The 144,179-nt window shown below is 42.2% G+C and overlaps 1 protein-coding gene across 2 annotated transcripts; it reads left to right on the top strand.

Moving 5' to 3' along the window:
- The first annotated feature begins 56,401 nt into the window (after positions 1–56,401).
- On the top strand, positions 56,402–120,587 carry SEPTIN7 (septin 7). Of its 2 annotated transcripts, XM_068404642.1 has the most exons (13): positions 56,402–56,504; positions 93,231–93,337; positions 99,620–99,720; positions 100,308–100,442; positions 103,018–103,135; positions 104,926–105,018; positions 106,230–106,326; positions 108,387–108,438; positions 109,690–109,815; positions 114,176–114,196; positions 116,892–117,027; positions 118,840–118,979; positions 119,565–120,587. In XM_068404642.1, the coding sequence occupies exons 1-13, from the start codon at positions 56,495–56,497 to the stop codon at positions 119,602–119,604; spliced, it is 1,176 nt and encodes a 391-aa protein (XP_068260743.1). In that variant the 5' UTR covers positions 56,402–56,494; the 3' UTR covers positions 119,605–120,587. The 2 variants fall into 2 exon arrangements, with proteins under 2 accessions (XP_068260743.1, XP_068260744.1); XM_068404643.1 differs by lacking the exon at positions 114,176–114,196.
- Positions 120,588–144,179: the final 23,592 nt, after the last annotated feature.

The following is a 144,179-nucleotide window of genomic DNA, read 5'->3' as shown; positions in this document are numbered from 1 at the left end:
ATCACAGAATTTACATTTCATTTAATGATCTGGAAAACTTGATGTACAAGGAGGAAAGAGTGGGTTTGTGCTGTTTGCGCTCCTTTTGGTTGTATACATGAAGCCAGAGAGGTTTATTCCTGAAGAAAACTAAGGGAAAGGTCATGTTCACATGAGTTTTCTCACTCTGGAAGTATATATCATCTCTTCTGTATTAGAAATTTTGCTAGTTCTCAACAGTGCTATAGGAATTTCCATAATGGATTTCCATGAGCAAAAATTGCTCTGGAAGTCTTTTTGTTGCCGTATTAGCAACACTGACAAACAAGTTTGACTACATGTTTCTCAACAAGAGGTATACGATTTGTCAGTCCTGCTGTAAGCAAACAAGCTGAAATGCATTTAAATATAGTAATGGGCTTCTCAGGTGTTTGTCATGACTTATATGCTGATGTTTTCTATATGTACCAGTTAATCCTCCCCCTAACCTTTGAGCCCAGCGGCCGATTTCCATCAAACTTCACGAGGGGTAGCAGTCTCGGATCTTACAATACTGAAGGTTTCAAGAACTAAGGGGCTATTACGTGAGAGAGAGAGAGACCTGACAAGCATATCCACTGATAAGAAAGCAAATAAGCTTTCTCCTTTCTAGTCACCAGAGAATTCAAATGGAACAGGCTGAGAGGGAAATATAGATCTACTCGCTTTCACTTGCAAATCACCTGTAAAGAACGTGACAGTTTCAGGCCCCACTGCAGTAGGTGACTGGCGGACTGACTGCGGCGTGGAACTGGACTTACAATGACTTCAGCTGGGCTATGCAGTTTCAACATTTAACTTCTGGAATAAAATCCTGCAAGACCAAATAGCTGGTTTCTAACGGGGGCGTGAAGATGGTTTTATTGATAAATCCCGAAAACAGGTATTACCTGGTGCAATGTTACTAGCAGTGGTAGTCCAGTTGGCGACAAATGTATAAGGAGTAGCTTCTTGAAATGGTTAAATGAAAATGTGATTCATCTGCAGATAATTTTGCCCTGATGATAGCTTCAAGACTGAAGAGGAGTAGCAGTTATCCATAAATTTTACCTCTTAGATGTGAGGTGCTTCAAAAGAGACATACAGGTAAGAGAATGTTGTGGTATCTTATTGTTTCAAGGAAAATCAAACTAACTATGTTTAAACAGCTGCAGGGATAGAAAAGTTTTAGGTGAGAAGTAGCTTTCTGGGACAGAGCTTACATGGACTCTTCTTTAGCCTGTAAAACTGCAGTATAAAAGAGCTAGACCGCTGCATTATACATTCTCAGATCAGATCTCTGATCTGATCTCAGGCATGGACTATGGTTGTAGAGAATGGCTTTTTGCTTACAGATTTAGCATGGAGTTTTATTCGGATTTTTTTCCTAAGCATGGGTTCAAATTAGACCTATTTTTTCAATAATTTCTCATCCATTTTAAACATTATGAGAATTATCAAAAACATTGTTAAAATGTCTATAAATTTTTTTGTTGCAGAATGCTAAAGAAACACAATTTCAAATGCTTAATTTAAAACAAATTGCTAAAATGGCCATGGGAAATCTAGCAAAACCAGGTATCATCATGATTTTTTTTTAGAACAGCGTTTGTCTTTGTAAAAAATACTTTTTCCATTTAGCAAATTCCTTGTCTTTTTAAATTCCAAATAATTCTAAGTCGCTACCAAGAAAAACTGGAGACACATCAGCATTGCTACAAAGGAAGATTTCTTTTGCAGGGCAGTGAAAAAAAGAAAATCTACTAATAGAATTGATTTTTAGCTTTCAAAAAGCCTTTGACCTTACTGCCCACAAGAGGCTACTGAGGAGATCAGTGCTGTCATCCAGCTTCTGCTTTCATCAGCAGCATTCTTTGTCCATGTGATGCCCCATTAAGGGACCTAGCAGTCTGCCCACATGAAAGAAGTGCAGTCCGTTCCTACACAGAAACCGACAGAGCAATATATGATGAAGCGACACCGAGACCTGAAATATTATTCCTCCCTCTCCACGTTTCCTTGTTTTCTGTTACTGGCTTGACTTGCTTTTGAGGTTATAAGCCCTTTGGGGCAGAGAGCATTCTCCACTGAGCAACTTGTGCTTTACAGACGTGCATGAAATGAGGTAGGTGCATAACTGTCGGCAGAATCGGGGCTTATTTGTGCGTGACATCCTGGCGCAGTGCGTGGTGCCCCAGAGTTCTGGGTCCCATAAACGTAGAAATAATAAGTCCTAAGGGATCTCTCATTATTTGAGAACAAAGCAAGATTTAATTAAATTCAGAAGAAACAAAGCTAAAACCAGTGCAACCCTTTTTCTTAGCTCTTTTTATGATAGCGTATAATTAGTCCATGGAACTTACTACCTCAAGATACTGCCAAGCCCCAGTGTGGGGGGTTGAGTCAAGGATTTGGCCAGGGAAGGGCACAGCTTGTAGGGGGAATGGAGTAACTTCTCCTCCATCTAAGAACTACCCAAGTGCAGTCTGAAAAGATGCCTGTTTCATTCTCTATAATATACACGCTAAGTTGAGGCATTGCCTATAAGGGTATCATCCCTTCCACCTCCTGGAAGCAGTGATGGACTCATCTGGATCAATGCCAATGTAAAATTTACTGTCGTTGGAAAGATCACTCCTTCCTATAGTCTAAATTTTTCTCTGACTGTGTTCAGGATTAAAAATTTAGGAAAGAAAACAAGTGACTTGATGGTGGCCTAAAGTTCTAAAGAACATTAGGTAGCACAATGTTCTAAAGAAAGACACAAAGTCTATTACGATTTGTCCCTGTGAAGCCAATGAATTACAAACCAATCTACAGCTATATCATTAATTTTGCCTAAACAGCTACAAACTAAAGCCTCTGGCCTTCTCTTTTTTCAGACACATTTCTAAGTTTTCTTTGGAAAATATAAGCACTTATTCCTATTAGCGAGTTCAGTAGCTAATTTATTTTCCACCACTCTTTGCATGGAGATTCTCCTCCTCTGTTTTAAGCTTTATTTCACATAGGGCTATAAGCACTGAACTGCATTCTGGCTACTTTCTCTTGCTGTATTGAACAGGTACAAAGTATTAGTCTGACAGAAGAACTTTTCCTTTAAGCATGAAAAATTCTGGCTACCATCAGATATTTTAAAAGTGTTTTATCTTATCTTGCATAAAGTTTGTGCCAGGATCTCTAATATCAGTTCAGGACAACGCAGTCAGGAAGGTGGATACAGGCATCTCCTGGCACATACTCAGAAAACTAGCACCTGTGCAATAAGTGTGACGTGCTCCAGATATCTCAGATTTATATTCACTCGAAGTGCAGTCGATCTGTGTATGTGTGCTGGCCATTTATCAGGACAGCCATCGTTTGGTCTGCACTGTTGCAGATCCAGTCAGGTTGCTAGCTAGCCAGAAATCCCAGACATGCAGCCAAATTCCTGGTTTGCTGTTTGAGCAAAATTTAGGGGGTGAGGGCAAGAAAGGACACGCATGGTGTCCTGGTTTGGCCTAAACCAGGCCAATTTTCCTTTCAGTGATTTTTACTTTCAGCTCAGTCTCTTCTAAGTAACTGCACTTTCTGAAACTAACTGCATGTTTTGCAGACAGTGTCTGCTTCTAGCACTGACAACGCTCGAAGTTTGTAGTTATCACTGAGGCACCGGTAGGGATGTTATGCAGAAAGGCTCTTGCTGTACTTACTCTTAGAGAAACCAAGGTCACTGCTAAATTCCTCCCTGCTTACGAGTGAAGAGCCGCAGGGGGGTCGCACCTGCAGGGAGGAGCGGACAGGGCAGGTGACCCAAAATGGACCAACGAAGGTATTCCACCCCATACACGTCATTCTCGGTATAAAGCGGGGGATCACGAGGGTCTCGCTCTCTTTCTGCTATGGCCGGTGTCCAAGGAGGACTCTGTCCATTTTCCTGCTGCCCCCGATCCCGATCCGGGCATCCCTGAATCCAGCTCTCGACCGTCGCTGGGCCCAGCCTGGGCCTTCCCGGAGCCTGCCCTGCAGTGCCGGTGGGGACGTGGCCGACATCGGGGGAGCTCGATCTTGGTTTTGTATATATTTGTATATATTTGATTATTTCTATTATTATTATTATACTCTTTTTCATTATTATAGTTTATTAAAACTGTTTTAACTTCGCAACCCGTCAGTCTCTCTCCCTTTTCCCTTTCCCTTTGGGGTGGCGGGGAGGGTTACCATAGAGCATCTGCCACAGGTTTAATAGCCAGCCCAGCTTTAAACCGTGACACATGGAAAGAATTAATATATGTAAGTGAATACCCAGCTTTTTATTACAGAAGGGATTGCTCTTCCACTAACCACCACAGTGCTGTTTGTCTCCAAGTGCCTCCCCAGCTCCCGGGACGTGGCGTGAGGAAATTAGAAGGGCAGAGCAGAGCAGCGCTGCTAGCTCCTTTTCCACCACACTCCAGGCACGGCATGGCCCAGCACCACTGCCTTCTCCCTGTGGCACCTGAGGCACAAGTGATGGAGTTAGGAGTGGTGTTATGGCAAAATTGACCAAGTGGGAATAGGGCAGGGGGAGTGCAATGATGAAAACGCTTGGAATTAGCAAGGCAGCTCTTCCCCGCTTGCAGCTCTGGTGTAGGCATTGCCTCCTGGCAGTATCTGTCCCAGCGCTGCCCTCAGCATTTCTCTCTCCCCTGCTACCATACGCCCCGTGTGTCAGTGCTGCACAGGTTGAAAATAGCCACATGAATAATTCACAAATTGTTGGGAGAGCCGAGAATGTGCCTTCGTGAGGAGGAAGAGGAAAAGCTTTAAAAACTGCCAGTCTAATGAGTATGAAACGTCTAATCTTTTCTCAGCCTCTGCTTTATGGCTTTAAATATAAGGCTTATTATTATTTATAACAGAAATGACCAAATGCTTGCTAAGTATTATCCAGTCCATAGAAAAGAAGCCATCACTCTTCAGAAGAATTTATCATTTTTGAAGTTCCAGTCCTACAGGTTTGCAAATGTCACTGCACATGACTGGAGACTTACAGACTCCAGCTCAACACTTAACACATGAACAATCCCAGGAAACTCAGTGCATCCACTCATGTGTGTAAGTATTTACAGAAACAAGATACAATTGTTCTGGAAATCTATATATTTTGTATATTTATACTTTGTTCTGTCTGAGCCCTTGTCTCATGTCTGCTGTGATGACACTCGTTTATTTTTGAGTGGAAACAAGTTGGTTTAGGTTTTGCTTCCAAATGCTTCCAAATATTTTGTTTCCAAATGCTTCTGTATGCTTCTTTGTCTTTTTAGGTGTCATCCTGACATCTGCACTCTGGAAAATATAACTTTCTCATCCTGAAATGCTATTATTGTAGCTATAAGATTTTATAATAGCATGATATTTATTTCTGCCTATTAAATATCACACTCTTATTTAAAGAAAGTTTTTACAAGTTCTTGACTATCATAAGGAGAGTCTTGAGTCTCAGCTTAAAGTCTTAAATGCTTGTTGCTCATATGCGTGGAGCTCTACACCATGTTCTGACAATCTATATAACGTCTCATTTACAACAGCAATATACAATAAAATAACCTAGGAGTGGGATTTTGCCTGTAGTTCTTGAAGCCTTGGCTTTTGGTTCTTCTAAAAATTGCAAAGGGTGATGTCAGCCTGTGGGGATTAAACATAGTTAAAATTTAATTCAAGCTGTGCTGAAGTGGTTGCAGGAGGAAGAAAGTCCCAATTTCCTCATAGTGACACTTCAAAGAGAAGTCTTAGTCGTGTAAATCTGGATGCTCCAGTTCCAGCAAGGGTAGGAACCATGTATATGTAGGTCAGCTGGCTCCAACAGTTGCAATCAGCCTTCTGCCATTTCATGACAGTGTAAGACTGTTTTTATATTTACACATAGTCTGCTGCCTCACTATGTTTCCATGAGTGCCTTTTGGACTGCTCAGCCAGCTACTTGTGCACCACGTATGCCAGGTATTTTTTTCAGTTTGCTGACACAGACAGTGTTCCTGCTGAGCCTTATATGATTATTAACCAACGTTTCATTTTCCTTTTTAAGGGTTACAAAAGCCTTTTGGTAAAAGGGAACTTCTTGACATCCTTCCAGGATCTAGGTGTTACTGTAATACAAACTGTCTTTAAAAGCAGTATTTAATCCACTTTCTTTCCATTTCCATTTTGGCATCTTTCATTGTAGCTTTATGAACTTGAAATGTTCCTCATTAGTTTGTTTTAATGAGAGTCTGTTGCAAGACATGGACTTCCTGGAAGATTCCGTGGTCCTAGGACATAAAAGCCCTCAAGTCCCGTAACACACAGAGTACTGCATGTCAGGCTCCATTTTCAAACACCTGCATCATCACACAACCTACGAACGGCTCTTAAACACAATTAAATATCCTGAATAATTCCTGAGTCAAAGATGAGTGTCCCCTTATCTTGCCGGGTCGCTTCGTCAACATTGTGTTGGTGTCCAGAGGGTTTCTCTGGACACTTCTACAAAGTGATCACTGTTCAGCAAACACCAACGTGGGGTGTCAAAAAGGGAACAGGATAGCCACAGACTTCAGGGAGTCTTGTCTCATTCTTCGGTGGAAATGTATCGTGGTTATGATTTTCTCTTAGCCCTACACGGCAGCGGAGACGTGGGAATGGAGCCCTTGCATGTCAACTGCAAGACGTGATGCCATCGTACGCTTGGGAAAATAGATGGTACATGCTTCGAAGTGCTTATACACACAGCTACCTAACCAGATGTCAAAGCAATGAGTAATGAGGAGAGTCAGGAAGTTACCAGTCAGCTATTAATTGTGTGCTTCAGTAATTAGCTTCTGCTGAAAACCAGTTTTCCACGGGCCACAATTTTAGGATGGAAACAGAGAGCGAGTTAAATGACAAGCACGTAAACATGCTGTGGTTAACCTTGTCAGTCAGTAGATGGCTGTATTGCTTCTAGCCATCTTCAGGGAAGAAAATTGCATTTCCATGGCCAAGAGAGAGAGTGCCTTTCCCCGGGGATATAAAGAGCCGCTGACCTTTGCACTTTGTTGTTTTAAAATGGTTCAGTTTGCACACAATATTGTTCCTCTATTTATTTTTATGTAATTATTTGTTAGTTGCACAGACTCTTTGGTTGAGCAGTCTGTCTGTTGCTGCTCTGTACAACTTAGCTGAAGTAATTATCATCTGCTTTTGGCATCACCTTAACTTCACAGCAACAGGTTGCAGGATCACAAATAAGCCACTATGGAGGAACTGGGTATTTCAACTGTTTAAAGGTGGGCTGTGAGCTTCTTCAGCTGCATTGTGGGCTCAGATCTGGTCCGTATTCATAGTCACTGTCCTGGTTCCTTGCCATTCTCACCTGGTGGCCCTAGCAATCCTATGTATGAACGGTTTCCCCTCAGTTTAAAACACACTGACGCTCACATCACCAAAAAATACAATTGCTTCATTGATTAGCCCCAGCAATGAGAATGAATAAGCACAGAGTTCGAGCTCCTCTTTCCTTCCAAAAAAACAGTCACACCAAATTGGAACTGCAGGAGACTGCCAGGGCATCAGGAGGAAGCTTGCAGTGTTAGTCTCTCTCTATTCTGCAGATAAAAACAACATTTCAGTTACCCAGAAAATCTATTAATGAGTTTTCTCATGCATTAAATGACCACACAAAGCCCTCTTCCCCTCTACCCTAAAAACACAAGCCAGCATGGTGCCAGAAGAGCTCAGTGGTGGAGGAATTTGCCTCAGGCACAAGAAGATTGTATTGGTTGCAATAGAAAGAAATGAAAAAAGAGACAAGTTTATTCTTTGGCAATTGTGGGCACGTACATGAAAATAAGCAGCAGATGTAAAATGCTCAGGAAAAAAATAGTAAACACTTTGAGAGGCAGGTGGATTTATGTTCAGAAGGTGGTGGTATTATCTGAGTTCTTGGAGTGCTGTCACCGCCCAAGGAAAGCAGCCTGTAGGCAGGACCCACAGTCCTCTGAAAGCACTGGGAATGTGTTTATGGGTTTCAATAGCCCACAGAGCCCCTGGAGCTGCCAAATGTCATGCATTTCACTCAGGCTGGTGGAGACCTTCTCACGCTGGCCTGGCTCTCAGCTGGGTTCTCAGGCACTCAGGCAGGCAGTGGGAAAATGTGGCAGGCTTTTGGCTTGTAGTTCTGTCTTGGGGCTGCTAGGGGCTCCCGTGGTTCTATTCCCGAGGCACGTCATCATGTCCTGTCTGTAAGTGGATTATGCCCCTCAGCAGTGGATCTGATCCAGGCCAAGGGAACCAGGATGAGGTTCCCAAGCTGACATGTCTGTAGCCAGTTACGTCAGGATCCCCTCCAACATTTTGCTCCACAGGTAAAGTAGCTTCTACCTGTAGAAAGTCCAAGAGCCAGAGCATCTGCTGCTTTCCTCACCCAGCAAAGTCTTACCCATCCAGCATCCTGTTTCACTCCCAGTCTGGGCCAATGTATTGAGGAGAGTAATAATAACAAAATCAAAGAAACACTAGTAGCTGAGGCACATCAAGTGTTTCAGCTCGTGGAAAATGCCTTCAGTCAAGGAATGACTGCACAAGGAATGAACAACCAAGGTCTGGAACAAGGTAGGATTTATATTGCTGTAAGTTTTATACCGGATGGCAAAAAAACTACAAACAGATTGAAATGGCAGGAGAGTTTACCTAGAAAATGCTGCCTTACAGAGCTGTGAGAACATGGAACGTTAAAAATTCACACTCGATGAGGGGTCAAGAAAGATATTTAACCTTTCTTGGACTGTACATATCTGAAAAACTTGTGTTAGATGGTTACAAGCTTTAAAGGAAGCTGGCCCATTTTGCTGTTTAAAATATTCCGAGACTTCCACGGAGACTTATCTGATGCCACCTATATATAATGACCTAGATTTTAAAAACAGTTGGGAAGCAGACGTCTGGAAACCTGCTGTGAATGTTAACATTTTCCATACAAAGATCAAGTGTAAACTTGCAGTTTAATTCCACTTAGGAAAGACTAAAATGCTTTTAGGACTTCTCAGTTATATAATTAGGATCATCACGTTTAGGAAATGACCATGAAGTGACAACAGAGCCATCATTTCCCAGACAAATTCCTGTCTTAAAGGGTGTTCAGGTAAGCACAGGTCTAAAGTGATTACTATCTAATAACCGTGTAGTCTGTATGCCATATCTTAATATGCCTATTAGTTCAGGTGGCCAAGAAGGCCAATGGCATCCTGGCCTCTATTAGGAATAGTGTAGCCAGCTGGTGTAGGGAAGTGATCGTCCCTCTGTACTCAGCACTGGTGAGGCCGCATCTTGAGTACTGTGTCCAGTTCTGGGCCCCGCACTTCAAGAAAGATGTTGAGGTGTTGGAGCGAGTCCAGAGGAGGGCGACCAAGCTGGGGAAGGGTCTGGAGGGTCTGACCTATGAGGAACGGCTGAGGGAGCTGGAGTGTTTTAGCCTGGAGAAGAGGAGGCTCAGAGGTGACCTTATTGCAGTCTACAACTACCTGAAGGGAGGTTGTAGTGAAGTGGGAGTTGGCCTCTTCTCCCGGGCAACTAGTGATAGGACAAGAGGACACAGCCTCAAGCTTGGCCAGGGGAGGTTCAGGTTGGACATTAGGAAGAATTTCTTCTCAGAAAGGGTCATTAGCCATTGGAAGGGGCTGCCCAGGGCGGTGGTGGAGTCACCATCTCTGGAGGTGTTTAAGAAAAGACTGGATGTGGCACTTAGTGCCATGGTCTAGTTGCCATGGTGGTGTCAGGGCAACGGTTGGACTCGATGATCCCAGAGGGCTCTTCCAACATGATTGATTCTGTGATTCAGTGATTCTGTAAATGGGTCTCAGTGTCACAAATTCACTGGCACTGTTAGCGCCTGCCGGCTGAGTTATCGCAGTGACCAACAAATGAAGCGACGAAGAGAATGAATTACTTTGCTAAGATGAAGCACTCGGAATAAAACAGACACGTGGTGATCAGGATGAAGCGGTTTCCAGGCTGGCTTCCCCTCTCCTCAGACTAACAGGCTTCAGTCCGCAGGTTTGTCTTCCCAGCTATAGTCTCTGGAGCTCACTCAACCATCCAAAGCATGGACTATGTGAAGTGGCATTTCTGGAGTTCAGCAGGCAGGCTGCCAAAAGAATCTGCTCCTATTTTAACATGAATTTCTATGAGTTGGGGAAACAAAACTAAGCAGTTGTATAAAAGGGCATTGCTGGCAGAAAATATTTTGGGAAAAAAAAAAAAAACCACAAAAGTAAACTGAAATGTCTCCTTTTGGATTTTAAAAGGAAAAATATCCCAGAACCTTATAGGCTCAGGGATCCAAAGATCAGTAGAAACAGTAAGTAGTAAGCCTTAAAAATATAAATAATCTAGTAGGGGGGAAAAAAGGGAAATTTGTAAACATAAGAAAAGGCAAGTTAAAGGGTAATTAGTGAGATAAATAATACTGAATTCCAAAAAAAAATTTGGCTGACAGGAAAGGGTCACAAATATGTTTTTAGTGGAAGCTGACCAAAAATAACTAAAAATTGGTCCATGGGAGCACAATTGGCTTGATTGTCACAGCTATTTAAATAAGAGTTTTGAGATTATGAAAGCAGTTGTGTGATCCTGCTGAAAGGGCTCATTAAAATAAAGCGGTCATTTCTGCAGGCTGCTAACGAGAGTTTCCTAGGAAAAGGTTTGATTAGAGTTTGTTCTTGGAAACCTCTCCGCACAGCTTTTGGAGACCAGTGTGCACAGGGAACCAGAGGAAAGTAGAATTAGCTGTCTGCACTTTTCTCCCACAGTTTCATCCAAACCTTAGTGAATCACAGTCTCTCTATAAACTCAATGCTCATTCTAATCCCCTGCAAGTCTCACAAATGCAATCCCTGTTGCACAAACACGGATGACTCCAGACACAACAATTATCTCTTGAGAAATATCAAGCTAGATCATCTTTCTCCAGGACAAATAAAGACCAGAAAAGATAAAATACTATAGAAGTATGTTACCTATTTTAGCCGATGTCAAGGAATGATCTGCATTATAGCAGTAATACTGAAGGAAGTCAGGGCTAATCTTAAAGTCATTAGTGTTGTGCAGACACGTGTGCTACAAATTGGAACATACCAGATGCTGTTCAGGTGTATCTTTGCAAAAATGAAGTCTAGCACAATAAATTTTACAGCTTCAGCTTCTCAGAAGAACATGCTTTGAACTACCGCCCGTATGTATTTGGTGGTTGCTCTTGCAACTCTTCTTACTTCCTGGCTGCAGTCCCATTAGTATGACATGATGTTCCTTGAGTCTATTTAAGTCCAGCATCAGAGGGGACGTCCACCTGTTTATGCTGGCCCCATGGCAGAACACACTGGGTTTACACGAAGCAAGCATCAAGGGCATTTGAGTGGCAACTGGAAAGACCAGGTGGAAACCCCTGGCAAAGGAAGGCCTGCAGTGGGGAGCAGAAGGCAAGGAGAAGCTAGGGATGGCCAGAAGACCAATGCTGCCAGACCTGATGCTTTAACATCACCAATTTTCACTTAACTGTTCTTTCTTACAACCACAACACGGAGAAGTTTTGCCAAAGCCTCACGTTCTTAACCACACTTTTGCAGTGGAGAATTTAAACCTCACAGAAGCCAAGGTGGTACTGCTGGCAGCAGAATGGCTTTTGTTCCTGATTTTTTTTTAACTGCAAAGGGAACTAAACTTTTGTTAGTGTACAATGTAATTTCCAAAATGGACTAGTTATTACCTATCATACGTTCCAACTTTATTTAAGAATAAGTCAGGTGGTAAAAACATAGAGCCACTTAACCATCTCATAGCTTGCAAAGTTGTCTTCCCAACAATTTATAGTTCATGCCCTCCACAAACATGACAAGAGTCAATCCCCAGAAGTTAAATGAACCACATCCTCTGTGAACATACCAGCCCCCAGCCATCTGCAGAAGGCCTGAGAAAACAGAGCTAGGAGTATAACCCAGAAGGTCAATAAACTGATTTTTTCGGACCTGCACTATTTTGGAGTTGGAGATAAAAGCCAGAATGTGAGCTTTCTGAGGCCGTTGCTTCTCTTTCTATAGCTGCACATTCATAAACTCTGTGAAGACAATTCAGGGCTATGTAAAGTCTTCAGCTTTTCACACTTATTTGATATTTCCTAATTACAATTCCTCTCAGTGACAGGCTGGTTGAAATTCCTATGATCCCTGTTGTAGTTGTTTCGCAGGCTTCCTTTATCTACATAAACATTTCCTGTTCTGCTTTCTCATCCTCCCCCAGTGTCCTATAATGGCTTCCTATCATCGTTTTTTTTACCATTTCTTTCACTTGAGTCCAAATTGTTTTTCACTGGTGACAGCTCTGTCTGTGCTATTTCTTGCTTTAGAAGTACATCACTGCTTCTCACCAAGCGAAGAGGTTTTCGGGGTGCTACTAAATGCTATAGATACAACGTGTAGCGTGATGTTTAAAATTCTTGACTGCATCTTAATTTGACCAGAGCTTAGGCACGTCTGGTTCATTGTGTTGTTGTGGTGGCACCACTCTCTTCTGCACGCTGATGACATACAGAGTGTTCTTGTTGCACAAGAGATCCTGTCGAAACTAAAATTAACTTTCTTTTACCACTAATTTTTCTTTTTCTAGTATTCCAACCCTGTTGCAGGAGCCCTTCCACAAGTACAAGTTCTACATCCTACCCTTTTGTAGTCTATTTATGCAATTCATTTCTACAGCTGGGTATGTTGTTATCATAGAACACCATAGGTGTGCTTCAGATACCGTCTAGGTGCTGTAATTCTCCACGCTTTATACTTTTACCGCTGTAATGTTTTACTGTGGAGCTTTGCAGCCTGAGAAAGTCACAGACCACACAGCACAAACCAAGGGAAAGATCGAGGCCGTATAGCGCCAGTATGGAAGTTAGTTCATCAAAGTCAAGTCAAAGTCAAGCCAAAAGAGAGGAGTCTTAAGGAGCACCTTAAGTCTTTGTTATGTGGAATAAGGGAGGCAGTGCATCCTAAGGAAGGTCTGGGACACAAGCCTGAGTGACGTTTGTCTGTTGTCACCCCCACTGTTGTGCTCTGACCCCAAAACTTGCCTCCAGTGACTGCTTCATCCATTCACCTCTGCTCCCTCTCCCTACCAGCCTTAAACCATACTAGTCACTCTTACAGCCTTTGCTTCTTATTATCTTCCTTTCTAGGCATAAAGTTTATGAATATCCCCCAGCTACCACCATTGGTCCTGTCCTCCTTACTCTCTCCCCCAGCCTCTTGTTTTTTCTATGCCTTCCATTTTGGGTATCATAATCACGTGCACATTTTGCTGCCAGTCACCTAAACCTCACCTACACTACAGCCCAAGGGATTCTCCCAGTAACGCTTAAGGGTGCTTTGGGCTCTCTTTGGTGCTTTTCATTGCAAAAATGTACAAGCCTGGTCTTTTTACCTTCCCTGAAGACCTTTCATGAAATACTAGTTCGCAGCATGTAACTGTATCCTTCTCTGCGATGGTGAGGGACTCCATCCTACATACCTGCAGGCACTTCTTTTGGGGGGTCTCAGTTCTCAGGTAAGAGTGTTCCTCATTAACTTGTATGAATTCCCATCATAATTGTCATTATTGTGCATGGCCACAATTTTCTGTATCACTTTACTAAAACAAGGGCTGGTCTTACCTCCGATGGGAGAGAAGATGGGATGTGGCCGCTTTTTAGCATGCTGCATGTCACTTAAGAGGAAGAAGTTGTAAACGTGGCTTCACCTAGCTCTGAGGATTGTGTTGGTCCATCCTCAGCTGGAATGTCTCTCCAATAGCTCTCGTCTTTGGAGGATAGGATATAGTTAAAAGTAGGAGACAAGGGAGGTGATTTAGCAGGCAATCTGTCACTGCTTCTGTTGAAGAAAGGCTTAGAATAGAATACAGAATAGACTATTTCAGTTGGAAGAGGCCTACAATGATCATCTAGTCCAACTGCCTGACCAGTTCAGGACTGACCAAGTTCAAGCATGTTACTGAGGGTGTTGTCCAAATGCCTTTTAAACACTGACCATCTCCCCAGGAAGCCTGTTCCAGTGTTTGACCACCCTCTTGGTAAAGAAATGCTTCCTCATGTCCAGTCTAAACCTTCTCTGGTGCAGCTTTGAGTGATTCCCATGTGTCCTGGCACTGGGTACCAGGGAGGTCAGCACCTTCCTCTCCACTTCTCCTCCTCAGGAAGCTGGGGAGAGCAGTTCAGCCTCCTTTTCTCCAAACTAGACAAACCCTGAGTCCTCAGCCGCTCCTCAGAGGACATGCCTGCCAGCCCCTTCACCAGCTTTCGGGCTGTCCTCTGGAGGCATTCACGTACCTTCACATCCTTTTTAAATTGTGTGGCCCAGAACCGCACACAATACTCAAGGGGAGGCCGCACCAGTGCTGAATACACTGGGATAATCACCTCTTTTGACCAGCTGCTTATGCCATGTTTGATGCACCCCAGGATGCGGTTTGCCCCCTTGGCTGCCGGGGCACACTGCTGACTCCTCTTGAGCCTCCTGTCAACCAGCACCCCCACACCCCTTTCTGCAGGGCTGCTCTCCAGCCACTCCTCTCCCCATTTAGAGCTGTGCCTGGCATTACTCCATCTCAGGTGCAGAATCCAGCATTTCAACTTGTTAAATTTCATCCCATTAATCAAAGCCCAATGCTCCAATCTATCCAGATCCCTCTAAAAGGCCTCTTGTCCCTCAAGAGAGTCAACAGCACCTCCCAGTTTGGTATAACCAGCAAACTTGCTAATGGTGCATTCAACTCCTGCATCCAGATCGTTGATATATATATTGAACAGGACTGGCCCTAGAACTGAACCCTGAGGAGCACTGCTGGTGACTGGTCACCAGCCAGATGTAGCCCCATTCACTATAACCCTTTGAGCCCTGCTCTTCAGCCAGTTAAAGCTTGTGTAAACAAATGTATCTTGCAATCTTTTTTTAAAAAAAGTAAGCAATGATCTTCTGCATTTTTTTTCTTCTTTGCCAGATGAATTTCTGTAGCAAATGAGTGTTCTTCACACTCAGTCTCCTCAACTGATCTGAGTTTCATTTCAGTCGTGACAATTACATCATCCCCTCTCAGCAAGTATCCTTGGAGTGGTAGGGAGGGAAATACAGTCATTAATGGGGTTGAACCCTATCCCGTGGAAAGCCAGAAAGAGAAAGATCATTGTTCTGGTTTAAAGCAGCTACTGAATGTGGAGTCACTAAGCTGCAGGGAAATACGTTCTGACACGTTCCCATTTGCCTTCGCAGCTCAAGAGGTGCATAATTGCATGGTGGACTGGTTAACACTTCTGAGCAGCTTTCTGGTCGGTTTAAAAGATAGAGCATTCCCATCTTCCACCTTAGAAATAAAGAGTCACGGGGATGAATGCTGCAGTCCCAAGAAGCAGGTTGGATTAAGATGGTAACCGAACACTGGAACAAGCTGCCCAGAGAGGTTGTGGAGTCTCCTTCTCTGGAGACATTCAAAACCCGCCTGGACGCGTTCCTGTGTGATATGGTCTAGGTAATCCTGCTCCGGCAGGGGGATTGGACTAGATGATCTTTCGAGGTCCCTTCCAATCCCTAACATTCTGTGATTCTGTGATTCTGTGCCTTCATGGGTGTCCAAACACTGATCAGAATTAAGTATTACCTGAGTGCTGATATTCTTGATACTCTCTCATGTATAATCTCTCCTTAGCAACTGATGGAAGGAAGGGAAAGTCGTGATTTCCTTAAAGTGCTGTACCATCTGTCAGCTCTACTCCTCTTTTCTTCAAACTTACTTTGAGTTAGCTTCTTTTCTCCTTCTGACATTCACTATTCCCAGGCTTGGCTATAGTTGGATGATTGTAATGTTCAGTACAGATTATGAGATATATATAACCGTTCATTTTAAAAATCTGAGGTATCTCATCAAGTGGCATCTCATTGACGCAAATATTGTGCTGCCATTCAGAGAGACCTGAACAGGCTGGAGAGTTGGGCGGGGAGAAATTTAATGAAATATAACAAGGGCAAGTGTAGAGTCCTGCATCTGGGCAAGAACAACCCCATGTACCAGTACAAGTTGGGGACAGACCTGTTGGAGAGCAGCGTAGGGGAAAGGGACCTGGGGGTCCTAGTGGACAGCAGGATGACCATGAGCCAGCAGTGTGCCCTTGTGGCCAAGAAGGCCAATGGCATCCTGGGGTGTATTAGAAGGGGTGTGGTTAGTAGGTCAAGAGAGGTTCTCCTCTCCCTTTACTCTGCCCTGGTGAGGCCGCATCTGGAATATTGTGTCCAGTTCTGGGCCCCTCAGTTCAAGAAGGACAGGGAACTGCTAGAGAGAGTCCAGTGCAGAGCCACGAAGATGATTAAGGGAGTGGAACATCTCCCTTATGAGGAGAGGCTGAGGGAGCTGGGTCTCTTTAGCTTGGAGAAGAGGAGACTGAGGGGTGACCTCATTAATGTTCATAAATATGTAAAGGGCAAGTGTCATGAGGATGGAGCCAGGCTCTTCTCAGTGACATCCCTTGACAGGACAAGGGGCAATGGGTGCAAGCTGGAACACAGGAGGTTCCACACAAATATGAGGAAAAACTTCTTCACAGTGAGGGTGACGGACCACTGGCACAGGCTGCCCAGAGAGGTTGTGGAGTCTCCTTCTCTGGAGACATTCAAAACCCACCTGGATGTGTTCCTGTGTGACATGATCTAGGTAATCCTGCTCCGGCAGGGGGATTGGACTAGATGATCTTTCGAGGTCCCTTCCAATCCCTGACATTCTGTGATTCTGTGATTGACAACTAGCTTTCCATGAGGGGATGTGAAGCAAGGAAGATGACCAATATGACCCTCTCAGATACTTCTGCAGGGAGTGCAGATAGTTTTTGTTTTTAGAATGACCCCACTGATCCCAGATAGCTTCTGTGGAAAAGCAGCCAGATCCTAAGTTCATTTGTGTCAAAAGCTGATGATAAACCTTGTAGACTTTTGCCAGAGACAAAAGATAATATTGCACAATGGCCATAAACTGGGCTAAGAAAGGTTTGGATTCCCGTGAAAGGTGTGCATTACTGAACCTGGATTTTTAACATTTTTCTTGAACTCAAAAAATACAGTGATTATACAATGCAATAAATATGATTCTTTTGTATTTGAACTTGATTCTTTTATTGAGTAACATCTGGATTATGTCTGTGGGAAGAAATTATGCAGCTTTTTAAGTCCTGTACCTGTTTTATTAATTTTAGTTTTGAGTGTACTTTTTTATTTTTCTTTTTTGCTGTCAGTAGGACTTTATTTTAGGGTTTTAATTTCTGGACTTCTCCTCTGCAGTCTGTCTTCAACAAAGCACTAACCCTCAAGAGGTTAAAATGAGAAAAAAGACACATCCTCATACAATCAGGATGCTAAACCCAGCTGAGCAAAGCAAGGCAGAGTGCAGATGCAAGACAGAAATAAAATATGCAGCAAACTCAGAAGGGAAAGAATAAAGAGGTCAGTATGGCAAACAGTGAGAAACTAAACAAACACATTCAAAACACAGCCCACGAGGGAAGCAAACACGCACCAAACACAATGAGAAAGGAAAAGTCAGGCTCGGGCCATCCCCACTCGTTGGCAACACATGAAGAGAGTCAGCAAATGGAAACTGCACGGGTTTCTCCGAAAAGAAAGGCTTGATTTTTCAGAAGCGCTCCTGAGGGTGGCATTTTCTCCTTCCCATGAAGCAGCAGATCGCTTTGTAAAAGTCAGTCTGTCCAAAAAGTCAAGGCGAGTACCGGAATGTGGTTTAGTGTTTTGTCTTCTGAGGAAGTGTTTATCCCCAGTAACTAGGGGTAATTGGAAAGAAACCATTATCAATGATCCATGGAACTTCAAGATTTATTCTTTTCATTGTGTCGTGTGCTGGCAGTAAAGCAGAAGTAACTTAACATTGGTGGTTCAGGTCAGGGGAAAGCTGGAACAGGAAACATCAGGAACAGCTAATACATAATACATAATTCCCAATACATGGATGTTATACACACACCTGGAGCAAAACATGCGTATGTACGCACATAGAATCACAGAATCAGTCAGGTTGGAAGAGACCTCTGGGATCATCGAGTCCAACCATTGCCCTGACACCACCATGTCAACTAGACCATGGCACTAAGTGCCATGTCCAGGCTTTTCTTAAACACATCCAGAGATGGTGACTCCACCACCTCCCTGGACAGCCCCTTCCAATGGCTAATGACCCTTGCTGAGAAGAAATTCTTCCTAATGTCCAACCTGAACCTCCCCTGGCGAAGCCTGAGGCTGTGTCCTCTTGTCCTATCGCTAGTTGCCTGGGAGAAGAGGCCGACTCCCACTCTACTACAACCTCCCTTCAGGTAGTTGTAGACTGCACTAAGGTCACCTCTGAGCCTCCTCTTCTCCAGGCTAAACACCCCCAGCTCCCTCAGCCGTTCCTCGTAGGTCAGACCCTCCAGACCCTTCACCAGCTTGGTCACCCATGTGCATGTATGCACACACCTCTGCCATGCAGACACTGAGACAAGAGGCAGAAAGACCAGCAAAACAAACAGTTTAATTGCTTGGGGCCTGTGTTTATACGGGTTAGACCTCTGTCCCAAGCCCACCCACACCGAGCCCTTTCTGTCCACTTTGCTAGTCTTGAAAACTCTGACGAAGAGCCCTGGCATGTGGGAAAAAGCTAGTGGTTTGCTAAAGCTCTTAGGGGTTGGTCTGCTTTTTTAATCCTTTGTTAAATATGCTCACAGCCTGGAATACATACTTTTTTCTGTTTTGCAAATTGAAATCAAAATAAATAAATAGCTAAAAGGAGCTTGCTGGCAAATTTAAATTATCTATGTGTTGTTTTAAGTGTGCTAGCAAACACAGAGTTTTTCAGAGGAGAGCAGACAGGGCTCAGGGCTTAGAAGAACAAAAAAGCAGAAATAAGGGAGCAGGGAGCTACATCCTCTGCCACCAGCCCAGCACCTATTGCTAAGGTTGTCATACAGAGGCAGCAGTGACATACTCCGAGCTCAGGAAGATCTCTCATATATCACATAGATGGAACAAACAAAAATTTAAAAAGATGTGTCATTTTAAAGGATAATCAATAAAGATATATGTGCCTTGTTCCATATTCCAGAAATGAGCAGATATTCAGAATGGGAAACTGAATAAACCTAGAAGTATTCAGTGTATTAGAAGGGGTGTGGTTAGCAGGTCAAGAGAGGTTCTCCTTCTCCTCTACTCTGCCCTGGTGAGGCAGCATCTGGAATATTGTGTCCAGTTCTGGGCCCCTCAGTTCAAGAAGGACAGGGAACTGCTAGAGAGAGTCCAGCGCAGAGCCACGAAGATGATTAAGGGAGTGGAACATCTCCCTTCTGAGGAGAGGCTGAGGGAGCTGGGTCTCTTTAGCTTGGAGAAGAGGAGACTGAGGGGTGACCTCATTAATGTTCATAAATATGTAAAGGGCAAGTGTCATGAGGATGGAGCCAGGCTCTTCTCAGTGACATCCCTTGACAGGACAAGGGGCAGTGGGTGCAAGATGAAACACAGGAGGTTCCACATAAATATGAGGAAAAACTTCTTTACAGTGAGGGTGACCGAACACTGGAACAGGCTGCCCAGAGAAGGTGTGGAGTCTCCTTCTCTGGAGACATTCAAAACCCGCCTGGATGCGTTCCTGTGTGACATGATCTAGGTAATCCTGCTCCGCCAGGGGGATTGGACTAGATGATCTTTCGAGGTCCCTTCCAATCCCTGACATTCTGTGATTCTGTGATTCTCTGAAACCTATTGCTTCAACATCACTTTCAATTCTTCTTTCGTAATATCCACAGCCAGAATAACTTAATGGGAAAGTGACACAGGTCACCATAGCAAAAAGCTGAGCGTCAGATGGTGAGGAAAAAAAAAATAATCATCAGTGGCTGTAGTATTATCAAGAGAATGAGAGGCTTGTGCTGCCCTGAAGCAAATGCTGTCTGCAGCCAGCTCTCACAGCATCTGAACTAGGGGAGCTGCTAATGCAAACGAGGCAAAGCGAAACGAAGTTCAAGTAAAGACCTCTTGCTGAGGGGTGGAAAGGTTTAAGCACAACAAACGCCTCAGCTTGACAGCGTAAATTCTGCAAAGACTCAAACAGAAAGGGGCAATTACTGCCTGATGTTCCAGTTCTAATCTTAAATTATAGGATAGTTTCCTAATGAGGGGGAACGTTGCCGGAGACAGCTGTGGTGGATGGAAGGGAACGCTGCTGCAATTACAGATCCTTGTGCATCCGTGACAGAAGTTCCCAAACTCCGAGGGGAAACACCTTCATAATGTTTGTTTTTGCAGAATCAAATAACATTCTCAATTTGCAGTGGAAAGGAAACATTCGAGTGTGTGAGCCTTTAAACCGGATTGCAGCCCTGCCTGGGGCACATTAGGAGCTAGACTAAATTGGCGGAGGTGAGCTGTTGTACTGGGATCCTAACTCAGACTGGGGGTACAATAATGATGGTTGACTAGAGAAATGCAAGATAGGGCAGTGGCGATCAAGGGAGAGAACACAAAGCAAACAAGGAGACAAGTCTTAGGCAGAACATCTGATACGGCAAAGTCAAAACAAACGCGTTCCCTTCTTTCAAGATGACTGCTAGCAGCAAGGGCGTTGAATGTTTCATACACCTTATTACGCAGTAACCTTCCATGTTACTGGAAGGACCAAGAAAATGATTCTTGATTTAACAGGGTTTTTTTTGCCTTTGTGAGCTATACAGCAAGAAACAGAGGTTACAACATGTGGTCTACAGACGCCTAGGGTTCCACAGATGACTTCCAAGGGCTGCAGAAAAGGTAACTAAGGAACAAGCTGTTGTCTTGTCCCTATCCAAGGGTCTGCATCTCTCCTGCAAAGTTTATAGGGATCTACAAGTGAAGAAAGCTCAAACCCACTGCTTTTACACTGTTACTATTACATGAAAAGAAATGGATGGCATTTTTCCAGTTAGTACTTCCATGGATGACTCAGGTCCTAGTAGCATGATACATATTTTCAGAGTAGCTCTGCTCCAGCCAGTACACAGAACAAGAGCTGCTCATGTAAGGAGCAACTGTTCAACCATTTGTGTTCTCCTGGTTGTTTAATAGGGCTTCAGACTTTACTGTGCTGTATTCTTTTATTTTGCTCTGAAGAGAGAATTGTTTCATCTCCAAGGTACTTATTCACTGGCATTTAACATTATAAAATCTGAGTACTTCACAAATATTAATGTTTTTTTTTAAAAAAAACATTCTGAGGTGAGTGGATGAAAAATGGGGGAAAACATAAATTAAATCTGACGTCCAATTTGAGATATTAAAAACTGATCCTTCTAAGCATTTGAATTTTTTTTTTTGTGTACATGAAAAACATAGCCCCTGTTGACCTTAGTTATAGCTCTGAGCACTCAGCACTTTCTCACGTCAGGCACCATGTTGATCACCGGGGAAATGAGGAGCTTCCAGGTAACCATATGTAAGGTTTGCCTGGTGTGCAAGGAGTTCTGGAGCAGTGGCACAGAGTCCAAGGCAGCATTTAAATCCCAGGGGCCTTTTATCTGCACCACATCTTCTCCTTGCCCTCAGCTTTAAGTCCTGTACCTCTGATTGAGCCAGTCCTTACCTCCGCTCCGTAAACTTCCCACCCAGTCCTAATCTTGCTCAGCAAATCCTAGGCCCCAGCAAATCCGAGATAAGTGGACTGCAGACATCAGCCTCGCGCACAGCTCGTGGCCTGGACCAGTGCTGTTATCCTCTCCCTGTCTCAGCATCACTGTCCCCACTGCCTTTCTGCTTTCTCCTGTGCCACCTCAGGCAGGTTCAGCCCCAGGCACTGCTTGTGGGTACTTCCCAGGTCCTCCAGCTCTGCTACTCCCCTCCCAGCTCCCTTCCAACCTCCACCTTGCAGTTTGCTTCAGCACCAGTGTTCTCCTCCACCTCAGCTGCCAGTTTAAGCCTCTCGCCCTTCTTCCTGCCACCTCTGGGACCAGTTTCTGCCATTCTGAGGCTCCTTCTCCCCAGCAGCTTCCCGTTCCCTCCGTAGTGCCAGCCAGGGGATGCTGGCTGGAAACCAGTCAGTGCCCCCGGCTCGGTTCAGATCTCAACATTAAGCGTGACCTGCCACAGAGCCTCGTAACAACTGTACGGGGGGAAAAAGCTACCTTAAATTTGGACTGGGGTGTGCTCAAGGCAGGCAAAATCATCGGGGAGGTTAGCTGCTAAAAAGATAAAGGTTTCTATTGAGCGTATGTGAGCTGCAAACCTTCAAAGGCCTCTCTCTGCCCGAGCTGACTGTGGCTGACTTTGCTGAAGGAGTGTAACAGAGAGAGCCCTTTCAGAAGGACCACCTCCTCCCTCCTCCCCACACACCTCCTGGCTGCGAAGGCCGAATCCGTGCTCCCAACCCCTTTGACCTGCGAAAGCAACACGTTTCGCTTTTATCCTGTATCTGAAAAGTACAGTTGCATGTACAGCCAGACAGCTCTGAGCGGCTCAGTTCTAGGAGCTGAACTCGGGAGTTATCACCGGGTGGAAACAGGGCTTTGTGACGAGATGTGCAGACAACTCTAATAACACCCAGAGCCACCAGCCTCACCTACAATAACTGATGTCATTTGGGGAAATCTATACAAAAACTGGTTTGTTTTTTCGTTTTATCCTCCTCCTCCCCATGTTAATTGTGACAGATACAGCCTGACATCACTGTAATCTGGGAACCAGATAGTTAGGAGAGGAATTTCAGCCACACCAGCACCTAGCTTTCATCTGACTTCTTTTTGCTCTTTGATCTCTTTAGCTGGCTAATTAAGAAGCTTGAATCAGCACCCTGCCGAAATAGGTTGTGCCTTTTTCCATACCTGTGACCCTCTGAAAGAGCACCCAGTGTACTCACGTTCAGTAAGAAGCGTATTACTTGTGAGTCTTCCAGCTCTGTTCATTTAGGTGACCATATAAACGTGTGCTGTGTTCTACAGGGGACCCTCTTCTTTCTGCGTTTCCTATTTTAGGATGAATTGAGGGGGGAAAAAAATATAAGCCTTGACATCACATTTTGCAAAGGAAGCAAATGCACTCCTCCCTAAAGTCTAAATGAATGGCCTTTTAAGGTGACTGCTGAATTAAATTCCTGAATGATGAAATCAACAGGCTTGAGAAGGTTCTTATTTCCGAAAAAGAAAAAGCTGCAGGAAAAAAAAAAAAACAAAAACACCAGTAGTGTGACTGCAGGGCTGAGAGCTGAATAGGAGCTGTTTACACTGCTTCAATAAAGATACTTTACTCAGCTTTGGTAGTAATGCAGCTTCCCAGGCTGAAGGGAAACGGGGATATACATATTCTGAGCCTGCTAAGCTTCTCTAGTGTAAGATGTGTGCATTTAGTTGAAGTCCTGAAATACCTCACTAAGAAGAAAGATGATCGAAACCCCAAGCACATCTTTCTGTTTATCATACTTGACATATTTCTGACATACGTTAGCAGTACTGTATGCAGCCGACATTGGTCTTTATGTATATAATATGACTGTAAGGTATGCAGGTAAAACCCAGTTTCTGTGAAGACCTAAAATGCCCTTAAGACAGACTAAAAATAATCTCATTAGGGGAATGGGGCACGTCTGGACATCCTCAGGATAGAAGCTCTACCTGAGCACAGCCTGTCGCTCTACCCTTGCAGGGGGAAATCACAGTGACTCAAACTGCCATGAAACACAGAAATGAAACAATCTCCCTGTAATCTTGAAAAAAGAGCCAGAGACCTCCATGAAAGCCACAAATTCCCTAGAGTTCAGGAGGTCACTGGTGGTTGATTAACACTATCTAAGCACTTTTCTATCATTTTTCACGGGGATATTGCAAAAAGATGATAACACAATGGACACGAAATCTAGTTCCAGTTTTTTTCCCCTCCTTATACCTGCTGCCCCAGTGTAACTCCAAAACCTGGGTGTCCACCAGACTTTTGTCCATAACGTCTTCCATTGTTGGGACTTCCCTTGTGTCTGGATTGTCGATAGCAATATGAGCTTTAGGGCAAGAGAGGTACTGTTAGGTGTTGGCATTTTTTTTATTACTACATCAACCAGACTTGCTTTAAGTCAGGTTAGACCACACAGTGATAAAACACTGATGTCTTATCTTAATTGTTCTCAGTGTTGCTACAGGCAATGGTGCTGCACCAGAGATAACTGAATGTTAGGGGGTGGTGGCTATTTTAGACAAGCCTACATCTGCAGGAAGGAAAGGAATGTGACACCTCTGTAGGACTTTATTTTAAGATAAATGAAGCAGAAAGCAGTGATTTTCCTTTTTTGAACGTTATTCCTCTTACTATCACAGGTTTACAGGTGGTAAATGAATTACTTGGACAGTTCAAATAGGGAATGAAGAGGGAGCTGCATGATGGCTTGAAGACCTTCTGTGGGTTAGTCACTTCAGTGGACTGGAAGGATGTTAGGGCCAGATTATCACGACAGGCAGGAGAACACTGCATTCAAAGCTACTTTCTGTGTCATAATCTGGAGCTAACCCTGAACTGGATGTCTCAGCAGGGGCTGTGACTGCACTACACTCTTTTAACTTCTTCTGTCTTCCTTGCTCTCTATCTACTAAAAGAGTGAATTCTGAGTTTTGGACCCTACATATATTTTATCCATAGCAACCACAACACTTCCCTCAGATTTGCTAAAATGTAAATCTTTAATTTAGAACAAGGAAGATGGATCTTCCCCCCTGATACTCTACTTCTGAGCTTGACTGAAATTTAGAAAGTAAGCATTTTTGTTAGGATCAGGGCTTCCTGATGGCCCTTCCCATCTTAGAGCCTCCAGACTCTGGCTTAGCAACCCATGACCTTTGCTAGCAAACACTGGGAAAGCGCTGAAGAAAAATTGTTGAGTGATGACTCACTCTACCACAGTTTGCTTCCTTTATCATTTTCTAATGCTGCTGATGGGAAGATATTTTCTATTGTGAGAGGCTTGTTTTCCTGCTCTGTAGGAACAGTGATCCATAAGGATTTCCTGAGGAGTGACTTCTCCTTACAGTGTGTGAGATTTCTTGTCTCTTAGCTCCTGGAAGGCTGATTTAATTACCCATCACCCAGTTACTTATTACCTTCCTGTTCCCTCTCGCCTTTTCAACACCTACTTTAATGCAGACGGCTCCTCATAGGACACAAGCACTGGGAAACAGGGCGTGACTAATGAAAAGCCTTCATAAATCAGCAGTGGAGGAGGAAACACGTAGGACCGGGTTAGAGCAATCAGGGGCTGCATGTGGATGACAGCGTGGGGGACTGCACATGGAAGGGAGCAACACTGTGGGTTCAGCCTGGCTCTGCTGGCCTGCAGTGTGAACTCCAGCTTGGAACGGCCACAGCCGATGACGAGGGTCACAGCAGAGGACTTCTTTCTTCTCTGATCAGAAACAGCACTTGGGGCTTCTTAAGCAAGCAAAGACGCAACAGCAGGCAAGGTTTATCTGCTTGGGCAGAAGGCCCAAAGCCACTGCATTCTTCTCCTTTTATTTACAGCCTTCGGCGAGGACTCCTGTCTGACGATCGCAGATTGCAATGTTTAATTGCAAGCACAGCTGGCTGTTTTGGGTGGCTTACAGGCAGAGCTGCACCTGTTAGACTAGATGCTAAGAAAAAAAGACATGTTCTGACAGATACAGGGAGATTGTCTCATCCGTGACAGATTGCACAGCCAAGAGAGTTTCTTAAGACCATCCCATGTAACCTCCTGCACTGAGCATCCATTGACTCCTGGTTGGGTGACAGAAAGTCTTTTAAGATGATACTAAACCTATAGAACTGACTCTGAACTGATGGCAAGAATGAGTAAATATGTGCGTGTGCCTTTAGGCTGGTGGGGTAGAAGAGATGTCAGTCACACTGCATAGCTCTCTATTGTCCCTTTTTCCTGCTCCCAGGAGGCTGGGAGAAGCAGCTGTATTGCAGGGATGCCAACTGTCAGCAAAATACAGCAATTGTTTTATGAGCCTAATGCTCTTTATCTCCTTATTTACCAGGGGCATATGTAACGCTCAGTGAAAGCCAGTTTGCTGAGGAGAAAAGTCTTAAAAACACCCTTCCAGTTCCTAATATGTTATTTCTTATTAAATAAAATGGTGATGTTTTAGAAAATTAGAGCTTTGTTTAAAAAAAAAAAACAACAAACAACTGAGGGTGGAGAGTGAAGTACCTCCTCAGCTCATGCTGCGAGAAGACAGCAGCAGGTAATGGAAAGCAGGTCAGCCAGGTCTCACCTTCTTTTTCTAATTACTTGCCCCAGTGAAGATGGGGACCTCATTGCCCCAGGAGCATACAGTCCCTGCCCCAAAGGCTCACACGCTGAAGGGTGACTGGTCACCTTCTGTAACCGTGTCTGAAGGCGTTCAGTCTGATCTCCACACGCAGAGAAAGCTGCTGGCTTGGTTTTTGCTAGCTCAGGTCCTGCTATCATCTCCTTCGTGTTTACATACAGATACCTGTAAGGGCTGGGACCCCACGGCGAGCGCTGCCAACCTCTGTGCCAAACGGAATTAATTGCAGGATGGGGGCCCACTGTGGAGCAGATAAGAGGGATCTAGAAAAGCAACGGAGGCCAGACAGCATTAGATAAATGGTGGTGAGAAAGCCTGCATTAATAGCACTCATGTAGCTGTGTTTCCTGAAAGGAGAACAAGAAACTCCCTAGTGTAGAGATACTTCTTGTTGGCCAAAAAGCACTCTGAATTCCTCAACAATCAGGCAGGAAGTGGTAAAATCTGTCAGACAAAATGGCCCATATGTTATTTTTTCCAATATCAAAAATATATTTTAGGTCATAACTATCAGAGAAAAACATTTTGTGGCCAATCAGATTTATTTTTTCAGCCATACTAGATTTGTCGGTGATGTAGAGCAAATGGAATTTCTGCACTCAAAAATGTATTTTAAGCACTTTTTTTCAGTCTAGGTCAGTACTTTACCTTATAGGTGCATTATTCATAAGCACTCACTGCTCTTTCAAAAATTTGCACAAATAGAAATTATGTTTTAGTATTTTCCCAGTCAAGTAATCAGAGAGACAAGCAGAATTATAATAACCATGGGTTTTGTGCTGCCTGTAAACAGCTGGAGTTTTTATCACAAACTGACACGAAACATATAAGGTAATTCCTGATTTAATTTTGTCACTTTGTGTGATTACTTTTGTTTAGTTTCCTCCATGACTGGAGTCAAAGTGTTGACTCTGTATCACAACAGGTCTACAGTCTTGTACCTAGCTTGCTTTTGGTTGGCCGTTCTGAGAACCTCCTACCAGGATTTCCTCTTGTCTCCATTTTAGAGGAGCTCTGTCTTTTCTCTGATGAGTGGAAGTTACTGAGACCCACCTGGTGCTGCTGCTTGAGTTCAGTCAGCGGAGTAACACTGTGATTCCTTCCAGCTTCTTTGCTTGTAGATAAAGAGGAAGGAGGATGCTAGCTTAATAAATTCTCCCCATTGTGCCCCAGAGGTTAGGCACCTTGCCATATACAGTTGTTATCAAAAATGGAATCATTTTATAAATAAACTGTGAATTAACAGCAGTCTGGATAAATGGTCCAAGACTGATGTATTCCATTCTTTGAGAACATTCTCTAAATAAACTGAATGTTTTCATTTTGTACTTTTTGTTATGATTTATCACATTGTGGTTTATTTAAGTCTTTCAATGCTCTCTCTTCCATTTGCTGAACTTTAGATATGGAATTAAAATACCCTTGACTGCACAGTCTTCTGTCTATGTTCAAGGAGACGCCACGTAGCTATCACAATGGATTAAGATACCCTACGTTAAAAACCTGTGTCACTTTTGCAACTGTGTGCATTTATGCAACAAGACACCGGTAGCTAATGGGTCCATCTAAGACATTAAGTCGAATGGACACTTTTTTTATAGCTGTAGTAATTATGAACAGTCTGAAAAAGGCTTCTTTGCCAATTGTAGCCCAAGAAAATTGAATACTGTTCTCTTGTAAAAAATGTTCTGCAAGTATTCAGCCATCTTATTCCATTACATGCCATTACAAAAAACAGCGACTTGTTTATTCACTGGAAGTTACATGCACACACACTAGATCTTTTGAAGGCCCATAAATGCTGCTTTAGCCTGCTTTCTGTCAAAGGCATAGGCTCAAGCTAAGAACCTTTCGAAAGGGTGACTTCTCCATTTATCTGCTATGGACAACCCATAGCGCTAATAGATCCATAATCATAAAAATTCAATGATGATCCCCAATTCTTTCATATGGAATTCCAGCAGCTACCTTGGCTCTCTGGACTCAGCCCCAACAGAGTAACGGGGTGGTCCACCCATCCGCAGGGAAAGGGTTTCTTCTGGGCCACATCCCCAAAAACATTAGGACCAAACTCTCAAACATGCCCAAATCAACTTTTTCAAGAACTAGGGTTTTCTAGGAAAGAATATTAATGGTGTTGAGGTATATTCACAATAAACACCTTCTGCTGTTGCCAAACATATCAACTTCCATTTGGTATTTAGTTATGCCTTAAACCATTTATTTACTGTCTAGTTATGATTCATATAACTATATATTGCTGCCAAGTGAATTCCATTACCATGGGGATATTTGCAGACATTTTAAATAGTTGAGATAAATACAATAAACTAGAAAAACACCAAGAAATAAATTGGTACAAAATGGGAGGTCACTGGCTCACAAACTGGAATTAAATACACTGAATTTTTGGACCAGCTAGACAAGACAACAGTAACTGCATAAGCCATGTAATACTACGTTACAGGTAGAACAATACTATGATTCTTTTTTGCAATAAAGCAGTCAAAACACTTTTTAAAGAAGGTTAATGTAGACAAATATTTGCTTCCTACACAACTGAACCCTCTTTCAGTAACATCCAATTCTTCAGCCAGATATTTCAAAGAAATAAGAACACACAGCAACTAGTCTGTAACCAAGAGTCGTGTCCAATAGACTATTTCTATCGCAGCGTCGTTGGTGAAGATGAGTAATATCTGAAAACAGGCGTGAGCATTACAAATACTCATGTACGCATAAAACATGAAGACGTGCAACTAGGCATTCCATGTATAAAAAAAAGTGGTTTTTCTTTAGCATATTATACAACAGAGGTGTTCCCATGCACTCTGTAGAGCACAAGATTAACTATCAAAAAGTGCTATCAATGTATAACCAAACAGTACATGCTTCACAGGTATTCAACCACAGGTTTTAACCACGGTTTTTACAGAACATTGGGCATTACATTACACTGTCAGGAAAAAAAGAGAAGAAGAAATGTTGGCAAGGAGCTTAGGAACACCCTGCGTGGGAAGACTCCACACTGCTAGTTAGTCCAAGAAGGACATTAATGACCTCATGATCCAGAAGTGGGAAAAAACTGTTGTTTCATAAAACATATCTACGATGTTATGCAAATAACCCCAACCCTGATTTTTCTACACTAACACAGATTATGTATTTTGCTTTAATATGCATACACTGAAAGAACTGAACCTGAAGTTTGGCTCTGTAACAAGCACATAATTTCTTCAAAAACTCTCTAGCACTCTAACTTTCTGTTATTACAACTATACAAGAACTTTTCTTATCTGGAAGACTGGGGATACGTGTTGGGTTATGCTAATGGATCTACTTTGAAACAAGCTCTTGAAATATTCTTGGCTTATATAGTGGATTCATCATCAAAAAGACCATTATCTTCCATTATGAATCCCAAATGTCTACATAACAGATTCTTTCAGAACTGTGCTCTATTTCTAGTATTGCTCAGTCATCATAGCAAAATCACTAAGTACTGCTCTCCTTCTGTAAAAAAGTTCAGCATGATGTAATTCAGAATACAAATATGAAAAAGTAATCTGAATTAAGTTTCAGCAGTTTCCTTGATCTACGTTTCAGTTTTTAGTTTTTTTCCACATTATGCACCTATAATTTAACTAAATGGATTGAACTCTAATGAGTTTTGAGTATTTCTATACCGTTACGGTCATATTTTAGCTGTTTGTGGTTTTTGCAGAAAACACAGTTTTGAGATTTTTTTTTATAATAGACATATTTGATTGTAGGAGATTGTATAACCCTTAAAAGCAATTGCAAAATTCCCACTGTCATCAGTGGCAGTAGGCTTCAGTCAGTTCCCTGTGTAAACAGACATCAACAGACACATGGCTTAAGAAAAAATTGGGTTTGTTTTTTACTTATTGGTAAGTGTTTAATATCACCTTTTCTTGCAAGGGACAAGTGAGTAGCTCTGTTGGATTAACTGGAGCTACATACATAGGTGTGTTCAGCTTAATGGCTGCCGCTAGATAAACTATCACCAAAGCTCCAAAGACAGGTGCAAATAAGTCATCCTCTGACAAAAGCAGGAGATAAAGCCAAGCAGTGAACTGTAGAGATTGTATTCATTGATTCTAGCCCAAGGGTTCAACAACCGTCTTTAGGCTGAAGCCTGAAGATCAAAAGCACATGGTATATCTGAAATTGGGAAGTGCAATTGAATAGCTGAAAAGTGACTTTCATGAAGTGTAGGGTGGATGTTCTGGTGCTGAGGCACCAATAATTGTGTTCATACAAAGAAGCTGGTCAGAAAAACAGGAAGGATGGTCTGACTACCTTGGGTGAGTTACATGTGTATGCGTGGTAGATTCAAGGTGTGGAGGTTCAAGTCTTCCTCTCTGTGAAGTGCTGTGCTCCTGAAGGTCCCGATAAGCAATTCATTTTGCTTAACTGATTCATTTAAGTGCCAGGTGCAGCATCAAAGGGTGGATCTGGGAGCCCAGTCATGTGCAGGTCAGACGAGTAAATGCAAGCGGTGGACTCAGGACCTGCCTACACAGAGGGAGCAGGGTCCAGGCTGGTCTGACTTGCAGTACAAAGGCAGAGACTTGCTTTGGGGTGAGTTTGGAGAGCACGACAGATTGTAGGTAGACCAGTAACTGTGTCAGAAGCTAGAGACACATTTTCACAGGTAAAGGAAATAGAACACAGTGACAAAGTTATTAAAATGCCAGTAAGTAGCACAATCTGCAACACAGCTTCAGTTGTTCAACATTTGTACCCAGGGCCTTGATGTGGCATACTGCTACCTCAAGTCTAATGTCCAGTAGTAGACATACTATCGCTTTAGTGTTTGCAAGGACAAAGCCCGATGCAGTGTTCTTAGGGTGATGTAGGTGTCCTTTAATCAAAAGGGGACAACTGGAAAATACAAAGCTGGACTGCTGGGACCGCAGTGGCACAGGGTACACAGTGCTACTTTCTTATCAGAACCGGTCATTGACTTTACTTTTGTAGAAACAGTGTTCTGATATGAGTAAAGAGAATAAAGAGCTGACCACTGTACATACAGAATTCATCTGTTTTCATTCTGTAATATTTTACTATTATTTATTCTATAGTATTTTATTTCTGGAATGAAAAAACCTGTCTAGTATTTACATTTTAAGCTCAGTAATTCATTTTAAGGAAAAATATGTTTCTTCTAGAGGGCATAACTCTTAAATAAAAAATGTAATAAAATGCCACATTGCGTTACATGTCTAAGGGGATTTTTTTTCCCTAATATAATATGCAAAGTAAGACAGCAGCACCTTGTGCTACTCTAGGAAGCACTTGCTAATGTAAACAGGCAGTAAGCCCAGCTCTCAGAAGCCTTGCTCACGGAGTGGTGGCAGTATGAGCAGATCCTTTATGCCCACCAGACTCTCAGACACAATGGTTCACCAGTATACGTTCGGCTGCAGCACTGGGTATTAATGATTACACATCTGGGTATATACAAAGCCTCTTAAGGATTTACCGAGACCTGCCCAACCCCAGTGGGGTTTACTTATTAACAAATAAACAAACGGAGAACTGGAATTACAGGACGCACGCTGCACACAATCGCCTTGCTCCCGGTCAGCCGAGCAGTCGCTGCTGGTGCCTGCAAGCGGAGGGGCGGAAGGGCAAGAGGGGCCTTTGCTTCAGGCTCTGACTCCCCGGCGTAGGAAACACATCTTGCGATCTGTCAGCTCGCTGGCTTCATCTGCGCGTGTTGTACAAACAAGGTATTAGATGGTGCATTTTTCAAATAGTTTAACACCACTGGAAATCTGCTGCGTTTCCCAAGCCACAAGTCCTTCACAAGGATCAAAACGATGCAGAGTGCTGGATAAACTCCCATGAAGGTTGTATCGCACCTCACTTAAGGAAGTAATCGCTATTGGTACATGGCTAAGGGTTAGGCCGCCTTCCTGCTTCTGCTGATCTATATTCCCCACGACACAACCGTAACTGCACAAAGCAACCATTTTCTACCTTAAACAATAAGTGCATGTGTGTGCCTCTCACAAGGATCACATCATTGGGTTGTAATCTATCAAAGCCTCTTTCTTTAGATAATTGAAGTAATGGATGTATACCAGGACGATACAGTAAACACACTACAAAACAAGAGATGCTGTATTTTTCCCATAGCAATTGTTCAATAGAAGCCTGTGTTCATAACTTTTACAGCATTTTATAAGCATTTTCTGATGAATATAGCTCTTTCTTATTGTCGCAGAGCATTTTTTTAAACAGCAAATGGCAAGACTTAAACGGGGCCAAGAGGTATACATTTTATGTTGTGTCATTTGCATATTTGTAGAATAACGTTGTAGGTGGCAGCCAAAGACAACAGCTGTGATGGTAGCGACAACGATAGTTAGGATAGTTGGTTACTGTGCTGCTTGTGAGTTTGCAAAGGTTTTCTGTTTCATGACAGCCCTCCTCTGAATATAGAAAAGCACCACAAACAGGCCTGATTCTGGACACCTTTATTCAGAGAAGTGGCCCTGCTGACTGGGTATGTCTCGAAATAGGAAAGGGTTGATGGACGAGACATCAGGGCCCAATTAGATGTGACACCAGATGCCTCATATTGTTGTTAGCTTTTGTATTACCATTGTGTTGGGCTGTTTCTTGTGCTTGCGAACAAAGCAAAATGGCAGCATTTACAAAAAGATCATCCAGTGTAAAGGGCAACAGATGTCAAAGAGGCAACAAAGTACAAGGACGGGAAACGTTTCTGGGCAGCATGACAAGCAGTGGTCAAAGAGAGGTCAAGAGGCTGGTAGGCATCACTGCAAAGATGAGATTTAAGGATGGGTTTGAAGGAGGACGCTGTGCTCATTATTCACTGTTGAGCATCCCCAGCCTCCTACCTTGCAAGAGCTGGATTGTTCACAGGAGTAGGAGTTTAGGACCTCACCCAGTTGGTGTAATGAAACTGGTTGTTTTGGCAAGGGATTGCTCAGTATGCAAAGATCTGTTACAGTTGCACCGCAGCTCAAAAGGATGCTGCATACATTGGACTGACTGAGCAAGCGTGATTCGGTCTGGAGATGCACCACGTGCCCTACAAACCCAGGAGGTATCAGAGTTGCCATGCAGGAGCAAGTCAATAGGTCACACACAAGCACAGTAATTCCACCACATCCCATGCTGGAGCTAATGCTATGTGCAAATTCACCTAGTGAGTCACGTCTGCTTGCATTAAGAAAAAAAAAAAAGAAAACAAAAGTCTTCATATGTCTCACTGGCAAGAAGACACTGAAACTGGCTAGGCTGGTTGGGAACCAACCTGGCGGCAACCCTAGTTAGCAGATTTTGTAAATAAGGTGAGTGGGTTTTGTTTTTGTATCTGAAGACAAGGACACAGATGGGTTCTGAGTTATGGCAGGTAGCATTCTACATTTAAGTTTGCAAAGCGTTTTACGAGTGTCACGAAAAGCAGTCACAAGATTGTATCTTCTGTCAAAAGAATCAAATAAAGAGAATCTAAAGAGTCTTGAAATTTACTTGCCGAGTTCAGTTTTTTAAAGTTTAGTGACATATTTCGTGAAGCCTTTTCCTCTTGAAGGAAGCACAGCAGATCGCTACAGGAATGGAAAAGTTTGCATTTATTATATTGTACACAGAACACAGTATTCTTGAAACCTCAGGGACGCATTTGCATTTGCTTTATTTCTTCTCAAAATGAACATAATTTTGCAGAATCTTCCTAACCCTGTAAATTACCGTATGAAAAGAGAGACACCCCCCCGCCCCGCTATTCACAACACAGAAAAATGGGACATTAACCTCACATAAAACCCACTGCCTTGCATCTCGCTTCCTCATTAAGCCTGTGCCAGTTTTGCAGTAGATTTCAAAGGTGCAAGCTCACTTTTGTTTTTCCAATGATCAATTCACAAAGTAATGTCTTACTTAAAAGGAAATTACTTAAAAAGCATCATTCCCTTCTTGAAGATATCCCCATCAGTTACATACTATTTTCTCAACACTGCATAGCTGAAAACCAAGATAAATGTTTTTGAGCAGTTTGAAGCCCTTACTACAAGAGAGAAAACAAGTATTATTTGTATTGTTTGTTTTCCCACAATGTATTTTTATGGGAGAGCTGTGGGGATCATATTTTGTATTCAGTGAACAACTTCTGTGGTGTAAAATGTCTCTTTTTGGTATTCAAATAACCACAAAAGCAATGTAGCTATATGTCATTGCCATGGACGTTACCACCTAAACCAAGCAGAATGAAAAAAAAAGGTTATTTCTTACCTCATCCATTGTGAAAGACACAGATTTATGAGATAACATTTGGCAGTCCTGTGACCAACGATAATAAAAATCTCTTTCCCTTGGGCATCCGAGAACCACAGTATATTGTAACACTTCCAGTTCTTAAACAGCACTGAACCACATTGTGCATACCTTTCTGAAAAGATGGTGCATTTTCCTTGTTGTCGTAAAAAGTTTTTATCAAATGCACCCAAAAAAGGAAAGTCAGACACTAGACAAGAAAGAATTGGATGGAAATCGGTGAGAACCAAGGACAATCCTAGTGTCTTCATCGTTCCTGTCTACCTTGCTAGGACTCTACCTACAGAAATACTGCATTCTTGAAAGTTTCCCTTTTGCTGCTGAAATGAAAATTGCTATTTTCATCCTTCTAGTACCAGGGCATGCTCTTAAAATGTACTCTTAATAACACCAGAAACAAATTATATCATAGGCAGAATAAATGTATGTACTTTTTGCTTTTTGTGAAGTACCTTTCCCTACTAGAGAAGTGTACTGTGCTTTGTGTGAAAGAGAAGGCAAGGAATGGACCATACTTGGAAATCCCGAACACAAAATAATCACACATTGTAAATACAGGTCTCCACTATTTCAGTTTGGGCATAAAATATCCCAGAGTTTAAAAGGCTCCAAAGATACCTGTCCCAAACATAAAAAGGAAATACACAATGTCCAGAGCTGTATTGGAATAGGAAAGGCAGAAGTAATTTTTCTGCCTCTCTTGGAGTCTTATTCTTTTCCAGTGTCACTTCTTTACTGCAGCAGACATCTACCCCGACTTGTAGCAGCATCTCAGAGGAGCCAGTTCAGGGTCTCAGGGATGTGCTAGACCAGCCCAAGCTGCAGGGCTTGTCAGTGTGATTCCCCGGGCGTACAAGCACCCCTTTGGCCTCCTAGCAGCATGGTATCTGGTGCCTGCCAACAGCTGTGTTCCAATTGTATTTTATTTTTTAAAAAATGAGTTCTCACGCCCTTTGGGGGACTTGGGCACCAAATTATCACTTGCTGATGGCAAAAAAAGGCCAGGCTTAGGGCCCATTTGCGGGCCTAACAGCGGGGAAACGACTCGCTCGGCAGCACCTTCACCCCCCCTGCTGCCGCGGCCACCCGGCAGAGCCCCCGGCGTCCTGCGGGGAGAAGGGCCCGCTCTGCCGCGCCCCGGCGGGGACGGGCCGGCGTGTCGGCCGCTGGGGCCCGCTGCCGCGGCGGGAAGCGGCTCCGCGCCCGCCTGGGCGGCGGCTCCGTGAATGAGGCGGCGGTTATGAATGGGACCCAAACACCTCGTTCGGGGGCGGGCACGCCAGAGCCGCGACGGGGGGAGAGCCCGGCGCCAACCCGCTGCGGCGGGGCCCCCTCACCGTACCGGCGGGGCTGCGGGAGGGCGCAGCAGGGAAGAAGACGCCTGAGCGCCCGCCGCAGTGCTGCAGCCCGAGCACTCCCCGGGGGAAAGGGCGGCTGGCGGGCCCTCGCCCCAGCGACTCGCCCCCGGCCTAAAGGAGGCCCAGGGGCTGCCGCTGGGCCCCGGCCCCTCTCCCCGTCCCCGGGTCCTCCCTCTCCTGCCGGCCTCTCGCACGCCAACTGCGTGAGCGGGCGGGCGGAGGGAGCGTAAGGTGCTATAGCGCTCATTGGGCTCCGCAGGCGCGTAAGGACTAGCGACGCTCTGAGAATAGCCCCGGAGAAGGGAGGGGGCGTTGTAAGCGCCTCGCCCAGCCCGTCACCGTCGGCGGCCATCTTTGTTTCGGGCAAAGCCCAGCTGACGCCGTGGGGCTTTGGCGCTCCTGAGGGTGCCCGGTTTCAAAATGGCCGCCGAGCGGTCCCTTTTTTCTCTGACACGGAGCGGGAGGAAATAACAGTCAGCTCCCGGGCTGGGAGGGGCGGAGCGGGAGACGCGGGGGCCGCGGCGAGCACCGCGCCGAGCCGGAAGCCGCCGCTGCGTGCTCGGGGAGGCGGGCAAGGAGCGGGCGTGTGAGGAGCGGGGCGGAGGTGGCGAGGGAGGAGGAGCAGCAGCAGCAGCAGCAAGCGCAGGCGGGGGGAGCGTAGCCGCGCCGAGCCGCTAAGTCCGACCGTCCGGCCACCAGAGCGGGCGCGCGTAGGCGCTGTGCGGAAGGGCCGCGGCCCCTGGGCGGAATCGGCGTAGGGGGCGTTGGAGAATCGCCGCGGCGGCCGCCGGGTTGGCTGGCGGGAGGCGCGCGCGGAGGAGGGGGCGGCCCGCTCGGTGCCGCCGCGGCTGAGGGAGGGAGGGAGGGAGGCCGGGCAGGCAGCCGGAGCCCAGCGTCAGCAGCGGCAGCGACACCAGCACCGCCGCCGGCCAGCGCCATGGGTGAGTCTCCAGCCCGGGGCCGAGCCTGAAGGGGGGCCCTGACAGTCTGAGGGCGGGAGCCTGCGGCCGCGGGGTCTCCATGATGGGTGGGCTGGGAGGCGGCACGGGAGGAGCGAGGCGGGGGGACAGCAGCGAGCACCGCCGAGACCCCCCATCCCGGCGGCGGGGACCGGCTGCCGGGCGGCGCGGGGCAGCGGCCCCGCCGCGGGGCCCCCCCCACGTCCCTCTCGCCGCCCCTCGCCTTCCTCCTCCTCAGATGCGGCTCCAGCGCCCCTCGCCGCCGCCTTCCCCCCCCCCTCCCCGCCCCAGTCACTTCCTGCCTCGCCGAAATTGTATAATGCCTGCGCGGAGCCGGGGAGCCAGGCGGCGAACATGCCGGAGATATTTCTTCTCCCTCGCGTTCTCCCCTTCCCCCCCCCGCCCCCCAATCCCTCCTCCCTTTTTCTCTCTTTTTGCGCCCAAATTTGGGAGGGAGGAATTTGCTGCAGGAATTAAAGCAGCCTTCAAATATGCGGGAGAGGAGCGGGTGGGACTGAAATCACGGCGCCGAGGGATGGAGGAGGAGGAAGGGGGCGCCTGAGCGCGGGTGGGTGCCTGTGTGGCAGCGGAGAGGGCCGAAGGCACGGCGGCGTGCTGGCCCGCCAGCCGCCTACCCGCCTCTGGAGCCTTTTTTGGGTTGGTTTTTTTTTTTTTTAGGGCTTTTTTGGAAGGTTTTATGCCGCTCGGGTCTGGCTTTTATTTGCTCGCGGGGCGCCCGGTCCGCGGCCGCCCACGCTGCCCCGCCATCCCGGCCGGCCCCGGCCCCTGCAGCGGGCCAGGGCATCGACCGGTCGCTTTTAAAACAAAAAGGGGAAAAAAAAAATATTAAAAACTACAATTTAGGAACAGCTCCCTCGGAAACGTGTGTGGAATGCTTTATGAGCGGTTCCTGTGCGATCCCCTCGTGTAGCCAACGGGTCCTGCAGAACACGCTGGAGGGTGGTTTGGTGTTTCAGGAAAAGGCGCGATTGCATACGAAAATTTTAACGGGCAGCTGAAGGAAAAGCAGCTAAACTTCTTTTGGCATGAAGTTGTTGACTTCACACCCAGCCGATTGTGTACAAATGTAATTCTGTGGAAGACAACGTTCAGGAATCTTCTGCGTGCAGTTTGTGTGCAGCCTCCTGCAGATGAAGAATCAATCGGTGAACAGCAGACTGTCAGAAGTAGCCATTCACTGAATGTTTTTTCTTGGCCATAAGAATCTCCCTCTGATTGACAGCGGGTTTACGTTATGTTCAGTGAAAGAAATGCTTCCATATGGAGAAATGCTTATGATCTATATTGAGACCAAAAAAAAGGTCAGCCTGGGTGAATATGCAGGCACAGCTCCCTTGCAAGTTAGATGGGCCTCTGCGTGTATCTCAGCCAAAAGGTAGAGCATACCTTCTTATGCAAGACTTTTTTGTAGTAGTAGCTTTTTAGTGCTAAGTGATAACTTAATTTCTGACTAGAACTTTCACTGAGGTATCAAACTAATATTATTGTAAGGTATTTCTCCTTTATAATTCTGTCTACATATATTTTGAAGTTCTTGCTGAAACATTAGGAAATTGGAGATGTATTTTTGCATAGTGTTTAACATCTTTCTCTTGATACTTGCTTAGTTTGTAATGTTTGCGTCGTTTGTGAGATTACTAGCATCTTTGGCTGGTGACTTGTGAACATAAGAGCGTTGTTTCATCTTGGCTTCAGATGACTGCTTTTTTTTTTTAAGCTGACACGTGAATAATGAAACCCAATAAACAGAAATTATACTCAGGAGAGCAGGTTTCAAAAAGCTATTGCTTTAAAGGTCAGTTACTGCCTTGTCTGTGTTGAAACCTGAATTGAAATGCAAGAATATCACCTGTTCTGGCTTTGCTGCTGTTGAAGAAAGGGTTGCTACGTAGTCATTCTGAAATTGAAGCAAACGCACCCAGAACTGTGCGTATCAGTCTGTGGGCTGATAATAACTCACAGCATTTCCTTCAGTTTACCCACAAGGACAAGCGAGGAGTCTCAGTTAAAATGGTGCTTCAGATGTGTGACAGACAGACACGTGGTTGTATATATGAGGATAAAAACTTGATTGTGTATCTTATGCAGAAATAAAGGATCAGATTTTTCTTCTTTGTAAGCTGAAATACAATAGGTTTTGCTTTATTTTTGCAAAAAAATGTCTAAATGTGCACAGTTAGAACTCTATTCTTTTTTTCTTTAACCGGATGGCAACTTAGTGGTACTTTAATTACTCTCTTCCATGGGTCAGACTCATATTTCTCGTACTTCAATTTCTTCAGTTCTAGTAGCCTAACCCAATGTTGCTGTGGTGGTGTTTTTAATACTGTTTTAAAATACCCATTAAGACAAAAAATAGTTATAAAATACAACGGCTACAGATTGAAAACCTTACTTTAAACACAAAGTCAGTGAAGGAAAATTTGCTTCGGAGAAGGTGTAGGAGAGAGGTTTCTACTCGGAACTGTGGTGTGACATACTTTTTTAGCTTTAATTTATTGCCAGACTGTTCACTTAACCTGTCTAGACCAGAGATGTGTATGCATGAGCCGTGTTCTGTTTTCTGTAAGTTGGTGCTCCTGCTCCTGAAATAAGCTAGTTAATTGCAAATGTGTTCTCTGTAATTAGAATGGCATTTAGTCACCATTTAAGTAGTTTAGTTAAGTCTCGTTTAAATTAGTAATTCAAATTTGGGGTAGTGTTAAACTGTAGGCGGTCACTAACTATTCCCTGGGAGGGTTTGAACATCTTGAACTGATGTTTATAGAATAGATGTCTTACAGAGGTGGGGATGGTGGCATAGGTGAGGTAAAGACATTTCTCAACTGCGAGGGCCAGAAACTGGGTGCACAGGAATCAGTGACTTCCTGCTCACCTTGCCAGAGTGAGTTTCGCGTATGTCGGGGGTGAGTCAAATTGGACTTTTTTCCAGTCCTGGTTTAATGGTAGCATCATGATAGCTGTGTAATGTCATCAGGTGGCTCTTTTCTATTTTTTTTTATTTTTTAATAGCAAGGAATCAAGTCAATATTTACTTACATCACTTGTAGTTTTGCCTTCTGCTTTAGTTTAATGCAGCTGCCCTGCAAAACCAGGTGTCTGCTGCATTGCACAAGCGTGGCTGTGAAGCTGCTGTAAGTTAAGACATTCTTTGTGTTACATTAAAAATGGAAAAGTAACCAGTAGGCTCATAAGCGCTTCAGAAGACAATATGTAGCCACTTTCCTTTTGACAGAGTTTGAGCTAGAGGTACCTAAACACACTCTTAACTAAACCTTGTTCTGATGTACATCCTAGGCATCCTTCCCGCACAAGCCACTTAATCTACTTTTTGTGCATCAGCGATGTTCCATGCTTCTAAGTGTGCTTTAGAAACCCCCACCCAGTCTTACACTGAACTTCAGTGTCTGGACTGGTCGTGCTGCTGCACAACCTTCCTACTTTAGGAAGGTAGCCCTTCCTAAAGCCACTTATGGGGAGTCTCTTCTTCAGTGGCTCTAGCTCTGTATCTTATTTACAAATGGCTCTTTGTGTGGCCGTTCTCATGCCAGATTTCTGTCGTTTAACGCAATGATAGTTCAGAATGCATTTGCAAATAATTTTGGAAGCAGTATTGCAGAACAATAACACTATGGTTGTTACATTCAGAAGCACAACTAAAATAGAACTGAATTAGTAGCACAGAAGATTTAGAAACTACTTTTGTCAACGTTGAAAATCACATCTCAAGATGTAGGTTTTCTACTTGCCTTTTTTTTCCTGTTTTACACTTAATGTTTGTGTGCTTTTTGTTTGTTTGTTTTTAACCTGAATAGTAAAGATGTTAGGACTTACAAGCAGGGGGAGGATTGATTAAAACAGGATGATTTCTGCCTCCTTTGACCCACTGTAGCTTTAGGGGGATTGATATTAAGATACAGCACCTAGTTTTGGTGTCAGCATTTTTAAAATAGAGCTTTTTAAATGGAAAGATTGCATCATAGTCACAAAAGATGCAAGACCTGAAGAAAGAGGAAAAAATATTTACTTTAGACTCGTTTTTCATTTGACCACAAAAAAGACCAAGGGGTGACAGTGGTCTTAGAAGCATGCTCTCAAAGGAGGTAATATCTCATACTAAGCTTTTTCCAGTGCTTTGGGATAAAGCATGACAGGAACAATGGCCAGAAAAAGAGAAATGTAAACTAGGTGTATAAGGCATGATCTTTAACACTGTTGGTGAGTGTTGAGCTACAAAGTACTACAAATTCCAATCAAAATAGTCATCTTATATGTAGAAATCAGTCTATCGTACAGTAATGTTACAAAGAGACCTTTCAGAAAGGCAGCCGAAGTCATTGCTGGCAGAATTTCTGGTGTGACATTTGTCTGACAAAGTATTGTAGGTCGTTGCAGTTGATGCTGAGAAAAATGCAAGGTGGCATGAATGTTGGTACTGGTGCCAGTGGTTGTCTCACTGTGTTATGGGCAGCCAGATTATTAGAAGAATAGTGTATGAAATATTACCTCTTTTTATATCTCATACATTAAAAGACCATTCATGTAATGATTCAAGTTGAACTTTAAATAAAATGAAGTTTGACCTAGTGAGGTGGTCACAATTGCTAAGAATGCTTAAGTTAATGTTGACATAAAGCTTAAATCAAACCTTTTCCAGTGTTGGCCAGTTGGAGTGTTTTAATCTCATTTATGTGTCATTCTTTCACAGTTTGCAGGAAGTTTTAGTATGCCCAGCAGTATTTTCAATCAGTGTCCTCTGCTTTCTTTTTTGTGCTTTCTTAAGAACCTTACTATGCGATTTCATAGCTTATGCTGGTATAACTGGACTGCAGCTGAAAAATACTGTCTTGATTGCGTGTTTTTCCCTTCTCCTTTGTGTTACCTCTGGTGTTCATATACTGGTATGATCGGATGAGCTTGCTGATGTAACGGAAAGTTAACCTTAGGGTAGAGTAGTTTTCAGCTGGATATGTGAGCTAATCTAGCGTGTTCCCTAGCTGTATGGTTACCAGGACCGATACGGGGGAAGCCTGAGCTCACCCCTGATGGTACAGTTGCTGGGTGAATCTGTTGGCCAGCTGCTTGAAAGGAGGCAATTCTGCTGCAGTGCCTCTTTGACTCGCCGGTGAGTCAGTTCGTGGAGCTCGACTCCCAGGAACTGCCTGGTTTTTCTTCCTGAAGATTATTTTTCATTCCATCAGTTGAGTTCCCTGAACCTCTCATATCATGCGATCACAGAAGTGTTGGCATGAAAAAAGAAATGCAAGAGATGGAACTTCACCTGACCATTTGGGCAGTAGTCAGATACACGCAATCCTGGCTTAGTGCCTATTTTAACATGGCACTGCTGCAAAGCCAGCTTGATTTTCCGTTCCTACCCTAACGCTGAATCTTAACGTAGGCTGAAAGTTGTGGGTAGTGTGCCCAAGGTAGAAGAGATACGTGGTAGTCGATGTAGTTGTACACCTTGTTTATTTCCACCCTACTAGGGTTAAGATAGGGAAAGAGGACAACCTTGTCTGGTTGGAGGAATGAGCGCTAGTGGTTAAGAAGGTAGTGCTCTCCCCTCGGTGCTGAGCTGGTGACTTAGCCGGGGATAACGCAAGTGGGCAAAGTTTAATGGCTCTTGTTTCAGCTGCTATCACTCCTTGAGCACTGAAGGGGTGAGGTGACTTGCTTTTTATTATCTCTTGTTGAATAATTACCTAATATGTTTATGGTAATACTAATATTAGCATTAGGGCTTTCTTGAGTGATGTGCAAAACTAAAGCCCTGACCAATGATGGCTGCAGAAATCTGGCAGTGCAGAGGGTCTCGTAGTCCTGACCAGATCCTCACAGTGATGATATCTTAAGCAAGTTGAGATACCAGTTTTAGCTGATTTGTCAAAAACAAAGCAGTTGTGAGGCGTTAAAAGCTGTTGCTGGAGAAATGTAATTTTTCTGGAAGCTTTCTGACAGCAAAGATTCTTCTGGCTGTGCAATCTTACCAGTAATCACTGTAGCTTTTTTAAAAAAGGATGCAAAACTCAGAGTATATGACTCAAAATGCGAGTTCCAGATGCTGGCTTAAACGTAATTGAATGGTTTCAAGTTTGGGACAGTGAAAATTTCCAAAGTAGAATGAGGCCAAGAAACCCATCTTCCCCCCGGCTTCTGGAAACAAATGCTTCTGAATAGTAGTTAGTAAAGGTGTACTAACAAATGGAGAGATTCAAGATTTCCTCTTGGGAGGCTTTGCCAGGTGGTGCAAAATCAAGGTCTGAGTAATCTCTTTATGATGGGTAAAGGGGAGCCATCCTGTTGCCACCTTCTGTGTTCTTCATTTTTTTAGGACTTAGTTGAGGGAGAACTTACAGAGGAGAATAGTCTGCAGACTGCGGCAGTATTAGTTACCGAAGCTCACGGTCATCTCCTGTTCAGCTGTGCCAAGGATTGACCTTCGGTGCTTTTATTTGCAATTCTGTGGGCATCTGCAAACCTGTAAGTTTTCAGAGCAGTGGAAGGAACCTGCAATTTGTGACAGACTGAAGCAATGAGGAACAAGACCTTAAAGAGAGTGGGGCAAAAACTAGAGGATGTGGTTGTTCAGTCCTTTTTTCAGATGTTGTGAAGTTGTGGATTGTGAATGAAAGAATCGGTTAAAGGAAAAATGTCTTAATGTTAAAAGTTCAAAACAATCCTGAAGACTAGATGCTTGAAAGGAGAAGGTAGGGGTAATGAGCCCCCATCCTATAAAAATTTGCAAGGAAAGCTGGGAATTTCAGCAAGGAGTTTTTCCTTACTAGCAGTTTCAAATTTAAGTAACAAGTTAATTTTTGAGCTGGTTGGTGTTTGTTCCTTTTTAGGTGTTTAACAGGGTCTCTGTAAAAGGTCTTTAAGATTTGTTGTGTTCTGAATCCTCAAACAGTTGAAATTTTCAGCAGGTGAGTTCAAAATTATATCCGCACTCTGTATTTTATGCAGACCAAGTGAAGTTACTCGAGTGTTAGTATCTTAGTAATGAAGGGACACTGACAGCTTGTTTGTCCAAACATATGCAAGAGTTGATTTTGGAGGAGACTTTGAAAGTGGTTAAGACACAGCTTCTCCAAAGTATTCAATGGATGGCCTCTAACATGGTCGTTGAACGTATTTCACTTGGCCCGAGCTTTGTGCCTCTGGCTTCTTGCCTAGCAGTGTGCTTGCAAGACAGCCAATGTCCCCTTAGGTGAAGGTGACCCTCTTTCAGTATGCTCATGTCTTTGTCGCTGTGGGTAGCAAAAATGATTCTGGGTTTCTTGTTCGTTTGAATCGTGTTCCCAGGTTTGAATCTTGGCCATCAAGTACTCTGGTGTGGCAGCCAGGTATGGAGAGGACTTGACTCCCACTCTGAAATGTAGCCTGGCTAATCATGCAGGATAGCTGTTCTGCTGGTATTCATGTTGGGTACGTGCTCTTCACGGCCAGCTTTGTTACTAATGCCAAAAACAGAAGTACTTGGGAGGCTGAGAATCGACAGGTTTGGTGCTGTTGGTCACTGGGATGGTTTGCTGTCAAGCTGTGCCTTCAATCCTCGCAGTCTTTAGTTTTGTCACCCAAGGCAATCAGACCGTTGGTGTTCTGGATGCTCTCAAACGAGTTGCCTTCCTCTTTGAAAAACGTATGCAGTAAATGCCAAGCTGAAAACTAATTCCTTGACGTGGAATAAATGAAATCAAAACTTAGGGTTTCTAGCTGCCAACTTATACTACAGATGAGTGGTAATTATACCAGTTATATATTGTAATAGTCTTAATATTAAACCTGGATGGTACGTTTTATCATCAGTATGGACCATTCTTTTGTATCAATTGCCATGGCAACCCAGAGGGAAACAATCTGAAGTTTTACTTATTATCTTCCTTACAGTAATTATAATGGGAGCTATCTTTCTGTGGGATCTCTCTATCTTAAAAATAAAGAGAATTAAAAACAATACAGCCAGCCAGCTATGTTTCAAAAGTTTAACACAGGGAGAGATTTTTATTAGTTGGCATAATTCTTTCAAATAGCACCTGCGTCTCTTTTTTTTTATCATCTTGGTCTCATTAGAATTCTTGATATTATAAGTACAGAGCTCCTCAGACAGTGTGGAAATAGTTAAAAAGTAAAATTCTCTAAGTATTAGTGATTTAGTAATATCCTTAAGGACCTCTCCTGGTAGTGTTTGATGAACCTTGTAGTAGAAGTATTGAAACATAAAACCAAACGTGATTTCAGAGTATCCTGAAAGTTCAGTTTATAATTAAAAATCTCGCTTCTGTCTTTTAGTGTCATTAAAATATACTGTCATGAGGGGAAATGAATACTGTGGAAAAGTACCTAATCTGCCTCAAGTGATAAATACTGTAGCTAACTTTGAACTACTCTATGCTTTTTTTTATAAAAATGTTTTAAGTGATTAGTTGATAACAGCTTGTTAATGATGAGGTAGTCGGAAGATATATTTTAATTTTTCCAAAGAAATCACTCGCCTGAGACAAAAGGATCAGTGCTCTCAGAAGTACTTGGGCTTCACTGTTCTTAAGTGCTAGTCTGCCACAGCACAGAAATACAATAAACCTTAAGAGACAAGCGACAGGGACATGTTGCTTAGAAAATTTTAGCTCAAAATATCTGTCTTGGTGAAACCTACAGGGCTTCTGAAAGCTTCTATAAGTCAGAGCTTGAGGTGTTCAGCATAGAAACTAGTACAGGAAAATAAGAGAATATACGGAAAAACAGATGGCTTCCATATGGGAATGAGCTGCATCCACCATGCAGAAATGTATGGCAAAAGCCCTTCACCTTAGTTACTTTAAATGAGAATTCCTCATGTTAGGAGGAGCACCAGAGATGAAATACTGTAACTTTTCTCATGGTTTTAAGGGGAACACGCTTCACTGAGTGTGTTGAACATACTTGAGTATTTCTGCATGAGTGATTCACCTCTCATTAGCGTTTCTGCACCTGTATGTTCAAGAAATTTTACTAGACCTGATAGTAGCCCTTGAGGCTAGGAATGTGACGGTACGGTTTCTTGTCTTGCCATCCTCATGGCTGCTTGATGAGGAGGATGGGATATATTGCTGGGGAGTTCACTTCTGTTGGTATTCAAGGCGTGGAGCAGAAGGGAGTGCAGAGCACACACCTGCAAATGCCATTGTCTGCGTCCCTCAGGTGAAGCATTGCCAGCTGGATTTCAGGAATCTGCTCTTCCTGAAAAATTCACTCCTGTGCTTGAGCAGATGTAAGATGCCCTTGTTGTTGCTGCTGCTTCACCCAGAGATTTGGGGTGGGAGGGGGAGAGAATCAGTTGGTTTGTTTTTTTGTTTTGTTTTTTTAAATAGGTTTAAACGTATAAACCATGATTTATCACCACCTACTGAGTCTTTGTGTTCACTGACCAATCCGTATGCAGATTTTGAAGGAAAATTCAACATTAAGGTGAACCTAACGGAACTGAAAAATGCTCAACAGTAACTTTGATTACAAGGAAATGGCAAAGGAACTAAATGATACATTACAGCATGATACTTCAATGTGTTTCTTAGTACTTACTGTGCTTTGTTGCTTCTTTCTGCGTTTTTTCCAGTGCTAAGTAAGACTCTTGAAATGGTCTCCAGGTTGAGGTGCTAACCTACTTTGTGGAGAATTTCTATGTCCTTAAAAGTCACTGTTTTAAAACCCGTGGTTTAGCTGATTTCGTAGGAGATGAACGTAGTGTGAGATAAAACTGCCTGAAAGTTCCCACCAGTTTATTTTTTTTTAATTTTTTTTTTTTAGTCTTTGCATCTCTTTGGGAAGCTTACACAAACTAAACAGACAAGAGATGTTAGATATCAAGTGGGGTACAGAAACTTTTTATTTTGTTTGGGGTGGTGGTTTTGGGGGTGTTTTTTGTGTCCAGAAATCTTTCATAGCTTTTTTCAAAATATTTTTCCTTTGCATCTTTCATCTTCAACCCTTGGCTTAGTGTTTGTGTTGGAATAAACATTCAAGGATAGCAAGACTGAGGAGGAGGAGTTAGGAAGGGAGGTTAAAAGTGGTGATAGACACACCAAGTGATGTGTGGTTGATGCTTGATCTGCTGCTGTTCCTGACACTGCTTCCATGTTTGCCATTTTGGTGACCTCTTTCTGTGAGCGCTCCTGTCTCCTGTGCCGTTCCTCGCTGTAGTCATTTTGACCCCTACTTTATGGAGTGGAAGATAATCGGTCACTTCACTGTCAAGTTTGATTTCAAGTCGGTCATTTCAGTTAGATGTAAGTTGCTCTGTGATGGTGGTTTGCGTGCTGCTTTCTGCAGGCAGAGCAAGGCTTTTTTAAAAAGCCAGAATGAAGGGGAAAATGCACAAAAAAGAACAAGAAGCTTTAAAATTGTATTCTTGTACTTTTAAGTTGTATTTAAAATGCACAAAAAAGGTTTACTTTTTCTTCAAGGAATCAGTTGTCTAGCTAATTCTTTGGTAGCTTGACAGCCGTTCCCCTCCCCCCTTTTCTCCCCCCATCTATCTATAATTAGTTTTGTTTATCTAAATAATGAACTGACTTCATTTTCCTGTAGTTGTCTACTTTCTTGTGCTACTTTGGCCACTGTAGGAGCTGCAGCGCTGGCTCTGTGAGCTATAGCTGCTGCTGTCTGTGTGTGCTTTGCTCAGGCATGCCCCTGTATGCTGTACACCGGCTCTGAAGGCTGGCACATTTTTTTTAACAGGCAAGTTGAAGTTTGCTGGCGTGCCTGCTACATCCCCTTTGTTTTTCTTCAGTTTTCTACTTTCCTTCTGGATGTGCTGCCTGTGGCTCAGCAGATAGACTGTGCCCTCTGCTCTTTCTGATCTCTTACAATGCAGAATAGTTTAACCAGAAGCATACTTAAGTTTAGCTCTGTTTTGCAAGCATAGTGTTGCTCTGCAGAGGAACACTAGAGATTCCAGGAAAGCTATCAGCTCTCAGAGTTATAGTATGTCAGGATTACTTACCTGAGAGAGTGCTATGTTTCGTGGTGGGTTTTTTTGTGTGTTTTTTTTTTTGTGTGTGTGTGTGTTTTTTTGTTTTTGTTTTATTTTTTAAAATTTCTTCTCATTTCAGGGAAAGTATGTCAGGGAAACCTTTATCCTCATGTTACGTGTAGGTCTTAGTAGCTACTACATGTGTGATATGTAGTACAAAGCAATTAATCATTGCAGGTTTGCATGACTATACTGCTGTGGTTCTGTAACAGCAGATACATGGCAAACAAACAATTTTTTTATTCCCTCTCCCCTTAGTCTATGTTGAGGATTGTGTAAGTTTGTAATCTAATATGCAGTTTGATAATTCAGTATTGTCAAAGAAAGCACTTTCAAAATCCTATTTAAAGAACGTATGGATTTGGATTTAACTTACAAATTCTGACTTTGAAGAATAAACTGAAATTTACTTAGCTGGTTGTGTTACTTTATAACGGCTTTTGACTGAAATAAAGTATTTAATGTAACTTGGAGTGAAACGTGTTTAACAAAGCAGATTACATTCTTGGGCTTTTGAAACTTTTTTTAGTAATCGCCATTTTTCTTATTGCTGGAGTATGTCAGAGTTGCTTGTGTTCTGCTTTGAGTGACTAGGGTCTGAGCATATTTAAATGTAACCACTTCAAAACTTGAAGGCTTCTTAACATCCTCACTGTTAAGGATGTTAACTTGGAGCGATGTAACTAGTATTGCCAGTAGTCTTTTCTTTTGTAGTGAAATTCAGCCTCTGATGTCTAATGAAAGGAATCTTTCATTGGCTCAAATCACTTCAGAATAATTCTTTCAAATATAAATATCTGAAAACACAGTAGGACATTCTCTTGACTTGACTTATGTATAAATGGCATTGAGAATACACGTGCGTGTTTGTAACTGACCTCAAGAAGTTCTGTGATTCTGAATCCTTTTTGCAAAGTCCTTTTGCTGTTAAATATTGCATGTGTTTCAACACTATATGTTAATAAACCAGACGATAGTGTCTGGCACAGGAAAAGAGAGAGAGTCTAAAGCTCACTCCACCTATACTGACTCTATGCCCAGTGGGATTTTGAGGAACAGTTGAATTGAAAGTGCATTCACTGGATCAGCAATCACAGTTATTGATTGACTTAATCTGCTTGCTCCTAGAGACTGAAGGAGATCCTGATTTCTTCATCGTGGTTACACATCAAAACGATTTTCTTTTTTTAGCTCCTTTTTGAGGATAGTTTCAATTTTTTCTAGTGTAGGCAAGACCCTAGGTTTGCACTTGGAAGTTGTCTTATTATAAAAGAATGCTTTTAATAGGTGCTGCTGCCTGCAAGTGATGCCTGTTTGAGGGAATAAAAGTGCCGATTTCCTTTCGATCAGTACTACACTTCTACCATGCAGATTGTAGCAGATGTTATTGACCTGACAGATGTTTTTACTTTACTTTTAATAGTGAAAGGAGAAATGTGTTTCTAGATGTTCAGCATAAGTTTAACTTTACAGCGAGAGCTGATGAGTTTCCCCCTTTTGTATTGTTATTTCCATACTTTTTAAATTTTTTTTTTAATGTGGATTGTATGTATCTTAATCTAGTGTATTAACGAGTGCTCAGGGCTTGTAGAAGCATTGCTACACTAAATACTGCTACCTAAAGCTCCTATTTTAAGAATGCAGTAACAAAAACAGTTGCCAGACGTGCAGTTAGTGTCTGCCTCTGGGATGTGGCAGGACAAGATGGGCATATGCATTAGCTGTATGTTTTATGTGTTGCCTCCATACTGAAAATTGAAAAAAATGCAGACTTTGATAAACTGTAGAAAGCTTTTAGGGATTTTTGAAGGTGTTGGTAAGGTAAATCCCGTGGCCTTTTCGCAGGCTTCTAAATGCTGATGTGGAGACTTTAAACAACTAGCACTGTTAGAAAAAAGAAAATAAAAAGCTACTGTGTCAAGTATATTGGAGGAAATGTAAGTACATGTTGTTTTATAGACTAGTCTTGCTATGTAAAACTAGAAACTCTATTAGTCTTACTCATAGAATGATGGTAGGAAATTGAATAGAAACAGTGTGGCTGAAGAGTATGCAGAAATGAGCTCTGATATATTTTCAAAGTAAACTGTGTGTAAAGGAAACTTGCCCTATGTCTAGATATCTTACAAGAGCAAATTGTCTCCATAGCAAACGTAAATTGTAGAAAAAAATATTACGTTCAGAATGTGCTCCCTGTTCCAAATGTGTGAAATAAGGTAAAAATGGTCACCTTTTATTTTTGTTGATGACAAGTAACATTGCTGTCGTGTGCCTAATGCAATGGGTATCTGTGCCTTTTCTAAGGCTGCTTTACGTTGTTTATAGTTGTGGTCAGATTTCAACAGTTGTTGGGTTTTCTGTGGTGCTTCTGGAGGCTTTTAAAAATAATGGATCCTAGAAGGACATTGGGAAAAATGTGTTTTATTTCTTTATTTTAGAGTAAGTTTGATTGAGAAGCTCCAAGGCCAGCTTTGATTGGAAAGGACAGTGACTCCCCCAGTGTCAAACTGCTTTTCTGTTTTGTCTTTTTTCCTCTCCAGCTGTCTTTGTTAATATTTGCTGCTAGTTTGGCTAGGTCCTAAATCCTTGAAGAGTTTTCATAACAACACGTAACAGGCTGCCAGTTACTACCAGCGCAGAGCAGCTGCACTGATGTGTAGGGTGTGAGCTGAGCTCTCAAGTTGTATGCAGTAGAAGTAAAAAATGGCATTAGCTCACTTTGGATTTGCATCCCCTCTTGATAAGAGGGTTAAGGTCTGCTGTTTCGTCAGGCAATGGGACTTATGCCAGAGACTGTCATCTTGTGGCCCAGATGGCATTACCTGAAGAATGACTTTAGATTTATTGTTCCTGGGCACAGCACAGAATAAAGGAGAGATGTAAATTATGGTGTGTGGACAATAACAAAGATGACAGACAGACTTGATAGAAAACAAGGAAAAGAGGATTTTTTGATTGTCAGTGTTTTTTCTAAAAACTTGGAAAGCCACTGCTGGTGCCTCCTTTCTCTCTGTGCTCATTTGCATAGTTACAGCAGCTTGCTGCTGGCTATTAATCCATCGATTCAGATGATGCATGTGAAAACGCCAGCTCTGCAACTGCTTTATGTGGGCTTTGACATTTTGCTTGGGGGAGACCTACATTAAAGTAACATTGCACAGAGTGGATGTGTCAAAAGTCAACTAAGGACAAAGTTATAATTGCTTGTATAGCTTGCCTTCATTTGTGCTAAGAGGAGAAACGATGGGCAACTACAAGGACTTAAAATGTTAGAAGACTTGATATAAAATGATAGCTAAAATGCAGTGTAGGTGAATGTAAAGTGATATATACATGGACTGCTTTCATGCTGTGTGCTCAGTCATAAGCTGTGAACATCTGTTAAAGCTCAGGAGCAAGGTCTTGTTCACAGTATCATCAGCTCAGTACTTAGGAGTAGTCAAAAAAACAAGTTGCATGTTGGGAATCAGGAAGATGGGAACAGAGCACAAGACACTACATGACCAGACTGTGGATCTCTGACTGTTTTGCCCCTTCGATACTGTTTATAGCTCTCACCCTGGTCTCTCCGGAAGACCACAGAGCTAGAAGAGTGTTATGGAAGAGCAGCAGAGGCAATCAGAGGCATGAAACAGCTTCTTTTCAATGAAGTATGCTAGATTATTAAGACTGTTTTCCCACACAGATAGTATTGTGCAGCAATTAAGCTGACGGGGTGATTTTGAAATGATGAAGTCCTCCCTTTAGCAACGTACAGGTAATCAGAGGGTCTTTGGTACCGGGGCTTTTGTGGATGCCCAGTTTACATGATGCTAAGAAGAGTATATGAGTGCGTGGAAGAGGAGTCAATCAAATGCTATTTAAGTGGAAAAATTCCCTCATCTTAACAAATGCACGAGAGGTAGATTTTTGGTGGCTACGGAAGCGTTTAGAGAAATACTGCTGTCTGCTTACTCCATTGTATGTGCTGCCCCAGGTGTATGTTTTTGGCCACTGTTGAAGGCGGGCACTTTGGTCTGATCCATATGGCTGTTCTTGCTGGATGATGGTTTTAAAACTGTGCTCTTTAATGTAATAATACTGTTTTCAACTAGGGAACCAGGCCCTCGTGTGTAGTTGGTGAACTGATGTAGAAGTCGTCTGTGCTTGACAACACTACCTTGTTTCAAAGTTGAAAGTAGTGATGTGCAACATGGTCAATGATAGTAATATAGTGCTTAAGGTGGTTGATATCAGAACCTTTGGGCTTTCATAATGCCACAGGATTTGCAGTATTAGTTGTATTCCAGCCTGTACAGCTCACTCTAGTTCTGCTGCATGTGCTTCTGTCCTCCTAAAGCTACGTGGAGCATCTTGTGCCACCTCTCTGCAGGGCACAGAGAGGGACGGGAACTGATCAGTAGTGCTTTGCTTTTTTGTCATCTCAGAAGAGCGCAGCAGCAAAGTACCCAATGTGCTGAATTGTTAGGGCTCTGGGCAATGATAGAATATGGGGGGATTGTAAGAACGGAAGGCTTATATGCCATGAGGTAGTAAAGGAGAAGGGGACTTCAGTGCCACTTTCAGCTGTAGTCTCCCTCACGGTGTAGATTTTCTGAAAATAGGCTCTGAGCCTCTGAGAGTATGGGATCGATTTAAAAAATTGGATGTTAGGACTCAGAGGCATGATTGACTGCTGGCTTAGAACTTGGTACTGAGTTTTTTTGTTTTTTTGTTTTTTTTTTTTTTGTGTTGGCATCTTGAAATGCTCAAGCACAGGAAGATCTTTAGTGAAAAAAAGAAATTTAAAAGGTCTTCTTGATAGGGGTTTTAGTTCAATATTTTAAGTGCCATGTTGGAGAACTAGCATAGGTCTCTTGTCATCCACAGAGTTAGGTGATGCTGAACAGACACTTAACTTGTGCCCTCTGATTTGTTCTTTATTTTCTGGCTGTTCAGTGAGGACAGTTATGCCCAAATTTGCAGCAGTGTTCTAACACTTAGTATTGCAAATGAAGTGAATTGACACCGTTCCCTGAATGTATAAAGTGATACAGAAATAGAAAATCCTGAGAGATGTTTACGATGATGTCTTTGATCTTTACCTTTTCCACTCTAAAATAAAAACACTGTGCAGTAGCATGGTGAAATGAAATTACAGGTTCTGGTGAGCACCTCTGAAGAAAATAAATTCTCTTGAACCTATTACACGTTCCAATAGCATATGGTAAACAAAAGCATGCTGAATAACTAGAATAAAAGAACTATCAAGTAACTACCTGTATTGATCATTAAGTGGCGTGGAGGTCATGTAGTGTATTATTGTGAAACGAAGCTGTCGTACTTATAAAGCAAACTAAATCAAGGTCACATAAAACACTGTATGCCAAGCATCCTAGATTAAAAGTATTGTGAGCAACGTTGTTGGTCAAATGTAACTAACTTTTTCTTTCCTTTTCTTTCTTTCCTCACACCACCCCTGTTTCTCTTTGTGGATTGCTGCTCTACCTGTGTGGATTCGTTGCTGCAATGGTTCCAATTCATCGTTTTACTGGACTACTTTTGGATGTATTCTATCCATATCTTCAACACTGGAAATGATGGAAATGTGTTGTTTACAAAGTAGCTGTAAGTATTACTTTGATAAAGGTGTGTTACAGCTATTGTAGAAATAGAAGAAGCATTAGGGTTTTAGTAGGGGGACTGAAACTGAGCTTGGGTAGCAGCTGATTGAAAATCAGGAAGGAATAAAAGTTAAGGGGAAGCTATTGTAAGTATTAGAAACATGAGATCTCACCTGGCACAATGATCAATACAGTGGAAGTCAATGCTTCAACAAAAAAAGTAATAAGTAACTTCTTCTAAAAGCTGTTGCAGGAGTTTAAGAAACTCGATTCCTAGTTTGTTTCAGTCTGTTTAGAAGTAACACATTACAAACAAATGCAACCTTTTAAAAATCAGTGTGTTGAAAGCTTCAATTTTAATGGGTGTTGGTATACCAGAAATCTGAATCTGGCGTCCAACTTATGGAGTATAAATGCTCACATTAAATACAGCATTAATGCCAAGTGTAACACTTCATACATCTTTCTGGTTAGTAACATTTATATTTCATTATCTAAAATTGTGGATGTAAACACTATAGACCCACTTACAGAGCAAACAACCTCAAAGCTGCCATCTGTTCTTGTTTAGCATTTCATACCCAGCATTCTTGAAGTTCTTAGTAGTAAAGCTATCCTAAATGTGGAGCTATATGTGAAGGGGCAGGGAAGAGAAATAAAATTACTTTAAAACAAGAATTAAATTTAAACCCATTCTTTTAAGCAGAAGTAGTATTACTTAGATTGAATGAGGGGGTGAGCTGTTTCTGGTAAGCATGACATACATTAAGAGGTATGTAGGCATTAAAAGATGCAGGTGGTTGACAAGTAGAACTATAAGGAGTGTCTGACTGTGATTAAGTATTTTGCATCTGGTAGGATGAATAGCAATTGCATATCCTTAATAGTTATTAATGACCTGCACTGTTAAGGAGCTCTTTTAATATCTTAAAAAGCACCCACCTGTATGTCATGTAATATCTCTGAAGCGTTGGCTCCTGTTCAGGGTTTTAGAATGCGATAGATTGTATTCCTCACATGTAGTAGTAGTAATAGATTGGAAAAGTAAAACAGTCTTTGGATTTTTAAATTCCTGGCTGATTTTTTTTTTAATCTTTTGAAACCTTCCAGATGAGACTATTGCTGCACCTAAGGCTGAATTGAAAGAAAAAGCATCTTAAAAAAAAAAAAAAAGTTTCTCGATGATACAAGGCAAACATTCCTACATTTAGAGAAGTAATAACATTTGTCTCATTGTGTGTTTTCAAAGTAATCCTACTAAGTTTGGACTTTTCAGATTTTATTTGAATTTGATGATGGCACCAGTATAATATGTCTTTGTAGAGGTGTAGCATTGCTTGAGAATAACGGTTTGTTTCGCAAATGGAGAAATGTTACGTGACTTGAAGCAGAGAGTCAATTCATTGACTAGTGCTGGTGGATTGCAAAGACGCTAGTTCTTCTGGCAGTTCAATACTTTAACAAGGATAGTGTTTTTTATATGCTTGCAAGGAATATTTGCTTTAGTTTTAAAAAACTTCAGAATTTTTTTTGAACTCTAGGAGTTACTACATAATAAGTTTATTCTGTCGATTCAGTATTTAGATCAACATCCAAATAAGCATAAGTCAACCACATATCAAATGGAAATAAACTGAACTCTATCCCATACAGAGAAGCTCTGAGGCAGTACTACTGTAGTAGAATAGATTTTTACAATTTTTTTTAGAATTCCTCTATTTTCTTGAAGATAATCTTTGGGAGGGGAATTCAAACTTGGAGACAGCGCTTCATCTCTGTGGATGTGCATAACTCTCTTAAGCTCTGAAATTGAGGTAGTATCAGATCACATCCTTTCAACTTTGGATGGATATAAAGCCTCTGGTTTTAAAGGCTGAAGTCATGCCTCATGAGAAACAGGACCTTGTGTTGCTTTTAGACAGTTGTCTCCGAAAGCAGTTTCAGATTATCTGTAAAAGAACTAAACTGTATTGTCTCATAAGAAGATCCTCAGACCTGCTGTGACATCAAACACATTTCTAGGATTCTACTAGAAGAACAGTTTGAAGTAGCATGGGTGATCTCTGGAGGATCGCTGGGCCTCGTACAGTGAGAGCGAGGCATTTTAAGCACCTTCAACATTATCATTAGTGTGGTGAGAAGGAGTAATGGCTAACATCCAGAATTCTCATCTCTTTTCCCAGTGGGCAATATTTTGAATAACTTCTTCAAAGTACAAGGCAACGGAAGTTTTGCCTTTCTGAAGGGTTTGTTGAGATACGTGCTGCATTAGCGTAGGTCTAGATCTATGTTTACCATGCAGGAATTGAAAAAAGCCTCCAGTTACGTGACCTGGAGGAAGAGGGTGTCAGCTTTGTCCCTGTAATATTGAGTCAGTACCACCGTGACTCTCGGGAATACAGGAAAGCTACACTCACACTACTCGCCAGTATTTCAAAAAAGTTGATTATATTTTAATCAGTTTGTGCTTGTGCACTCTTGTTCTTGCACAGTCATACTGTGGCAATTGTACTTGCTCAAAATACTATTGGCATAGCTAACTTTCTGTGCCAGTCCTTTGGCTCTCCAGTCGAAAAATAAATTTTTCCTATTTAGTGTTGCAGTTCATTGCACTGTCTTTGATGTAGACAGGGTGTTGAGAGGTTGGGTAGGTAGCACCTTTCTGCAGATGTGAAAATGAAGTGAACATTTAAATAACGAAAAAACACAAGCAAAGTAAGAAGTTAAAGCTTTTATTTTAACTTTTTTTTCCCAAATATCTCTTGTCTTAGCAACAGAAGAACCTTGAAGGATATGTGGGGTTTGCGAATCTTCCAAATCAAGTTTACCGGAAGTCTGTGAAGAGAGGATTTGAGTTCACACTCATGGTAGTAGGTAAGTTTGTTTGTTTGAGTGGTACTCATTGGAAGTATATTGACATCGTTGTTAATCTGTGACAGTGATGTAAATATGTTTTTCGTGATCTCATGAGAAAACATGGATCTTCCTCTTCTACATTGTTAAATCTGGAGTGTTTAAAAAGAACATGTTGTCTGATGTGCAAGTAGATGAGAAGAATAAGGAATGAGAACTGTATAGTTCATAAAGTCTAAGAAAAAAATTTGTGGATCTAGTCTAAAATGTGACTTGTAAGTATGACATAACAGAAGTAATTTGAATTTGGATTTTCGTTTGAATAAAAAAATTGAACTGCTTTTACAGTTGTGACTGCAAAATGGCAAACTGGGATCCAAAAGTGAAGTTGGAATCTTTCCTTGCACATAACCAGGCAGTAGGATCCTGTACATCCTGCAGTTCTGTGGCCACAAAGCTTTGCTACAAAATCAAAGCTTTAATTTAAGCAAACCTTTCTAGTTTGTATGGTTGCAAAGAAAACCAAATCTAAACAGTGCATTCCCTATGGACTACAGAGAATGGGAGACTATAGTTAGTATGGATGAATGCTGCCATGCAGAATGGTTCGTTTAGGCTTCAGTGATGACCCAAATTGTCATCTTCCCTGCTAGGACATCCGATTTCCTTTTTTCCCCCTCTTTTGAGTACTTGTATGATAGTAGACCGTTATTAAGGTTGGGTACATTTGTAACTGATACATATATACTGGATATGTGGCTCAGTTTTAACATGCTAATGTTTAAAATAATAATAATAATTTAAAAAGTGTTTTATAATAGCCAGCTGTCTCTTTGTTGATGTCTACCTTTATCTTTTGTAATTTGGGTAGCTTGAGAATGCTTTAATGTTTTGTCATCAATACAATGGGTATCTTGTGGAGTCATTATGTACATGTAGCATGTTACATAATAGTACTATAGACAGAGTTAGAAATCAAGGTCAAATTGGTGAGAACTCATTGTAGATCTCTTATAATTTTCTTTTGATTACAATGAGTTAGAATTTTAAAATATGAGTTGCTTTTTTCTTTTGGAACTTGATTACAGGTTCCTTTGTAATCTAGTATCCAAGTACATAATTCATTATTTGATACAAAACTGTTTAGTCTTAAATAAAATTTGTTTTTCTGCTATCTACAGGAAAAAGGGGAGGAGGAAGAGAGCGAGCTGTCTTTGTGAAGTATTATTCTAGAACGGGGTATAATTTATACTTCCAGGTTTCATTCTCGCAAAAAGCAAGTCACTTAAAGCGCAAGCAGGAGAAGTAGTGATGTATTAGAACTGGAGAAAGTGTGTAGAATCACCTTAGTGTTCTTACGTTTGCCTGTAGTACAGTATAATGCAATTGCATTTAGGGGAACTGTAGAAAATTGTGGCCACTGAGAGGAAAAGTTGGTCCAAAATTAGATTGAAAATGAGATGTTGATCAGAAAATCTTGTTATTAGTTTTACTAGTAACTAGTTTAGTATTTTTGTACTTACTACTAAGACTTAATTCACTTGCACGTGAATTTGTGCCGTTGTCGGAAAGTTTACTAGGGGAATTGGCCGTAGTTTTCTAAATCAAAAATGCATCTAATTCTCTCCTTCCAACCCTCAAGTATAGAAATTGGATGTTTAAAAGTAAATGTTTAACAAAATCATGGCTGATCTTTTAGTACTCTTAACATCTGGGAAGGGGCAGGGAGGGAGAAACAATTTTGTTCTGGGACTTCAAAGTGATATGTCTGGTAATAGTATGCCCTGAAAAGATGCATCTGTTTTAAATATGAAGATGAAATAGTTTGTGTATTACTGATCACTTTTCTTGGTAAATGTTGTACTGTAATGTGCAATTAGATTCTTAGAATTGTAATTATCTGTTGTTGTGCTCATCCTTTGAGACAGTGTACTCTGACTTGGTTTGAGGTCTTTAGCTGACTTTATATGATACTGTTCTGTAATAATAAAGGGAATTATCTATAATGTACTTATTAAAACTTAAATGTAGTGCTAATTTGTATATGGTCAGTTCTGGCTGAATAAGAATAGTGTATATATCATCTCTTGGAGATAATCTAATATATTCGCTTGCTCTTTCTACTGCCAAGAATCGTGCATGCGTGGCTGCCTTTTACTGTAGATTGCCCAGTTACTAGTCTGCTGGCTGTGCTTTATTTATAGGTTCTTCAGTGTCAGTGTTACCTGAAAAGTAAGAAAGCCAATACTTGTGGTTGCTAAACAGATACAAGGAAGAAAACAAATTATGTTTGGGATCTGCAATCTCTGTGTGCAGCTATTTTCAGATGTTTGTAAGGCTTGAAATTGCAGCTAATGCACTTGTGTGGCAGCTATTTTCCAACTGTCTGCTTAGTCTGGAATTATCAGTTAAACTTTATAGATGTGCATAGTGCGATATCTGGCTTCTCTGTCTTGAAACGTGTAGTATTCAAAAGTCTCTTGACCAGTGTTTTGGAAGGATGTGCCAGTATGGTTGTACAACTGGACTGACTGTGGTGGAAACAAGGCAGTTTTCAGTTTAACGACGTAAGATATCTGTCACTGAGGAAGTAGTAAGCTCAGCATCCAACGGATCTGACATTGTTCCCACTAAGAATTTTTGCAGGGAGATCACTTTTACAGAACCTTTCCTGTGCATAAAGCATGAATGTACTCCATAAAATGCGTATTCCCCAGGCTGCTGGGTTACTGTCATAGCCCTGGAGATGATGGGGCTGCCCATAGCAGTGTGTGGTGAAACCACCTTGCGTCCTGGCTTCTATTGTGCCAGTGAAGCTGGAGAGAGGGCTTTTAAATTGGGGTGTGCCTAAGGCTGAGGAGTTGTTGCATGGCCTAGAGCATGGTTTCTGGAGCAGGTTCAGGCCATAGGTGCTCCTTATCTGAGCTGATCTAAGCTGGTTGGGGACATTGCTTTGGAAGTGGCTTCCTTTCAGCCATGTGTGCAGCGCTCTGTCCTGTAACTTGCTCTTTCTTTGAGTTGGGACTCAGTAAGATTACTTTATTTGAGGCTTATAATGCTAGTGAAGTCTTTTCTGTAAATATAGTTGCTAATTTCCAGGTGTTCTGGTGTTTACATTAAATGTAACTAAAGGGTGAAGTGTTTATGAGCTACGCATGTGTTAATATAAAAAGCTGATGTTAAAGCATCCTTTTCATATTTAATGTTTTAAGAATCATTGAAAAATTAACCTTAATAGGAACTGGGGTTACTTTATAATACTTGGCCATAATAAACCTTTCAATGTTGCTATCTCATTAACTGTATTTAAGTTTTTTCTAAGTTGTATTGTTTCCTTTAGTAATGTTTCTAAACTTTTCTTAAGAAACTGAAGACTGAGATAGCTCTTTGTTTTCCTTATTGATCAGTTGTCATTGGATATTGATTTGTCTTTAAAAGCTTCGTGAGACAATGAATTTCATATTAGTCATATTCTAAAAGGCTAATCAGTAGCTTAAATCATGCTATTTCTTAAATGACTTGGGTTTGTAGAACAAAAACTAACAAGCGCCTCCTCTGAGGATAAGACACATGCATTAAACTAGGCTTTGTTCTCGATGCTTTCAAAAGAAGACATTTAAATAGTGGCTTCAAGCAACTAATTCTACATCTGAAATATTAAAGCTCACCAGTGGAAAAAATGTCAAGTTTGCCTCGGTAGGCTGCTTTCTTCATAATCTTGTGTAATCTCTTCAAGTATAACATCATTGTTGAAACACTTGAGAACCCGACATAAATATTTGGTCTGTTTGAAATCCAAAGTGTAGTCTCTGTATTTCTCTGGCTTTTTGGAGGAAAGAACATGCTTAAGTCAAATGCTTGAGAAAAGAAAACTTCCAGAAGTAATACTACCGTGGTTAGTAGCTCACAGTTAAAGAAAATCTTAATTGTGAAATTGTCGTTATGTCTGTTTATTAATATAATTACACTTGCTTAAGTAGTGGGCGTGTGTTTTTTAGTGTAATGAGGTGTGAAACAAACAGTTGCTTTTCAGTGTGTCTTTTTTTCTAAACACTGAATCAGGAAATCCCTCTTTTGTTGTTCTTTTATTGAAGTTACACTGGTAACATGTGATTTGAGCCAACACCCAACTAGATGCAAAATCATAATTTTAAAAAATTTTCTTCCATAGACTTTATGTACTTAATAATTATTTGGGGTGGCTTTTCCTAGAGCTGTGTACTTCGAAGGTGTTCAGGCTTCGTGAGCCTTATTAGAGGTTGGACTCTTAAATTTTAATTTATTATTTTTAAGATAATCTGATTTGCAAAGTGCAAAACATGTACAGTCAAGTGACTTTCCAGAAGACCTTTCTACACAGTTCCTATTTCTTGAACAACTGTTTGGTAGCTTTGACTCTGAAAGCTCTTTTGAAACCTCTCCTATAGTAAATTGTCTGTTTTGTTTTCTAATTGTCGCTTTAGCCTTGTACATCACCTGTAGATTACAACTTAAAGGAAAAGGTCATGCAGTATTGTCAGTGTTTCATTTGTAATTATATGCGCACTCAAATGTTTTGGTTTAAACATGGCTTTTTGGCATGGATGCAAAGGAAAGGGCTGTATTTTGCAAGACTTGAAGTTACATTTTAAAATGCTTTTCTTCTTCACTGAAGAAGACTTTGGTTTAATACTGATATCTTCCGGTGATGGATCATGTTCTGATTAGAATTATCCTTTTCATTTGTTCACTTTCTGGGGCTGTTTATTTATCAAGCCAACCAGTGGTACCAAGAGCCTCCGATGCTCACAGCTACTTGTTCTTTGTTAGTCTGATATCCTCTCCTCCAATTTTAAAGCCAGGAACAAAATCGTTAAGCATATGGCAGGATAGGAAGAATAATTAAGTGAAAAATAACCTGTGGACGGGCAGTAGAATTTAGTAGAAACTGTTTCGGGATGTTTCCAGTTCTTGCTGACCTGCTGTGATTTGAAATCCTCTTAATTAAGGCTTTTGTAGTGTCCCTACTACCACAGTATCTGAGGATGTGTTTGGCCTTTGGTGTGACTTTCATGCTTGGCTTCATAGGATCAGTGAAGTAGCATTGCTGAGTATTTGTTGCCTAACTTTGCTATTATTTTAGAGGCCTCTAGGCTCTACTGCCATATAAATATAGCTTAAATTAAAACATGCTTTCTTTTTAAACCTACTGGAGGAAAAAAAAAAGAGGTGAGTTTTGACCTTTCCAGTCAGTTTCTCTGGTCTATATGGCTGCATTATCGGTTATGGAGCTTTTCCTTGTGTATACAGTCAGGAGTGTACACTGGCATACATCACAGAATCACAGAATGTCAGGGATTGGAAGGGACCTCGAAAGATCATCTAGTCCAATCCCCTGCCGAAGCAGGATTACCTAGACCATGTCACACAGGAACGCGTCCAGGGGGGTTTTGAATGTCTCCAGAGAAGGAGACTCCACAACCTCTCTGGGCAGCCTGTTCCAGTGTTCAGTCACCGTCACTGTAAAGAAGTTTTTCCTCATATTTCTGTGGAACCTCCTGTGTTCCAGCTTGCACCCATTGCCCCTTGTCCTGTCAATGGATGTCACTGAGAAGAGCCTGGCTCCATCCTCATGACACTTGCCCTTTACATATTTATAAACATTAATGAGGTCACCCCTCAGTCTCCTCTTCTCCAAGCTAAAGAGACCCAGCTCCCTCAGCCTCTCCTCATAAGGGAGATGTTCCACCCCCTTAATCATCTTCGCGGCTCTGCGCTGGACTCTCTCTAGCAGTTCCGTGTCCTTCTTGAAGTGAGGGGCCCAGAACTGGACACAATACTCCTGATGCAGCCTCACCAGGGCAGAGTAGAGGGGGAGGAGAACCTCTCTTGACCTGCTAACCACACCCCTTCTAATCCACCCCAGGATGCCACTGGCCTTCTTGGCCACAAGGGCACATTGCTGGCTCATGGTCATCCTGCTGTCCACTAGGACCCCCAGGTCCCTTTCCCCTCCGCTGCTCTCCAACAGGTCTGTAATTACATACCTTAGAAAGAAAAAGCATATTATGGAAAAGAACTAGCAAAGCCTTTTTTATTTCTTGAATGTGCCCTGCCTCCTTTTCTGCTGTAACTTCACTTCTTCAGAATACCTCGGTTCCTCTAATCCTGTCATCCTCTGAAAGCTGTCATGTGGTCCATGCTATGACCTTGGCTGCAGCCTGTTTTGAGCTACTTGGATGAGGGCTGGCTGCCTGTTGGTACTGCTGTGCCAGTGGCTAGGGCCAGGTTAACCAGCACTCTTTCAGTTCCCAGTGTACTCTTTCCATAAAGAAAAGTAGTAGTATGGGTTCAACTGTTGTGTAGCAGATAGGGCTCCCTAAAGAAATTGGATTTAAAAAGAAAAAAAAAAGAGATTTTAAGTTGCAGGTATTCTGTTGAGAGGATTATGAGGTTTCAGTGAAGCACAGAAAGAAAAAAGATTCTTTGAAGAATTTTGTAACCTTAAAAAAAAATAATTTACTACCTCTTGTGTACCAGTTCTGTGGATATGTGTTCAGTGATGATGTCTACAGAGTGTTAAAGTTGATTGCTTAATATTTACACATACCTGATGGGGATGCCGAAGCAAAATATGTTGAATTCAGGAGAATTGGCGGAGATAAAAAATAAAGGAATAGAAAAGTAGTGGAACTTGGAATGGAGCCAGGGTATTCCTAGAGATGACACATTCCTTTGGAGTAATCTCTGTTGATGGAGTAATGCCTCACCCATAGCGTGTCACTCCTTTTTGTGGAAAGAGGTTGGTAAAGGTTTTTTGAGAAGGCAGAACAGGTGAGCTCTGAAGAGCTTTCTGTGGAAAAGTGAACATCTCTTCAAGATGTGAAAGGTCATTAATCTAACAGTGAGTTTACTGGCCTGCAATGATTTTCCATTGAGTTACTTCCAGGTGAGAGTTTGAAGTATAGATTCATGTGACTACTTGGCTTCAATTAGAAAATCTTCTCTCATACTTCTTTGTTGGTTGTATGAGTGGGTTCTGCCCATATCTCTTCAAATACTCTCATAGGTTGCTCATAGCATAGTGTTTTTTAATAACTCAAGATGAAAAAAAAAATGTTATCTTAGTTTTTATTAAGCTCATTTTAAACATTTCCCTCACTGTGCAATAGCTTAAACTTGTACTGAAGGATGCTTAAAGACTCTAATGGCCAGAACTGAAGCTGGTGTTTAAAACGATTGCTCTTCAATTCTTAGTTTTTCATTGTTTGCAACTACAACATTAACTGGAATTGTAGTGCTTACTGGACAGCTTCTAAAGAGCCTTTGGGTTTTTATTTTCTTTATTAACTGGATGCAAAGCTTCTTGAGTTGATTATGTGAAAGTCAGCTTCAGTGTGGTGTCTCTTACTGGGTGCTTGCTGTCATACAGATCTTGAGTTCTGACAACTAACCTTAAGTACTAAGTATTATTATATTAAAATATTGCTCTGAAAAATAAAAGGTTTTGTAAAGCTTTGGTGGTTGTATTTAAACTAAACTGAACTGTTTATTGTGTGGCAGCATTTTGATCAGAGCCTAATTTGTCTTTTAAAATTGTTTGTTTCCTGGCAAAGGTTTTTGAGGGAAGAGACTTCTGCCTAAGTGTGTGGATCTGAACCTATAATTTGGCAAAAATCTGCCTGTAACCTAATTGGCTTTTATTTCTTTAAACAAGTGATGATTCTGTTGGAAAGATTTTCTTTTTTCTATTTCATATCATTTCCTTGTCAGTCTCCTAACAAATGGTATGAATTCTTTTATTTCTATATGTATTTAAAACTGGGTCTTTAAGAGATGAATTCAGGGAGTTTCATGAAAACCATCTAATGAGATACTGTACTCTGCATTGTGTGGGTGTTATCTTCAATGTTTTTTTTTTTTTAAGCTTTGTGGAGTTTTTCAGTACTTACCTACATAGTTAATCCTGTCATGGTACTAGCTGTCTTCAGGCCAGTTGCAACTTTTGCTATGTTTCTAACTATAAATATTTTTGCTCTAGGTGGTTTTTCTTATCCTAGCTTACCAGTTTTTCGTTTTATTTCTAAATAAGAATGTCCTTGCTGATTTTACACATCTGAATATGTGTGCACGTGCAGACAAACACATAGTTACTCTGTTGGCATTTCATATATTACAGTAAACTTGTTCATTATGGCGAGATCAGCGTTTGAACCTGGTCCTTGTTCCTGTTGGTGATGGGTTTGTAGGTCTCAATTTAACTGAAATTAATGAACCTGTTTTTTTTATACTAGAATAAGAATAATTGATCACTCCATGATGCTCCAGTTACGCTTTCGTAGATGCTGTCATAGTGTTTAATGTACATCTTAAAGAAGGTACCTGACTAACGGATACACCCTATTTCTTAAATTGGCTATCAGGTGGCCAGCGGTTCGTTGATTCTACCTTCAAATGTCAACAACTTGCCCTGAGCAGTCGTGGTGCATCGGTAGCGTGTGAGCTAAATGTTGCACATCTTGTAAGTGATGACTTGTTAGAAGTCACGCTACTACCGTTTCCAGTTCCTTAGCCCTGGATGATCAGGTGTCACTTTACTTCATGACTGCTTTTGGGGCCATCTTTCCTACAAGCCTGGAGCCGGATTCCAAGTAGAAGTCAGGTTTTTGTATAGATGTGTATGCTGGATGAGTTGAAAACTGCTTGTCTTTTCCTGTTGGCTGAAAATGTCAGGCTTGCCTGCTGTATCAAGAAATACTGACAATTTCATGAATGAGTAGGTTAATATTGTAACCAAAGTGATGTTCTTGGGTGGAACTAAACTTAGACTCTTAAACTCTTGGATTGAACTAAACTTCCAATTGTAGTAAAGCCACAGTGACCCATTGAATGCGACTCTTCTGATTCAATATGCATGTTTTGCCTCTGGCTGGTTCTTCAATAGTCAGTTCAGATCTTCACTGTGAATCCATTTGAAGCTGTTAAATTTTGTTCCTTTTCCCAGTGTTTTTCTGTATGTAGTATGGCTGTTGCATGCAACTGTTCATTTTGGTTTTCAAATTCTGAGAACATTTACTGACAAATTAGAGTATGTACCATACTCTTGTCTAGAAGTTTTTATCAAAGAGAATGAACATCATCTAAGACAAACTTTCTCACATCTATTCTGGTGTTGTAGTCTGTTTTTTCCAGTCACTTACCTTATTATAATACTTGAGGCAGAATATTTAGACTTATCAATGGTTGAAGGTGAGAAAGGCTGCTGAAGCTGTTTCATCAAATTAGTTTTTCTGTTTGAGTTCTTGTCAGCCTTTGCTTCCATCCTGATTTTTTCCTGTAGGTAGTTTTGTTATGCATACCAAGAGCACAAATGTAGGAGCTCTTACACTCTGTCTTGGAATGGTGCTAAGTTTCTGTCACAGTGTTGATAGAAGCTGTATCAAGTGTGTAATGATGCCATTCAACATAGTTCCTTCCCCCTGTGAAGCCTGAAGTGAAAGTTTTTTTGAGGGTTTTGACTTCCTAATTTCACCAGCAGTTCTGGCTTTGTATCACTGAAGTTCTGACTTCCGTCCGCGATGAGGCTTTACGCCAGAAGTTGTGCTGACAGCTTATAATGAAACTACAACAGTGTCAAAGCTGATGCAAAGTGCATCATTCACATACTTCTGTTCATGAAACTTGTGCTGTGAAGGCTAAACAAGTGTTTTTCATGGGGCAGATGCATCTCCAGAAGGGCAAGAAATAGTCTGCGATTTAAGGGAATTAAACTCTTGGGCTTCCGCAGAACGAGAAGCAGCAACGGAAGGACACAAATAAATGCAGGGCGGATAAGGGCAGCAAGCGTCAGTTCTAAGTGAGCATCTGGCTCTGGTATTTTACTTCTTGGGATGTGTGACATTGTGCTGCTGTCTATGTAAGGTGACAGCTTGGGGATTTGAGAAGGATCTGAAGCGTTCCCAGGTGACATCTCTAGGTGCACACAGCAGTGCTCTTTAAAACAGTGATTTTGCAGTCTGAAGTCATTATGCGTTAAGTTCTGAATTTATGGGCTAATCCTGAAGCTTAGGCCCATTTTCTACTGCTTAGTTAGTTAAAAAGTAGTAAATCAGTGGCCTGAAAGCAGTTGTTGGCTGTCTGTGGAGCACTGTGCAGAAGAGGCTAGCAAACTTTGTGTTGAAATGAGGAACTGTGAAACAAACCACTGCTGAAAAATATCATAATCATCAGATAAGCAGTCGGTGACACTTGATAAACTCAAATGGCAAGGAGTTAAGCAACAAAGGGAATTCATTGCACACATGGATTGATTATTATTACTGCCTTGATCCACATTGACCATGTCTTCTATCTTTCAAGACAGCGATACTATGCTTTGTATTCAAGAGCATGGTAGGGAACCATATGGTTTAGAAGCAAGTGACGTTGATCTTCAGTTTGTTCCAGCGTTTTGGAACTTACTGTCCTTGATTTATTCTCATTTAAGACCTGTATTCTTTGCCCTTAAATGTTACTTGCCAGTGATATAACAAAGTGTTACGTTCGTCTGCTGCGGTGAGAATGCCAGTTATCAAGGTTCCGGTTTTGGCCAGTCAGACTAACAGTTCACTACATGAAAAGATTTTAAACTATTGCACCAAATGTAGTCGGGTATGTATTCTTCTGGAATAATCTGATTTTTGTTACAAGTAAGGTAATCTTGGGAATATCCTGAAGTTTTCTCATGAAAGACCTGAATGGTTCACCTGTGATACAGTATTCTGGTAAAGAGCTAGTTGAGCTTTCATCTATAAATACCTCCTCAAACTCCGTGATATAAATCTATAAATCTATAAATCTTTTACTTTGTATCTGTATTAAGCTGTGATCCATTAATTTGCCTTCACATCTGCATGATTTTCTGATGAGGAGACACTGGTAAGTTTCTGTCCCACGCTGCCGAGTTAAAAGGGAGATGAGATGTAAGTTTTCTCAGGGTAAACTTTTTTGTTTGTCTTGAAAGTCAGCAATTCTCTTTTACCATCTGTTCTTCCTTGGTCTAAGGTATGAGAAAGTTTATTGTCAGTTTCCTGTTATTTTTGCTTTGATGTTTTCATTACTAACTATTTACATCTACCATTGATGAAGAGAATTAGATTTGTTTTCTTTTTTTCACTTCTAGAAAGTGGCCTTTGAGCAATTACTGTAATACCTTGAAGTAAAAATACCATTGTCTTCATGTAGGATGGCACGAGTAAATAACAGAAGAGCTCTTTAACAGACCTGAAGACAAGCTTGACCCTGAACATCCATTTTCGTGGGTCTTGGATAACATATGATGGTGTTTTGCTTAATGACCTGTGGAGAGGTTAGCAACATGAAGTAGTGTTCAAATTTAGTTCTAATTATTTTTAGGGGGATTTCCCTTCTGAATTTACTACATTTTGGTCACCAGAATTCTAATCTTGTATCTCCAGATGTCTGGCAAAAGACTCAGGGAGTGTAGAAGCCTTTGAGATGGTTGCACGGGTTTGTGGCTAAGCATTCTTCTGTGCTCCCAGCAACAGAACTGGAGTCGTGAAAAGAAATTATATCATCTCTTTGTAGGCGTTTAGGGTATGGCACTACCTGCTCTGAAAATGCCAACGGTAACCTTGTTAGTATGAGTCTTCTGATGCAGAAAGAAATAGTGTTAAACAAAATCCTAACCACCTTGTTTCCATGTACTCTGCAGCCTGTGTGAGGGGAGTAATGCCGGGGTTAGCCTGAGCAGGACGAGTGAAGCCTCTTGTCCTGCGCCCCAAGTATGTTCCACAGCACTACCATTTGTGGCCTGTTGATTAACTTCAGCGAAACCCTCGTGAAGCCAGACCTTGAAGAGCGTGATCTTGCCTGCTACACCGAATCCCCTCCTGTATGTAGATTACTGTATCAATAAAAGGAGCATTTTACATCCACTTGTTCTGTAAAGTTATGCTAGAATTTTTCCATTTCTATTCTTTTTTTTGGTCTGGGGTGCTTAGAGTATGTAAAATTTTTATTTGAACGATTATTTCAACGGTATGTTTTGTCTCCTGCTTCTTCCTGAGTAACTGAGGTTTAAAAACTAAACCACTTACCGCTGCAGGGAAATGCCTTCTATCAGTGATTCTGCAAAATCAATGCCTGTTTCTGCTACAATACAGGTAGAGATTAATCCAGTAATGCACATTACTTGTTAATTCACTTAATAGACTAAGTCTAGTGGTTGGAAAACTAAATCCATGTACTTTTCTTATGAGGAAATACACACTGTGTTTCTGAAATACAGTTCTTGCTCTGTACATTTTGGTCCTTTCAAGAAGAGCAGTTAAACTGTTTAATAGTGGGGTCACTCTATGATGAAACATTTTAGTGACTGAATGCAAAGAAATGAGTTGAGTTGGATGATCAGGCCAGATTTTAGCCTTAAATATTCCTTGAATTGGAACAATTTGGCTTGAGTTTTCACAGTTATTTGAGTCTATACAATAAGTAAAAGGATGTGATTTTTATACACTGTTAAGACTGCGGTTTGAACTGAGGGCAGTGTCCAAATTTTTATTTGACTGTCTACTTTGGTTGGGATATGTCAAATGGCAAGCATTCAGGTAACTGAATAAAATAAAACTGACTCAGAGGAAGAATTTTATGAACTTTCCAGATACTTGGACTGTTTGACGTTCTACTCAAAAAACAGCTTCTGCTTTAAGTGACAACAAAAGCATTTATTCTACGATGAATTGCAAAACATTTTTATACACCTGTCTAATTAGAAAGGAGTTGAGACCTACAAATTCAAAACATCAACTGTACTATGTAATCAACAGGTAAACTTATAGGCAGTATATATATATATATATCTCTATCTATCTTCTTGTCCCTCCGTTTTGGCACTCTTCGGAAGTTTTGTATCTGTCCATTTCTTTGCTAAAAATAAATTTAATTTCTTAGAAGCAATTTGCTTTTGGGGCACAGTGTAGAATGCTGTAATTGTGTTTTCTAATGCCTGTTAAATTGTGTTGAGTGGCTGACTGAGAGCAGGCAAGGATACAGACAGCAGGATAAGTAGAAAATACAGGAAATCAGGAGGAGGATCAGCATAATGACAGTAGCTGAAATCGTGGCATGGTACTAATTTGGAGAAAGAAGGTATCTGTAAAGATGGGTGAAGAGGTCTCCAGTTGCATGCCTCCTGCAGTTTGACTGTGCATCTGTAGACTGTTAAAAAAGGCTTCAGAATAGCTCTCCTGCTAATAAGTGCTAAGCAGCCATTTCTTGCTCAGTGTTTGTGACTAGCTGAAGTCAGTGCCTTTTGGGTTTGGAGAAAGAAATTTTGAGTTTAATAGCATCAGGGCCTTACTGTAGATGATGCCTGCTTTCTTATTTACTGTTTGTGACTTTTCACAAGCACATGTCGTTAAGAGGTGAAAATAGAGATCTCTATCAACTAACACCATGAACTTTGAGAGATAAATGGTGTTTCAAGGAAATGTCACTGCTTGCTTGCATGCCTTTTTACAGAATCGTGGAATAGTGCAGGTTGGATGGAATCTCTCAAAGTCATCTGGTGCAGCCCCTGTTAGAAGCACATTCATGTGCTTCTGCTTTTGTCCTCTGTTAGGAGGAGAATATTGGGTTAGGTAAAATAAGCTAGGTCCCATTTTGAAGTCACAGTTGGTGACAGTTTATGAGCATTTCAGGAAGGTGCTGGTATGGAGCACTTGGTCAGACCAAAGGTTTTAAGTTCTTTTCATAGCTTTTATTGAAAAGGCTTATTAGTTAGTGAGCAGTTGTCTGTCTTTGTATTCATGCTGAAAGAGCAGTTGTGTTTCAGGCTAGATATATTTTTCGTTTTACAAGGGGTCACACTTGATAGTGGAGTTTTCTGAAAGGTCTTTTGTATGTTACCTCTGGCTATATAATATCAGTGTAGGTTTTAAGTGGAGGAAGGCAAGGAAAAAGCAAAACCCCGAGTGTATGCGCAATGTTGGTTCATTTTTCTATAGGTTATTTTATTGCTGTACACCACTGTGTGGAAAGCCAAGGGTCAAATCCAGCAGGGCTATCCTGCTGATGTTCACTGCACAGTCATATTTTAATACTGTAGGGATGGTAGAGCATATTTGGTCCAACGCATGCATATGGCTTACTGAATAAATTAATGTATACAGTCACAGAATCACAGAATGTTCGGGATTGGAAGGGACCTCGAAAGATCATCTAGTCCAATCCCCTGCCGGAGCAGGACTACCTAGATCATGTCACACAGGAACGCGTCCAGGCGGGTTTTGAATGTCTCCGGAGAAGGAGACTCCACACCCTCTCTGGGCAGCCTGTTCCAGTGTTCAGTCACCCTCACTGTAAAGAAGTTTTTTCTCATATTTATGTGGAACCTCGTGTGTTCCAGCTTGCACCCATTGCCCCTTGTCCTGTCAATGGATGTCACTGAGAAGAGCCTGGCTCCATCCTCATGACACTTGCCCTTTACATATTTATAAACATTAATGAGGTCACCCCTCAGTCTCCTCTTCTCCAAGCTAAAGAGACCCAGCTCCCTCAGCCTCTCCTCATAAGGGAGATGTTCCACCCCCTTAATCATCTTGGTGGCTCTGCGCTGGACTCTCTCTAGCAGTTCCCTGTCCTTCTTGAAGTGAGGGGCCCAGAACTGGACACAATATTCCAGATGCGGCCTCACCAGGGCAGAGTAGAGGGGGAGGAGAACCTCTCTTGACCTGCTAACCACACCCCTTCTAATCCACCCCAGGATGCCATTGGCCTTCTTGGCCACCAGGGCACACTGCTGGCTCATGGTCATCCTGCTGTCCACTAGGACCCCCAGGTCCCTTTCCCCTACGCTGCTCTCCAACAGGTCTGTCCCCAACTTGTACTCGTACATGGGGTTGAATGTCGTCTGGTATCTGTTGCGTTCTTGAACTTCTGATGAAACATAGGTTCTCCAGCCTGGTTATTAAAATTACTTCACAAATGTCTCTGTCAAACCCATTTGTGATGTTAACTTAGTAGTCCAAGCGTTTCCAGAGACAGACAACATTATAATCTAGAGATTCATCATATGGATGAGGTGCTGCACAGGAGTCTTTACCATTCAGCTCTCTCATTTTACCATTTAGGCAGTTTCGTGTTGCCTCGAAAAAGGCTGAACCACACAAATGCTTTTATACCATTTCAACGAGAAGTGGCGTTCAGGAAGATGGAAGGACATCGTTGATAGTTTGAAAGGACTCTGAAATCTTTGTGAATCTGATACCCTTTAGAATTTTTCTCTGGCTAAATTTGTGTCCTGTCATGCTTTGCAGTTGCTAATCAGGTGAAGTTAGGCCATTTTCAGTTTCTCATTAACCAGATACTGTGAATTTTTTATTAAAAAGTAGTTTTTTAACCAAAGATTAAATAGGGTTGCCTCAGATAGAAACTAGTGTTCAATTAAATTGCATATAATGATAGTTCTTATTTGAATGACACTAATTTGAACATACAGTGTGAAGACCTTTGATGTATGTCTTTTTTAATGAACTGTTAAAAGAAAATATCATACAATTAATGAACAAACCTGCAGTTGATTCTTATCCCTTTAGCATTTTAAAACTGATATGTTATTGCATAATTTTTTGTGCCATTGGAAAGCAGGGCAAGAAAGGCTTCCCTATTACTAGTAAGTGAGATGAGCTGATGCCAGGGGCAGAGAATTTTTTCTGCTTATTCAAATAAGGTTATGATTGTCACCATTGTGTATTTACCAGTTTCCTTAACCTGACTACTGCTGTTGGCTTAAAAAAAAAGTAAAATTAATTTCATGAATGTTGAATATGATTAATATTTAAATAAAGTTTATCACAATGAAATAATAAAAAACCACCAACAACTGTGCTTCACTAAAGAGGTTGTGTTCTTTACTAGTTTGCATGTTTCTAGGCAGTTTAATTTGGATATATCTTTCCGAGGTTAGGTTATCCTCGACTTGCTGAATGCAAAAATAAGCACTAAGGTCAGGGCTGTAGCCTCAGTAAGGATGAATCTTTACTGACTGCATTTTGTGGTTTTGGGGAGGCATTTCAGAACTTGTTCTATGTGCTGTTCATATTTGTGCTGTGTGGAATGTTCCCTCTTGAGAAGTTGCACTCTCTCCCCAGGTAAGTGGTTAAAGGCCTAATTTGCATTTTCATGCATATCCATGGTTGTAAAACTTAATTCTTCAGAACCACCTTCCGTATTCAATCAATAATAAAGTGGTGGGATTTTTTGGTTTTGCTTTTTTCTTGTTGTTTTTTTTGTAGGTTTTTAATAAGGAGGAAAAAGCTGCTTGCTAATCGTCCGGCTGCTGAGAACTAGACCTTTGAGGTATACTGGAAGAGTCAGTACTTCCTAAAAAAAGCGTCACACCTTAAAAGCTGTTTGTTCTCTTCAGGTAGACACATTGTTCTAACAAGACCCACTGTCAGTGTACTTTAGATTAAGCTTAAGGCTGGCTCTTATTGGATAAGAATTTGAGAGCCTCTGGCACTTCTAACTCTACAGAAAAGGTAACAGATTAACTTTGACCCAGTTAGAAATATTGCAGATTGTGGTATCTTTTAGGGAGGTGGGTGTGTGTGCCAAATTTAGATTGGCAGTCACTGCTGTGTATTTCCTATCGTGAGAATTTTCCCCTTGAAGTATCTCTCTTCTTAAAATACTTCTTTTTTTCACACAAGAGATTCTGATGCATATGCTGGTACTGACAGTATTGTCTGAGTGACATGAACACCTCAATAAACGTTATCTACTTACTATGAAGAGACATGAATATGCAGCTTCTCTTACTTGTAATGAACTGCAGCCTCAATTTGTTGTGTAGGATTTTGCCCTCCCTCCGCTTTTGGCTTTTTGTATAAAGCCTCCTCATTGCTGAAGTTTTGTGATAAGTTTTGTTACATGTAGAGCAAAAGGATTTAAAAAAAAAAAACCAAACCAAAACAAACAAAACCAAAACAAAACAAACAAACAAAAAACCCAAAACAAACAAAAAAAAGGAGAAATGAACAACTGAGAAATTTTTATTTTCCTAAGAAGACTAAAATAACTAAAAAGATTATCTTTGTTTCTGTAGATGATCACATATGACTTTTTAGTTAATTGTGCCTTGATTATGTTTATGCTTCTGAGAATGTAAGATCAAGGGCCGTATCTTACATGCCTTTCTACCTGTTTTGTTCAAGCTGCTGTGTCATAGCAGTACTGTTGAGTATATTTAGCATCCTTTCATGTCCAGTAAATTGCAGATATCTTGTTTCTGATGTTTCTGGCTGCAGTTTTTTTGTTGATGTACTTTGGGCACTTTCCGGAAGGCTTTTTATTACTTACTGTTCAAAAACATCTTTAGCTCTTTCCACACATTCTAACCAAGTGAATGCATATGTCAAAACATATGTATAGCTTCAGAGTTATCTGCTTCTAGAAGCGAGCAAAAGCTGTGGTTCTTGAAGCTATTCTGGGAGAAAACAAGGACTTGATATGCTGGGTGTGAAGGTGGGAAAGTACTGAAAGGGAAGGTGAAAACAGAAGACAAAGGAAACTATTTGTATTGCTGCTTGGTCTTGAGATGTAAATTCTGATTTGCAAAAATAATTACTAATGGAATTTCCATGGATAAAAATGGTGGAAAAATGTGACTGGGACAGATATTCCTGTGTGCTGCTCTCTCGGTTTGAATCCCATGATTCAGATTTAGCACTGGGTGCTGCTGAAGTGGGAACTGTGTGGCTGGATGGTGATCAGGTAGGCAGGGACAGCAGAGAGCTGTGGATCATAGAGGAGTTTCCTTGGTCAGATCTGCTAACAAAGGTGAATTTTTGTTCAGCCTCTTGCAGTATGCCACAAGTGATTGTCAGACGGCACCCCACTACCCCCAAGGATTTATCTTATCTCAAACCTGCTGAGTACTGCAGCTTTTTGTGATCTTTCTTTGAGGTGGCTGAAGTTCTTGCGAATGAGGATGAGAGGACACATTGGAATCATGCAGTTGAGTGAGGTAGAGGTGGTACGAGTACATGTATGAGTACAAGTTGGGGACAGACCTGTTGGAGAGCAGCGTAGGGGAAAGGGACCTGGGGGTCCTAGTGGACAGCAGGATGACCATGAGCCAGCAGTGTGCCCTTGTGGCCAAGAAGGCCAATGGCATCCTGGGGTGGATTAGAAGGGGTGTGGTCAGCAGGTCAAGAGAGGTTCTCCTCCCCCTCTACTCTGCCCTGGTGAGGCCGCATCTGGAATATTGTGTCCAGTTCTGGGCCCCTCACTTCAAGAAGGACAGGGAACTGCTAGAGAGAGTCCAGCGCAGAGCCACGAAGATGATGAAGGGAGTGGAACATCTCCCTTCTGAGGAGAGGCTGAGGGAGCTGGGTGTCTTTAGCTTGGAGAAGAGGAGACTGAGGGGTGACCTCATTAATGTTTATAAATATGTAAAGGGCAAGTGTCATGAGGATGGAGCCAGGCTCTTCTCAGTGACATCCCTTGACAGGACAAAGGGCAATGGGTGCAAGCTGGAACACAGGAGGTTCCACAGAAATATGAGGAAAAACTTCTTTATGGTGAGGGTGACTGACCACTGGCACAGGCTGCCCAGAGAGGTTGTGGAGTCTCCTTCTCTGGAGACATTCAAAACCCGCCTGGACGGGTTCCTGTGTGACATGATCTAGGTAATCCTGCTCCGGCAGGGGATTGGACTAGATGATCTTTCGAGGTCCCTTCCAATCCCTGACATTCTGTGATTCTGTGATTCTGTATGCAGTGTTCCCCTGAAAGGTTAGGATAAATGAGTTACGACTTAACAGATCTGCTTTGTAACAGCCTGTGTTAGGGGGGCTGCTTGTCTGAGTCGAGTGGGTACCGTGCCTGGGACATTGTGCATAGGCACTCTGTTCAGAATGAATGCAACTGCCAATGTTCCACTTAAGCTTTTGGAATTGGGCTGAATATTGTATCATGGGACCTTTTTATAAGCATAAATTCTTCTCCATACCTCTTTCATCAGAAGCTTTTTTTTTCTGTTTTTGTTACATGTGAGCTCATTGGGTGTTTCCTCTTGAAGGCATAAATGTGTTTTGGTCCTGCCCTTTCTGTCATCAAAGTCTCACTAAGTACATTTGGTAATCCTCTGCGTAACTCTTCTTTTTTTTTTTCCTGACTCACATGATTCACGTCTAACAAAGACAGACACCTTAAAGGTTAAGTCCAGAACTGGTTCTTGCACAGATGTGGTGGTCCATTTGTTCATGGTCCAAATCATGCTATGGATCTACTGACTACTGCCAGTCTGAAGGGTTTTCTCAGTTTTTCCTTGCAGCTTGTTGAGAAGCTGGGTCAGTTTACTGGCTTCAAAGAAAGGTGTTTGGCATAACACTTTAATCTGAAGTCTCCCATCTAAAACTGTAGATCATAATAAACCAGCTGCATCCAGAACAGCAGAACATAGAACATACTGGTTTTCCTTTCAGAGTCCAGTATGGCTGAAAAGCATGCAAAGGAATACGTGGAAGCTATTCCTAAGCTCTTTGCCTTCTTCAGCTATTTTGAGGCATTTAATTTCACTCTAAGCCAGTTATAGAGACCTTCAGTATTGAAATATGGATTCTATATTTTCTCATAAATAAAACCTGGATATGGAAATTATGATTCTGTATTTTGGCTGTTTAAGAGTCTTGCAGAGTAGCAAAGAAAATTTTGAATACTTTATCTAAAAAAAAAAAAGTTCCCAATGAAGTATAAGTTTTACTAAAAAAGTGGTAAAATTTTACCTTTTTTATTTGTGTATGTAAGTTGTTGTGCAGTGCTGTTTTTGAAAGGCAGTGTGGGTTTTTTTGGTGCATTGGTTGGGATTTTTTTGTGTTTTTTTGTTCGGTTGGTTTTTGGTTTTTACTATGTGTTCCCTGTTGGCCATATTTGAGTTTATGCATAGTGGCTATGACTTGTACTATGTTGATAATTTCACTACTCAAGCTTGTCGAAACTCCTGTAGCTTGACTTTCAGAACAGTCGTCTTAATGTCTCGGTGCCAAGCCTGCTAATTACTAGTTAGCATTGGTCATAAATCACAGCTAAGCACTGTTTGTGTGTGTTACGAACAGGGTGAATTAATAGAGCTTTCTGTCTTGTTACATGCATGTTTTTCTTGGCACTTTTTCTTTGAGGGTATATGAAATGTAGTAGTTGTTCAATGTTGATCCTTCTCAGTTAAATGCACTGAAGTTCTAAAATAATATTTTATCTATCCTTTGGGTCCAGTAGTGCTTTTGGAAAGAAACGACTGGAAAAGATAAGGACAACTTTAGAGGTGCAGTGGTGTGGGGTTTTTTGGGTTTGTTTTTCAGTAATACTGATTTACTTAATTTTACACAAAGCTTGTATGCAAAAAGGTTCTCAAATATGTTATTTTTTTATGAAGTCTTATGAGATCTGGTGCATAATAACACATTCCAAGTGGGAGTATGTTTGCTATGTACTGTGCTATCCTTCATTTATGCAGAACTGTGAGGACAGAAATTGTATTGTTACCTCCTCTATGATCCAAAGGTGCTAAATTCTTGTGAAACATTCATATATACTTGCCAAAATGCTACTCAAAATAGCCTGTGTTCTGCAGTTTGTTGCTGCCTGGGTCAATGGGCTAATGTTAGAATTGTAAATAAAATGTATTTGGTGGGTTATGAAATCTCTGAGAGTAGGAGCGTGGTTACAAAAATTGCATGGTTCTACATAGGCTGTTTCAGGTTTGTTTTCTTGGGCGGGATTCCTGAATAGAAGGTTAAGAGAACTAATTTCTAGTCCCTCTTTGACAGTGGAGTCAACTGGTTGCTCCCAATAATTATATTCGACTTCAAAGGCGCCAACATCATAATTTCCAGCTTTGGCTCTGGAAGAGGGGGAGTATCTCCGCTATCCAGCGTGAATCCTGCTGCCTCGGTTGGTGAACCAGCACCGTGTTTTGGTGGGGTTGGTGAAGTGACTCTTGACTCAATGGGGGCTGCTTTAGGTTGTCTGAGGGGATGAGGGCTACTAGGAAATACTGCTCTGCTGTAGAGGAAACAATGCTTCTGCACTTGAAGGGAAAAGGAGTAAACAGACCAACAGCAAGGCTCTGTGTAAGGAAGCTGGAGTCCAAAAGCATTAATACAGATGTATATGAAATATAATATGAGGAAAAAACTGTTTTGGGTGTGTTCCTCTCTTGGTTGAATAAAAGCATACTTCCTCACTCCCATCCCTGGGTGTGGGAAGACAGACCCTTAAGTTTTGAGGAAAAGGGGGGTTTGTTTCCTTTCTGGATTGAATATAAATTATACCCCTGTAATTAGATAGTTTATCTAGGAAAAAGCTTTTAGATAACTAAGGCCAGCAGTGATCATACTAAAGAGCCCCTGGGGACTGGGGAAGTATTCTGCGTTCAGATTTTAAAATGAGTGCTTTTATAGCTTAACTCAGGGTTGTAGATGTCTGTGTAAAGTATCAGTGCTATTTTTTCCCCATACCTTTTGTCTGGCTCCAGAACACTTGTTCTTCCTTACGGGGGGAAGACACAATGATTGTGGTGCCTGTTGTCAGATCCCTTTTACTCCACCACCTCACTAGATGACACTGGGACCTCTTGAAGCAGTTCAGAAGGTGCCCAAGTCTACATATGTCATGTAATTACATAGACGCTGTTTTTGCAAAATTTGTGTGGGATTGTTTAACTTTCTCTCACTGGGGGACAATATAAATAAGGTTTTTCTATTCTACAGTTGGTGTTAGTTAGCACAAATGTACTGGCTAACAAGTCTCACTTGTGTTTCTGGTCTGGCAAAACAGTGTGCTAGATGGTTGCATCTACAGGGGAGTTTTAGCTCTGATCTTAATTCTATTTTTGAAGTGAATCTCCCCGTTGTTCCCATTTACTGGGTTTTCATTCACATCGTGGGGCAGTCTGGCAGCATATGAGCTCGATTTCTTTCAGAAAAAATACTAAATCAAAAGATTCTGTCTAGGATTACATCTAATAGGGTCCATTTGCTAATTAGCATTCAGTCCGTCTGCCTTGAGGCTTATGCTGACGATGCTTTTCAGGAAGATGGAGACAAGAGAGCTGAAAGAAGAACCTGCACTGACTGCCTGGTAGGAAGTGATGGCCACTGGTGTCTAGAAATCAAACTTGATTCTGCTGGTTTATGGAACAACTTGTACAATAATCATAAAACTTACAGACATTTTTGTAAGTATGTACTTGCAATTAAGTCCACATTAACTGTTTACAAATTAAGACAATTTTTCTGAGCATAGCTGTTGTTCCAGTAGAAGTGTAAATGTGGCCTTAGGTGTAGTCAGGTCTTAGTTCCTGTAGTACAACTTTTAATGCAAATTTTGCAGTGTTCAGCTTTTCTTCTATGTAGAAAGTAGCTCATATTTTCTGTGAAGTGGTGCTGATTTCTTTAAAAGGAGAAAAAGCAGCAAGATGCCTAGTAGCAAGCTTTAGAAGTCAGGGTTTTTTTCTGTGTAGAAACTCTGAGAATCCATAAAAGCACATGATGTATTTAATGTCCAGGATGTAAGCTGTAATTTAAACATTTCAAGCTGAATTGAATTAGCCAGGGTAATGCTTTTTACCAATAGATTGCTTTTTACCAATAAATTGCTTCGTCAACTGTTGCAAACTTGTCAGTGATAAAAGCTTCAGGCGTGTTCGTCTTCATTCCATAAATGTCGAGGTGTTTAGCATGGACAGGTAGCACTCGAGGCTCTGCAGTGGGCTTGCTGCCTTTGCTTTTCCTAATGAGGAAATTAGCAGTTAGTTCTGTTTCCTCTTTGATGGATGGTGGGTTTTTAATGATCCCCCCCCACATCCCGTTCACATTTGTGACATTTGAAGATGGTCAGTTAAGCATGTAGAAGCACACAGGAGTGTTAGGGATGGTATGTCTGTAGTAGACTCGAGGGGTTTCCAAACGTTTGCTGAGTAAAGGCCACTAGTTGTAATGGTCTTTAAGATCAGGAAATTGATCCTAACAGCAAAAAGAAACCAGCAAAATATCTTTAAAATCTGGTCGGTGATGAAGATATGCCCAGCTTTTTTTGTGCTTCTATAGAAATGCTGTAACATCAATGTAGCTTTGAGCAAATCTGACCTGATTTAAAATAACAAATTTAATGCTAAAGAGTGTCTTGTATCTGCTACCAGAGGCACTATAGCTGAAAATGACCTTCATATTTCTTCCTGTGCTGCAGATACTACTGTTGTCTGGTCACTTTAAAGATCTTCATATAGTCCTTTATGGGCTATTTATATTTAAATAACTAAATCTATACTTTGGGACTGGAAGAAGCTGTCCAGGTCACTTTCTCTGGTCTCCCTCACTCACAGTAACTAGCCCTTTTAATCATTGCAGTGGAGCCTTTCAAATTAAAAGAACACCGCATACCCCCCAAAAAGAAACAGACAAAACCAAAACCCCAACCTCAGCATATTCTTTTTGCTGAAATAGCTTCCATAGGCCTGGTACAAGGACTTCAGGAGTGGCTGGTTGAAATACTTTATTTTTAAAGAAGCGTTTCAACTTAAACCTTTATTGAATATGCTTTAAATGACTCCTTTCAGAATCATAGCTAGGTATGTTTCAGGGAAAATTTTGACCCAGGAATATACTAACTTTATGTCCAGTTCCTTCAGGATTGTTTGGAGCAGCAGAGAAGGCACAGCTCATGGTCATGATGGGAAGAGTGGAAACCCTTAAATCTAAGAGGCAAGAGTATGCATCTTGTATTCTTTTTGCAGGGGGCTAGAGGCAGGAGGATGCTCCTTTTCCAGTAATTAGGAGGTTAGCTAGTAGAGAAGGAATGTTTTTATTTTTTAACTTACCTGTGTGGTTGAAAGAAAAATTAAAGTGTCCTGATAAAGATTGCAGTGCTGCATCTCTGATTGATATTGTGAAACCTAACTCTGGTGGTGAAAGTAGCAACTTCTGTCCAATTACGAATAAGTCTGTTGGTCATTTCATTACCTGAATTATCTCTGGAGCAAATTAGGCCTATAATTCAAATGTAGCATTATTAGAGGTGAGTGGGGAGGGAAGAAGAAAAAAAAACCTAACCTTCATGGAAGTTTGGAAGGAGCGATGATGTTTTGGAGGGGTGGCAGTGACAACTTGGATCTTTATTTTACAATATAAATGAGTTTAGTCAACTTGAAACGCATACTGTAAAGAGGAAGTTTGTTGTGATTAATTACGGTGAGGTTATTTTTGGAAGGAGTGTTCTTGGGAGAGCAGAGGGCTTATTGATGTGCACTGTAACACGGCTCAGTGCAGCAGAGATTTTTGCTGAAGTCTGAATCTTGCCTAAAACCATTTTCCACAGCTTTCTGATTGATTTTTCTCTAGGACTATTTCACTCCAGTATAATTGGATGCTGGGGTGACTAGTACTGCTCTCCTGGTATTGATACTCGATTTAGGACTCTTGTCCTTGCTTTCTCTTTGTTTAGTGGCTTAAGTGCTTTGCTGTTGAGAAGTTTTGTTCAGAAGCAGCACGGATTGGGGCTGCCTGCGTGTAGCTGCTATTTTCGGATATAGCTAGCAGTGTATTTCTCAATTTTATTCAAACTTCTTGTACTTTCTGAAGACTTTCCAACTTTCTCTTCTCCCAGTTCCCCTCATCCCAGCCGTAGGTTTTCTGTTGATTCTGGTGTGTGCTTGCATGCTGGTTTACCTTCTGATGAGTATTGGTGTTTGAGGCACCTTACAGTGGCTGCTTCATTTAGACCTTCATTTTTGTGATCTTGACTCAGCTGTTTTCTTGCCTTTGCTTTTGAGAACCGAGTTCCCAATAACACTATGGATATTCAAGTACAAAAACTTGCTCTGTTTGTTTTTCATCATAGTAACTTTTACAGTTTCAATAACGTCAGTTATTATTCAAAGTCCCTGTTGTCCCCGTTCCCCCGTTTTACATGGATGTTGTATGGCACAATGACCTATTTTAGCCGTAGCATTTGGAAACACCTAGGAAGAATCCAGATTTGCATCTTCCTTTTCAAAAATATTAGAATCAATGCAAATTCCTTGGCAGTCGTTGCCTTAGCCATGACTCCAGTTCTTTACCTCATCTGGCTGCTTGTTTTTTCATATCAATCAGTGGATTTCTTTGATATGACTCTTTTCAACTGACCAATCTGTTGTGGCAAACTGTCTTTTTCTAGTCCTCCTTCAATCATTTTAATGTCGGTAGATCTGTAATGTGACCAGCATGAAGTTACCACTGGAAAATAACTGGAGCTGCTGTCTCCAAGGTTGCTGGTTCCTTTGAGAGGTTTCCCATCGGAACATGGCAAGGATGATTAGCATCACAGACGTTAATGGATAAAACAGTGTACAGAAAGCCGCTTTTTTAACGTGGCAGTGGAGTCAGTATTAGACTTGTTTATTTCAAGGTTTGTGTTTTTCTTATTTTTTCAGTAATTGCACAACTTTAAAAACGGTAAAATTTAAATTACTATTTTAATTTCAGTATTGTGCACTTGTCAGCTGCTTTTCCCAAACCAGGTTACAGTGACTTTTAGGAAAATGAGACTTGAGTACTTTTTGTTGGAGAAAAGAAAAAAAATCACCAACTTGAAGGGTTTTCTTGCTTAATGAAAAACAGAACAAAGTGAAGGGGAAAAAATTAAACTCTGCCTTCCATATGTGGTCATTCTCTTGGACTAGTTTTTCTGTAGAGCTTTTTTTCCCTGCCGGATTATTCCTGTTTTTACAGATTCTGGAATTCCCTTTTCACTAATATAGTGGGCAACCTTTTGAAGATGCTTGGATGGGAAAGTTTGGTTGTTGTAGAAGGGTGTCAGTTGCATAAATAAGAGTATGGAAATGAGTCTCCATCATTTTCAAGTTCTTGGAGAGGCATACTGGCCTCAGTGTCATTTATGAAGTGCTGTTCTGGTTTAATTAGGAAAAACTGTGATCCAACAATAGCAGCTGTTTCTCTAGGCTGAAGTTCAGATTTTAACCTGGCCTAACTCTTGCTGCTGCTGAAAGAACTAATAGTGCTCGGCCCAAATTGGATTAGCATGTGGATCCAGCTGGAGAGTTCTCTGGGAGCTGCAAGGAAGGTTAGTCTTCAGTCTGTTTGCAGCATGACAAAAGAAAAGCCTTGTGTCAGCACAAAGAAGGGGTGGCATGGAGACTGGGATTTGATTTTTTTTTTTGGTGGCAGTACTGGTTGATATGACAGTGAATTAGGCATTTGCTTCAGAAACTTGTCAAAATGAGCCTTGGTTGCATTGTGCTTTTGGCTAAAAATCTTCAGTGTTATAATTACTGACCATCCTGTGGTGGTTGTAATGAAGGATCTATGTTTATGTCTGAGATATTTTTTCCTTCAAGAATTTTTTCCTTCAAGAATTTTAAGATTTATATAGTTGGAAGAGCAGTTTATCCTGTGGATACCTTCATACTAAAAATACTAAATGAAGCCATGCACAAGTCAGTCTTGGAGGATGTGATTGAAAGATATTCCTAGGTAAGTGTTTAAAAATAGTATTTTGTGGATTCTGTATGTGTCTGAAATTTTGAGAGCTCAGGGGAGGAGCACAACCTGTAGCACTGCTCAGCTGAAGTCCTGCCTCAGATCAGCTGCTGTTAATGGCTGTGTAACTCCACACTTGGGCAACATGCTTTTGAGTTGACACTTTTCTGAAGCACTGGTTGTGGCAGCTGCCCAGTGTGGTGTAGGATGAAGGCAAGTCTTTGTTCCTTGTCTTAAAAACAACAAATTAAAGTTTTTCAAATGACACATCGTTCAGCATCCGTACAGTCTTGGCTTTAAACCAGTTGTTTAGGATGTGTGTTTCAAGTGAAACATTTGTGGGGTATGGAAGTCTTGTTTGTATGGATTTTCAAATGACTCCCCAAGTTTTTATTAAATGAGGAGCTTTCACATATGTTAAACTATAAATAAATAACTACACGTTAATCAGATGTATCTCATTTGGACTTCCATGCATCACTGAAGCTTTTCTTAATTTTTTTGTAAAGTCTCATTAGTAGAATTACTATTTCGGTATGAACAAGTATATGATATACCACTTTCAACAACAAACTTGAATAGGAATCTGGCAATTACTTAAGCAAATCCTTAAAGATGGCATGTGAAGAGTGGGAAGCTTTTGCTGTGGGAGAGCAACGTGAGACTTTCAATTCAGATTTTTGAAGCTCAGATAAAATGAACATCCATAGTACTGCAAAGGTGGTATCCTCATATTCTAATGTACAGAATGTAGAAATTACTAGAATATTTTATGTGCTGCTGGCCCTACGAAAGCAAGTAGCTTCAAAATCACAGTGAAACTCAGAACCTTAGAGTAGCATAAATATTGAAATAGGAGATGAGGTGAGATTTTGTGATATTTTGTATTAAAAAGGCTAATTTAAAGGGATACCATTACACTGTAGTGAAAGAGAAATTGCAAGATTTCTGTATTTTTTCAGGTCTTGGAGGCATACACTGCTGACAAAAATGTGGAATATATACAAAGTTGCTAATTTAGAGGAAACTGACTATTGGCAAGTATTTATTCACCACTTTTCTGCTACATCAGTGCCAGGCATAGCAGAAACCAGTAGCTGACGACTCAGCAGATGTTGAGAGAGAAAAGAGGATGTCAGATTTTCACTGACTTACCAAGTCAGTATTTTTTATACACTGCATTTGACTGAATGATTTAAGAATTTATGTGAGAAAATATTTTAAGAATTGTTTTGTATTTCTTTTGCCTAAACTCATTGTATATCATCCTCACCTTCTGTAAAGGACGAGCCTGTGACTTACCTGATTCTGTGTTCTTGGCTCGGGGCTGTGTCCTTCCTACCTGGCAGGAATCCCAGAAGGGGTCCTAGTCCACCTTCCATGTCTGTCCTTCATGCTCATCTGCTGCAAAACATAGCAAGCACACTGGACAGGTCTTAGGATATCACCTTATCAGACCTGTCCATTTTCTTTTCAGCTTTGTAAATGGATGCTTCTGTTGTGGGCTACAAAAGCAGCTCAGTATTATTAGAAAACTAAACAGTGGTGGCAGCAATTTGGAAGCAATGGCTTAGCACTTAAGCAAGACAGTTCATCTCACCATATTAGAAGGAGCGTAGTCTTGACAACACAAGCTTATTCCAACCTAACTCGGCCTTTGTTAGAGATAAAATACCCATTTTTATGACTACAGTGGAAGCTGTCTTATGGAAACAAAAGCATGTAACCGCCTCCACGTAACTGAGGTATCAAATTTGCATATTTTGCCAAGGTTGCTTAGAAGTGGCAGCAGAATATCCAGCAGAGCACATCTCTGTGATCCTTCTGCTCCTTGTTTGGCTAACACTTGACCAAATACTGAAGAGCAGAATTATCCTAACTTGCAAATGGCATTGCCCTAACTTTTCATTCCTTATTGTCCCCAAAATAATATCACTGGGGTAAATTAGCAGAATTCTGTCGAGCTATCTGTATCTTTCTCTTGCCACTTGTGCCAGTGAAGTGTCTTCTCCTACAATAGTTTCCTTTGTGCTGCCTGCAGTACAAGTGCTTCCAAAGACATTAAGGGCAGAAGATGTTACGAGACAAAGTGTAAGGGGTTGAAAGAAATTTTGGCTAGCACTAGAGATCTTCTAAGTTCAGTCCTCTGACAGACTTTTGTGGATTGGTTTAATAGAAGAATGTCCCACCTGGGATATTTTAAAAGTGCTCAACACTTAAAGTAGTTTTTATTGTGTTTGTGCATAAATTTTCAAGGGAAGAGCTGATGCAGTGTTGAGTAAGTCAATCCAGGTGCTCTTTGTAGAGTTATGTAGAGACTCATTAGTTTCCATGTAAATACATATAATTTTCATTTTACCCTTTTGAAATTTTCTGTGATATTCATGTCTTAGATGTTTTTTGAGTGGGTGGTTTTCTTGAGAACATCCTGCCTAATGTGCTTCAACTTTCCTTTTGCTTGAGTTGATCTGTAATACTTCTTGTTCTTAAGTAGAACGTGAGTAATGCAACCTGTACTGTCTTTAAGGTGTTGACCCTGTATCAGTACCAAGTATTTTAGTCTTAAAGGTTAAGTAAATCCAATCACTCTTTAGTTATTTTCTTATCAGCATGTAGATAGCTGTGTGGGTTTTATTTCTGCCCGAGTAATGAAAGATCCTACTGTGTCTAATTAATCTGTGGTCTGTTGATTAATACACCTTTCATTCCCAAGTCAGGAGATGTAAGAAATTATGTACTGGAAATGCTGTACAATTAGTTGTCAATGGTAATGTATAGATGACAAATTTCTTGTTCTTATCACCTTTCTCTCTCTCTTTTTTTTAATTTTTAAAATTAATATAACCGAGGAATTTAATCAATTGTATTTGTCACTGTATATGTCTCCAGAGAGTAAGTCCCACTCTGCAGCTTTCTCTAGATGGATGATTCTTCCAGACCAAGCAGTGGTGGTCTCAGATGTATGCTTTCTTAGCTTTAAAGAGAATGTCCTCCTTCAGCAGCTTTCACAACTGGTTTTGTTCCTCTTTCTTTCCATTTTGAAGCAGTATGGTTTTTTTTCTTCTCTTGTGGAGGCTCTTTGTTCTGCCTTTGTAAAATCCTGTGAAAATTCAAGGTGTATGCTGGTTATGGGGTTTAACCATAGAAGATTTTTTTGCCCTGGAGCTCTGCAGCTTCTGTCATTTCCAGTTGAATCCCTTAACCAAGTAAGTTCATGGACAGCATGTGCATTCAGATTTTCCATGTAGGTCAATTTTGGCAACTCCTTGTAGCTTGTAATGTCTCTGAAGCTGCATTGCAGTATGACTACAGATTGTTCAGGCATAGGAGTTTTCTTTTTAACTAATGTAGAAGACAAAGTGAGGTAAGCTTTGGCAAGCTTGGTCTGCAGCAACTAATTGTGTACTTGTAATTACACGCAAGCTTGGATAGTGAAGCCCAGGTTGTCACATTTCAGCTGTTGTTGGTACTAGATATGGGTGGACCAGTGCTGTGAGGTGTGTTTTTTTTTGTCTGCAGTCATGTTAAAGAACTAAAAATGAAGAGAAACTTGTGATTTTGGTTCCTTGGTTTTGCTAGACTAGAACTTTTTTTAAAAAATGCTGAAAACTTGCTTCCTTTGTCCCATGCTTAATTAAGTAACATATCCTATTTTAAATGGTTACTTTGAAGACATGGTGTTTATCAGGAGAATCAGCTTTGTGGCTCCAGCAGATGTTACTTTCATATTTTATGCTCCAAATTCAAGTCATGAAATGGTGGAGCTTTGGCTTTCTTTCCTTTATAAATATCTGTAAAATACAAAGTTGAACTTCTGCAAGATTTCACATGATACTGTCCTGTGTGGAAGTGTAGATCTGTGGGAGCAGCTCTGTAGCATGGTGCTGCTCCTACCCCTCCTCCTCACGGGGTTCATTTGGATGTTCTTGTACGTTTGTCAGAACGTTGGTTTGTATTTTGCAGAGCGCTGAAGACAGGAACAAGCCTTTACGAAAGCTTCTAAAATCAGACTTGAAATTAAAAGCATCTTGTAGTCTCCGTTTTTGTGGTCATCTGTAATGACATGGCAGAGCGTCGTTCCCCCTCAGCGAGAGAACAGTTCCATCGTACTATTTGGTGTAGTTCAGGCTCTTTGATTATTCACGTAGCTTCTCTTCTGTATAAAAGCAAAACCTGTGTGTCACAGAGCCATCAAAGCTGTTGCACATTTGCATAAAGCTGCGGGTGCTGTCGTGCACATAAACTGTGAATTGTACAAGGATGAAAGGAGATGAAATGTGTTATTTTTTCTCTTCTGACAAGCTTTTTACCCCTCTTTGAGTCACCAGCGTCAAACTGATGGGATTATATTTTAAGCAAAACCTGTCGCAACAATTAGAATTTATAAAATGGAAGAAATTCTGTGAAAAAACTGGCTCACCTGCTAAAAATAAAATATACTTTGATGTAAACATTCTGTATATGTAAGTTGTGGAGAAGTACAGCATTTTTCTGTTGAATTTGATCCCTTTGTAATTACTCCTCGGGGCTATCAAATCCACTAAATATCTCTACTCTCTCAGATCAGAGCAGAAACGTATTGTTGGATATCTTCATTCTGATAAAGCAGAAAAAAGCTTTGTAAAAAAAAATTGTGCTGTTTGTAGAAAACCTATTTACCCTGGGATATACGGTGTCGGTGGCTTGTCTCTAATGAGCTACAAGCCCCACTGGCATGAGTTACCTTCTCTCGCCCACCGGAGCTGTTAGCAGTTAATACAACCTTCTGAATCCGCAGTTCCTGCCGTTCTCAGTTAATAGATACAGCGATGGAGACTTGGGTCACCTTGGTGACAATACATGAAGCATGTGAGCAATTTAACTGAAGTCTCAGTTTATGATGCTGTGATGGCCAAAAACGTTTTCCTTGCAGGTGGGTGGTTCCTAGGCAGTCTTGTAGTCCCACCTGGAGCTTGGGAAAACAACTTGAAATTTCTAAGTACAGGTAGCACGTGTGGTCACGTTCCCAGCGGTGCAGTTGACTGTCACAGGGCGTGAGCATGAAATAGTGTTTGACTGGTAGATAGCCAAGTAATTGTTAGTGAAGAATAGAAAAACTTCTGGTGATTTCTGCAAGAGTAATTCCTTTCTTCTTTAATGAAGAGGTAGGAAATAAAACATGCAGAGAGCACTGAGAATGTTCAGTATTGGTTAGTGATCTTGATCACTTGATAACGTTTAATGAACTCTCATGTAGCATCATGAATCTAAGCATGTAAGTCATGCTTTTAAGTTCCTGGCTTGGATTTTAGAAAACAAGATCCTAAAAATACAGTAGAAAACTGATCCTGGCTTTTCAGAGTGATGTGGTAGCTAGAAGATGTGTTGTGCATTATCAGGAGGTGTAATATATGAATGAGAAAATAGCAGTCGCCAATAGGAGTTACATGTAAAGCTGGAAGCTGGGTTGGACTGGGCTGCTTGTCCATTTCTGTTGTAGATATTCAAGTAAGAATGGCGGAGGCTGAAAAGTTGGAGGAGGTTGGAAATACGCCACATTCTCAACGTGCCACAACAATGAACAGTGAAAAAAGCAGCATCATTAAGATTTAAGGATAACAATTCACTTCTGTTATCATAAGGAGGAGATGCTTGCAGTTTAACTTTCTTTGTAGTACTGAAGTTGTAATGAGCTGATGGATAGAAGCTGAACTGCAAAAAAAACATGTGTTGAACACTTGTAAGATAGCTGTGAGTAGATTTCTGGTTCGTTTACAGGGAGTGATTTGGAAATGAAGGTGAAAGATTGATGTAGCTCAGTTGAAAACAACCCGAGTTAGGTACTTATTTTTCATCTCTGGAGCCCTGCTTTTCCTCTGTTCCCATGGATTGCACTTCATGGCTCCAGTTTTTTAATTGTTAATTCTCCATACTTATCTGCTTTAATATTATTCTGGAGACTATTTACCATGGTTTGCAAACCATTCTAGTGGTCAACAGTGGTCTCTTCCTGACCCCCAAAAATGTGTTTGAGATGAAAAAGCTGAATGTGTTGGGGTTTGGGTTCTTTTTTTGTCTCCCTTCTCATTACAGCTGGTCTCATCTGTGTAGAGAAGAAGGGAAGTACTTGATCAGTGTTTTGTTCACAGAGGAAGAAATTCTGCTATCCAAGGTTAGCTTTAAATAGTGTGCCGTGGGCCATCTGTGTAAAGATGCTAATTGGTGATAGGTAATTGTTAACCCAAGGGTATAAGAAAAGCTCCATTTGTACGGACATCTAGAAATTCAGAGACTTGAGAAGAGTTGGAACTTTTGCTAGTCCTGTAAGGGCTGACAAAAGATTCTGTCCTTTGCCAGACTGACAGGTATGTCAGTAAAAGCATGTGCTTATTTCTACCAACAAGAGTGGCCAGCTCCATGAATTTGAATGTGACTGTAGAGGAAAAATAGCTTGAGAAAAAGTTTGTAACACTAATCTGCTGATAAACATGAGACACAACATAATGAAGAACTTGAAGCATGTATGAGAGTGAGAGCAAGGTAAAAGCAGTAGCTGGATACCAAAAATAATTAAACTCTTGGATTCAGGATTACCCTGCAAAGTCAGTGTTTTCTTTTCTTTTTGAAATAAAACATTTCATGCGGAAAACAGAAGACATGGGGTATTTCTAAAAATCACTCACTCTAAATTAGGCAGCTAGATCTACCTGCATCAGGATGCATTGAGTGACTGGAAGCTATTGCTGCTGAAATGGTTCTGTTACGTTGCATCCTTGTGCCGCTTCATGTAATGGTGAAAGGGCAAAACCTCATCAGAAATGCTTACTGAGCCTGGGAAGATGCATTTTATTTGGGATGCGCCTCTTTTTCATGTTAAGGCAAAGTAGATTCCAATTGTTTTCCCTGTTCTCTTGTGTTTTGCTTGTTGTATTCATAGCCTCTTGCATCCTTGGAAGCTGCTTTCCCAACCTTTCCGGTGAAATCCTTTCAGGTAAAATTGGATTGAACAAGGTTCTACATGGGAAGAACAGAGGGATTTGTTTGGAATTTTTTTTTTATTCCCTTACCATATTTCTAGCTAAAATCAGAATATTTTAATGTGTCCAAAAAGGCTGCTAGAATTGCTCAAATACACTTGGTTTCTTTAATTCTGCTTCCCCTGTAGTCAGTAGAGAAACTCTTGTTTGATTACAGTGGAAGGAACATACCTCCCCATAGTATAATAGTAAAAGTTCCAGTTATGGATTTTACCTGCAATTTCAGTAATTGTTTTATTTCATGTTGTACCCTTTTAGTACCATCATAGGTGTTGCCTGTTACATGGTCTAAGGCACAACTGCATCCAGGATTGGTGTATGGATGCAAACTCTTACATGTAATACCTCAATTACTGGTAGCAGTTAGCAGTCTAAATTGTTATAACCTGCACTGTCTTATTAAAGTTAGCATGGGTGGGGGTATCTAGGAGGCTGGGCACCTTTGGGAACAAGGTAGTGCAGAAATATCCTTAGCATACTTGTCTTTTCCCTAATTTCAGCTCAAAACTGCCTTCCTATCCTTGCTACTGTAAGTGTGGGGAAACAAACCTCAAATCTATCAGGACGGAATGCTTCAGCAGTCCAGGAACTACTTGGTGTGGAGTGCCACAGCTGTGGGAACCATCTAGGGAGAGCTGCTGGGTTTCCATCACATTCTTTCAGAGCTAAAAATCTTATTTCCATATGTTGAATATTAATGGCAACTTGACAAGCACTGTGATTTTTGGGAGAAGTGGTGGTTCTGAGTGTTTTCCACTTTAAATTCTGTAGCATGTAAAGACCAGTGATAACCCTAATAGAAGGGACAACCCTTTTTGTGTATTGAAGTAGACTCTGATACACAAATCTTTCTTCAGTAGTGCAGTGGAGAGTCTTTTGCAAGATTATGGTCAACTAAAAAAGTAACGTTTGCTGAAAGGAAATGAATTGTACATTGCAAAATAGGAGCCCTCGTCTCGAGGGGGTCAGTAGGGTGGATAAAAAACTCTTTGGTTCAGCTGGAGTGATATGTCCATCTTGGAGCAGAGTTGTGAGATGGAGAAGGTTAAGCTTCAAACTGGCTGCAGCTGTGAGGTTGGAAAGCTGTGCTTTTCAGAAGCTTCTCTCTCTTGCAGACTTGGTAGGGAAGCCTCTCAGCTGCAGCTGACCCTGCCCTAAAGACCTTGCAAGCGCATATTAGAAGATGTACATCCCTTACAACCAGACACTTTTAGGTATTGTTATTTACTACATGGTTCTGAAATGTCTAATGCATCTGACCATAGAAAAAGGCAAAATCTGCAGTGGTGGTGATGAAATGCTTGTCAGCAAGCCTCTCCCTTCTGGCTCACACACAGCTGTCATGTTGGGGTTAGTGTTCCTAGCGCTGCGATCTTGAGGTTATAACTGGAGTATCTCTTTGTTCCTTGGCTACCACAGCCCATCTTCCCAGCCGTAGCCAGGCCTTGCCTGCAGCACAGGTTAGCTCATCTGTCGGACAGGGTGGGGTTTGGAGAACAAGCGCTACTTCTGGGCCCCGCACTTCAAGAAAGATGTTGAGGTGTTGGAGCAAGTCCAGAGGAGGGCAACCAAGCTGGTGAAGGGTCTGGAGGGTCTGACCTATGAGGAACGGCTGAGGGAGCTGGGGTTGTTTAGCCTGGAGAAAAGGAGGCTCAGAGGTGACCTTATTGCAGTCTACAACTACCTGAAGGGAGGTTGTAGTGAAGTGGGAGTCCGCCTCTTCTCCCGGGCAACTAGCGGTAGGACAAGAGGACACAGCCTCAAGCTTTGCCAGGGGAGGGTCAGGTTGGACATTAGGAAGCATTTCTTCTCAGAAAGGGTCTTTAGCCATTGGAAGGGGCTGCCCAGGGAGGTGGTGGAGTCACCATCTCTGGAGATGTTTAAGAAAAGCCTGGACATGGCCCTTAGTGCCATGGTCTAGTTTCCATGGTGGTGTCAGGGCAATGGTTGGACTCGATGATCCCAGAGGGCTCTTCCAACCTGGTTGATTCTGTGATTCTGTAATGGTGCAGCCAGCCTGCAGGAGCTCTGGTTGCAGTGTTTCATCAGCTGCTAATCCATTTACAGTACAGCTAATCAGGTTGCTCTGGTCGGTACTTCAGAGGCTTTGTGCTACACCGTTGTAATCGAGAGGGCTGATGTGTATGAGCTGGCTTGTGTATGAAATCGAGCCGGCTATTACAGAGGAGACAAGGCCTTGTCTACTGAGGTTTGTAACTCCTTTCTGTTTTGTAACTCTCAATTACTTGCATTAACCGAGGATGTTTATCTGAAGCCAAGTTTTGAAGCTGTCTGAGTTTAGTCTCTAAATCAACCATTATTTGTTGGGAGTGGAGGGATTAGCGGCTTAAGTTTTTTCTTTTCAAAGTCAGGGGCAGTGCAGCTCATTCTCCTCCCTCGGTGAAAATATGTAGTTTACACCCACATTTGTTAGCTTAAGAGCAAATTTCTGTGTGACTGTTTCTGTTTAAGTCAATGTACGAGCAGCACTGTGTATGAAAACTTAAACAGAAAGTATCACGTTCGTGTACTTTTTTCCTTCGTTGTCATGCCAGTGTGAATTGTGTTGAAGTAGTTTCTTTACACTAGAAAACTAAGCAAAAGATTGTCTTTTAAAATACTGTAATAAGTAGTTGATCTGAAATTCTTGCTTCTGTCTCTGTAGAGCTGTAAACGTGGAGTAATCTTTGCTGTGGGCGTTGTAACTGTATTTGCTTGGATTGTCATGGCAGTAGTGTCTCCAGATTCTTTAGCAAGGCTGACTTATTATTCATGAAGAAATTACGAAAAAACAAACAAACAAAATGCAATCCCCCTTCCCTGCCCCAACAACAACAAAATTCCCAGGCAAACCACATAGTTTTGGAACTTCATTTTAGCTTTTGTGGCTTTAGGGTTAGACCAAAAGAATCTCAGTTGGTTTGGTTTTTTATTTTCTTCAGTGTGGGGCAGTATCATCTTTGTGTGTCGTGATGGAGAAGTGCTGGATGCATTCAGTACTTAATGTGATCAGAAAAACGTCTACAGAATCCAAGAGTGACAGCTGGATTTGCAAGGTTTTCCTTGAAATTGGAAAAGATGATAGATTCTTAAAGCCTTAAGTGCAGCACATGTTTTCAGGTAGTACGTTTCAAGAGTATTTGAAATGTGGATCATGTTTGTACTCAGTGTGATACTCCTGGTTTTACTGAAACTGTTCTGTTTTCTTCCAGGTGAATCTGGACTGGGAAAATCAACGTTAATCAACTCATTATTCTTAACAGAATTGTATTCCCCAGAGTATCCAGGTCCTTCACACAGAATTAAAAAGACTGTACAGGTATGTCTGGGGGAAAAAAACTTCAGCTTGAACAGTGTAACTTGCAATTTAGTAACATAAGGGGATATAGTTGTCATATAAGCACCTATATTTCAAATAAGTTTAGCCATGATGTGAACCACCAAGAAATATTCAGTGTGTCTTTTAGTGTACCTTAGCGATACAAAACTTCCAGGTTCTGAAACTTGTAGTCTGTTGAAGTGTGGGAGCCCTGAAGTGAAGTACTTTGTGTGCAGCCTTTACTTTGGAAACATCATATGGCTGCAGTCCTGTTTAGAAACTGAATGTTTTATTATCAATTAAAATATTGGTTATATCTGTAGAAGTAGGTAGATGTGCTCCAGACTGTTTAAGGCAGGCTTTTAGAAACCTTATGTTAAAGGATTTGACTTAAGTGTGAGGATCTAATGTGTAAAAGCATCCAACACTCTTCTGCAGCCTGTATCCTTTGTGGTACACTCTTTGCCTATCATAAGTTGTTGTTCTGAAGCGTATCTGGGACTAGGGTGAACCTGGCTGACTTTAAGCACTAGACTTACATAGACAGAGAAAGATGTTCCTCCAAGTGCATGATACAACTGAAATATTTAGTCAAAGACTGGAAAACTGAACTTGATCCATTTGTTCTGTGTGATAATTTGCTAGTGATCAATTATATTTTCTCTCAAGAAAAGGAGCATGCTTTTTGTATTATAAAAAGGTTATTAAAAAAAAACTCTTATACTAAGAAATAATGAAATAATTTTGTGGGTAGTTTAGGAAATCATTACGTTTCAGTGGGGTATTTTCTGCCTCCAGAGCAGCTGAATAAGGGTGCATGAGCTCCATTCACCACTCTTGATGCCTGTCAGACACTCGTTCAAGATTTTGGTGAAGATAGCTCATGATAATCTAACTTCATACAAATGAGGACTGGGGATGCTCCCATTGCTGCTGTTGTCCAGCAGAGTTCCTCCAGCTGCACAATGACAGTCTCAGACCACCTCAGCTGTGGCCGAGGTGATTGTGCAATTACAGAGTTGCCATAATGTGATTAAGCCTTGTGTTGAGTTAGGAGGGTACACAAGGTGCTACACAGAAGCTGTAAAATTGAATGCTTTTTTTTTTATTTATTCAATGGGATCAATCAACTGTGCTCCAGTGCTATGATCCACTGACCTTACTGTTTTGTGAAGTTTTTCGTTTGGTTTTGTTTGGCAGGTTTTTTTTAATGCAATCTCAGAACACTGAATAATTACCAGAGGGCCAGGAAAAAAAGTTAGCTATGCTCATACCAAGAAGGTTAAATGGTATTGCTTGTCAGTTAGCTCAACATCGAAGTCTTGAATACTAATACAAAATGCATTCATTGCAGAATATAAATTTTTTAATTTGGAAGAGAGCTTTTGAACATTGAGTTTGATTAACAATTTTTTTTTTTTTTTTCCAAGCTTTGGTCATGTCTGTTAGGCTATTTTATCAATTTAATGTAAAACCATAGTGACTCTGACAAAATGGATTTAAAAGCTTGTTAGCAGGGGCATTAGGCCATTATTTTAATTAAAAGGGTTGAATTTATGTACCTGTTTCAAAGAGATGTTAAGTGGCTTGGAAAAGGTGTGCAAATAGCTAAGGTCTGGTATAATACACTTACTAATGAAATAATTGGTGAATGTTGGAAGACAAAGTGGAAGAGTGACTTTTTTGTTGGAAGAGAGACTTAGTGTGATTTCATTACTGTTGATTACACATTGGTTTAGGTGAAGCTAAACCAATTCAGGTTATATTCATTGACTTACAGTTTAAGTAACTTAACGGTGCGTTGGATTCCTTGTCATTGGAAGATTTTTTTTAATTGGGAAAAATCCTAGAAAGAATTTACACACAAACTTAACAAAAATAAACCACCAGGTCTTTCATAGAGAACTCAGTCCCACCCTGGCTAAAGGTGGATCAGTGTAAGAAAAACTAAACTAAAACTGTGTGTGTAGCTTCTGGAATCTAAATTAAGTACTTCCATCTGTTAGGTGGCAAGATTAGATGATCTGTCCATCCTGACCTTTTGAGTTCTTCAGAGGTGGTTTGATTTTTATTAATTTACTGGTTGAAGAAAAATCCTCATACTTTTCAGGAAGCTTCACTTTATTTCTTTTTTAATATTTTTTTTTTTTTAGGCATGTAAACCTGGGCAGGGGCAGGGGTTGGGTGGGGAAAGGGCTTGGGCAGAGCCCTGGCTGAAAAGCCATTGCATTTTTTCCTACTTCCACTGTGTGAGCTAAAGCCTGAGGGTGGCCGAGAGCTAGCCAAAACTATTTTCAGTAGTGAATTGGGGTCTGTCATGACTTAGCAAATAATATAAATGAAATAAAATATATTTAAAGACCACCTTCCCCCTTAGAAACTAGTACTTACTTTATCTAATGACTATTTTTTTTGTTTGAGTATACTTGCAGTGCAACATTGCTTTGCTTTCAGTTACTTGTTGTGATGAATGAAAAATCAGTCAGTGTAGCATTTTAAAAAGGAAATTGAAACGGTCTTATTTCAGTGTCAGTGTCTAAGTGAGAGTAAAATTGTTTCCCCCTAGAACTTTGAAAATTGTGTATGCTGGCAAGTATGTATATGATGTGGAGGTGATTCCGGTCAGATATAAAATCAAAGAATTAACAGTGGGAGCTGCTCTTTGCATCCATGAGATTTGTACTCTTTGCCAGTGTAAACATTTGAATTGAGGATGCCAAGAGTTTTGTAGGGTAGAGATGAGACAGACCACCAGAGCATCCTAAAATCTTGGTGGTAATAATTGCCTGCTCTTACACGGTGGGAATAACTTACTGATCAGGAATTGTGTAAGTGTCTCACATAGATAAATACAAACTGTGCTTTGGGCTTGAAAACAATCGCAGTTTGAAGTTGTTTTGTGAGGCAGGTCCTTTGTATTAAATCCATGGAAAAGATGAAAAAACAGTTAATAGTGAGTGACTTGATGTCAGGTGAATTCAAAGGAAACTTCTTCAGAAAGTATGGGGTTTGAAATATATTTTCTCTGATCATTATTTGACTCTCTCAAATGGAGTATGGTAAAGGCTTGTTTAATCCATTCAAAGTAGTCAAGCTGTAGCAAGCATCAAGTCATGAATGCTGTGAACTGCCAAGGAGACCCGTGTGACCCAGTTGACTGGAGTGCATGGGAAAATGGCCGTTTGCAGGAGACTTTTAATAAAAAGCTTTAAATTCCAAGACTTGAACTAATGTTTTCCATGAATCCCTTGGGAATACTTGTAAATCAGATGATAGGATGCAGTTGGATGCTTAACTATGAATGACACTAGTTTGCAGTGATTGTCTGGATCTTTTCCAAATGTTACTGCTTTCTGTGCCTTTGACCATGTATGGACACATCCATTTAGGTTAGAAAAATGCAACTTTACAGAGGCTTTGTGGCAGGTTCTTCAGCCACTGTCTCTTACCAGCAGTCTCTACCACTTACAATATATGGTGAATATTGGTCTGTTTGTCCACAACACAAGCACAGGACATCTAATTTGATCAACTAATGTTTCTTGTTCTGTAGGTTTTTGAAAGCCCCGCTCTGATAGCAAGATACCTACATGAATTTATGAAGAGTAAGAATAAATTTAGATCCTCACGACTCAGTAAGGTATTAGCACTATCTGCAGGGATTCAGTCAGTGCAAGCCATTTGTCAGAAGGTGACTTCACAAATTCAGCCACACTTACCATTTTACAAGCATACAGAATCAGGAAAAATGTTTGGCGTGGCATTTCTGAGGATCTGCTGACCTTCCTTTTCCTTTGTTATAAACACACATTCAAGATAATGTTTTATTAATTGCTTCTTTTGTAAAAGCATTCCACTGTGAGGGCTTAGTAATTTAATGGTTCTTGCTGGGAATTTTTGTGCTGGAGAATAAAGCTGATACCTTGTAGCACTTGGCAAGAGTACAGCTCTTAACTTTATCATCTCTAGTATTTTGAAAGTGTTACAAGTTTTTATAGTTGCAGAGAGCTTGGTTATAGAAGGGATCTGTGGTTACTGTATGCAAGATAGCAAAAAGAACGTGAGGAATCAGAAGTTATCCTGTGGGCTAAAGCTTGTGAGTAGTAAACACTTGGCTGAGTTGACTGTGTGTCTGAGGATTACTCTCTCGAGTTCTGGCATTGACTGTGTGCAATAAAACTTCTCCATAGAACTCTAGAGAGGGGAGAAATACATTCACCACAATTAAAACTGAAGTTTTTAAAGCACTGCGTTTATTCCTAGGTTCTCATGGTTTTAGACTGGACACTTTTGGAAAGAGGAGTTGTACAGTTAGTGAAAGGGTAACTTGGTGGTGTCTTAGGCTGGTGGGTATGGGTATTTTTTTTTTTTAATTATTTCTTTATTTTAAATCTTCCTAACCTTGCAGTAAGGTCTCCTTAAGTAGGAGATTGAATTGGGTGGTCTTGAAGTCCACCCCACCATGAATTCTTCTGTGACTAGCATCCAGGTAGCCCAGTGTTGGGGACTCTTGTTTTATGAAGTGGACTTACTGGGGTTTTTTTGTGTTTTTGTTGGGTGAGGAACCAGCTCATGATGGTTGCATGCTGTAGACAGCCATAGTACAGCTGAGTTAATTTTTTTGAGACCTAGCAGCAAAAGGGATTGATCTGGCTTGGATAGGATCCCTACTGATGAGTAGATAAAAAGAACAACCTGGATACTCAGAGGTTAAATATGGAGCTTTCTTTGCAGTTAGTTACTGTTTTCTGTGTTTCTATTCTCTTCTGAATTAGAATCAGTGTTTTGCTTGTGCAAGAGGTATTTAGTTTGACTTTCTGCAGCGTTCATTTATCTTGTAGATTTACGTTGCATCACATAACCAGCGATTACAAAGTGTTTACAACAGCGTTCAGGTGTGGCTGTGAGAGAGTCTGTTTCGCCTGTGTAACTAGGGATGTGCAAGTGCTTAAGCAGCGTTGATACGATCTCTCTCAAACCTTGAGCTGGTCAAGAGACCGTGCAGATAGGATTTATTATCCAAGTGTCTACTCTCTCTGAAAGTTCATTACTAAATGTTCTTGCCTAGTTAAATATAACTTCCTTTTCTCTCCCCAGTTAGGGTTCAGGAGGCTTAAGAAATGTTGAGCAATGAGCAACAAGGTGGCATCAATGTCTGCCAGCTAATGTGTGGCTCTGAATAAATGGCTCGCACGGTTGATTTCTTGAATCTGTATCTGGAAAACAAGAGTCACTAGTGATTTAATAGAAATTGTCTTAATATCAGGGAGACAACTATGATTAAATGTGTGAGCAATTGGAAAGAGCCAACACGCTAACAGGAGTTTGTCGTTTCTCACTGTTGTGGGTCAGACTGTTGCGACAGTGGCGTACAGCATTTTCTCAGGCAGATACACCTGACGTTTGCGTTATCAATAGTTACTATTAGTAGAAAGAAGGGGTTGGCAGCCCATTTGCTGCGTAGCCTAAGTTTTCTGTGTCATGACATGCTTAATCTGTTTGATGACATGCTTACTGCAGGCTGACTGAGCTGCGCTGCAGATGGGTGGTCACCACTGGAGGCACGCGTTCCCACGCCCACATCTTGCACCATGCCTTGTGCTGATGCAGTTGCCTTCTGAGCCAGGTTTCCATCAGTGACCTGAGCTAACAGAGCCAATCCATTACGGTCACGTGAGGTCTAGCTCAGCAGATTGCAGCTAGATTGTGTTACCTTCCAATATCAATCTGTTTGTAACAGGAAACCATCACTGCCTACGATTCCTTTCCCAAGCATTAATTATACTGGCTGAAGAATAAATGTATTATTAAAAATACATTAACAGGACTAGAAATGTAGAGTCTAAGGTGCTTGGGGGGAGGATTAGTTTTGAAAAGTGTAATTTTCTTTGAAGTGACTGAGGTTTGTAATTTCATGAAGTATAATGCCTGGTTTATCAGAATGTCTGGATATCTAAGAACATTTTTTTTTTTTAATACTGGCATTAGTATTGTTTGTTAGGGTTTTTTCCCATTTTGACAGGAGTTAAAATATTAAGATATCCTATATACTTAGATGGGTTCTTTTATCACTGACTTTGTTTAAATTATGACCCCTTTTTTTCTTTAAAACATAATAATTATCAAAGTATTGGGATTTTATAAGCAAAACACGGACTCGGTATCCCTCTGAAGCAGAAAGGTCAGCAATTCTTTGTCAGACTTCTTAGTCATTGAATGATTTTCCCAGTGTTTAAGATGGGTGACTAAATTGCTAAAAACTTAATCTTATTCATTTTACAGGTTGAGCAGTCAAAAGTTTTAATCAAAGAAGGTGGTGTTCAGTTACTACTTACAATAGTTGACACACCAGGATTTGGAGATGCTGTGGATAATAGTAATTGGTAAGACATTCTTTGTATGTTCTCCCACAATAATTCTGAATTGTGCTTTGTGTGTGTGAGATATAATACCTTGTGACTTCTTTTTTAAATGCACACTTCAATCTTCAGTTAAAATATTAACACTTTTAAATTTTCAATTAGCTGAAAACTTTAACTAAGGTAGTTCCAAGTACCTTTATAACTCGATTGAAATGCTGTCAGCTTTTCCCTTTGAAGTGAATGGAGCATTTGGCTCTTTATCCACACATGCAGTGCACAGGCTTCTGTGCTGTCACAAGATGTGACCAGTAAAGTGTATTCCTTTGGCTACTCTTCTTAAGTGTTCTATTTAATGCTATTACAATGAAGGTGATTGTGTTTGAAAGGGTTTTTCAGTGAACTCACAGATTGTGTCTTCGGAGCTGTGTAACTCAGTTGTATGTTGAGGAGATGGTCACTTAAAATGTGCTGTGTTGAAGTCTCTTAATTTAAAAAAAAAAAAAAAGGCAAGCCATGGAGAAATAGTGTACGTCTTATTTCTTAGCAAAGACAGACTTTTTTACATAAATGATGTAACTTACAGGTTTTTATTCATGTAACCTCTGCAGTTGGCAGCCAGTTATTGACTACATTGACAGTAAATTCGAGGACTACCTGAATGCAGAGTCTCGAGTGAACAGACGTCAGATGCCAGATAACAGAGTGCAGTGTTGTTTATACTTCATTGCTCCTTCAGGACATGGGTTCGTATTAGTATATTTTATGTTTCTTTTCTCTTTTATCTCAGATAAACATCCAAATTTGGCATTCTTAGTTATGTAAAGTTCCAAATAGGACTGACTTAATGACTTGCAGACTGTACTTAATTTCAACATGAGCTTACTTTGGCTTGTCAACACCAGCAAGCCAGATTAGAACACCAGAAAACATGATTGCGCATTAATTACGTAACAGAAAAATAGTATTAGAACAATTAAAAATACACAGGTGTCTACAAGTGCCAGGTCTGTTTGTGATCTGTATGTCTTTTGTTCACATTAGGAGAAACTGGTTCATACTTCAGGAACAGGATTTTTTCTTTCCACTCTTCCTCCCTCCCTTTGATTTTAATAATAAATTGAAGATGGGAAGTTTCATGCATCCTTATAAGCATTCTTTAATTCACCTGGGGTGGCATCCTTTGTCTAGTGACAATTCCAATATAGGCATTGTGGATTTTTTCAGTTATTATGCAATCTTCCAATTCTGCTGAGTTTTTAACTTGATCAGACTTCTATCTAGTGGTGGAGAGCGAGAACTGCATTTCCACAGTGTTAGATGCAGGCTGACTATATCTGGAATTGGTTGCTTAGCATGTTATCATTGTATTATAACTGATTAAATCTGTCAGAGACTCTTCAGTTATACCTTCAAAGCCCGAAGGAGGAGAAGATAAGTAGCCTATTCTATTGTATGGGTCAAAAGTAGTAGAACTTGCTGAAGGGAATAATGAAGGAATCTGAGGAGTATTCCTCAGGCAGTGAAAAATGCCAGCTTGTGCATTACACTCAGCTTCTGTAGCTAGCATCAGATTGGTTCTAATAATTTTGAACTAGACAGAGCTCTGTCAAATTTGGAAAGAAATATTGGAGGGTGGAGAAGAGTTTTTGTTTTGTAGACTTCCCTTAACTTTTTTTTTTTTGTTCTTCAACATGCATGTTTGTAATGTCAGTTTTGCTCAACATGCATTGTCAGTTTTAAATGAAACACTTGAATCCTTGGCATATACTGTTTTACTAGTGTGCAAAATCAAAATGTTATTTAAATAAAGGGAAAAGATCCATTCCTTGTGTTAGCCAATCTTTTTTGAGCATAACTTTCAGATTCTTCAAAAAACATTTGTCTTCCCTCCACCCCCACCCCCTGCCCTGCCCTTATTTCTTAAAACTTTCTAAACCAGCGGGAGGTACAAATTGTTTGTGAGGAAAAATAGAGGTAATGCTTCAGATAAATTAAATTTTGGTCACTGAATTTGTAAGGCTAAAAGCTAGAAAAGTGTGTTCCTTCTTAAAGGTATTTCATGTTATTCTTGGTGGGAGAGGAGAAAGTGTAAAGCTGAGCTAGGTTTGCATAGTGTCTTTCAATTACTGGAGTAAATGCTTGGAATTGTCATCTGATTAAGGAGATGAATGGAGCACGGAGAAAACTGGTGCTGCTGTTAGCATTCATTTCCTCTTTTAAGATACTCTCTTCTCTGAAAGGATGTTGCTCACTTCCTACCTGGTGCAGTCTTCGGTCACGCTTCCTGTGCAGACAGCAGCACATGTAACCCGCCGAGTAGCGTACTCTGCGCTCTTAATAATGCATGATTGTATTTACATTGAATTAAAGCATTTGTAGGTGGACTTACTTCTGTTTGTTCTTATGCCTTAAAACAAAGCTTAGAATTTTGGTGGCAGGTAGAAAATATTAAATTGAAGTTACGTATATATTCTTTAACGTTTTCTTTTTTCTTTTGTATATGTGTGTATATGACTTGGAGAAGATAAATTTGAGTACCAAATTAATCTGGTTTTAGTGTTGCTAATCCTAATTTCTTTTATATGAGAAATAATCTTGTTAAATCCTTTAAGTGCATCCTTTAAGCCTGACTAAACTTGCTGTAATTCTGAAGCATTAATGCGTCAAAACCTCTGTGGCTTTGCTTTAGCAAGCAGGAAATATTGACCACTTTGACCCACATCAGTGGTTTTTTTATGTACCCATATGGTGGGCATTTTAGTTTTTATGTCATTGTCATCCACTTTCATAATGGTCTTTTTGTTATACACAGTGATTTACAGAGGAGATATTTCTCCTTCATTTGTGTACAGGCCACAGTTAATGGTGTTCAGCAATTTAATGTATAAAAAAAAAAACTCACAGCCCACTCTGAGGAAGAAGCATACAAATAAACGTGACTTTCAGAAACTGAAACTTGGGTATGTGAACAGAGCATGATTCACAAGAGTCAGGCTTTAAATTGGGGCTATCTTCCAACTAATGACTCGAGCTTTACTACCTTCGTAGGAGAGTTCTTACCACTTGCTTAAATGAGTGTAATTTCACCTAGCAGAAGTCTCATGACTACTAGTAACGTTCATTTGTGATTTATTCCTCTGGTATTGTCCAGTGCTGGGGGATTTCCTGTAGCAGTTGCAGGTAGCCTTCTGAATTTCATTCAAACATCTATCACTCATAAATCAGTGTCTTAAGAGTAGTTGACAGGACAAATCTTGAATCATTTGTACATTCTTGTTTAATTAATATAAATTGCAAAGCTCTAATGCTGTCTTTCAGACTTAAGCCTTTGGATATAGAGTTTATGAAGCGCCTGCATGAAAAAGTGAATATCATTCCACTTATTGCCAAAGCAGACACACTTACACCCGAGGAATGCCAACAGTTTAAAAAACAGGTGAGTTGAAAGATTAATATTTACAAGATGGGATAATTTAGTAAGTTGGTCCCTATGGAAATGGTGAGATTTAACTTCTTACATGCAAAGTTTGAACCCTGAAGCAACGACTTGAGACAGCAAAGCTGAGTAATTTATATCTCTAGATTTAATTATATTTCTTGGTGAAATAATCTTGTTTCTGTCCTCAGGGGAAGAGGTTTCAAGTGTAGTATGATTCTTGGCAAGTGAAATAATTCACTGCTGAGATAAAAATCAGAAAGGGAGGAAGGGAGCTTTCAAGATATAGGTGCCTAACAGAAGTTGTGTGTTTGGATTAAAAAAAAAGGTATTTAACAGTATTACAGTATTATTGACTGTATTGTGGTATTCACTGTTGTGTCGATGCACTGTATTTATTAAAAATGCCTCTGGTATTAGATGTGAATCAGTATACCTGTTCAGTCTTGGGCTGTGGTAATGCATTTTAAAGATTATGAGATAATTCTAACATGGATACAACTGATATAATTTCTTTGTATTTGTAGAATAAATTTGATATTAATGTCTCCAAGTGGTTTATGTTTTATTTCAACTATATAATCAGAGTGGAACATTTAGGCTTTGCTGTGTTGTATGGAGGACCCAGAACAGGACAAGACAAGGCATGAAGTTCGTTTTATTGAACTGTGTCCAGTCCTAGTTTAGAAGAACACAGGTTCTGAAAAGAGTTGGCATTAAGAGATGCTGTGTGCAAAGCTCTTGATTTAAGACTAAAAACTAAAGGACCTTTTTTTTTGCCTTGGAAAAACTTAAGCAAGGTGCTATAGACCTGAAATCTGTTTTGGTTGAATTTCATGGGTTGTTTTTTTGTAAAGAAGGAAAAAATGATAGAATGCAGAGTATTTCTTGATATATAAGCAGCTTTATCAATGAGTTTATATTAAATAGGGGGGAGACTTTCCCAAATTAAACTTTGAAAATAAGTCCTTGCATTAATTGGAAACTAATGTTCTTACAAGATTGCAAACCCATGAACCAGAAATATTCCCCAGAGCTCTGCAGCGTAGCTGTCAGTTAAGTGGTCTAATATTTTTCTGTTCTAAAATTCTGGAAAACTAATCAGCTTGTTTTTAAAAATACCCTTCAGACAAATGAGGCACCAAAGCAGTACAGGCTCATTTTTGATGACGCTGTCAGTTATTCTTAAATTTTTATTAGTGCTTGCAAATATTTTTCAATACAACGAACCGGTAGAGTCAGTCCATCAGTCACGAGCTCTATTAAAATAGGCAGGTGATCCTGCCTCGAGCAACGGATGCTCAGGTGAGCTAGAAACAGAAAATAGGAGTGACAGCAGTAGCTATTGTGGGAATTCAGAGGGCTGAAGGATGCCTGCAGTTGCCTAGTCCAGGTTTTTTTTAAGGTACTCAATTGCTAGACTAGTCTGAGAATTTAAGCTGTATTGTATGAGTTTTTGCCTGTGCAGACAGAATTCCCATCAGTGTAAATCTGTTTGCCCAGTTTAGAAAGCTGCCATTCATTTTTGCTACCTTGTACTGATGGATAGTATTCTGTTAATTGTGAGGCTCTGGCTCTGAACCTGTCTTCTGGCTAAGAAGAGCTGGTCGTGCTCATAATCCGTTGGGATCACCTGATGTTGTTAAGTGCAAGTTTTATGATGTAACATGTCACCTTAATATGCAGGGATCTTAGAAATAAACAAAAAGAGAACCACATTGCAGCAAAAAATAAATTGAGTTATTGCAAAGTATGAATCCCTCAAGCAAATAACATATTTTTGATTTTAGATAATGAAAGAAATCCAAGAACACAAAATTAAAATATATGAATTTCCAGAAACAGATGATGAAGAAGAAAATAAGATTGTTAAAAAGATAAAGGTAAAGAATTTTCTTTTGAAAAACGCTTACAAGGGTGGAGGGTGGAGAGGGAAAAGCATTTTGTCGTTATTGAAGAACCCACCAAAATATTTAGAAGTTAAAAATCTGATGTAAAGCTATTCTAAGAGTCACTGTTCCTCAGCAGTGGCAATGAATGACAGTCTTCTCAGACAGATGACTTAAGCCCTTTAATGGCTAAAATTCAGAATGAGAGCACTAGAATGCTCATTAATAAACTCGTAAAAGATCACTTTGTTTTATTTCATTCCTATTTGACTTCTATCCACCTACCACATTGTTTGTGAGCTTTGAAGGAGGCAAGGATTGTCCTTCAGACAGAGGTGTGCAGTGGCACAAAGTGTGTGCATTAGTTGATAGCTGTCTGACTAATTGATATATTGAAACCTTAATGGAGACAAATGACTAAAAAAAAAAATAAATCAAAAAGGCTGCCAGGCTGTTGAAAGGCTTTTTATTTGCTTACTTGTTTTTTTGGGTTTGTTCTTTTATGCTGAAGTCCATCTCATATACATTTCTTGAGCCTTGCTTCTATTTGTTCAGTAGCTTTAACAGCCTGTAAGAGCTTTTACATTTGTTAATGTAGGAGTCACCTACGACAGAACACAAATAGCACAAATGGAAGATATTCTGGGACTAAGCCTGAAGGACAAGAGCAGAATAAAAGCCAGGACAAAAGTCCAAAATGCTTGGCTTTGTACATTGTTCCTTTCAGCTACTTGAAGCTGCTCTTGGCTCCTTTGTTGCTTGTTACACTGGAGGGATTCTTGGTTCAGCTGAAAACAAGGACTTGAAGTAGTTCTTTGGCAAACCCTTTGAAAAGTGGGTACAGGATCCGGTCAAAGTAACAGTCCTTGTAGCCAGTGGGAATATGATGATAAACAATTACTGTGCAATTGATTAAATAGGAAATGGTTTGCCTGTTGCTTAGCTTGCTTAGTAACAGTAATGTCTGTTTCTTAGCTAGATGTACAGAATACAGGAGTGTAAGGAATTTCAGAGGGGGGTGTGTGGGTATGTGTGTCATTAACCCAGACAGAGGTCAGCAAACATGACTATTCTTGCAGTTTGGGGAAGCTGCATTGCAGTGTTAGAGCACCGAGCTACCTTACGTCAGGTTTATACACGGGCATGCTTTCGGTATCTTTTGGCAGTAGAAAATTTGATTTTTAAAGTAATACTTTATCTTGTAGGACCGTTTACCTCTTGCTGTGGTAGGTAGTAATACGATCATTGAGGTCAATGGCAAGAGAGTTAGAGGAAGGCAGTACCCATGGGGTGTTGCAGAAGGTAAGGCTTTCTCATTATTTTTATCTATTTAAAACTTACTAGACATTAGTCTGTACTTGAAGTGTTTGAAATACTTAATTTGAATGTGCTTTGGTCTGGAAATGTATTGAATATACCATTTTGTTATTCTGACAGTCTTGAAACAAGGTCGAGGTTCAGCAACATGTAACTTTGCAAGCAGATTCCTGTTAAAGCCTCCCTGAGGAGTTGTAAAACCTGTAGTAACTTACTGCAGTTGATGATGAGGCTTAAAATACAACTGTTTACTAGCATTCTTATTTTGATTTTGTCATATAAAAACTATTTCTTAAATTCTTCTTTCTAGAATATTCACAGTATAAATGTTAATAATCAGCTTGATGAGAGTAAATTCAATTTAAAGTTTCTGGGAAAACTTTTTTTTTCCCCCAAAAACATCTGAGTCTTAATCACTGAAGTGTAGCAACAGGAAGGTACCTGGTAATGAATTGAATACTTTTGATAATTCCTTTTTTTAAAAATTAATTTAAAACTTACTTTCTACTGTTACAGAGGCTTGAAGATAACTGCATGTTCTCCTGGCTTGTGCTTTAACGCTGGTCACTTATTTCAAATGGCACATGAAAAATAAAGCTTGCACCATGCTGTGTAGTGAAACAATCACTATAAAACAGTTTTTCCATGATCATTGAACTTTTTCCTTGTAGTGTGCATGTATTCAATAAAGAGAATTTTTTTTTTCCCCTCACTATTTCTGCTTTCCAAGGGCAATGGGCTATAAATTTGATGCAGAGTAAAATAGACAAAAAAAAAAAACCCCAACCACCAGGCAGAGTGTGGACCAGTACTTTAAAGAGAAGTGCTGTAGCACTTTGAAGTGTATGTCTGGCAGGAAATGAGGTTTGGCAGAAAGTAAAAACCCAGCTGCACCAGAGAGGATCAAGCTTTATTTTAAGGCTCTTACATTAGCATTTGGAAATGTACAAAATGGTGCTGCTTTTCTTTATTTTCGAATAAAATTCATACATGTTTCCCACTCCTGTGGTTGTACAGCTTTTGGAAGGGAAGAAGTGCAGCCTGAGTAAAAGGCCCCTCTTTAAGTGGCTTTCAGTCTGTCGGCTACAGACGGAATACTCGGAGATGATGCTTTTTGGGGAGTATGACTTCATGTCCTGTTGGAGCAGAACTTACCAGTTTGTGTAAAACCATGGAATAAAATAATGCAGGAGTGCAGATACAAGATGAACACTGAACTTACTTGGGTTATTTTAAATCCTTCATCCTGTTTTTCTTCCTTTTTCCCGTGAAAATGTCCATCTCTGTTTCAGGGGCACATTGGAACCTGCCTCGTGCCTTTCTTTTGTGAGCACCAAGAGCTTTGTGTGTTGCCTTCTCTGCACGCCAGAGCGTTCTGGGGTGTGCATTTTTCTACAGTGTCATTTAATTATCTATCAGGGAAATGCTACTCTCAGCATCAGGCTCTTCTACAGTAATGAGCTGATAGGCACGGCTGCAATAGGTGGCATCTAAGGACAGCTGCCAGCCCTCTCTTTTGGTCTGTAGGCAGGCACATACAATCAAATATATGACCTTCCTTTGCTTAGTTAGTAAAGAACTAAATCCACATTAAAATTAAGACTTTTGCAAGTCATTTCATGGGGCAGGGAGAAATAGATTGTCTGTCTTCTGCAGGGTTTGGATCTAGCTGGATCTAGACCGAGGTCTTTGGTTAGTATCTGATCCTTAATTGTACAACTCTGCTGTCAGGGCCTCCGAAGTATCAGAAAGTTGGTTAAACTGGCAAAACTGTGTTTTTGTTGCGGTAGCTTATTGTGCTGTACTGACTTGGAGGACAGTTTGCCAGTATGGCTCAGGGGAGCATAGGAACTTGCTGGTAAGATATATTGATATATTGTTAATGCTCTCCTACTGTTTACACACACACTGGTTGAGTAAGGAAGGGCTGGAAGTATTCTGTTGTTGGAATGAACGTAGGAGATTGGTGACACCTAAAAGCCTGACCTCTGTGTAAAGCACATATTTTGGTTGGCGTCTCAACAAAAATTTACCTCTTTCTATAGTTGAAAACGGTGAACACTGTGACTTCACAATTCTGAGGAACATGTTGATAAGGTAAGTAACTTACAGGTAACATGAAGTTTTCCAGTATGTCTGAGAGACTGGAAAGTCATATATTGCAGAGAAAAAAGGATTTGAGCTAGTGAGTTCATATTAACCCTCATATTTTTAATTGTAAACAGTATCTTACACTTTATGACATCTTATTTAACCACATATTTTGCAAACAGTGGTAGTGGTAATGATTTTTTTTAATAGTTCTCTTTACTTTGTGATTACTTGTTCTTAAAAATTGTAATAAACCATAGGAACCCAAGTTGTCTGTTAGTGCTGATGTATACTTAGTTGTAGGTATTTTTTTTTTTTTTTAATTTTCAGTGCTGCAGTTGTCTAAAGCAAGACTGCCTGTGCTTGGTTGTGTTAGGCACTGAGTCCTGTACTCATAGCAGTTCAGTAACATCTGCTGTTACAACTGTTAGCTTGATTATTAAGCTTTGCATTTCTCCAGGCTGACAATGGAAAACTATTAAAGGAAGCTAATGTTTTTATCTTAATCTTGAACTTTACTTTTAGCTTTTGCAGACTTAAAAAATAGAAACTAGGAAGTTTTGGCTTGCTTCTTGTTTCTTGCCTGACATGCTTTGGCATACCTGCTACAGTAGTAATACACAGTTTTCATATCTGTTCTCCAAATACTGGAAAGTTTATCCACAGATTAGTCCTGTAAGTTGATGTTTGAAATTGGGGGAAGTCTCACAGTTTCAGAACGTCACCAGATTCAGAAAACAACATACAATTTCCCAGGCAACTAGTGATAGGACAAGAGGAACACAGCCTCAAGCTTCGCCAGGGGAGGTTCAGGTTGGACATTAGGAAGCATTTCTTCTCAGCAAGGGTCATTAGCCATTGGAAGGGGCTGCCCAGGGAGGTGGTAGAGTCACCATCTCTGGAGGTGTTTAAGAAAAGACTGGACGTGGCACGTAGTGCCATGGTCTAGTTGACAGGGTGGTGTCAGGGCAATGGTTGGGCTCGATGATCCCAGAGGTCTCTTCCAACCTGGTTGATTCTGTGATTCTGTGAATACTGCAAACTTGAGATAGTTCAGTGCAAAATAATCTGGTATTTCTGCGACTTTGCTGTCTTGACAGCTCTAATGGAAATGGAAGAATGACAGCATTGTGGGGATTGGGACATTAGTGGAGGGGTATAATTTAATTAAGTCAATCTGCAAAATGAACATGGAGTGATTTTTCAGATAGTACTTTGTATTTGTGTACTAAGCTGATAAATTACCCTTATTGACAGAACTCATATGCAGGACCTGAAGGATGTCACTAACAATGTACATTATGAGAACTACAGAAGCAGAAAACTGGCAGCTGTTACATACAACGGTGTTGACAACAACAAAAATAAAGGGCAGCTAACAAAGTAAGTCCTTGATAAGGTTGTATGACATTTTAATCTTTTTGCTTTAGTGTTTGGTTTGGGTTGTTTGTTTTTTTTTTTTTTGTTGGTCGGTTTTGTGTATGTGTGGTGGGATTTTTGGTTTGGGGTTTTTTGGGGTGGTGGTTTTTATATTTATCCTCCAGTCAGTTGCCTCTTCCCTGGGTTGTGGTCTGAACACTGTACACTTCTCGTTTGCTCTAGGATTTGGGTTTTTCTGTTTCACTGGCAACTTCTATCGTTGCTTATCACGGCAGAGAAATTATTGCAACATCTTCATCTATTGTGAGAGGAGAGTTGCAGTGCAGGGGTTTTGGTTTTTATTGTTGCTGGGTTTTTTTTTTTAACCCTAATGTGTCATTTTAATGACCTCTGACAGCAAGTTGTTTGCCAACCTGATGAAGTTATTGGAAGATTTAAAAGTAGGCTCTACTGTATTCTGCATTGTGTAGCTACACTCTTAAGTATTTTTCCTGCTATGCATTTATCAACTGTATCAACAATAATTAGCGATTAAATAATTAATAGTGATACTCTTTTATTTGTACTATATTTAAATACAAATTTCTCAACCAAAATATAGGGTACTATTCCATTCAGCTAATGATATGCCAAATTACAGCTATTCTTTATGAAAAAGATCCCTGAAATTAGATGCAAATATCTGCTATTCCCATCTGTATGACAGCTACAAAGCCATTTTTCACTAAAGAAGAGTCTATTTGACACTACCTTAATGCTTCAAAAGTGGCTGTGAGGGAATGATTTAAGTGGACATGATTTAATTTCGTCTAGTGTGAACCTGCATGAGACTTCCCTGCTCAGCTTTGACAAAAAATATAATAGTATATGTCAGTTATAGCAACTCTTCAAAAATGTACTTAAATTTAGATAAAGGTTGTAGTGAGGTCAAGTCTTAAAAAGAATAGTCATCAAATATATGTGTATCCATAACACAGGGGTTACTTCTCACTGTCATGGGTCTTATCCCTGACTTGCATCTCAAGGGTTCTGAATGCGTGTAACAACTATAATAAAATATTTCTCAAGCTACACTTGTCCTCATAACAGTACAGTGTTGATGGTAGGGAGAAGGAGGAGTTTTAAGAACTGAAATTACTAAATGAGGTAGTCACTGTGCAAAAAATTGAGGGGGGGGACGGGACATGTAAGGTAGTTTGCACATTTGAGAACAGAACAGTGCAGGTGGGCACATCGGGGAAGAAAATGTGCTTGAGCACAAGAGCTTGAGCCAGCTTTCTCTTTGATAGTGTATTAATAGTAGCCCAGAACAGAAAATTCTGCATTTCCTCCAGCACTTCTAACTTACTGTTACTAGACTTTTTACTGTACTATTATTTGCTATTACTGTACTGAAAAGTGAAACTTTTTCATAGCAATTTTGGATATGAGAGGAAGTTGTTTTGATTTTTATTTTTTTTGTTGTTTAATACTATTTTTTATACCTTTCTAAATCTTAGTATGTTTTCCTCAGATTTAGGAACATCTTACTTTTAGTGATAACACTCACCACTTTTTGATTTGTGCCTGCTTAGGTTTATGTTAGTCTGCACCTACAGACTCAGTCTGTCACCTAATTTAAGTAAGGATTGGTGTTCTTTTTAAAAAGAATAACACAGTGATTTTTTAAAATTTTTTATTCCCATATTGCAAACATAACATTTACCAGAAGTTTTCAAAGCTGTTTTCCCATTGTCCATTCCCCCCCACAGTCAGTTGCTGATGCCATTGCCAAGATTCCTTTTTAGCTAGAATTCATGCTAAGAGGGTCTAGACTTACTCTGCTTTCTGAAGCATGCTTACTTCTGCATCTCCTGCCATCTCTTCTGTCCTACCTGAATATTTTTAGGTAAAAGTGCCTTTTGGAGCAGTTTTCTCCGTAAGAAATCTGTCGCTCAGAACACTGCAGCACTGCAGCTTGGAGGTGAATAAATACAACTGGTGCTCTTAGCTATCAGGTTTTCTTTTTTCCAAGAGAAGAAATAGATCATCCCAATTTGTTCGATTCAGCCATCTGAAAGATGGAAAAATCTAGTGGAAAACTTTTAAGAAATATTTTGAACCTTTCCTTATATTTTGTTCCTCCAAACATAGGGTGACTTAAGTAGTCTACAACTTGCAGTCTACAACTACCTGAAGGGAGGTTGTAGTGGAGTGGGAGTCATCCTCTTCTCCCGGGCAACTAGTGATAGGACAAGAGGACACAGCCTCAAGCTTTGCCAGGGGAGGGTCAGGTTGGACATTAGGAAACATTTCTTCTCAGAAAGGATCATTAGCCATTGGAAGGGGCTGCCCAAGGAGGTGGTGGAGTCACCATCTCTGGAGGTGTTTAAGAAAAGACTGGACATGGCACTTAGTGCCATGGTCTAGTTGACATGGTGGTGTCAGGGCAATGGTTGGACTCGATGATCCCAGAGGGCTCTTCCAACCTGGTTGATTCTGTGATTCTGTGAAGTACATAAATACAATTGTTGAATGCATGTGCTGCTCAGGAAGCAGCTGATGCTATTCTTGTCTTGTTACCTTTATCCATATGTCTAGTTGCAGCTTTTTTTTTTAAGGTTTAACATGCTTTTTTGGCTTCAATGTGTTTTCGTAGTTTTGAATCTAGCATAGTTGAAGCAGCATAGAAAGAATTTTCCTAATAACTGTATGTTTTTCTGGAAACTAATGGAAAGAGGGAAGATATTAACAGTTTATCTGTGCATCCCCTTGGGAATATTATGCTTGCCTTTTGAAAGAAGTGTTTGTGTCTCAAACCGGAGCAATATTTGACGTGTCCTCTGGTAATGTGATGCTTTCATGGGAGAGAGATGCCATATCTCTGTATGAGAATGGAGAAGCGCTCTGATGCTATCTGGTGGTACTACAAGCATACTGTTAAACACAGATACAACCTCTGGCTCTGGAAATTCCTCTTTTGTAATCTGGGGGGGGGTACACGGAAGAGATGTACATGATTTTTGCACTTTTCCCGAAGTATCTCCTACTGGCAGCTGTTGGAGACTGGACTGACCTTTTGTAAACAGCTGTATTTTTATGTTCTTAGCAGGTGTTTGTTTTTCGTGCAACTGTTAACATATTTCTTTGAACAAAAATGCAAATATGAAAACAAATAGATGTGCTACAAGTTTTAATAATACTGTGCAGATGGATCGAAGCAGTTTCTTCTGTCCAGTTGATAATTTTCTCTCCATTTTGTCTCCTTCGATTTGGTGAAGCTCTAATTGACTGTTCTACAAGTAACTCATTGACCTAAGAGCAATCCAAAGCATGTATTTTCCATGATTATGTAGCTTTTTTGTGCTTTAGGTTTAGTGTGTGATTTCTTCAAATTTTTAACATCATCCCATCCATTAAAAAAATAAAATGTCAAGGGTAGTTTTCACATATATGGATAACTTGTCTCTTCAAACTACATGGTAATTGTAATTTCACACGTGTACTACATGACGTGCAAAAACTGACATTTGCTCTGAAATTTAAAATTTTTAATTTGAGAAATCTTTTCAGTTTGCTGTGTGAAGCTGATACCTTCAGTGAGTTTAAAAGCAAAACCTCATTTTATTCAAAGTCGTATTGTACACTGTAAAGATGAGCCTTATCCATCCCCTGGTCTGTTCAATAACCTGTCACACAGGTAACAAAATACACAACGCACAGGTCCTTCTAACTGCTTAGCTTAGACTGCTTCTAACTCCTTTTGCCTATGTTCTTAGCAAATTCTGTGAAATGGTTCCACTGTTATTAAGCCCATCTTACTGTATGGTGAGACTTAAAATCAGAATCTTGTTTTCAGCATTTTTTTCCCCCTCCTGTAGTGGGGGTCAGCATCACGCCCTGGGGAGGTGACGTTGGAGCCGCGGGTGAGACCGGGTGCTCCTTTTGTAGCACAGGAACGGTCGTGGGGTTTCAATATAACTTCCTTTACTAGGTGACAATTTTTTTAAATGAACAGATAAGCCTCGATACGGCATTGGGTTCCGCAGACTTGTTTAAACAAGTGGTTGTTCGTGTCACTCAAATTTTTAGAATCGCTTTAAAAGCATCCGTATGCTAGGGAAGCGATTCCTGGAAGTATTTGCACATCAAACCTACATTAATATTTACGTGGTGTAGTGATTTACTAACTGAATTTGAAATAAATATAACGAGCTTTAACTAACAGTCTTTCCTTTTACTGTGAAAAATTTGCTTTTGGGGGAGCACAAAATTAGCTTTAGGAATCTATTAATAATGAATTTACTTTTTAAATTATTGCTTTTTGGTTTTGTGGTTTTATTTAAGCATGCTAAGCTAAGCCTCTGTATTTTTTGTTTTTTAGATTTGACACAGTTGAAGGCATGTAAGTGGTCATTTAAATTTTTCCAAAAAACTTAAAGACAAAATTTCTTTAAACACAAAGAGAGTTTCACTGTTTAATGTTTCAAATTTAAAACAATTTCCTGTTATCCAACTCTTGGCATTGGGTTTTTTTCCCTAGCAGTTTTTTTTTTTCTTCTGAAGCTGTGCTAATGTAAACTTTAGGAAGTTATAAATACTTTCAGTGACAAATATCTCTGTAAATCCCCATCCTCTTTAGAAACTCTTCGGCTAAGCCTCAAGACAAATTTGGTCAAATTTCAACAATAATGTGCATAAATGATTAAATTCCCCCAGCTTCTATCTATAGCTCCATCATGTTTATAGAGATGCTTATAAAGAATTAGTGGAATTTTCATCCTTATCTGTAAATTTACAACTCTTTGTTGGGCTGGGGAATTAGTTACTTGAATCTTTTCTGACCATGGTTTTATCCTACTACTGGCTCGCAGAGGTTCCACTTTGCGCCTATCTAGAATAATTTTTCATTTTTGCAGATTAATTTAGAGGGCTCTTCTAACACATGTCCTGTTAAATCAGTTAAATGTTTTATATCTCTGTTTAGTGGTTTGGTGTTTTTTTTCCTTTAGCTCTTTTTTTTGTTCAAGCCCCTTGTATAGTTTTATCCTGAAATACAGGGTGATGTGCATTTACCCACGTCACGTAGTTAAGACCTAACAAAACCAGTTGTGACCTGTGTTGTAAAGCTCTCAGCTGTAAATGCTCGCTAGTTTATCAAATTTTCTGCGCCCACTGATTTTTACCACTTTCTCAAACACAGCTCGCGTGATGTCCCCATTAGATTATTAGGTTGTCAACAGAAGGACGTTTCTGCTCCCCTCCCAAGTCTGTAGAAATGCAGCAATGATTCCTCAGTATTCAGATCTACTTTCTAGGTTAATTTTTGAAGAGCAGATACATTTGAGAACTTTACAGTTCTAAAAGGTAACAACAAGAAAATCCTCTTGTTTTGGCAGCTCGTTAGCTTCCACAAGTACTGCTACTCACCTCTTCTTTCATTTTCTTCTTGTTTTTGTGTATTATTGTCCTTCACCTGTGTTTAACCAATTTTTTTTCCTTGACAAAAGTTGCTAGCAGTTGGCCTTTTGAATGGCTAAAGTAAACTTTACACTGAAGATCAGTTTCAGTTCCGTGTGCTGTACAACATTTTACTCACCAAATCAAGCTTTGCAACTCTTAGTTCAGATTCAGATTTTTTTTTTTAATGGAAATGCCATTTTCTCCCTCCTTGCCACTCCAAATTGTCACCTTTAAAGCACCCTTAAAAATACTGGTATTTGAAGAACAAGTTCATATGGCCTTGAGTTCCTATGACATGGATTACTTTCACTGTAGGGTTAGTTGTTGAAAACGGGCAAGCAGTAAGGATAAAAGGAGCAGTTAGTAGTCAAAACATCTTATCTATGTCTGATACATAACCTCCATTCCTTCAGTAGCAAATTCTGAATCAAAATAGAGGTTGCTAATTATGTTTCAATCATCACTGAAAATTAGTAAACTCGTTCTCCTTTTAGAATGCTTTTTCTGCATGAATTGAATCAGAACAGGATTTTTGTTGTTGTTTTTTAAGAATTGGAAGGAAAAATACTATTTTTGATAGGGCTTAGGCTTGCCACCTCTAGGATTTGCTGGTCTGAGTGACTTTTGCCTACATTACAGTAGATATCCTCTGCTAGTTGACTTCAGTGTTTCCCTGTATATTCATTTCTTCATTTTTACCAACACAATAGTTAAAACTTTGTCATTTTTCAAAGCCATATATACTCAAAACTGAAACAAGGGGCCAGTCATTTGATTGCTCTTTGTTGAACAGCAGAAAAGTCTTACAAGACTCCATTTAGCAATCATCACTAGATCAAAATAATCCTGGTTTATTGGGTATTTAATGTGAAACTTGCTGTTTAAAACCTGTATCGCCATAACATGGAGAGCAAGCTTACACGGCTTTAAAAATTCAGCAGAATCCAGGAAAGAAGTTACCATAAAATGTATAGAAAAATTAAAAATAATGTACATTATTTTTATACATTAAGTTTATTAATAGCTTTCTAAAGGAAAATATTCCAGCTAACACTTCATGAAATACTGATGTTCAATTGCCTGAACCTTTTTTTTGTTGCAAAGTTGCTATCTCTTCAAAAATATGACCACAGCGTTCAACACAGTTGTAATGTTAACTTACACTTGGGCTCACTTTGAACAGTGAAGATTTAGAGAGGAAATGGGACTTTTGTCTGCAACACTCTAAAATTTTTGATATAACCATTAATTTTTGTATATATTTGAACGGGAAAGACAGACACCCTGAAGATCACTTGGAAGATGCTATTTTTTTGGTGGTTGTTGTAACTTTGATTTCCTCTCTTCCCGTGACCAGGTTCTACTAAAGACAGAAAGTCAAGAGTTTCTGTTAACCTAAATGTAATGTAAATCAGTTGTGGGGGAGGAAAAGATACTGACGAAATGTCTTTTTGAGGAAAGCTTTAACTAAACAGTTAATAAAATAATGCAAATTGAATTTAAGCTAGCGGTGCATACAGCGATGTTATTTATCTTAATGCCTCAGCATTTTTATCTTGTTTTTTACAGATGCCCTAATGTAACAGACAGCAAAAAAAGTTCTTACTAGCTAACTTCTTCTTCTGGATTTATGGCAGGAGCCCGTTGGCACAGATGGAGGAGGAAAGGAGGGAGCACGTAGCCAAAATGAAAAAAATGGAGATGGAAATGGAACAGGTGTTTGAGATGAAAGTCAAAGAAAAGGTTCAGAAACTGAAGGACTCTGAAGCTGAGGTAATCAAAATGTCTTAAACCCCAATGTGCTTGAGGAGGAACAAGTGTAGGGATGGCTCTTTTTGCCAAGACTCTGTAACATAGCCTCTGTCTAGGAATTGATTCCATAGTTAGATTTTATGTTTAAAGACAACTCTTTTATTCTTTCTCAGCTTGTTGTCTTTGCTGAAATGATATAAGCAAAGACAAAATGTAAAAATTAAAATGTAATTTTAATGTTCACATGCATTCTCTTTTTATTTTCGCAGTCACAGGATGTTAAAATACTCCTTAACTTTCTTACTCACCATATTTTTCTCTCTCTTCTTTGGAATATTTTATGCCTGTTTTCTTCCATGTGCTTTAAAAAGTTCTTGAGACTTTTCATGGTTTACATAAGCTAATGTAGTAATGGTAATTTGCTTTGCAGATTAAAGAAGCATTTTGGGAATTTGATGTGATTCATCTGTATTTTCGACTAGAAAATTAGTCGAAAATTAATTTTAAATTTTGAGAAGGCAGCTTTTTGCAAGAAGCCTAATAGAGAAGTTCAAAACTGTCAAAGTTCCTTAAGAAAGTTTGGCTCCAAATTTGAGGGAAAGCGAGGAAACTTGGAAGGGTGGTTGAAATGCTTGGCAGCCTAGGCATCGTGAGAAGCCAAGGCAGACTGGATCAGAGTCAATCTAGATTTTTTTTTTCTTTTGGAGAAGAGAACAGCTAAGAATATAAATGCTAAGATACATCAGTATTAAAGCTAGATGTTTCATCTGCATCGTGTTGTTTAATTAGTCACTGGATTTATCCTTCCTCAATTTCTGTCTCAAATATTTTTGATCCCACTTATACTTCTGGCCTCCACACTCTCCTTGTCACATGAAAAACAAACCAACAAAAATCTTTTTGTTTTTCACGTACTGCCTCATGACTTTGACTCGAGTGCATCCTGTGATATCAGTTCTTAAATGTTCATGCAATTAATTCTTTTTTTCCTTCACCATTTGTGACTTTGTAAACTTCTGTTGTATTTCTCTAGATGTAGAAAAGTAGGCAATAGTGCTGAGCATAAAGCATTTTAAAAAAACAGTAAAAGGAAATATGTTTTGAAGGGTTTGTGTAACACAGGGACTTGCAAGAGAGAAAGGAGAGGTAGTTTTATTTAACTCAATTCAAAATCGTGTTACACCAAACAAAAAGAATCACTTTTCCTAACTGTCTCCATGCTCACGTGCAACATGTTTGATTGTCACTGTCCCATCAACTTGCGGGAGAGACTTCTTATACTCTTCTGTCAGTGTAGATAGTTCGCTTCAATAATAATAATAATAGTAATTAATTTAATTACTGAATAACTTAATCCACTTAATAATAATGTTTTCCTAAATAGATCCTTAATATAGTTAATACCATAGGATGAAAACAATGTTTGGGGTTTTTTTCCCCACACAAAGTCAAAGGTGCTGCTAATTTATGCATTACTGATAAACGCTCTGCAATTTGCTTCTTAACATTTGCATCAAATATGAAAGTATTCTTGAATTTCCTCTTACTTGCCACGTGTAGCTGCTTACAACTCCTGTTTGTAACTCGGGCAGCGTTTGGGGTGTTTTCTGTTAGCTCTAAAATGAAGCTATGGGACAAATACCCTTTTTGTTTCTGTTACTGGCCATACCTGTAACCTCAGGGTTATACCTTTGGTCTAAGAGTTACTTTCTCTGAAGAGAAAATATACTACTGTATTTTCTTGCATTAGCATAGTTGCCGATGTTTGTTACTACAGTCCAGAAGTTCTGTGTTTTCTGTACTTACTGACTCTGCTCATAACTTTTTCTATAGCTGCAGCGACGCCACGAGCAAATGAAAAAGAATTTGGAGGCACAACACAAAGAATTAGAGGAAAAGCGTCGCCAGTTTGAGGACGAGAAAGCAAACTGGGAAGCTCAACAGCGTATTTTGGAACAACAGAATTCTTCCAGGTAAACTGGAGTCTTGTCCTGCAGTTCACAGTAAATGTTCTGTGGCTTTCTTGCTTCAGCAAAAGGCAATTTCTGTGATGATAATGGTCAGTGGTATTTGACCACTACGAAGTATCACTTAAAAGCCAAGAAAAATCTTGAACTGCTTTTAGTTACAGTTGAGCATGTATCAGAAATATCGGGAAGATTATTAGCTTCTAAAGCAGGTTTTGATCTGCAAAAACACCCTATCCATACATAACTAGATCTATCTAAAAAAAATTCTATTTGAAAGCTGGATTGCATCAAGCATGTGAGGGATAAAGAGTTAAAGCTTTGAGAATGAGTGTGTTTAATTCTCCTAATTCATGGAAGGGGAATTATAGTGATAAATGCATTGCTTGACTTTCATATATGTGCTGCATAATTTTCATTATATATATATATATATATATAAGAAAAATATACAGTAAATTTTCATACATTGTATTGCAACCACTAAGGCTTTATAAAATGCATATTTTAAGATATACATAATAGTAATTTTTTTTTTTAATCAGAACATGCATTCGTTATTTAACAAACTTTTTTTTACTATCATTTTAGAACCTTGGAAAAGAATAAGAAGAAAGGGAAGATATTTTAAATGCATCATTTTGACCACCAGTTATGTATTAGTTGCCAATATGCCAGCCTGGACATCAGTGTTTGTTGGATCCATTTGACCAATTTTGCACCAGTTGTATCCATAGTAATGGATTTAACAGCATGACACATTTTTGTTAATTTTGATGGAGAATGAGATGCCTTGAATTGTCTAGGGTGTTGTGTACTTGGAAAAGTAACAGCTCTAAATACCTTTCTTTTTTCCTTTTTTTTTTAAAAAAAAAAACAGCTGTCATTTTAATGCAGAAGAAAACATTTTACTGTTGTACAATCATGTTCTGGTGGTTTGACGGTTTACAGGATATTAAAGTTCAAGGACTCTAGACGGTTTTTGGTGAGGATAAATTGCCATAATATGATGCAAACGATGCTTCTCATTATAATCCAATTCCATTCAGTGCAGCATATACAATAATGTAATTTAGTCTAACACAGTTGACCCTATTTTTGACACTTCCATTGTTTAAAAGTACACATGGAAAACCAAAAGTTGTAGGCTTACAGTGCACCTAAGCTTTTTATAACAACCCTTTTATGTTTTGGATTCTTTAAATATATACTATTCTCATTTAGTAACTTCTTTAGCCAGAAGGATCTCATTACTGCTTCATTTTTTGTAATAACATTTAATTTAGATATTTTTCCATATATTGGCCCTCCTAAATAGAATATAGCTTCTTTCATATGGTAGGAACCAGTGAGTAAAACTTTCCTTTAACTCCCTTTTTACATTTTATGGTAAGTAGCAGGAAAGCACATTTATAGGTCATTTCTAGGCAAAATTGTGGAGTTAACTACCGACCTGTTTCTACCTGTGTGCAGTCTGTCTTTATTTTACTAGAAATGGGAATACGGCCTCAAGAAGAACACCACCATTTCGCATTTAGCTGTATTCATATACTGCATTTCTGTATTTTTGTTTGTATTGTAAAAAGTCGCATAATAAACAATGTTGTGATGTAACACGCTGCTGTGTCAGAAATCTTAAAGGAGTTCAACAGCCCAGGACTTCTGGGAAGTGTTTGAGCTTTTTCTCTTCAGTCCAAACTTGATTGATCTGTGTCTTTGATTTGTCCAAGGAATTAGTTTAAGGTATAAAAAATGCCTGTGGATTGTGGAGTTGTTAGAAAATGCAGTTTTGGTGGCTGTGCTGTGAGTTGGCAAAACAAGGACGTGTCTCGCCCAGAGGAGGGCACCAAGCGTCCGCACGCTCTGTGCTGTGGCCCACGAACTCGTGCCTTCTGCAAGGTTTTGTGTGTGTTTAGTGAGGTTGGTGTAAAGCATTTGCAGCCTCTTCCTGTTAGTCTGTAAGTTATTAAAAAAAAAAAAAATTAATGGGGAATTTTAATGTCTGTCTTTGCCTGTGAAACAATGAAGAGTGGCTCGTGTTTTGCATGTGTCACCTGTATTACCCCTGCTATCACTCTGTTCATTTTTCTTTTACATGCGTTGTGCTTATCAGAAATACCATTTATTCAGCTAGCTTCCCAAAGAAATGAAGACATTTTCGGTACTCTATATAAAGGCCTCCATATAACTCATTTCAAATATACCTTCTGTCTCTCTTCAGAGAAGACAGAGTGGATATCGCTTTCCTTTGCAAGCAAACAGAATTGCAAACTCTGATCTTTTAATACGTGACGGAGGATGTACACTGCCTGCGTCTGCCCCTCACCCGCTCAGCTTTCAGTTTAATTCAATAAATTGATTAATGTAAAGAACAGGTAATAGTTACCACCCAGGACAGAAGCTGCAGGTTCTGAATTGCTTTTAGGACTCCTCAAAACTCGGGATATACAGTCTGTGGATGTGCGAGTGCTTTAGTGCTCCCATTGGCTCTGAAACAGATTTCATTTGTCAGGAAACTTGTTTTAATCATGCTTGTCTCTCCCCACTTCTGTTCTCTATCCTCCCACACACACACACTTGGGATAATCAGAAACCAGTATAAGCTCTTGTTAGATCTTTTGTGTGAGGGCACATAGATATTCTACAACATAGCATTTGTATTTGAGTGAGAAGTTAAAGCTTATAGAAATCAAGCGTTCTGAGTTCTCTTCTGAATTGGCACATTGTCCATTTGGGAGGACTTTTGTTGCCTCTTAACTTGTTTCTTAAATGCTTTGGCTTTTTATGGTAAGTTTGGTCTGCACCAGAAGAGTATGAGTTTGTCAAAAATCAGAATTCTTTTTCAGACTTTCTGTACTCTCTAGTTGTGGTGGGTTTTTTTATTTCAAAAAAAAAAAAAATTGAGAACCGGAGGCGTGAACCTGTGCGGCTTGCAAAGTCTATAAGCTAAAGAGGTACTATGATACAGCCCAGGATTTTTTTTTTTATTGCACTGAATAAATCATAATTTAAATGTGTTATTTCTGTAAAGTCAAAATTCATTTTACTTGCTAATAAATAGCACTTAAATGTCCCTGTATTTATGTCACAAAGAACGGGCAGCAGAGGTTTTGTGGTGTGTGTGCTAGTTGGTGAGAAACCTGTTGCATGCAGGTATCTCTGGACAGTACTGGGCTTGTCTCAGTGACCAACTGGTGCCCTTTCTGACTCCTCAAAAGGCCACATGTTGGACCTCTTTGAGTTCAGGTGACCCTGTATCTCCAGGGTACTCCTTGTGGTCAGGCTGCTCGAGCAATACTAAAACCATTCCTCAATTTAGCACCCCAGCGAGTGAGGCAATCTACATTTCCCCTTCATAACTTCCAGGGTAAGGATAAAGAAGAGGTTCTTAATTGTTTGAGGATTGGTTTTATCTTCATTGATTCAAGAAACCCCTAAATCTGATTTAAATATAAATAGCTTAAAATATTAACGCTTTTAAAGGTTTCAGTACAAATAAATCAATATGGAAATGAAGAGTTGGGCTGGATTGCCAGTTCATGCTTCGGAAATAAAGTGTAGCCGAGCTTGTGGAGCAAACCAGTATATTAAGGGTTCATCTTCCTACTTGTGCAGCATTGTCAAGCTTCGGTGGTGAGGACAGGTGGGTTAGGTGCCCACGGTAAGGATATGCTTTTCCCCGAGGGCTGGCTGCTGAGGTTGCTTTTGCATGTAGTTCTTGGGTTTCCTGCCGCCTTAACCTTGATGTTTCCAAGACTGTCTTAATGCAGGTTATGCTTCTCCACTGCCAGCATCTCCATTTCCTGACCTTGCGCTGTTGAAGGCTCAGCAGTTATTCCCTTCTCCACAACCCATTCCTGCTTCATCCTGTGTTCTGTGGAGTACCTGTTTTGCCGGCTGGCTGGTGGGTTTGGTGGCCAGCTGTCAGGATAGCCTGCCCCCGACACCAGGCTCTGCTGTGTTGCTCGGTCTGGCATGAGCTGCCCATCCCAGCCCCTTCAGGACCAGAGCACTTTGGAGGCTTTGCACTGTGGTGTGGGTTTGCCCGCCCCTGCCTTCCTGTTGCCACATGGTTGCTTCTCCCAGGAACTACTCAGCTGCTGCTCTTGGCAGCTTCCTTTGCTTCTAATTAGTCACGAATGTTCATCTTTAGAAACGTGTGCTATAGCCTGGTAAAAATGGCAGAGGTCTTCTTCAGAGGGTGCCAATGGGATTCCTCCCCCACACCCTCCAGATCTAACCACCTGCTATGCTGGAACAAAGCACTGTTCCTATCGTCTTGGTTTGCTGATGCGGGTTATTGGCCATCTTTAGCTACGGACAGCAGCGAGACAGCACAGTAAACAGAAGGTCTTTCCCTTCCTATGGTCTCACAGCTGTGAGATCAGAGAGTTGGATCCCTTCATCAGGTATCCACAGCTGCCTGGGACATCCCAGGAGGGCATCTGCGCTGTGGGACCTGCAAGCGGGCTGGGAAATGCAAAAAGCAGCCATGTTGCCATGACCAGGGCAGGTGTATATAGTTTATCAAGATCAGCAAGGGGCAAGAGGAATCCCTTTGCTGCTCTCAAGAGCTTCTCATTTAGATACCTTGAAAATAATTGGCTCCTCTCCTTTGGGAGCTGCCGAATCGCTTCTCCCCAGGCTCGACCCATCCATGTGGTTCTCACAAGGCAGGCACGATGGAGAAGTTCTGAAATCTTTGCTGATCTGATCTTCTCTTATGCCTGAGGAGACATTGTTAAAATTCAGAAACAATTTGATACCGCCGCCTTCTTCCCAGCAAAAGCAGCCCTGGCCTGTGGGCATTAGCAAAGATTAAGTGGAGCAAGTATGAGAATACCAACACACCACTGGTTCCTCGCTTAGAGGAAGGCTTTACTTATGTGCCAAGTCTGAGAATCGTGGTGACAGTCTTCAGGCTTCCACTTGGCCAATAAAGGCCTTTGAGAACTTGGGAAAGTCACCTAAATTGCAGTAGTCTTCAGCTTTCCATCTGGAGAACAGAAATTCTGATCTCCTTGCAGAAGCAAAAAATACCTTTCTTGCAGGGGATGACGGCAGGGTCTTGTCGAAATGGATGAAACGGGTTTGGCCAGCTTCGGGGGCTGAGTGTCCTGGTGAGCTCCTCTCCTTCCTTCTCTGCTGCTGCTTTGGTGGTTTTAGACCCTGCATGGAGCTAGTTCAACTCCCAGAGAACTAACCAATTACAGAAGTAAGTAGCAGCATAGTTTCATCCTGCCCGGAGACCGTACAGAAGGTAACCAGAAAGTAGGTTCAGACTGAACGAGCGTGATTCCCAAGGCTTTGCAGCTCCATTCCCCCCAGGACTGTGCATCAAACGCCGGTGGGGTTTCTCCCCTGGCCCCACGGATGGATGTAGCATTATCACCACGTGCTGTCCCTTCCCAGCCACAGCGCTGGTCTGGCTGCTCAGCCCTGTCCCCAGCTCTGGCCTGCTGTCCCAGCACCACGACTGCATCTGCAGCTGAGAGTTTTTCCAGACGGTTGTAATGAACAAATCTTTCCCCGGAGGCGTTTCACCAGGGGGAACAGCAACCCCATGCTGCTGCTTCGTCAGCTCTGTCTGCAGAGCAGCCCCAGCTGGTTTTGCTTTGTTTCTCCCTCCTGCCAAGCCGCTCTCTCGCAGAAATGTGGGCTTTTTTTTTTTAAACCTCTACAAAATGTGTACGCTCTAATCCTCAGCACTATGACCCGATTCTTTGAATTGCAAATAAGGGCAACAGTTCAACCCCTGTTCCTAGTCGGTTTAGCTTATGCACTTTTTTCGTTCTCTAAAAATAATTTTAAAAACCCCTTCTGTGATTCTCTCTTGAATTTGCTTTTGGGTGCCCAAGGTTTGGCCACCCCGGATCCTCATCGTCCCTGAAGACTTGCACCTTGTATTAAGAGGCACCAGGGAAGACGTGGCAGTTGAGTTACCTCCCCTGGGCTCCTCTGAAGGCTTTGCAGGTGATGTTTGCTTGCTGTAGGAGCCCACCTGATTTGCGAACCTGATTACAGTGAAGAAACTGCAGGGAAGGGAGTGTTTCGTGGTCCATTGTGTTTGCCAGCAGTACGGTGGAAGAGAAGTTGCTGACAGCTGAGTTACAAGCACAAAAAAAAGCTGTTAGTCCCTGGAACACGCCGTACTACCCCCCTCCACCCACCCACCCCCAACCAGACTTACTGGGCTAAAAAATAGTTCAAAACCCAGAAATGACCCAAACGCCAGGAAAACTAATGTCTGCCCATGTTTAAGCAGCAGGTGGCAACATCTTCTGCCTGATGAAATTCGACTTCTGGTTTCACAAAGGGTTTATATTTTCTTCTCCTGGAGCAGGAGAAATCTCAGGCTCTGTTTGCAGCCTCTGCCTTTCTCAGGAGCACCTTGCCAGTGCCTCCAAGGGAAAGTCTTCAGGAGCGCAGTGGGGAAGCACATCGAATACAGAGCTATGGCTCCTGTTTGGAGAAGGTGGTTTTTTGCCCCTCTTGGTCAAACGGCTTTGACTGAGCACAATCTGAAGTGAGGCAGTGGTACGTGAGGGCGGGCAGGAATGCTTCTGTGGGTACTGACAAACGCTTTCCCTACATGGTGACTTTGGTAGGTTTGGGGAAGAAGCAGAAAAAAAGCTTTCCCTGAATATGGCGACGTGCGTGGGTGTGCGTTTTAATGGCTTCTCAAATGGGCAAGTGAGAAAAACATCTCCACTTTCCCATTCCCAGCATTTCCCTGCAGGGCAGCTTGGTGACAGCTCGCCTCCGGGACCTTCCTCCTCCTCCTCATCCAGCCCTTGTTTCCCCAGTCTCCTGCTTGCCTTCCCCATGTCCGTGCCTTGCTCCTCCAGCCCTGGCTTCTCCTCCTGTTCCTACAGCGACTGTGGGAAAAGACCTCATGGGGCTGCCCCTGCCCCAGACCCCCCTTGGCCTCATGCCCCCGTTGCCACTGTCCTGCCCTTCTCCTCCACCTCCCCATCATCCCCTCCTGCCATTCACCTCTCCTCTTCCCACCATGCTTGCAAAAGCTCCTTGTACTGAGGTTTTTGTTGCTCCAGCGAGCAAGGGGATAGCGAGGCAAAGCCACCCGGTAATTGTGCTGGGTGAGCAGCGTTCAGCTCCTGAAGTCTTGTGTGGGCCTTAATGGGTCGCAAACAAAACGCTTTGAATATGAATTCAAGTTTTACCTTGAAATATCCTGGCACCCTGTTGATGTCGCAGCAGTTAGACCTGAGGTAGCTGGCTCCACCAGGTGTGGGTCCCCGCCTGTACCACCATCCTTGGGACCACAAACTCGTAGCTAGCCCACAGCTGATAACTGGGGCGTCTTTTAACCTCAGCATCTGGAAAAGCTGCTGTAAAGCTGTTGAGCCCCTTCCCTGTTTGTTTCCGTGTGCTTCACCCACTGCCTTGCTCAGCCTCAGACTGGTGGGATGGGGAAGGGAGACTGAGCCCAAAAGGGAGAAGGCTAAAGCTAATTTCTAAACAGGAGCTGCTTAAAGAAGCCTAAAATTATGGCACTCCTGGCACAGGAGGATACAGGCAAAGGGCCCAGGGTCCAGAGTGAGTGGTTTAATAGTATGATTTCTAATTAATCAAAGAGAACACCAGTTAAATTCTTCACAGAATCACAGAATGTTGGGGATTGGAAGGGACCTCGAAAGATCATCTAGTCCAATCCCCCTGCCGGAGCAGGATTACCTAGACCATATCACACAGGAACGCGTCCAGGCGGGTTTTGAATGTCTCCAGAGAAGGAGACTCCACAACCTCTCTGGGCAGCCTGTCCCAGTGTCCAGTTACCCTCACTGTGAAGAAGTTTTTCCTCGTATTTATGTGGAACCTCCTGTGTTCCAGCTTGCACCCGTTGCCCCTTGTCCTGTCAAGGGATGTCACGGAGAAGAGCCTGGCTCCATCCTCATGACACTTGCCCTTTACATATTTATAAACATTAATGAGGTCACCCCTCAGTCTCCTCTTCTGCAAGCTAAAGAGACCCAGCTCCCTCAGCCTCTCCTCATAAGAGAGATGTTCCACCCCCTTAATCATCTTTGTGTCTTAATTCTTCTATGTGCTGCCTTCACCTTACATCTGTTGTCCTTCTGAGGCATACTCAGTCTCTGCTGTCCAGGTCTTCCATGTCTCTAGCCAGCAAAAGCAAGATGTTCACACGTATAAAGCGTGAGGTAGCTGGTGATATCCAAAAATGCAGTGATTTTAAACAAACCACCACCACCAACAACAAAACAACCCCCAAAAAATCCCCAACCAAATCCCCTTCTGACTGTAGTGCAATTCTGTCTGGTACTTCCAGATTTCAAATCTGTGAGTAGCTGCTTAGGATGAAGAAGATGAACTGCTGTGTGGAATGGTGCAAAATCTACGTAGTGAGGTTGGGCTGTAAAAAAAACAGAGAAAAATATTCTGTAAAAAATATATATACTGTAAAGTCATCTTCTTTGGAGCATTGATGGATAATGTTGAAGGCCAGAGGTAAAGTCACATCGTTTTGAATGTGGAGGAACTAACAAAATAAGGGAGCCTGTCATGGAGAAAGAAGCAGCCAGAAAATTAAGTCGGATCACAAGATTTTGGTATAACAAAAGATCATCTCTGTAGCTGTGCAGACAGTAAATGCTAGCCCAGAAATTCCTGGAAACTGCAGAAGAGACAAACAGGATGCTGATTTAAAAGACACTAAAATATTTCTGCCTGTAAAGACAGATGGTCAACAGCAGAGGCATGAAAGCCTGGGGGATTTCATTTGATATGGCTGAGGAGGCCAGTTCATTAAGTCACGAAGTGATTATAAGAAGTGGAGCTCGTTACAGGCATTGGCAATAGGCACGCTTCCACTTTCTAGTTCATCTTCAGCTCTTGTCATGGACGTAGTTCTGGCATGTGTTTCGTATTACTCTTTGATCAGTTTTCCACTATCCTCAAACTCCTCCTTTTAAAATCGGCTCTTACCATTAAAGTTGTTCTTCCTAAATACCGGGTTTACGTGTCTTCCAGTCTTTCCATCTACAAGGACCATCCCCAGCCACACGAAGCTGGGGAAATGCAGTTGCATGGAGAAAGCAGGCAAACAAATCATCCCATTTACTTAGAAATTTAATTTTCCATGACCAGAAAAGGCATGAGCTTCACACCTGCTCCTGCCTACTCGATGATTTCAGTTCCTCTTCCAAGTGCTCTTCCTGCACCACAATTTGTAATCCACAGTCCTGGCGGCAGCTGCAGCTTGGTCCAGATGGATGTGATGGTCCCATTTGGTGGATGTCTGGAGGAGCTGGATCGAGTCTGGGCTTACGGCAGAGAATATGACCCCCGCACGCCCGCCTGAGCAGCAGGGCTGCACGTGCGCTCAAGGGCACGGAGAGGGCTGGCTGCTGTCTGTAACCTGTGGAAGGTCCTGGAGATCAGGGGAGGTCCCAGTGACCAGAGAAAGGCAAGTGGCTCACCTGGCTTCAAAAAATGCTGAAAGGACCCGTATGCGATTCAGCGAGGGCAAGTGCCAAGTGCTGCAGGTGGGAAGGATTAACCCCTGACAGTGATGTTGGGGAGGGGCTGGCTGGGGAGCAGCTCTGTGGGAAAGGCCTGGGGGTGGTGGGACAGGAGCTCAGCGTGAGCCCCCAGCCTGCCCTGGCAGTGATGGAGACCAGCAGCATCCCACTCCTATGGGCAGGAGCACGGCCCGTAGGTCGAGCGAAGGGGCTATCCCTCTTTACTCGGCACTCGTTAGACCACGTGTGGGTACTGCATCCCCCCCAGTACCTGATGGATGTCAATGAACTGCAGCGAGTTCAGGGAGGCCCCAGGGTGGCTGTGCAGGTGCCCAGGAGGCTGTGCGGGCTCTGTCCCTGCAGGTGTTGCAGCCTGGTTGGATACAGGCTCAGGTACTCTGAGCACCCTGCTCTGAGCTTTGAGTGGGAGGTTGGACCAGAGACCCCCCATGGTGCCTTCCCACCTGAATTATTCTGTGCCCATCGGGCAGCTCCAGTGGCAGGGGAAAAGACAAAACCCTGAACTAAACTGGTCTGAAATCCACAGCCACGTGGAGCACCCCAGACTGGTGAAAGCATCACCAAAGGCCAAGAAGGGACCACCTGGCAGTGTTGCTTCTGCCCTTGTGTGCACTTAAAAGAAATTAAAACCACTCCGAAAATGTAACTACCTTATAAAGGTATCTCGTGACTCAGAAACAAGGATTTTTAATGCTGCTTAAAGTGCTAATCGAGATAAATGTCTCCAAAAGAGCAAGTTGTTCTGTGCGTCTTTATTTATGTGAGCTTATGTAGAGATACTCTGTGCTTATATATGGGATAAAAAAAGCTGGCCCTGGTTTTGCACAGTGAACAGGAACGTGCCTCGGCAGCTGGTGTCCCCACCGGCCGTGGCCTCGTCCCATCACTGAGCCGGGTTTCTTGACCTCCTGGGGTAGCTCTCAGCCTTTTCAGGTAATTGCCTCATTACCAGCAGGTTCCCGGGGGAGGTTTGCTCACGTTTGCTGCTGCTGTTCCTCCCGTGCCGCTGCAATGCCTCGCAGGTGACCGACCCAGCAGCAACCCCTGGGAGGGTGATGTCCTTTGGGGAGGCCAGAGCCACAGCTGGAAGAAGAGTGTGGGGTGGATGAGTGCAGGGTCCCTCCTCCCCAGAGCAGCCCCTTGGGCGCAGGGAGAGCGCAGATGTTCAGACCCGCCAGCATCCACCAGCCGCATCTCGGGGTCTTTACGTCACGGCGTCTGAGCGGCGCTTGTGCCTAATCCCCGCGGAAAGGCGGCTGCGTTGCCAGATGTTACAACTCCACTGACCTAATTCGGGATCTGGGGGCCAGCGCCTGCATCTCCTGCCACTACATGCCTTTGTAAAAAGTCCCTCTCCACCTTTCCTGTAGCCCCTTCAGGTACTGGAAGGTGCTATAAGGTCTCCCCGGAGCCTTCTCTTCTCCAGGCTGAACAGCCCCAGCTCTCTCAGCCTGTCTCCATAGCAGAGGTGCTCCAGCCCTCTGAGCATCTTCGTGGCCTCCTCTGGACTTGCTCCAACAGCTCCATGTCCTTCTTATGTTGGGGGCCCCAGATCTGGACGCAGGACTCCAGGTGTGGTCTCAAGAGAGCGGATTAGAGGGGCAGAATCCCCTCCCTTGACCTGCTGGCCACACTGCTTTTGATGCAGCCCAGGACATGGTTGGCTTCTGGGCTGCAAGCATGCACTGCCGGCTCGTGTTGAGCTTCTCCTCAACCATCACCCCCAAGTCCTTCTTCTCAGGGCTGCTCTCAATCCATTCTCCGCCCAGCCTGTATTTGTGCTTGGGATTGCCCCGACCCACGTGCAGGACCTTGTACTTGGCCTTGTTGAATTTCTGCATGAAAACCGAGTTGGACAAGGGAAATGCATGTGAGGGTCCCAGTGGCTGTCTGGGAGGGATTGGTCCCTCAGTGACCCCCCCCCAAGTGTGGTTTTCTCTGTCACACAAGGGAGGGTAGAGGCATGGGGACAGGGAGGCTGGGTTTGGGGTGCTGAGCGCTGCTGAAGGTCCATCACCCTGTCTCTCACTTGCTGGTTTTTGGCCAGCTCTACATCTGGCTGTGTCTTCAAGAGCCTGACTGAATCTGCGTGGCCAAAGAGAGTGCTCTGAATTCGCGAGGTTGGCTGAGAGCAGGGTAAAGGCAGGGCTGGACCAGCCTCCACTGGTCTAGGACACCAATGCTTTATATGAGAAAGGGTGTTTTAATGGTCAGAAAAGGTCTGAACAGACTCGTCCCATGCATATAATATTTCCAAGGAAATAATGTAGTGGGGAAAAAGCTGGTTTTTTTTCCTCATGGGGCAGGGTGGGGCAGGGGGGGAGTCTCTGCCCTTCCAGAGCTCTGGTGCTCTGCACCATCCCAATGCAGCATATCAATTTGGGACCCCCCCCTAGGAAATGCCTGGGGATGAGGGGGAGCTTGCCCTGCCCCGGAGGAAAGATGCTTGGCAAATGCAGAGGAACAAAAAAAAAAAACAAGGAAAAATGAGGGATGCCACACGCATTACAGGCAAAGTCTGGGAGTAAAAGCTTGGGAAAAATCTTTTACATAGGAAAGCGAGCGCGCTGCAGGATTTCTTTCCTGTTGTATAAACAGCCTTTCGTTAACCACGAGCTTAATCCGCCTTTATTTCGGTTGTAATTACTTTCTAACAATACTAAAATGAAGATGGCAGGAGAAGGAAAGCCAGTCTCCGATATAAACGGTGGGTGAGAGCAGGCAGAAGGACTCGTGTGATCCCACTCTGACGAGCCGCAGGAGCTGTCGTAGGCAACTGGGCCTTCCCGCAGGCCCCGGCGCGGCGCGGCCTTGGCTTTGCTCATCCCCGGCTTCCTGCAAACGCTTCCTCTGGCTGCTTGGAGCCCGGCAGCGGCCCTGTGCCTCCCCGGTATAAATGCAAGCGGATTTGGTAGGTGCCTGGCCAAAAAAGCACCGAAGCAGCTGGGCTGTGCTGAGACCTCAGGCTCGGCCATCAGCAAGAGGCATTGCCTCTCACCAGTGCTGCCCAAAACCAGTAATGGCTCTTGAACCCCCCGGAGTGATGCTGGCGTATCTTCTGTGGTTGCTTTCCCAGGCCCAACAGGGAGCACGGAGCAATGAGGAGCGTTGGGAGGCTGATTTATCAGTAGTCAGCTTCTCGTTAACTCCTGGAAAAGGCGCTTGGCCCCTTCCCCAGCCAGGGAAGGCAGCAGGGCTGCAGCCAAGGAAACATCACGATGAACGCTGTGTCCTTGGCAGCTCTGGAGTTTGAGTTTCTACCTTAGGAAGGCATTAGCCTGTGAAAAATGCTGCTCCTCACACGGGGAAAAAGGTCTCTTCTCCCAGCTGAGGTGGCTGAGATACCCATAACGGGGAGACAGCACCCCAACCCCGCTCTGCACTTCGACGTGAGGTCTCCCAGCAGCACTCACTGGTGTTATCTCAGCTAATGTGCAAGGATGGGGGAAGCCAAATAACTTAAAAAAATCTCTATCTACATGCTGTGCGATGTCAGCTTGCCACCCTCCCAGAACAGCTGTTGCAGAAATCTGTCCATTCCAGGGAGCCGCTCTCACAGCGCTGGCATGAGCCCGCCAGATGGGAAAGCGCAGGAAGGAATAGTAAATTAGGAACCAGCATCCTTCCTGTTTAATTTTAGCAGCAGCCAGTGGTGTTTACGGGAATTTCTTCTTCTTCCTCCGTGTTCCTGTTGACTTCCTTCGTGGTGATGGTACAGCTTCGGTCAGCGTGACCTGCAGGCAGAGGAAAAGCAATGAACAACCCTTCCCTTGCCGCGGGGAGGCGTGGGACAAGGGGCTCTGGCGTGGTTACAGACGTGGGTTGCTTTGGTCTTTTGGGTGCCCACGCTTAGCCTGAAGGGCTTAATCCTCAATGAGGCTGATCACAGCTTTCCTCAAATCAGACCTCACTAAGAGTTCAAACCTTCCCTCCCAAAACTGTAAATGTCCCCAAATCCCCATCCCCGCCTGCCCGCGAGAGGCAGCGAGCCAAAGCGAGCGCTGGCTGCAGGAGCTGCGCGAGTGCTGGCCCTCGGTCGCCAGTGGCAGGCGGCAGCAGGGGATGCTCCATGAGGATGCTCTCTCCAGGCACAAGTGGAAAAGCAATCACAATTTTCCGGTGCGTTGGGCCCTGGTGGGAGGCTATCACCCTGCTCCAGACCGTGCATCTGCATTACTGTTTAATGGCACAGCCTGTTTAATCAGCCCACCTGCTCAGCAGTGGGAAAGGGATGGCACTCCCAAGCCTCGTACATCACCTTTCCCCATCTGAGCGGGGCAGGGGCTCTGCAAAGCCTTCAGACACAAGAGCTGGCAGGGAGCACGCCAGGCAGCGTCCCACTCTGTCCCGTGGCAGGATGATGGTCCTGCTTTCCCTTCACTGGCAGGCAAGAGCAAGCCTTGCCTTTCCCTCTCCATCTCTTTCTGGGGGGAGCCTTGCCCCATTAGAAAACCCCCATATACCTACCCCTGGCATGACAGGGCGTTCGAGCCTCTCCTCAGAGCCAGAGGGCACAAACCCCTCAGCAGGGCCACAGTGGAGGGGACAAGGCTGCTCTGCATACGCACCCACGGCTGCCCCGCACCTGCCCACAGGCCTGGCTGGTGCAGGCAGGGGGCTCGGGGCCATCACTGCATACAGGCAGGGCAAGGAGGGCAGCACGGCAGCCCTGCTCCCAGCCCAGCATGCAGATCTCTGCACAGTGCCGGGCATGACTTGCCATGGCATCTGCCTTATTTTATCTGCCTTATTTTACTGACCACCTTTACCCGGTGGATAGATGATGGTAAAGCAGTGGATGTGGTCTATCTTGATTTCAGTTTGGCACAGTCTCCCACAGCATCCTTGCAGCTAAACTGTGGAAGTGTGGTCTGGATGATCGGGTAGTGAGGTGGATTGTGAACTGGCTGAAGGAAAGAAGCCAGAGAGTGGTGGTCAATGGGACAGAGTCCAGCTGGAGGCCTGTATCCAGTGGAGTCCCTCAAGGGTTGGTACTGGGACCAGTACTCTTCAATATATTCATTAATGACTTGGATGAGGGAATAAAGTGCACTGTCAGCAAGTTCGCTGATGACACAAAGCTGGGAGGAGTGGCTGACACACCAGAAGGCTGCGCAGCCATTCAGAGGGACCTGGACAGGCTGGAGAGTTGGGCGGGGAGAAACTTAATGAAATATAACAAGGACAAGTGTAGAGTCCTGCATCTGGGCAAGAACAACCCCATGTACCAGTACAAGTTGGGGGCAGACCTGTTGGAGAGCAGTGCAGGCGAAAGGGACCTGGGGGTCCTAGTGGACAGCAGGATGACCATGAGCCAGCAACATGCCCTTGTGGCCAAGAAGGCCAATGGCATCCTGGGGTGGATTAGAAGGGGTGTGGTTAGCAGGTCAAGAGAGGTTCTCCTCCCCCTCTACTCTGCCCTGGTGAGGCTGCATCTGGAATATTGTGTCCAGTTCTGGGCCGCTCAGTTCAAGAAGGACAGGGAACTGCTGGAGAGAGTCCAGCGCAGAGCCACCAAGATGATTAAGGGAGTGGAACATCTCCCTTATGAGGAGAGGCTGAGGGAGCTGGGTCTCTTTAGCTTGGAGAAGAGGAGACTGAGGGGTGACCTCATTAATGTTTATAAATATGTAAAGGGCAAGTGTCATGAGGATGGAGCCAGGCTCTTCTCAGTGACATCCCTTGACAGGACAAGGGGCAATGGGTGCAAGCTGGAACACAGGAGGTTCCACATAAATATGAGGAAAAACTTCTTTACAGTGAGGGTGACTGAACACTGGAACAGGCTGCCCAGAGAGGTTGTGGAGTCTCCTTCTCTGGAGATATTCAAAACCCCCCTGGACGCGTTCCTGTGTGATATGGTCTAGGTAATCCTGCTCCGGCAGGGGGATTGGACTAGATGATCTTTCGAGGTCCCTTCCAATCCCTAACATGCTGTGATTCTGTGATCAGGTAACACAGGCTCACCTTGCCTCCTGCTGCCCTTTGCTCCAGGTGGTGCAGAGGGGATAGGCAGAGTTACAGCAAGGAGAAACCCAACCCAACCCCATCCCATCCCATCCCATCCCATCCCCCTGGGGCCAGGGTGCTCCCCTGCTGCTTTCTGGCTCAGGGCATTCCCTCCCAGCACCTTTCTGAGTTGGTAATTGTGAATTACTGCTGACCCCCGTCAGCTGAGACTTAACCCCCAGCAGCTGCCAGTTGTGGGGTCAGGTTATAAAGGGACCTGAAGGCCCTTTCTCAGGTAAGAAGGAAGGATGTACTAGTGCTGTGGGCAAGTTTCTGTTCTACTCAGTGTGCTGTTGTACTGGGGACCTCAGAAGAGGTATTTCAGCATCTGAGAGCGGGGATGGCAGGTAAGTCACGCTGCAGCAAGTAGGGGTGGGGGAGGAAAAGGAAGGTTTTAGACCAAAAATGTTGCTTCTCATGTTTATTCCCTATAGACTAATCCCTAAAATTTTAGATGCTTATGTTCCTGCTTTAAATGCTTCTTTGTGAAAGATTTGGGATCTAAGGTGTTGTGTTAAAGCTCCTTGTGCAGCATGTTTTACCTCCTAAAAATGCCTGGGGGTTGTTGTCCCTGCAATGGGAACCAAAATACAAGCAGGTTATGAGGCTTGATAGTAAAATGAAGAAGTGAGGTCTAAGGTTTTAAATGCCCCTGCTGTGGGGCAGCTGGCACGCAGCTCTGTGCCTGGCCTGTGGGGAGCAGAAGGGTTTGTCTGGGCAGCCGTTGGGATGGAGGGAGGGTGTGGTGAGATGCTTTGTGGCTCGTCAGGAAACCATTTCAGACAGATGTAAAGAGTAACAACTTTTTGCCTGTGAGAGGGGCTGAAAATAACTGTTCATAAAACAGCCTTTAGGGATGGATGGGAGGTTTTGTCATGTGCCAAACACAGTGTGGCTGGAGGAGTGTTTGAAGAGGGTTTGGCAGCGCTCCCGAGTGAGGGGTGTGTGAAATGCTGCATATCTGGATACATGTTTCTGTGGCTGAACCTGGGAAGCCACTGGTTCATCTGCTCTGATGACCTGGCCCTGCTGGTTCATGTGGCTGTGCAAACTGCTGGTAGCTTTCTGTCTTCTTGAGGCTTCTTTCTTTCTCCCCCTCTCCCGAGTAAACCAGTAGAACAGCTTCCATCATAGTGGTTTGAATGGCAAAGATTGGGTGAGGGGTCCCAGATGGGATTTTGGGGTGGAAGTCATCTGCACCAGTGCTTTTGTCTTTGCTCCTTGTCTGTCTCTCATCTCTGGACAAGATTGTATGGGGAAGGCACGGCTATGTCTTCATGCCATGAATTACACAACACTTGTGTAAATCACTGGGTATCCCTTCAGTGTTCAGCTCAAAAGATCCCCTTACCAGGCTGAGCCTTTGGAGACAAGGAGTTGTGTTGGCATTGATGGCCATGTCCTCCCTGCTATTGAGGTTTTCAGTCACTAGTCTTGTGTACAGCTCCTAGCTGCTGGTTTTGGATGATGGTTTTAAGCTGCTTTTGGAATAGCAACAACTACCAGGTGCTTCTGGTATTGCACAGAGTGGAAAACACCCCTCTTTCCCAGACTTCAAGGAGAGAAAAGGGAGCAGAAGTCCTTCTTTTATTCAAATATTGCAATGGCAAAGCTCACCGCTGCAGTAGGTGATGTTCATGTGCCTCCCTTGCTCACTGGGGGACAAGGACACATAAGAGTTGTTTTAGTGGGAGATGCTGGCCAGGTTACTCCCTTTCCTTGAAGCAGTTTGGGGTCATCATGTGGGAAGTTGCTACTGAGTTGAGCACAAGGGACTTCAAAAGCCCTCGTGCTGAGGTGAGTCACCTCCTGATCCAGCTGGTGATGAAACGAGCTGCCCCAGAGCCTGCTCGGGGAGGCTGTGATCAAACATTGCCTCACCTGCCATGCCCAGGGGTCCTTTTGCTGTCCCTCTCCCTCCAAACAAGTGCAGGGGTCCGGGTGACCTTGCATCTTTTCTTAGGAGCAATAATAGCAAAACAAGCTCCCCTCCCCCCCCCCCCCCCCCCCCCCAAAAAAAAAGTCTTGTCTGGGCAAGAACTGGAGTCTTTCCTCATCTGCCCCGCTCGTTGACTTCTGGCATCTTCCTGCCTTTCTCACAAGTGAGCTGCACAGACTTGTTTTTTTGGAAAACACTGGCGTTTTGTAATTTTTTTGGCAAGTGAGACAAGTTCTTTACAGTTGTCTGAACTTTGCATTTGTTTAAGCAATTTACAGCTGTGTCCCTCGGAGGGGTCATTTGTCCAAACCTGAACAGCCATCGGTCTCTCCACTCTCGCCTCCACCTGCGTATTGGCTGCCCGTGGGTGATGTGAGATGAGCTTCGCTTCACTGTTTGCTTAACAAGTCGATGAACCCTGTATCTCTCCTGATTTCTGGGGCGACCTTTAAAATGAAGGTCTCCCCGGCCTCTCCATCCTCTGGGTGCAGGCAGCAGCAAGAATCGTGCACCCTTGTCCCTCCCTGCGACAGCAGGGCAAATGGAGAGCCTGGCCTTGCAGTCCAGGGAGGGACAAGGTTGCACAGTGACCTGTCCCCAAAGACCCTGTAACAGTCATTTTTATTCTAAATAAAGCTGCTTTGGAGATGGCAACAGACAGCGCTGTCGGGTGCTTGCAGGCAGGACAGGCTTGTGCCAGAGCTGGGACTGGAGCACCTCTCTCCCTGTTCCCAGGCCAAGGCTGACTTCCTCTGGGTCTTATCACCCTCTTTGTCTCACCCAGCAGCCTCCAAAATCTGGAGGAAATCTCTTTTTTCCTCATCCTCCAGGCCAGAAATAAAAACTCTGCCAAGTGCATAGGGGTACTGGGATGGGGCTTTTTCTGAGACCTGGGGTGAGGGACCAGGTGAAACATCTGTGAGATGGAAATAGCATTAGCTAGCACAGGGTTGCTCGCGATTTATAGATACAAAAATAATTGCTAATGTCGTTGAGCACTGTTACTACTTCCTAGAGGTCAGGCAGCTTTAGGAATGGTGAAGCGTCCTGCTGTTTCACCCCAGAAAGAGCTGCCTCAACTCAACAGCATCTCTTGGAGCACGCAGGTAAGATTCCTGTTTGTTTGTGGTTTATAACTAGCAGACCCCTGATGATGATGATGACTTCTGGGCTTAAAATACAAGAGGGAACCACCTGAAGGTAGAAGGCTGTGCTGGGTGGTGAGCCCTGCAGCTTTGATAGTGCAAAGCACCTCACCAGCTGGCAAGAGACACATTTGCTGGGTTGCCAGCCCCTGTGCATCCCAGCCCTGGAGCAGAGCCTGCTCGGGGGATGACGCTCTGCGGTTGAAAAGTGAAGGACTGGCTGCCCCAAACATTGCCAGGCTGCTCGGCTGATTTGCATGCCAAGGGGACGTTGGGCTTCCCAAAAATACCTTCTGTGCGTCTCTCGGCAGCCACTGCAGGGAAATGAAACCTTTCTCAGATGCCTGTGCTTTCACGTGTGTAAATACGTGCGCACATGTGTACCTCCCACCCGCTGCAACAGCAAACGCCCCAGCAGCCTGGCCTGCACCAGACATGGAGTCAGGCCTCCTGCTTTCTGTCAGGGCAATCCCAAATTTCTGCTTTCCACCATGTCAGGTAGCACTGCTCTGCTGTCCAGCTTGGGGACCCAAAACCTGTGGTGCAGGGGCAGGGGAGGAACAAACCCAAAGCCTGTAAAACCCTCCCAGCTGGCTGACCCTCTTTGCTCGCAGTTCAAATCCTTTTGGGTTCATGAAGCAGCAGGGTGGCAGCACCTCTGCAGGTGCGTCTTTGATGGGGTTGTGTGCCATCTGCCCCAAGTGTTTTTAGGTTTCCCATGTGGAGTGGCACAAAAGCAGAGGCACGACTTTGTTATGGATGTGCTAAAATACAGCAGAAGTTGCACAGGCCCTTTTGCTCTCTGGAAGTGCCTTGAGATGCCTGTGATGGGCATGGGGATTTGGGAGGTGTTGCTGACTCTCGTGGCACGGCCACCATGGTATCAGGGAGCGCATAGAGCTCCCCATGCTGCTCACAGCAGGGTCAGAGCCTCCAGTGTGACTCAGGGCTGTGGAAACAGCCCAAACCACCGGCTGCGTGGGAGCTCGGGCTGCCCTGTGTCTTCCTGGGGCAAGAAGGAAACAACATTAGTTGTTCACCTCATTAAAACCCCCAGAAAAAGTCCTGGATTTTTTTTTTTCTAGCAAAACTGAAACCCCTGTATGCAGAGTGCAACCCCAGCCTGGCACGTTGCCCAGTGATGTGTTTGAGAGCCCTGAACTGGCAGGAAAGCCTTGCTCCCCCGGAGCATCTTTCCACGCAGGTGAGTGGTCCACCCAGGCAGCCCTCCACCTGTGGGCAGAGTGCTGCCAGCCTTCCTGCAGCACCTGGCTCCAGGCCTCCAGCCTCCCATGTGCCACAAATGGGAGCCCTTGGATCTGCCAAAAGAAGAATGCTCTTTTCTTTATGTGGTAAGGTGGGGTTTCTGTTCCAGCCCCGATGGGGCTGGTGACTCCTGATCGTGCTTTGAAAACTGTGGCTGGATTAGCAGCGATGGGCTAGTCATTCTCCGTTGTCCTTTGTGGCCTTGTTTACCATTTTACTGCCCCACGAGGATTTCCCTTTGTTCCTTCCTCTTTCCCCCCTCCTGAGTCCCGCAGAGCCCTTTTCTCAGATCTCCCCACCTTGGCTTTGCCTTGACAAATCTTATTTACTCCTTTCACTCCCAGTTGTTGACTCTCACATCATGCCCTGGATCATTCCCCTGAAGGGAGGTTGTAGTGAAGTGGGAGTCGGCCTCTTCTCCCAGGCAACTAGCAATAGGACAAGAGGACACAGCCTCAAGCTTCGCCAGGGGAGGTTCAGGTTGGACATCAGGAAGCATTTCTTCTCAGCAAGGGTCATTAGCCATTGGAAGGGGCTGCCCAGGGAGGCGGTGGAGTCACCATCTCTGGTTGTGTTTAAGAAAAGCCTGGACATGGCACTTAGTGCCATGGTCTAGTTGACATGGTGGTGTCAGGGCAATGGTTGGACTCGATGATCCCAGAGGTCTCTTCCAACCTGGTTGATTCTGTGATTCTAGTCAAAACCCAGTTTTTGGGGGCTTCTAGAAACCCTTCTAGGAAAAAAGAGAGGGAGCTGGGGTGCATCTGTCCACCTCCAGCCCCACACAGGGACATGCACACACCACCCCACAGACAGTCCTGGCAGGGAGCGTGGGGTGGCGTATGAGGTGATGTGCTGGCAGGGCTCTTGAGGAGGCTGAGGCTGGTTTGCTCATGTGGGGTTTACTAGCAAGCACCACCAGGCTTCCTCTGCTGAGGGCAAATTGCTACTTTTGCTCCCACCTGTCCCCCCCCCCACCTCTTCTGGGGCAGCAGTGGTGAAATGAGCTGCTGTCTAGCCCTTCAAATTTTCCTATGTGTAATTGTATGGCAAAAACAATCTATGATGTGATTTGGGAAGAGGAATCAGATGTTTGTCAAGCAAGTATCGCAACCCCCCTTCATGGGCAGAGTGAAGCTGCCAGCGCCCAGCCAGTACCACACTCTGTGGTTTGCTGCTTCAGCAGAGCAGGAAAGTGAGTGGGTCCCCAAAATGCCGATTCAGTGCCTCTGGGCTCCTGGAGAGGGAAAACTCACATCATTAAGAGAGGAGCGGGGGGGGGGAAATAAAAGGCAAATGCAGTGTTGCACCTGGGGGCCTGGTGCCCACAGAGACAGCAGCAAGAGCCAGGCCATGCTTGTCCCCTCTCTTCAGGACCAAAGCCTCCAGATGTTAGGGCATGTCCCCTATCAGTGGCCGAGACAGAGCATGGAGGTGGTTGCCCAGGCCATTATCAGGGCCCGAGGGCCCAGGGAACATGCTTCCCACCTCATACATACATGTGCTTGAGGTCCCCTATAGTGAACAGAACTGATACTCTTGCAATAACCCAGGAAGGTTGTTGCTCTTGGTCTGAAGCAGAGTCAGTGGTCAGCTGCAGACGATGAATGAGCTGTTCAGGAGATAAATGTGCTATTTGGTGACCGGGCAGAGCATTTAGCTTTTATGTGGGGAAAGTTCAGCCCCACAGAAGGTGGCACTTGACTGGCACAACCAAAAGCGGGGTCAGCCAGAGCCGAAAAGCTGGGCTGCTGGCTCTGTCTGCAGGAGGGTTTTCTCCGAGTGCAGCTGGCAGAGCTCGGACAGCTCGTGCTTCCTGAAGGACTGGATCAGAAGCAGCGAGATACTGGATCTGGAAATGTGATACGAGGGAGCAAAGGCCCTTCTTGAGCTGAATAAAGCTGTGAGAGAGAAGCCGGATGCCTGTGTTACCACAAGGTTTAGCGAGCTTGTGTTTCAGGAGTCCTTATTAATAAACCACGTGCTAGCTTGCCTGAGCAGTAAGGTAGGAACGCACTAGCCCCTTGCAAGGAAGACCCACCTATATTATCACTGCTACTATGATTATCCTCCATAGTTACTAGCTGCATGTAGCTCTGCAGCAGTGGAGCCTGGAGATGCTGCAAAAGAGGAGAGGCACATTTCGCAGGCAGGAAGGCTCAAGGGTCACCAAACTCATCTCTCCCACGTCTCCATCCTCTGCTCTGCCTGATGGGCCCCACTGCTGGCCACAGCTCTAAAGCAACAGCAGCTGTTGCCTGTCATGGTAGCAGAAGAGTGGGGCAATGTATCAATGCTGCTTAATTAACAGAATTGTCCGAGTTTCTTTGCTGGCATTGAAATGTATTCTTCACATAGCTGTGCTCCCTGCATTGCAAAATGGTCGCTGCAGCTATTTTTAGATGTGTTTTCCTAGCTGGTTTTAATTTTTCTGTGCATCTGCTCCTCGCCTGATCTTGCTGGGTAGCCAGGAGTGAGGATGAAGTAAGAGGCTTTCTCAAAACATTAAGTGCCCCCTGAAACTTTGATCTGTTTGCAGTGTTTATGCTGGGCACCCCCCAAAATGGCATCACCTGAAATCACTGCTCTCTTTGGAAAGTGAAGGCCAAGCTGTGGTGGCTGGCAGCAGGCACAGTAACCGGTGCAAACCTCCCTCCAAAGCCCCCACAGCCCCTCTGTCTCCTTCTGCTTTCTCCTTGCTGTTCTCCATCAGCTGTTGCACAAAGGGGTGGAGGTTGGGGGGGAATTGGTGTAACCCATTTAATTCTACCTCCTTGCTCAGAGCAACTCTCCAATGTGGCAACTTGCTCTCGGCAAAAGGAAGAGCCATACGATGAAGGGCCTTTCTGTCCATGGGTGATGTTGGGTGGGAGATGCCACCTTGCAAAGCCCTTGAGCTGCTGCTCATGGGGAAGATCAACTCTAGGAGTGGGGCTGCGCTACCTCTTTCAGAGTGGAACAGCAAAACCCAGACAGGCCTTCTCCCTCCCTCCCTCTTTCTTTCTCCTCATGAGGGATTTTGATTTCTTGGAAGCAAACAGTACATGAGGTTTCTTCAGCACGATGGCCCTGATGCATTTGGTGGCTGGCAGACCTTGACACCTTATACATGTGAGCAAACCTACCTGTCTGCTTATCCCAGGCAAATGTTTTCCTCGCAGGCTGCCTTTGGGCACAGGGCATCCCTGGGTCCCCTCCATAGCTGATGGAGACATTCCTCCTGAACACAATTCCTGCTCAAACTCATGCTCTGATTTTTTTTTCTCTCTTCACAAGTATAATCTTTAATATTAATAACTAAAAATAATCTCTAACAAGAATCTTTAAATCATTACCTTGGTCTCCTAGGCCTCATGTATTCAGCCTTCACATATTCAGAAGGTGCCCTTTATTAACTCAGCCCTGGTGAAGTGCTGGTGAGAAGCCATCACAGCAGAGGCTGCGGCACAGAGCAGGGCCACTTGGCTCCTTCTGGTATGGGGTGGCAGAGATGCTGATGTGCAGATAAAACTGTGTGGCAAGAAAGACCGAAGAAGCTGGAAGTGGAGATTGGTTGTGTGGCAGTAGATAACTCCAAAAATTGTTTGTGGAGTGTGGGGAAACTTTGTTTTTAGGCAGCAGTGACGATACCTGGAGAGAAAGCACTGTGCAATTCTGTCACTCTGACATCCGATGGGGAAGCTGTTTCTTCACCCAGCCTGTATTGCCACCCAGGTTCGGACTTCAAACTTAATTCAGAGCAAGTGGGAAACCTAGACAAAAAGCTGAGAGGCTCCTTAGCATAACCCCCATCTCGGGTGAGCTCAGAGACGGACTTTTTCCCCCGCTCTGCCTTTTAGGGCTTTTTTGCAGTCCCTGTGGGCAGAACACAAGCCTGCTTGGGTTGCATTCTTCCCTTGTCTCTTCAGAGCTGTGCACAAAGTCTGGTTTGTTCCCTTAAGACAAAAGGACAAAGAAACTAAAGTTCCTCAGCCACAGACCATATACAGTGTCTGTCAAACTCAGCTTTTCCCTTGCTGGTATTTCCAGCACTGGGCTTGGGCTGGTTCACAAGCCAGAGCTTCCATGTAGTCTTTGGTCCCAGAGGACTTCAGCAGTTTAGCTTCTCATTGCCTCAGAGGGAGGGAAAACCCCATCCTCTGAGTGCCATGCCATGCAGAGCTCCCCATATTTGGGGAGTAAGGACAGGAGGGTAGCACATTTCTAACTCAAGGAAAGAGTTTGGAAAGCACAGAGCATTGGCTCGACTGTGGTCCCACCAGAGCCAGGAGTAAAACTCCAGCTGACCTTCCTGGAAATGGTGTTAGGCCAATGCCCAGCAGTTTTGAAAAATCCCACCCCTTCAAAGCAGTCTTCATTCAGGAGTTTGTGATCATCACAGAAAGTCATTTGAGCCTTTCCAGTCTTAGAGTGGTGAGCAACGTGCGGACCCCACAGTCATGGGAATGCTTCAGGCTGGTGGGCTTATGTGCTTATCTCCATGCAGCGTGGCAAGAGCTCAGCCCTGGATGCTACATGGCTGGTGGGACTGAAAGGGCTCTGCACAGAGCCGCTGCTGGGGCTCTCTGCATCCAAAAGAGCACAGAGAGCTCGCTGTATGGCCAAAATCTTCCCAATACACATCAGGCTCTCATGGTAGTAGGTTGCCCTGTGCTGTTGTTGAACATGTCTGCTTTCACGTGGGATGGGGATGCTCTGAAGGTGTCCTCCAAAATGGCATTTCTATTGGTAGCAAACCAACCCAACAATGTCTAGAGCAGGAAGGAGAGAAGGGGAAACCTTTCCCATTTGAAAGGAAGGCAGAGATTTACTGGACTTTATTTGATTGGAAATGATTAATATTCCCCTGCTGTTATAGCTCCTCCCTGCCTTGATTTTCATTTCGTGTGTTTTTAATGCACTCTTTGTGGATCTGCTATCCATATCAGAAAGGCATCTCTGCAATATATAGCAAACAGGTGAATGAAAGAGGGGAGAGGAGGAGGAGGATGGAGAGGTACAAGCACAGATGACTTCAGCACGCACCAGGTGGCTGGCTCTGCTGGCGAGGACCGTCTGGCAGGTAGTGCTGGGAAGCTGGCGAAAGGCTTGCAGCACGGTGCGCAGGGAGCTGGGAGGATGGCAGGCATTTCGGCGGGTCCCAGCTGACATCTGGTGCAGGGAAAGAGTGGGAGGGGAGGAGGGAAAGAGGCAGCTTGATTTCTCAGAGTTAGCTGCCAGCTTCTTTGCCTTCACCGCCTTGCCAGCTCCTCGCATTGAAAGTCGTGAGGCAGCCCATCCTTTGCCTGAAACCATGAGATATTCTTACACCATAAAAACATCC

The sequence above is a fragment of the Nyctibius grandis genome, chromosome 7, assembly GCF_013368605.1.
Source record: "Nyctibius grandis isolate bNycGra1 chromosome 7, bNycGra1.pri, whole genome shotgun sequence".
NCBI lineage: Eukaryota > Metazoa > Chordata > Aves > Nyctibiiformes > Nyctibiidae > Nyctibius > Nyctibius grandis.
The sequence above is the reverse complement of the archived record's forward strand: the minus strand, read 5'-3'. Positions and strand labels throughout refer to the sequence as shown.

Excerpts from the sequence above, each read along its gene's own strand:
- SEPTIN7 (XM_068404642.1), top strand. Across the intron at positions 93,338-99,619 it reads GAATTAAAAAGACTGTACAG|GTTGAGCAGTCAAAAGTTTT; the intron begins GTATGTCTGGGG and ends TTCATTTTACAG. Across the intron at positions 103,136-104,925 it reads GCCAACAGTTTAAAAAACAG|ATAATGAAAGAAATCCAAGA; the intron begins GTGAGTTGAAAG and ends TTTTGATTTTAG.